The following is a 144,179-nucleotide window of genomic DNA, read 5'->3' as shown; positions in this document are numbered from 1 at the left end:
CTCCTGGCTAGTGCTTGGGGGAATGCATTATACACCATTTTAACCCTTGAAGAAGGCACAGCAAGCTGGCTAGATTTATTCATTCCTAACTGGAATGTGAACAATATATTTAGTTTTTTAAAAATATAACATTAATCTGAAGAATTTTTCAGTGGAGCAGCTAATAATCAAGGAGAAGTATAATTCCACAAAAGTTTACAAAGAAAATGATTGAAAATTCAATTAGCAAAATGTGCAAGGTGCTTTCTGAAACTAATTTAATGCCTAATGCTTATTTTAAGCATTTCATAATCATATCATTAAAGCCAGTTCTAAAAAGTAAATCCTAAAACAAAAATAAAAAGCCTGTCAGAGTAGTTGCATAAATTAGCCTGCACATATTTATGCTAATGACCAAATTCAAATATGAGTTTACACACACACACAGTTTGCATAGGGCAAAATGTTAAATAAGGAAATTGTTAGATGTTAATATTAGCTGTTCCAAATAAAAGTGGCTTTTGCAATTTACTGATGATGATTTTGTCAAAGCTAATGATGTTGTTTTGTGATTACATTCTTGAAAATATATAACTTTTAAATATGTCTTGTATAGGGGAAAAAAGAAAAGTAGTATATTTTTGAATATAAATTTGATAATAGAAGAAGCATGTAGAAAGGAAGTTCTAGGTGTTGGGATATAAGTGATAAAATTAGTGTTAATGTGTATGGGTAATTAATTTAATATTACATAAGTATGAAAAAAATGTTCATTGTATTAAGGATAAAATAGTATTTATGAATAGCATGTAGAAATGAAGTTATAAAATAATATAAGAAAATATGAAGATTGAACTGTACAATATATTTTTGAATAAGTGATAATAGAAAAGATGAAGATTGAAAATTTGCAACTTTTAAATATGTTTTATATGGGGAAAAACAGAAAAGTTTTTTTTCAATATAAGCTTGATGATAGTAGAAACATGTTGAAATGAATTTATATGTGTTGGGATATAAAAGGTAAAAATCAGTTTTAATTTGTATGTTTAATCAATTTACTAGTATTACATAAGTATGAATAAATTGTTCATTGTAATAAGTATAAAATATATGCATGAATAACACGTAGAAATGAAGTTATAAACTAACATAAGAAAAGATGTAGATTGAAAAATAGAAGAAAATATAAAGATTGAAATATGTAATATTGAAATATATTTTGTAAGGGAAAAATAATGATGTGGAAAAGAGGATAAAGAAATTATAAGTTGATTTTTGATTAATGTTTAGGAAACAAGTGAAATAAATATACTAATACAGTGGTACCTCTACTTAAGAACTTAATTCGTTCCGTGACCAGGTTCTTAAGTAGAAAATTTTGTAAGTAGAAGCAATTTTTCCCATAGGAATCAATGTAAAAGCAAATAATGTGTGCAACTCACTAGGAAAGAAATAAAAGCTTGGAATTTGGGTAGGAGGAGGAGGAGGAAGAAGAAGAGGAGGAGGACAGTTGCTGCAGAAAGAAGAAGGTGAGGTGAGGGGAATCAAAAAAATCCAAAACTTTAAGGCTTTTTTTTAAAAAGAGGGACTCTGAGGCAATGTTCCCTCTAATTTTTTTTCGGTGTGGGCGGAAAAGTATAATGTCTGAGTGGCACATTTTCATGCCTGGGCGTGGATCAGTTAGGGTTAGGGTTGGGGTTAGGGTTGGGGTTAGGGTTAGGGTGGATCGGTTAGAAACAAAAGGGGGTCACGTGACCTCAGGACACACAGCAATGGTCATAAATATGAAACGGCAGCAAAGTTTTGATCCTGAGATCATCAGGCTGCTGCGAAGGTCCTAAGTGTGAAAAAGGGGCATAAGTCACTTTTTTCAGGGCTGTTGAGACTTTGAACGGTCAGTAAGTGAACCATTGTAAGTTGAGGACAACCTGCCTTCCCCCCTAGATGTTTTCTGTGGAGCTTCAAAATGGAGTCCTGATCGGCTTCTAAAAGAGTGCACTGGTCAGACAAATAATCCTCGACTTCTGTTCTGACCCCAATAGAGGTCCACGTTTCTATCACCTGAGTAAGACAGTTAGTAAGTGAGTTCTGCCTCACTTTACCACCTTTCTTGCCACAGTCATTAAGTGAATCCCTGCAGCTGCTTGTCAGAAGATCCCAAAAGATGTTCACATAACCCTGGGACATTGCCACCATCATAACTATGTTGTCAAATGTCCAAAGTTTGATCCAATAACCCCTTTATTTTTCTAACAAAGTCCTTCCTAGAAGGAAGAATAGAAAGAATAAAATGGAAAAAGTGATTAAAAGGGGATACAAAATTAAAGAAATTAGAGTTTGAGAAGGGTTGATTAAGCTTGGAATATTGTTTTGTTTGTTCTTTTTTAAATTATTTTTTCTATTTAGATATATGAATTTAGGAATTGCTGATCTGTTTTAATAAATTTAGAAGTATTGATTATAATAAGATATGTAGTAGGTGATACTGATTTGGATTAATGCATAAATGGAATTGAATTTAGAATTGTTGGGGAGATTAATGATATTAATGATTTTTACTTGATTGAAATTCTTTTTTCAAATTGAATTTTAAGATTAATTAAGGAAGAAATGTAGATAAGTATTAATTGGCTAAATGTTAGATGGGCTGAAATAATTTTTAAATTTTGGATTAGGTAAATGTACTATTTAGAGGGGGGAGAAGTCTGAAATTTGTATATGTTTATGGGTTTTTTTTCATTTTCTTTTGTTAACATCTGATTGGCTATACAAGGTTTTATTGGTTTATAGAAAAATGTATAAAGAAATAAGGAAGCACTTTGGCATAATGTTTAATAAATTAGAAATATAATTGGTGGTGTACTTTTTGAAGAAACATTAAGGAGGGAATTTAATTAAAGGAAAAGTATGTACAAGTATGTACGTGGGTGACATCATTAGGAAAAAAAACTTTTGCAATTTTTTTGATGATTGATATTAGTTACTAACAAAATACCGCATTTTATTCATGGAAAATTAGATGGTGTACTGTATTATTTGAATGTATGTTGAGAGAATTTTTTTTAAAAAATTACCCCCTCCCAAAAAAGTCCTTCATTTTTCCTTCCTTTCTTGTTCCTTCCATTTCTTTTTCCTTCTTTCTTTCTTTCCTTCCTTCCTTCCTCCTCCATTTCTCCTTCCTTTCTTCCCTCCCTCCTTCATTCCTCTTTCTCTCTCTCTCTCTCTCTCTCTCTCCCCATCTCTTTCTCTCCCTCTATCTCTCCCTGTTTTTTTCTCTCTCTCTGTCTTTCTCCCCCTCTTTCTCTTTCTTTCTCTCTCCCTTTCTCTCTCCCCCTTTCTTTCTTTCTCTCTATCTCTCTTTCTCTCTTTCACCCCCCCCCCAATGGTCATCGGGCTGGCGCTGGCAGCACGGGGGTGGTGGATCCATGTCCCCCCCCCCCCAATGATCATTGTGCTGGCGCTGACAGCATGCGGGGCATGGATCCGCGCCTCCCCAGCGGGCTAGCAGGGGGATGGGGAGCGCGCGCGCACACACACACACACACAACATTCAAAACAGGAAAAACCTTCGCCGGCTTCCGCACTTTCATCGCTCCCCGCCCCCAACTCCAACACCGAGCTCCGTTGTGCTCAGCCTTGAAAAAAGCTGCACGGGGTGGGATTTGCTTTTTATTATGACAGTGGATTTACATCCCACCATGGACATAACAATGAGCGTCATATGTCCCCGTCTAGACTCATTACATCACTGACCAACTCAGGAAGGACATTTCCTTTTAAGCAGGACTATTTATAACAAAGAGATCTTTTGCACCATCATTGTCCTCCTTATTTATTTATCTATAGAAGTGAGGTTGCTTCCTAGCCGTGAGAGCAACACATGCATGTCCACTGCCATTTGAGCTGTGGTGGGGCATGTGCATCTCCCTGGTGAGTGGAAATGCACATGTGTGCATGCCAGCCCAATGCTTGTACAGCCTGGTTCTCCTCTCCTCCCCACCTAATAGCCAGGTGGCCAAATCACAATGGTTGGGAACTGTTTTTGTGTGTGTGTGTTTTAAATGTACTAGTAATGCTATTATTATAGTAAGCATTTTAGTTGTAGTAATCCAGCCTCTGAATAAGCATAAAAGATAGAGTTAGTGGCATACATAATATATTTGATACCTGGAGTGGAATCATTTTTAATTCCTATTATTAGATTCAGTAAAGTAAAAATCAATCTAATCAAGAAAATATATAAAACTGCAATGCAAAATGACACATAACTACATGTAAGTGTTGAAAGAAAGGGAACACCCAGCAGGTCACCCACTTTTACACTTAATACTTAGAAAAGAAACCCAGATCTTTAGAGGCAGGCAGACTAACTTAGTTCTGGGGTCAGTAAAATAAATAATCCTAACCGTCCAAAAGGCAGGAGCATTTGCTATACCATATTTTTTACTTTTAATTTATCCCTTTAATTAACTATACATACAGGCTAAACAGGGTTGACTGCTCAATGTTTAGGAAACAAAATTATATGAAACAAATAAGGAAAGAGAAAGCAATTACAGAAGCTAAATATATTCAGGGATAAAATAAAAAAAAAATAAAAATCTAAACTGTTAGTGAAGTTGAGCAGATCATTTTAACATCAATCTCATTCAAGCTCCAGACAATTGACCAGCATTGGATAGAAGCAACCTGATTCTACATTGGTCCACTGCAGGGGTTCCCAACCTTTTTTTGGCCATGCCCCAACTAAGCATCTGTAAAATCCTGATGCCCCTCCCCATGACATATAATTCTTACTATTCAAAAAATGAACTCCTACTCACTCAGAGGAAGCCTAAAAGGCCATTAACATGATTTAAATAAGTTTCCAATTGCCCCTATTAAAAATCAAATTGCCCTCCTGTGGGGCATGGGTGCCACTTTGGGAACCACTAGTCTAGTGGTTAAGGCAGTCTTGGACACCAGGAGACTGTGAGTTCTAGTCCTGCTTTAGGCATGAAAGCCAGCTGGTGATTTGGGGCAAGATATTCTCTCTCAGCCCAACTCACATAAGGAGAAAAATTGCCACCTTGAGTTATTTATAAAAATAAAAGCAGGATAAAAAAAATAATTAAAAATAAAATAAATTGCCATTAGCCTCCTCCCTTCTTTTGCTGCATCTTCTTTATTGCCTGCATCGAAACAGATTTCTCCTCTCTTTCCACCTTGGTCTGCCACCAGGTGAAGTAAATAGTTTGGTAATAAAAGAAATGATAGATTAATAGGGAGTAATTGCATATTTGGATAGAAGAATGTTGAAATGTTTACAGACATTTTCTTTGATGCCATTAGCCAGCAGGACCAAAGTATAAATTTACAAGACTGGTTTATTTCCATAACACTTGTCTGCTTCTGACCTGCAGAATGTCAGTGTCTTATTTTTCCTAAGGCAGAACAGCCACAATCATCAATTTTCCCCCATCCCAGTTATTTTTCTCCTCCTTATTTCAGTAAGATTTCTTTTTACCTAGAAAAGTAGAACATAACATAGCATGCAAGAATATATCTATATACCAATAATACATATCAAATGTATCTTCCTGCATTTGTTTTTTTAATGACATGTAATAATAATATGCTGCTAAAGCTTTTTTTTTTTTTTTACAATTATGTGGTTTTACTGAGTAATTAATAAATAAATCTGGAGAGGGTATGGGAGCATCTTTTCTAACATGTGTTGAAGTTTTATTTTAAGACATAAACTTTTGTTAGTTAGGTAAAGTGCTAGCAGGCTCCTCCTGATTTTTTTTCTACCGTAGCATAATACAGTTGATAAGTAGTGGTACACTTTTATAATAACAGTTATTTTATAATAACAGAGTTGGAAGGGACCTTGTGGATCTTCTAGTCCAATCCCTACTTAGGCAGGAAACCCTACACCAGTGTTTCCCAACCTTTTTTGAGCCGCGGCACATTACAGTGATCCCTCGAGTTTCGCGATCTTGATCTTCGCGAAACGCTATATCGCGATTTTTAAAAAAATATTAATTAAAAAAAAAAACACTTCCGGGTTTGGCTTCGGGAGTCAGCTGGGAAGCGGCGCGGCTGTTTTAAAAGGTCGCAGCTGGCCTGGGGGGCTTCCCAGCACCCCCCCGAACCCCCAACCCGGGTTCGGGGGGGTGCTGGGAAGCCCCCCAGGCCGGCTGCGACCTTTTAAAACAGCCGCGCCGCTTCCCAGCTGAGTCCTGAAGCCAAACGCCAAAGGCGAACTTCCGCGTTTGGCTTCAGGACTCAGCTGGGAAGCGGCGCGGCTGTTTTAAAAGGTCGCAGCCGGCCTGGGGGGCTTCCCAGCACCCCCCCCAACCCCCAACCTGGGTCTTCCCGGCCGCCCACGCAAAGGGGAAACCCCGGCTCCTCGCTGATGCCCGCCGCTCGCCCGCCCGCCAGCAAGAGGGGGAAGACCCAGGGAAGGTTCCTTCGGCTGCCCAGCAGCTGATCTGCTCGGTAGCGCAGCAGCAGCGAGGAGCCGAATCGGGGTTTCCCCTTTGCGTGGGCGGCGGGGAACGCAAACTCCACCATCTATGCATGCGCGGCCATAGAAAAAAGGGTGCGCATGCGCAGATGGTGTTTTTACTTCCGCAACCCTACATCGCGAAAAATCGATTATCGCGAGGGGTCTTGGAACGGAACCCTCGTGATAATAGAGGGATCACTGTATTCATATTTTCAAAATCCTGGGGAACACTGAATGGGGGGACGGGGGGGTGGCGGGGGGGCTAAAGAAAAGTTTGGACAAAAAAAATATCTCTTCCTCCATTTCACTCTATTTCTCCCTCTTTCTCTCTCTTCCTTCCTTCCCTTCTTTCTCTCCATCCCTCTTTCTTTCTTCCTCTCTTTTTTGCTCTCTTTCTCTCTCCCTCCTTCCCTCCCTCTATGTCTTTCTCTCTCCCTTGCTCTCTCTCTGCCTCTCTTGCTATCTCTCTTTCATTCTCTCTCTTTCTCTCTCCTTCTCTCTCTTTCTCTGTCTCTCTTGCTATGTCTCTTTCTCTCTCTCTCTCTCTCTTTCTATCTATTTCCGTCTCTCTCTCTCTCTCTTGCTATCTCTTTCTTTCTTTCTTTTTCTCTCTCTCTCTTGCTATGTCTCTCTTTCTCTCTCTCTCGGGTGGGGGGTGGGGGCTAAAGAAAAGTTTGGACAAAAAAATATCTCTTCCTCCATTTCACTCTATTTCTCCCTCCCTCTTTCCTCCCTCCCTCTTTCCATTGTATCTCTCCCTCCCTCTTTCCTTTCTATCTCTCCCTCCCTCTTTCCTCCCTCCCTCTTTCCTTTCTATCTCTTTTCTTTCTATCTCTCCCTCCCTCTTTCCTTTCTATCTCTCCCTCCCTCTTTCCATTGTATCTCTCCCTCCCTCTTTCCTCCTTCCCTCTTTCCTTTCTATCTCTCCCTCCCTCTTTCCTTTCTATCTCTCCCTCCCTCTTTCCTTTCTATCTCTCCCTCCCTCTTTCCTTTCTATCTATTTTCTTTCTATCTCTCCCTCCCTCTTTCCATTGTATCTCTCCCTCCCTCTTTCCTCCCTCCCTCTTTCCTTTCTATCTATTTTCTTTCTATCTCTCCCTCCCTCTTTCCATTGTATCTCTCCCTCCCTCTTTCCTCCCTCCCTCTTTCCTTTCTATCTCTCCCTCCCTCTTTCCTTTCTATCTCTCCCTCCCTCTTTCCTTTCTATCTATTTTCTTTCTATCTCTCCCTCCCTCTTTCCTCCCTCCCTCTTTCCTTTCTATCTCTCCCTCCCTCTTTCCTTTCTATCCTTCTCTCCGTCCCTCATTGGCAGCAAAGAAGAAGGAAGGCAGGCTGCAGAGGGCACCGAGGACAAGAGCGCTCGCTCGCTCCCTCGCCCTCTGACTTCCCTCCCTCGCTGCTGAAGGGACAAAGGACTTCCCTCCCTCGCTGCAGGATGCGGCAAAGGACTCCTTGCCAACCAAAAAGGGGGTGGGGGTGGTGAAGGCAAAGCCTGGGAGGCGGGGAAGGGAAGAGCGGGAGACCCCCAGACAGAACGGCTGAGGGGAAGGAAAGACTGAAGGAGGGAGGGATTGAGAAGCGAAGCCAGGGAGGGCTGAGAGAAAAGGGGAGCGGCGCGCACAAGAGAGGGGGGTGGGCATTCCCGAAACGGACGGAGAAAGCCCTCTCTCGCAGCGAAAGCGCTCCCAGCCAGGGGGCTGCGAGAGAGGGCATTCTCCGTCCGTTTCGGGAAAGCCCGCCCCGGCACCCGCAGCGCCCCGCCCAGCTGGAGCTTCCCTAGGAGCTCCGCGGCACACCTTGCTGTGTCTCGCGGCACACTAGTGTGCTGCGGCACACCGGTTGGGAAACGCTGCCCTACACCATTTCAGACAAATGGTTATCCAAAATCTTCTTAAATCTTCCAGCGTTGGAACATTCACAACTTCTGGAGGCAATGTGTTCCACTGATTAATTGTTCTAACTGTTAGAAAATTTATACTTATTTCTTAGTTGCGTCTCTCCTTGTTTAGTTTCCACCAATTGCTTTTTGTCCTACCCTCAGGCTCAGGTGATTTGGAGAATAGCTGGACTTCCTCTTCTTTGTGGCAGCCCCTGAGATATTGGAACACTGCTATCATGTCAGCCTGAGGTTTTTTTTAATTAAATCAAAACATATCCCGTTCCTGCAAGCGTTCTTCATATGTTTTAGCCTCCAGTCTCCTAATCATCTTTGTTGCCCTTCTCTGCACTCTTTCTAGAGTCTCCACATCATTTTTTACATCAGGGAAATAAAAAAAAATGGATGCAGTATTCCAAGTATGGCCGTACCAAAGTATTACAAAATGATATTATTAACATTTCATGTTATCTTGATTCTATCCTTCTGTTTATGCAGCCTAGAACTGTGTTGACTTTTTTGGCATCTGCTGGCTCATATTTAAATGGTTATCCACTAGGTCTCCAAGGTTCTTCTCACAGTTACTACTATTGAGCAAGGTACCTGTGCATTTTGTTTTTCTTGCCTTAATGAATTTCATTTTGTTAGATAGTGGCCAATGTTCAAATCTGTCAAGATCCTTCTGCATCTTAAGCCTATCTTCTGATTGTTGGCTATTCCTGACAGCTTGGTGTCATCTGCAAATTCCAAATCATTGAAGAAGATGTTGATGAGTACTGGGCCTATAATGATGGCTAAAGGCCCAGGGAGCTGCTGTCTTCCATTCAAAAGCAATAAAAAGGTTTGTTACACTTCTCTCTCTGGATCTTGGATTGTGTTCTTGATTAGCCTTCCATGACCTTGAAGAGAGATAATTCCCACTGGTTCCCTCCCACTCCCCCCAAGATGCTTATAATGACCCAGAAAATGACATGAAAAGGGTGTGCTCTGTAAGGTTCATGGGGTCTACCCAAATTTGTCAGTGTGAATTTATAGATTCTCTATCACTAATCAATTGGAAAAAAATTGTAGCACATAGTGACCGGTTCATATATCATGCCCATATAATTAGCTTTTATTATCAAGAAGAAAAACTGAAAGGAGCTGAGTTGGAGTCCCAAGTCCAATAATTCATCATAAGCTACACATCTTTTTTTCATTTTTGCTGTGGAAAATTAAGGTCCAGCTAGAAAAAGAAATGATTGTATCTAAAGCCTCTGAAATTGAAGGGGTACATATGATAGAAAGAACAGCAGTGTTCAGCTTTCATCTCTATTGGACAAAGAGCTTGGGCAATAACAAACCCTGGAAACTGTTGCCTAAACAATCTATGTATCTGTTTGGAAGTAACTTGTTAGTAGTGAGGACCAGTCACTCAGGAGAGAACAAATGTTTTGCTGGCAAAAAAATCCCTAGTGTCTTTCTGGAAAAAAAACCAAACTCAGGTTGTTGGCCTAGAATGCCTGAGTCTCAAATCTTGAATTACTGCTAGCAGAATTAACACTTCATAGCACTGGTCTCTTTAGACTACAGCTGAGAAATAGATGGGGAAGAATTTGTTTTGCAGTTAACAAGGAACATACTGTAGATCCTTAGTGTGTTTGAGTTGAAATGGAGACATATAGAGATTTCAGATTTAAGTCATTTATATTAACAACAATTAGAGGAAACTTTTTTAAAGCTTAGATTCATGAAAATAATGTATAATAGCAAACATTTACAGAAATGAGGATAAATAGACCAAAAGCATGTTCTTGGGGAAAGTGCACAAAAATAATTTGGATTTTTAAAAATTGCAGAGTATGTTGCACTGAGGATCCTTTTTTAAAAAGGAGAAATAGAAACAGATAATGGTAGTAGCCAATTGCACAACTATTTCTGAGGCAGTAACATCATTACCATTCGTAGCAAACATTCTAGTAACAAGAGCCCTTTCCTGTGACATCTTACCTGGAATGCCTGGCCAGAAAATTACCTCAGGCCCGGATTTGCTGCAGGGCCAGGGAGACGCGACCTCATGGCATGCCACCATTTTGTGGCCGGGATCTTGCGAGATTTCGTAAGATCCCGGCCATGCCTGGTCATCGGCCATTGCTGATGACGTTGCCAGGGGCAGAGCCTGCCAGCTCTATAAAAGGAGCTGCACAGGCTCGGGGCTTCCTTTTCGTCCCTGACAACGAGCAGGCGAACACCCGCCTGCCCACCCTATCTTTCAGTGTGCTACCAGGGTCGCCCTTAGGGGGCCGAATAGGAATTTTTGGCGGTTTCAGTATTTTCTGCAACCATTTTTTTGCCTATTCCACACTGCGGTGCGGGATGGATGGTTAGGGGGTGCTTCGCTTCCCGATTAGTGCTAATTGGCTTACCTTTGGTCATTGGGTTGGCAGGCTAGGGGCGGAAATTGGGAGGTGTTTAGCAACTGCATGTTCTCCATTGGGCATCTTGGGAATGATTGACAGATTCTCTCCAAGGGCTCATGGTGCCTTTAATTCGATCTGAGCAATTTGGGGAGAAACTGCCTTTCGGTCTCGCCCATTCCATTCACCTTTACGGGGTTGGACAGCGAGACCCCCAACATGCATGGCATGGCTGGGATCCAGGTGAGGGCGTCGCCCCTTCATCTGGATCAGCGTGGAGCTATGCCCATAGTTTCCCCGGAAGTTTTTCTGACATCATTTCCGCCCTGGAAGTAATTCAGTTGACCTCTGTGGGTCCATGTTAGGTTGAATTAAATTAATTAAATATTGATTAATTTTATTTAATAAAAATGACCCAGTTTTAAATCCAGCTCTGTGTCCGCATCGTTACTCCGCCTCTGCTGCAAAGGGATATCCCATGACGTACATTAGCAGAGCAGTCTGCCTTTAAACAGTCAGCAATTCTTTCCAATTGTAGTTAATGTTCATGAAGGCAAGTAAAAAATCAATAGATAGTTACTTAAGACTTTAACTATAATTTCACACTAGGATTTAGCTGAGCTTTCAAAGGCAACACTTCATTTCCCAATGAATAATGCCTGTGGCAAATTATGGGAATAGTTCCAAGTTAAATAAGCTCTTTTCATTTCCTATTTCTTATCTTGAGCAACTGTTTATTTTCCTCTCAGTCTTTCTTCAAAAGCTGAGAAAATGCACCAACATTGTGTTTATATGTGTGTTTAGTTTACAGGCAAAATAAACCTAAGGGTTTTCTAAATGTGGGTCTCTGAATATGCCCAAATGCTATACCATTCTTTCTCACTCAAGGGAAAGTTTCAAGTTGTTTATGTAGAACTGAATGTGTAGTTTATAACTGAAATCAAGGGTGGAATGCTGGGGGTTCACAGGGGTTTTGGAGAACCTCTAGATAAGATTCTGTGCAGTTTGGAGAACCTCCAAATCACATTCCTGGCTTGCCCTGCCCACTGTGTCCCCATGCAGCCCATTTTGGATGCAGGTAAGTGCAGGGTGTGCACAGAGGTGCAGGGCCTACCAGAAAAAGGACACCTACCAGCGGTGTTTCCCAAGGTAGCGTACTGGGACCTACATTCTTCATTCTCTACATCAACCACATTTGCGATCTCATCACAAGCAACTGTGTTCTTTTTGCAGATGATGTAAAACTCTTCAATACCACTGATAACACAACTACTCTACAAAAAGAACTAGACTCAGTTTCTGACTGGTCCAACACATGGCCACTCCAAATCTCAACCAGCAAATGCTCTGTCCTACACATCAGCAAAAAGAATCAGAACATCAAATACAAACTTAATGAACAAATTATCACAGATAATCCCCACTCGATCAAGGACCTCGGAATACTAATAACTAAAGATCTAAGTGCCAAAGGCCACTGCAACAATATCGCTAAGAAGACCTCAAGAGTTGTTAATCTAATCCTACGTAACTTCTGCTCTGGCAATCTCACACTATTTACCAGAGCTTACAAAACTTTTGCCAAACCCATCCTCGAATACAACTCATCTAGATAGATAGATAGATAGATAGATAGATAGATAGATAGATAGATAGATAGATAGATAGATAGACAGACAGACAGACAGACAAACAGACAAATAAATAAATAAATAAATAAAATGCTTCCAGCATGAACAGTTATAATGCATTCTCCTGTAATATTTTGATGAGGGGGAAAAAAGATGAGGGAGAACTTGAGAACATTACAAAAGGAACATGATATCTGGACACTCCCACATCCACATCCAGTAAAGGTATATGAATGAAGCAGTGCAGGAAGTAGGCTAACATGTTATTTGTTCGTACCAGGGACAGCTGGAGATTTGTTTTCATGCGCCTATCCATTGTTCACATTGAAACCAGGATTTGAGGAGGGGGGGGACAGATGCACAGGGGCACCCAATTTATTTTTGGACATTGTTTCCAGAAATTTAAAACTATTGCTGTAAATAATTAAACCCTTTAAAAATTTGGAAGATGCCACTTCATGTTTGCTTGAGACTTTTGACAAGGAGAGGAACATCATTTCCTTTTCAGAACTACATTACAAAATTATTCCCTTTCAGAAAAAGGCCAATTCTGATTTTACTTCTAGTAAAAAAATAACCGCAAGATATTAATTTTAGCATATATTAACAAGCCACAATTTGACTGTTTCATTAGCTGAAGAGAAATTATTGAAATTTCAACTATTCCAATGAAAATTATATGATTGGCATTACTCTGAATCCCCATGGTCAGATAATAACTCCAAAATTAAATAAAACAAAATAATAAAATATATAATTTGGCAGATAGGCTATTGGCAGTTACATTTAATAAAAACAGCAATGCACATTAGCCATCCACCATGCATTTTTAGGAAATATTTTCCCAATAGTGATAATCACTGAAGATAACAATACCTCTTTTCTTCCATTCATTGATGTCCAACTCTCAGAGACCGTTGGACGAGTCCTGCAATTTTCTGGACAAGGTTTTTCAGAAGTAGATTTCCATTGCCTTCTTCCTAGGGCTGGAAGTGACTAGCTCTTAGTCACGGAGTGGGCTTTGTACCGAAAATTCAGTGTCCCAGTTTCTAGCCTGATGCCTTAATCGCTATTCCAAATTGATTCTTATCAGTTATTAATTCTTAATGGTTGGATCCACAGTTTAGATCAACTGGAATAAATGGATCCTAAATCATCCATGGTCCTTTTAACTTTTATTGATTTATTGGGTCTATCCTTATTAAATTTTGATTCAGTATATTTTGTTTTTGTTTCCAGAAATGAAGAATATTTATTAGGTTTTCTATCATAATAGCTTGGTTGCTTTGTGAACTGTGCAATTGTTTCAAATGAGGACATTAGTTACTACACTTAAAAGAGAGATTGGTATAAAAGAGTTAAGGGCAGGGGTGAAATTCAGCATGTTTGGACAGGTTCTATAGAACCGGTGGCGGCGATTATGCACAGTTCAGAGAACCAGTAAATCACACCACTGACTTTCCCTGCCCCTTCCACCCACTCCTTCTCTCCTCCTTCTCAGGTTCATACACACAGAGCAAACCTGAAAAGGAGGCGAGAAGCAACTCGGTTGAACACTAGAAGACTTGGCCAAACTTTTCTGTCAGTTCTATAGGTGTCGCTTGGTAGACGTGGCTTAGCCACACACGCTTACCAAGCCACACCCACAGCACTGGTAGGGGAAAAAATTGACCGTCACTCCTGATTAGGGGATATATAATATTGCGTCACCTCAAGGCTTATAATTGTGAATGCTTGCTTTCTAAAGTGCTGTGAAATGTTCTTTAAATTCACAGCATTCTGAAGCCCTTGGAGTGTCTGCTTCCACTCTTGTCATAATTTCATCACATTGAAATTCCAAAATGAATGATCATATGTCTGTTATAATTAATGGCAATCTTCTTTCTCATCTAGTAACTCTGACCCATCTCTTTGCAATTAACCTGTGCAGTTGGTTAATTAGCACTCTGGACTCATCTACTTCCTCTATTTCAATCACTCTGATAAACATATATACATCCAAGGCTAGATTGCTTTAACTGTAGTATATGCTGAGGATAGCAGCAAAAGCAGATATAATCAAATGCTGACCTGCAGGTGAAAAAATATGGAACAAACTCTCCTCTACAAGCGTCTACATCAGACACTTCCAAGTGGAGTAAAGCATATGTGGTGATTTTATCTCCATTCCAGTTTTCTCATTAAACTCATTAGTGTTACCTTCATATACTTAGTACTCTAATAGCAGCATAAAATGAAGAATTACCATATTTTTGGAGCATAAGACACACCTTTTTCCTCCCTAAAAGAGACTAAAAATTTGGCTGTGTTTTACATCCCGAATGTAGCTTTTTCAAAGCTTCCCCCCCCCATCCCTAACTAGGTGTTAACAATCTTTCCAGCTTCCTACTCTCTCTGAAGAAGGTTTTCTCTAGCCCTAAGTCTTTGCAGGTTTGTTTTCATTCCCACTACCTCTGAAAAAGGCTTTTTCAGCCCTAATCAGGTGATAATATGCGGAAGCTGAACAGACTAATACAGTACTAGCCAAATAAATACCTAGTTGGGTAGATTTCCCCCCCTATTTTCCTCCCCTCAAAGTAAGGTGCATCTTATACTCCAGTGCATCTTATACTCTGAAAAATACAGTAGTATTTCAAGACTACTATTATCGGAGGAGAAAAACACATAAGGAATCTTGTATAAACTAACCATTTCACTGGGATTTTTATTGCTTAATATCTAAAGCTGCCTATCTGTTAACATCTCTAAGCAGCTTATAAAAGAATAAAATAGTAAAATAAATAAATAAATAAATAATAATAATAATAATAATAGAAACATAGAAACATAGAAGTCTGACGGCAGAAAAAGACCTCATGGTCCATCTAGTCTGCCCTTATACTATTTTCTGTATTTTATCTTAGGATGGATATATGTTTATCCCAGGCATGTTTAAATTCAGTTACTGTGGATTTATCTACCACATCTGCTGGAAGTTTGTTCCAAGGATCTACTACTCTTTCAGTAAAATAATATTTTCTCATGTTGCTTTTGATCTTTCCCCCAACTAACTTCAGATTGTGTCCCCTTGTTCTTGTGTTCACTTTCCTATTAAAAACACTTCCCTCCTGGACCTTATTTAACCCTTTAATATATTTAAATGTTTCGATCATGTCCCCCCTTTTCCTTCTGTCCTCCAGACTATACAGATTGAGTTCATTAAGTCTTTCCTGATACGTTTTATGCTTAAGACCTTCCACCATTCTTGTAGCCCGTCTTTGGACCCGTTCAATTTTGTCTATATCTTTTTGTAGGTGAGGTCTCCAGAACTGAACACAGTATTCCAAATGTGGTCTCACCATCATTCTATATAGTGGGATCATAATCTCCCTCTTCCTGCTTGTTATACCTCTAGCTATGCAGCCAAGCATCCTACTTGCTTTCCCTACCGCCTGACTGCACTGTTCACCCATTTTGAGACTGTCAGAAATCACTACCCCTAAATCCTTTTCTTTTGAAGTATTTGCCAACACTGAACTGCCAATACAATACTCAGGTTGAGGATTCCTTTTCCCCAAGTGCATTATTTTACATTTGGAAACTTTATTAGATTTGAGTGCCAAATATTAAACAGTAACCCTGCTGGAAAGAAATATATGAGACATATTTCAGCATCTTATTGTATCGCAAACAACCTAGCCTGTGAGACAGAAGATTTTAAGTGCTTTCTTGAACACCAGTAGAATTGGGGCCCTATAGTCTTTTAATGTTGGCAAGAAATTAACATAGCATTTTCTTTCAGGAATTCAGTGTTGATCTATATGTTCTCGGGCAGCAGTGTCAAACTTCATTTCATTGAGTGCTGCATCAGGGTTGTGTTTGACCTCAGGAGGAGGGGGATAGAGTGGGCGTGGCTAGGTTAGACATGGCCAGCTCGACATCACTTGTCCTGCAGCCGCCACTGCCGTGGCAGAAGTCATGCCCAAGGCAGGAGGCGGTGGAGGAGGAGAGGGGGCGGATCGGGCGGGCGGGGGGCAGGGCCGAGAAGCCAGTGGCGCATTTGGCCGGAGGCACTGTGGGATGGCAGGGGCGCCCGCGGCTCCCTTTCCTCCTACTGCCGGACCTCCCCGCCCATGCCCCCCGGCTGGCAGGGGGATGGGGAGCGCGCACCCATGGAAAAGGGCACGTGGGGGTTATTTTGGGGCGCGCAAACGCAGACGCGCGCAGCTTACAGGGAATGCTGGTATGCACTATTGCGCATGCATGAGTGCCCACACCCATAATCCAATGCTTGGGAAGGGCAAAAACAGCTTCCCCCACCTGCTGGAGGCCCTCTGGAAGCTGGAAATGGCCTGTTTCCCACTTCTGATGGGCCCAGTAGGCTCGTGTTTCACCCACCTCAGGCTCCAAAGGCTTCCTTAAAGCCAGGGGAGGGTAAAAATCCCCTCCTCCATCCCCCAGAGACTCTCTGGAAGCCAAAAACACCTTCCCAGAGCCTCTGTGCAAGCCAAAAATCAGCTGGCCAGCACATCCATGCATGTTGGATCTGAGCTAGGGCAACTGCTCGCATGCCAGCAGATATGGTTCTGCATGCCACCTGTGCCACCGTGCCATAGGTTCACCATCACTGTTCTAGGGGGTCTCTCCCTTTGCAAGTTGCACAGTTAAAGTGTTGAGTAAAGCTCAAACTATGTGGATACAAGTTTGATCAGGTTTATAAACTGCTGCAATCATCCTCTAAATTGCTCATGATCTTCTGCAATGTCACAATTCTGTTTAAGAGTCCTGTTGTACTGTTTTAAAGTCTAAAACTCTTAATACGATGTGCTTTTTCTGAACTCAAGTTCACTTCTGATTTATGAATCATGATCTAAGTATTGCCCACAAGATCATATGCTGCAACATCCTACCTGTCAAAGACTACTTCAGTTTCAACCACAACAAACACAAGAGCACACAACAGATTCAAGCTTAATATTAACCACTCCAAACTTGACTGTAAAAAATACGACTTTAGTAATCGGGTTGTTGAAGCGTGGAACTCACTACCGGACTCTGTAGTATCATACCCTAACCCCAAACACTTTACCCTTAGACTATCTATGGTTGACCTCACCAGGTTCCTAAGAGGTCAGTAAGGGGCATACATAAGTGCACCAGAGTGCCTACCATCCCCTGTCCTATAGTCTCTCCTATGTCTCCTATATCTTCTCTTCTATCCCTATATCTTTTCTGCTATTCTCTCATAGTTATATTTTTATTCCTATATTTTCTCTTCTCTTCTTTCTTTAATACATTTTACTAGCGTATATCCTCTATAACCTTCATTGTGTATTATTGTGTATTGGACAAAACAAACAAATAAATAAAATAAATAAATGATTAATCCAGGATATTTCAAGAGTTCTTTGTGCATTTGCATGTGTATGTATGCATGTAAAACAATTAACACATGTAGATTTCATTTATAAATAGTTTCCTAATGAGACCACAAACCAGCAATGCTGCTGATATTGAGCAATCATACCCAAATACTTCACTTTTACCCTAGTACAACCTTTGTTGTACTTAAATTATATTTTCCCATGCCGAGTGAAGCTTAATTTAATTCTTAGTTAAAAACGTTATTAATAGAAAACACAGTCATTCCTTCTTGAAGGGCATGGGAGAATAAGGATCATGGATCTGCTTGACAGCTTGCATGCTATAATGGGACTGGATAATAATTTGATATTTCCTTGCCAAAGTAATCAGCAGTCTGTAATCCTATACTTTGATGTTTCTATCTTGAAAATCTATTCTGGGTGACAAGCCTGGGCAAGTGTTTATAGCAGATGTAAGCACCCAGCATCCTCCAGATATTTGGGACCACAACCCTCATAACTCATGCTAGTTGACTATGGAGTTGGTACTTATTAAAACTAGTGCTTCCAAAATCTGGAAAGCCTCAGGTTTGCTTAACAAGAAGTTTGAGATTAATTGAACAGGAAATGAATTGTTTTGCGGCACAGGAAAAAAAACCCAGCAGGAGCTTGCTATTTTTATTTTGCTAAATAAATCTGATGCTGACTAGACTGCCCTAGGACTCCTTTCAATAGAAGCCCATAAATGAAAGTGGTGTCAGCTATATACAGCCCAGTGGATTCTCTTTTCTTTAAAGAATCAAACCTGGCATAGATTCAGATTTTAACATGAGCATGAGCTACAAGTTATTTTAGTGTGTGGGAATGGAAGTAAGAGATGAATTAGAACAATGCAGGACTTGCTTGCTTAAAATAACAAGGAAGATCATAGTCCACATGTCCTGCCTGTGTAATTCTCTGGTGGTGCAAGCAAGATTAAAGCTGATTTTTTTTCTTCAGTGCATACCACAGATGATTTTGCATCCAGTGGAAGACTTTTTCCCCCCCGATCTTTTTTCAACTGGATTTTTGGCTACATTTCACTAATGACCTATTTTTTTCTGCATTGAAATCAGCTGTGCATTGTAAGAAGTCAGCAATTGTCTCTCTCTCCCCCCTACTCCAGATTTTCTAACAGTTCAGATTATCCAAATAGCCCTCTTCTATATTCCCCTATATAGATTGGTATGAAATAACATTCTACTTTGGAGAAGACAGATAGGACCAATAATTTGTAGTCAGACCATAAGGTCAAAGAAAGTACTAGCAGCTCAGATGACCAAGCCTGAAAATCATGTCTTCTAATTTAATTAGACTAAATTTAGCAGAACCCTGCACTTTTCTATGTGAAGTAGTTGTTGCTGTGACTGATGACTGATGTTGGGGAACTACATTAAAGCGAGATGTCCAATTTCATGAAAGCACCAGACTATATCAGAACTGATCTTCAAAATGTGCTTTCAGTCTAAAATGACAACTTGAAAAAAGCAGGAATGGCTCCAGTTTCCACCTTTTTTGTCCCCCACTATCACAGGACAAAATATATACAAGACAAGTCTTATAGACAGAAAAGGTGATTTCTACAAGAAATCTTTCTTTGTAGAAATATATAAATTTACTACTGATCATAACAGCTAATTGCAGGGCAAGCTATTCACTTAAATTTATTAGGCAATGTTCCAAGAACAGAACTTCCTAACCTCAGCAACTTTAATATGTGTAAACTTCAATTGCTGGAGAGACGGAGTAACGACACGGACACAAGAGCTGGATTTAAACTGGATCATTTTATTAACATAATTTTGCATAATTTATTCATTAAATTTGCATAAATTAGCATAATCGACTATGACCCGGAAATGGACCTGCAGGGTCAAACAAATACTTCCGGGGCGGAAATGACGTTATGACAAAAAACTTCCTGGGCAACTCATGGGCGTATCTCGATGCAAGTCCAGGTGAGGGACCAGTCCATCACCTGCGACCCTGCCATGCTTTGCATGAGGGGGGTCCCACCGGGAATTCCCGAATCCGGGAATTAAAGGTGCAGGACCCAAAGACAGGTTCCCCCCAGCTGCTCAGGCAGGCACTCCCTCCATGAGCTTGCGGAGAACCTGTCAATCATCCCCAAAGATGCCCAAGGGAGAACGCGCGGTTGCTAAACCACCCCAGTTTTCCGCCCCTAACCTGCCTACCCAAATGACCAAAGGTAAGCCAATTAACCTAATAAATGCAAGCACCCCCTAACCGCACATCCATCTCCTCAGTGTGGAAAGGGCGAAAAAACAGCCCGGCTAAAAGGCAGAACTGCAAAAAATTCCCATTCGGCCCCCTAATGGCGACCCCTAAGCACACTGCAAAATAGGGAGGGCGGGCGGGTGTCTGCTCGTGGCTTGCTGTCCGGGCGAAAAGGAAGAGTCCCGGGCCTGCTCGCCCTTATATAGGGCAAGCAGGCCCCGCCCGGACCAATCAGCAGCCGGGCCAGACAGGCCCGAACTCCCGAGCGAAGTCTCATCTCACGAGACTTCGCTCGGGATTCAAGATGGCTGCTGCCATGAGGGTCCGGTGTCTCCCGGTCCCTCCAGCAAAGCCTGCTGCCGGGTAAGTCCGGTGCTGTAATTGCTGGAGAGACGGAGTAACGACACGGACACAAGAGCTGGATTTAAACTGGGTCATTTTTATTAACATAAATTTGCATAATTTATTCATTAAATTTGCATAAATTAGCATAATCAACTATGGACCTGCAGGGTCAAACAAATACTTCCGGGGCGGAAATGACGTTATGACAAAAAACTTCCTGGGCAACTCATGGGCGTATCTCGATGCAAGTCCAGGTGAGGGACCAGTCCATCACCTGCGACCCTGCCATGCTTTGCATGAGGGGGGTCCCACCGGCTACCCCGAATCCGGGAATTAAAGGTGCAGGACCCAAAGACAGGTTCCCCCCAGCTGCTCAGGCAGGCACTCCCTCCATGAGCTTGCGGAGAACCTGTCAATCATCCCCAAAGATGCCCAAGGGAGAACGTGTGGTTGCTAAACCACCCCAGTTTTCCGCCCCTAACCTGCCACGGAGCGGGGGTCAGATCTCTATCTTGGCCCCCCGACTCCCCCCTCTAGCTGCGCCAGCTCACGCAGAGACCGCTGCAGGTCCTGTAAGAAAATGGCGTTCCCCTGTTCTGACAGGTGAACGCCGTCGGCCCGGTAAAGCCATGGCCGGTCTATTGTGATAAGGGGATGGGCCACTACAACCCCACCTAGTTCCCTAACTGTTTTACCCAGAGCCCTATTCACCCTACGTCTCGCCCGGTGAATGGCCCTAAGGGAAGAGGCGTCCCTCCACACGATCCTAGGTAGGATCTCTGACCACACCACTTGCGTGGTGGGCCACACCTCACGAAGCCTTTGCAGGTCTTCGCGTGCCTGGATGATCAGCGCCAGGCCTCCCAGCATGCACAGGTCATTGCCTCCTAAGTGCAATACCAGCCACCTGGGTGCGGCCACAGGACGCTGCCCACCCAAACCCACCTGGGCACGACCCCGAGGAGCTGCCCCAGCCATACTGCCGGGCGCAGCCACAGAATGCTGACCGCCCAGCAACGCCGGTAGGAGACCCTCCCACCGCATACCTCTCCGGCCCATCCAGGCAACCTTGACCCACTGCCCCAGGGACAGCTGGGTCCCGATGGCGCTCCTGGCTGCTGAGCGGCCGGCCCAAAATATCATGCTGTGGCCACACAGCAGCGCCGTCGGTTTCATGTTAGCCTGGGGACCTGCAAGAGGACACACACAGAGAGGTTACCCAGCCTAAGCCCTGCCTAGGATCCTCAGTGGGCCTAACATAACCCTGACCGCGGCCGATCTCCCGAATCCGATGGGCCGGGAAACCAGAAAGTGCCGCGCTAGTGGCGGCGCCGATGCGGAATGAATGCGTTCCATAACCGGCGGGATCCATGCCTACCCGGGCCATTGCCCTGGACATTAGCACCCAAAATTGGGAACGGGTCAGAGGGGTACCGTCCCAATGCCTAAACAGGTACCCTTGCCCTGACCCCCGCAGACCACAATAAAGCTGTAGGGCGGCCACCGGACACACCGACTGGTCGGCGGCCGCACTAAGCTGGATAACCACTCTGTGTAGCTGATCCGTCTTAGACTGCCTTACTACAAGGGATACCCCCCCTTGTCTAAAGGCCAGATCAGCGTACTGGAAGGCCCGGAGCAGAATGTCAGCCTGAGACGACGCATGGCCTCGCTGACCCTGAGGGCCCCAAAAAACATGACACAAGTCGCTGCCCTAAAAAGACGGGCCTCGTACAATGAGGCACACAGACTGTCAAAAACCCCGTTAATTAAAGACAGCTGCTCCACCGTCAGAGCCCGACGAGTGTCACCAGGGGCCCCTGCTTGCTCCCTCAGCCAGCCTTCCAGCATCTTCCGGATGCAAAAGTCACCCGAAAAATCTGCAAACCCCCCCGCCTTGGACAGAAAGGCGAGGCCGGCTAACCCGGACCGGATCATCCTAACTGACAGGCCACGCTGCCTAAGCTGGACGCAAAACTCGGCCAGGTGCTCTACAGGGACAGGCCAACTAAGTTGGTAACCCCTGCCCTGCCTGAAATCCCCAAACTCCTACCTGCACGCTGGTATGCCCTGAGGGTGCCGGGCGCTACAGACAAGGAGATTGCCCTGGATGCCTCATCTCTCCACCACTCTGGATCCCCCCCAGACTCCAGAGGTGGCCGGGGAACGCTTCTGGCAACTCTCGGGCCCACGGGGCCAGGGTCCAAAACCTGGACAACTGACCACGGGACAAGGCATCAGCGACCCCGTTATCCAACCCAGGGACATGCCTAGCCAAAAACAATGCGTTTAGGGACAAGGACCTGTGCACAAAATGGCGGACAAGCCGCATGACCCTGTCGCTCTTAGAGGACAGGGCATTCACCACATGGACAACCGCTAGGTTGTCACACCAAAAGTGCACGGTCTTGTCCCTAAACTGCTCCCCCCAAAGCTCTAAGGCCACTATTAAGGGGAAGAGCTCCAAGAACGTCAGGTCCTTAACCAATGAAGAGGCACTCCATTCCGGAGGCCATGCCGACCAGCACTACTGGTCACCTAACACTACCCCGAAACCACAAGTCCCCGCGGCATCAGAGCAGAGCTGCAACTCAGCTTCCAAAAGAAGCCCGTGCCTCCAGAAAGACAAACCATTAAACCTGACCAAGAAATCCCGCCACACGCCGAGGTCAGCCCTGACTCCAGCGCAGAGGCGGGTACGATGATGGGGCAAACGGAGCCCCTTCATCGCGTCGTATAACCTCCTGGAAAAAGCCCTACCAGGAACAACTACCCGACAGGCAAATTAAGAATGCCCGGCAATTCCTGAAGCTGCCGTGGGGTAACCTTCCGGCAGTCCAGCACCTCATCAAGCTTCCTTCGGATTTTGAGCAACTTCTCCAGGGGCAATCTGGAAGATTGCTCCTCTGAGTCCAATTCAATACCCAGAAAAGTAATCCTGGTGGCGGGGCCTTCGGTCTTCTCAGAGGCTAAAGGCACCCCTAAGTGAGCACAAAGGGCTTCGAAGTCCCACATTAGAGCAAAGCATTGCTCTGAATGCGCAGGCCCCGCCAACAAGAAATCACCAAGGTAGTGAACGACAGTACCCAGACCACTTTGCCTCCTGAGCACCCATTCCAAAAAGGTGCTAAAACCCTCGAACAGAGAGCACGAGACAGAGCAACCCATAGGTAAAGCCCTGTCCACGTAATAACCACCCTCGAAATGGAAGCCCAACAGCTCAAAGTCGTCGGGGTGTATGGGGAGGAGCCGAAATGCCGACTTAATGTCGCATTTACCCATAAGGGCTCCTGTCCCACACTTCCTAACCATAGTCACGGCCGCATCAAAGGATGCATACCGGACCGAACAAAGCTCGTCAGGAATGAAGTCATTCACTGACTCCCCTTTTGGAAAAGACAAATGGTGAATCAACCTAAATTCACCACTTGCCTTTTTGGGGAAGAACACCTAAGGGAGACACACGAAGATTCGGGAAGGGCGGTTCCGGGAAGGGCCCGAGGACCCTGCCCTCGGCCACCTCCTTCCGAATCTTCTCCCTAACAATGCCTTCATGACCAACAACCGACCTAAGGTTGTCAGACATGAAGGCCCTCCTAACACCCATGTAAGGGATCCTAAATCCCTCCGAAAATCCTAGCAAGAGAGCGGCCGCTCTCGAGCGAGGGTGGTAGTCGCCCAACCAACCCTCAAGCACTTGCAAATTGATTGGACTGGGCCCCTTTACCCCCAACAGGTGGGGGAGGCTTTGGGGGACCCCCGCCCTTCCTTTCCGCCCCCTTCTTGGGGCGGGGACACACGGCTGCGGAATGGTTCCCCCCACAAGTCCCGCATGCGTGACGAAACCTGCAAAAGGGACGAAAACACGCCCCTTTTGCGGCGAACTCGTGGCACACCAGAGAGGCCCCTTTTCCCACTCCACCCGCCGCGGCCTTGGCCGGCGCGGGCGTCACGGGCTCCTCTTCCATAAAGTGACCGCTGTCGGTCCTATCACATCCTTCCTTCCCGGACATATGCGTGGCCTGGAACCAAAGGTCCGGGACCACCATATCCCAGGGCAAGTAGGGGTCATGGGCGATACGCATCCTAAACCCCTTATCGTAGTGCCTCCAGATCGTACCTGCGTCCTCAAAGAGGGCTCTCGCTATTAGGTCTATGTATTTCAGCAGTGCCGCGCCCCTACCCGGCTGCCTCTGAATTACTACCGAAGCGAAGGTCAAAAAAGCGTACAGCCAAGAGCTGAAACACTTTGTGACCTTCATTTTTTTAACCTTCTCCCCAGGCACCACCTCCTTGTCCTGCTTGGGGACCTCCCTATTTAAAAGGGAGAAAAGGTCGACATATTCCCCCCGCCAGATTGCTTCCTTCACAGACGGGTGGAGATGATAGCCCAATGGTGTCACGGGCAACCCACAAGGGATGGCCCCAGGCTTGATGCTGGCGAACGGGTCCCACACCATGGTGGCCCCCATCCCCAGAACACCAAGCCCCGGTGGATACACCAAAGGGGGCGGTGCCATAATGGCCGACGGAGGAGGGATCCAACCCCCCACCCCTGCCCCAGGTGGGAAAGATACCCCTGGCGCCCCTACCGGCGGAGCCGGCGGGGACCAAACCTGCCCACATGTGCCCGCAGTGGCCCCCAGGAAGCTATTGCCACTCCCCAATGCAGGCGGGATAAAACCGGGACCCTGCACGGGAAGGAGCGGTGTAGTGCCTGCGTGTGGTGCAACCTCACCTGCCCCGTAAGGGGTGGAAGCCATCCACGGGGGGGCCCATCCTCGCCGGGCCCTGGAACGATGACCACTGCCCCGACTGGGCCATCTGCCTGGTCTGGGCCGTCTGCCCGGTCTGGGCCGTCTGCCCGGTATGGGCCAGCTGCGCGGTGTGGGCCATCTGTCCCTCCTGGGCTGGTTCCTCTTCGGGGTCGTTACCCCATGCTGCGGAGGCAGTCATGGGAAGCCCCTCCGGGCCTGCCCCAGACCGCCACCGCTCCAGCTCATCGAGCCTCTCCAGGACCCTGGCCCAAGAGAGAGAAGGAGAAACCTCGGTTTGAGGGACCGTGGGCATGAATCCCACCCCCCCTGCCGCCGGGACCACCCCCGGGGGCCCTTCCACACTGGCCCGAGCCTGAGCAGGAGGCCTCGCCGCCCTCCTAGGCCGAACCACGGGTTGGGCCGGAAGGGCCTGGGCTTGCCTCTTTTTAGGGGCCATGGGCCTGCCTCAAACTATTTTTATGTTAAACAGAATAAAGAAGGGGGTGGGAGAGAACTACCCCCAAGGAGGCTGCACGCACGAGGCAAGGCCTGCTTATGCTGCAGGCCTCCCAATGCACCCCCTGGAGGGGAAAACCTCCACCCTCCCCAGCGGTTGCAGCAAGGCCTCGCTGCACCGCTTTATAGGGGCCTTTATTCCAAAGGCCTCACCCCCCCCCCAGGGACCCTGTACACCCCAGGAGGCCACCGGAGGAGAGCACCCCCACACCCCGAACCCAGGAAACTGGGGGGCAAACCAGGGCGGAGCACAGCTGCTGCTGGCTCCGCAATGAATCCTCTTCGCTTGAAGGCAAAAGGAGGCCTTCTCGCCCACCACAGGCTGCACAAAATGGTGGCTGCTGCATGAGGCTCCTCCAAAATGGCTGCTGCGAGCAGAACTGACAAGTGTCTGCTCGTGGCTTGCTGTCCGGGCGAAAAGGAAGAGCCCCGGGCCTGCTCACCCTTATATAGGGCAAGCAGGCCCCGCCCGGACCAATCAGCAGCCGGGCCAGACAGGCCCGAACTCCCGAGCGAAGTCTCATCTCACGAGACTTCGCTCGGGATTCAAGATGGCTGCTGCCATGAGGGTCCGGTGTCTCCCGGTCCCTCCAGCAAAGCCTGCTGCCGGGTAAGTCCGGTGCTGCAATTCCCAGGATTTCTCAGCCAGCATGTTGGGTTTCTGTTTTAATTTGCCAGTTCTGCAGAAACAGCTTAAAAGAATTAAAAACCCAGTTCTGGAAGAATATGAAAAATCAACATCCTGCTTCCTGAGCTGAATCAGCTCCTGAGGTACAATCCCTAAAGGAAAGACATTCAATTGCTAATGCCAACCCCCCCCCCCCCCAGTGAGTTATATTTGCCTGACAGTTTGCTCCTCCTCACCAAATGGAGTGATTGATCCAATGAGCAAGAGATTCATCCCCTCCCTTTTAATCAATACATTGCAAAATAAAAAAAAATACAAGTTTACAATTTTGTAATGAAAAAGATTTCACAAAAATTGTAATCAATTATTGCAACAATATTAGCAAATAATTGAACTGGAATATTTTGACTGCCTACATATCCTTTTTACACGTACTCTTTCTAGACAAATAAACTTGATGAAGCTGACTTCTCCTTTCCTTTTTCTCTTCTAGAGATCCAGAGCTGGCTGGAAAACACTAGGCAAATGTTTAGGTTTGTTTATTTCTTGTTGAGTGACTTGTTTTCTAGTGTCAATTAAAGTGTACTGGGAGGCAAGGGGGATACTACAGCTTCTATGGCAGTGTCTGTCAAATTTGGCAATTTTAAGATGTTCCAATTTCAGTGGAGAATTCTGGAACTTGAAGGCCATGCTTCTTGTTGTATAGGAACAGAAATTAATGACTGTCCTGAGTTTAAGAACCACAAGGTGAGATGATTCCTGCCAGTGAAAATCCAGACTGCTCAGAAGCACTGTTTTTTAAAAGTTTGCAAAAGGAAATACTAATTTCAGTGCAGTTAATTTGTGTGCCTATGTTTACTTCTCTTTGTCATGTTCTCATCATATGATAATTAAATACTAATAAATTTCAGTGCAGTTTCAAAGGCACTTATAAACTGAGCGAGAAATAGACTAGCTCAACTTTTAACCACTGTTGATGTTGTAGGACCGCAAAGATGAAAAGGTACTTTCCTGCATCTAATGGCTGTCTGAATGTTTGCAACCCAAATATGGTATGAAGGCCAGTTTGATGTAGTGATTAAAAACACTGGATCAGAAACCAGGAGAATGTGAGAGCTAGTCCTGCCTTAGGAGCAAAACTACTCTTGCTCAGTCCAAGGAAGAAAGCAAAGGCAAACCACTTCTGAAAAGTTGCCAAGAAAACATACAAAGTTCATGTAGTTGCCAGAAATCAAAACTGACTTGATGGCACGAAAGTAAATAATGTGCCAAGAAATGATACAAAATTTCTCAAATTAATTTCCTTGGGTTTGATCTATATTAAATTAACTAAATTTATATCTTGTTTTTTAAAATGGGTTAATCCTGTTGTAAATCCCTAGGCTCTCAATAAGAACTAGTTTGGCTCAGTTGCCTACAAGTTGTATTAATTGAATTCAATACATTCAATACATTCACTTTTCAATAAACATAAATAGGATTGTGTTGTAAAGCGTTTAATCTTGGTCCACTCAGTACAATTGAAATATTAATATTTTAGTTAAATTCTTTTCCAATGCTGTTACAATAGTACTGGAATGCATTCCAAATGCATTACAGGAAATAAACTACTGTACTGTATTACTGAATTTGGGGGATTGTTTTATTGTTTGCTGCCTCCAGCAGGATGATTCCAGAATTTTCTCATGCATATAATAAAAACATGTCAATTGAACATGCAATAGATGTTAGAAGCAATGTTCAGGAATTTTCACACAAATGAGCAAGAGCAACACATTCTGTATAAGTTGTTATTTATAATCCCTAAATAGACCAAAAAGATCATTAGATGAAATGGTTTGTTTCTGGGTACTGACTGGAGGCATATGAGTTTGCCACAAATTAATATAGGCCATTTCTATGATATAAGACAGTGCAGATGTCATTTATCTATCCTTGAAGATATTAGATACGATACCCATAGGAAAATCACATCAAGAAGAAGAAATTTTAAAAACCCAATTTCTATAAAACCAATCTGAATGGGTCAAAAACCAATCTTTTCTTTCTATAATCCTTTTGATAGTGAGTGTATGCAATTCTTATTCTATATAGTTCCCACTGAGCAAAATGAACTATGCCAGAAGGACTTCAGCAAGACAAAGAAGCAGAAATGTCCAGAGAAACGGTGTGAGTTCTGAAGTATTGTGTCCCGAGTTGTGAGGAATGGAAATATCTTCTGAATAGGTGCTACGGGAAAAGCGAGGTCCTTAGATCTGGGAGGGTTGTAGTATGGTGATCCTGCTGAATAAGCAAAGACCAAAATAAGTAGTTTCTTGTGCAACAAAGCAGAGAAATTGGTTTGTTGGGAATGTTCAGCAGGGGAATTAAGTATAAGTTCCTCATAGACATTAAGTGTAAATCCTTCACAGACCGGTAACTCACAAATTTCTGAAAAGTCATTTTATACTGTAGTAGATCCTTTGCAACTTGCATTTGTTTATTGATGCTGCAATACAGTACATCTATCTCACATTTGAATTTTCAAATGGCAAAGAAGTCTAGAAAGAGGGATTCTCAGCAGTTACTGAATATATGAGCCATTTATAGAGAAAAAGCAATGGTCTTTTCATGAGATATTTCCATATTCTAGAATGGGAAAGGAGTCGCTATTGATACTTTAAGCTAACTTGGACTATTTTCATCGCCAATTATGTTGAGGTAAACCTTTTGTACTGAATGATGCACAAGATCATCCTATCATCATCATCCTAAAAAAGAAGGGGAGATAGTTTACTTCATCTTAGCAATGTTTTATCTTCTTAATTGGTTTTTTAAATTGCAGAATGATGGTATCTTTATGGGAAGAGATATATAAATAAATGTCAATTGTAGAGTTAGATTTACATGAAATTCCAGAATCAGAAAGACCACATTTCTGAACATTTCAATAACAGGTATAGACTGGCTGGAACAGCATCTGTATGTGGTTTTTCTGCAGTGCAGAATTTCATTTGTGACAGAAAGGTGTTTTGTTTCTCTGTTGTAATAAAATAAAGCACTGTTAACTTAATGAAACTGCTCAGGCAGACACTAATTCCTTGTGTGGGATCCAGAAAATATTGTATATCCTAACTAGCATTTCATATGCAACTAACCCTGCATAACAAATATTATAAAATCTGAGTATGGAAGCAAAGGATTATTAAAATAATAAACAAATTTATGAAATGTTAAAAAAATCAGCCACAATTTGTCATGATCATTATTTGGATCTAAAAGAGCTCCATTCACGAGGGTATGCCTTTGTGTTGCCCTGCACTTACATCAACTTTTGCAGGGGGATAAAAGCATAAATCAGTATGTTCTGGGTTTTAATTTTAGAATGAGTGTGATACCGTGACCAATAATTGCTTAACAGATGCATTAGGCCTCACAGTGCATAAATGACTTAGGTGCACCATCTTCTGGTGGGGGAGATTAAACTGCTCTGAGAAAAGAGAATATAAATTTGATGCTAATTTTCATTTGACAGAAAGATGACAATTTTTTTCCTGTTTTATGAGAAACACTGGAAAATTAAATGCATAAATGGACTACAGCCTGAGCCTATCCTATACACAAAATGAATTCAAACACCAATAAAACTCAGGTTAACTTCAATTCCCTGCTATATAATCTTCCTTTGAGAGAAGATGTTTGTGCTCCATTTTGGTGAGATGACATCAGCGGCCATTTATGAGGCGGCAGCACTCTGGGAACAGGAGTCTGATCTCAGGTGGCCAATTTCTCTCCACAGTCTCCTCCAAACAGAATTTAACACTCATCATTGTATCCCGAAATTATAAGAAATAAACATCATATACTGTTTATTTCACATCTTCCAACTAGATAAAAGACATATGGACACTATGATTACATTTACTCTATTCAGACACTAAATTGATAAAAAAGAACATTCTTTTCCAAGATAGTTGTGAGCTGAGAGAAGAACCGTTGTACCTACCTGAACGGTCTTCTCAGTGCACTGGAAGGAGAGTCCAATATGGGTTATTCTCAATCCTATTGGTCGAGACTGAGTTTAAAATTAGCATAATATTAGGCACCGCCCCTTGCCTGCCCCCAGTGAGCTCAGTTTTAAAAACGACAGGTAATGTAATCCAACACTATTTTATTGAACTAATATATAAAACATTAACCAAACTCAAACGAACCCAGCTTCCCTGAAACAATCCAATGCTGGGTGGGTTTGGACTCTCCTTCCAGTGCACTGAGAAGACCGTTCAGGTAGGTACAACGGTTCTTCTCCATTGCATCTGGAAGGAGAGTCCAATATGGGATATACCCAAGTTCCAATTAAATGGGAGGGAGATTGTTAAGTCAGGGCAGCTGGAGAGGAACACACCCTCTGTAATACCCTCCTCCCAAAAGATGCCTCAGCTGAAGCATAGGCATCTAGTCTGTAATGTCTAGTGAAGGTAGAAGGAGTCTTCCACGTCGCAGCCCGACAGATGTCCTCGATCGAGGCCTGAGTCCTCCAAGCTGCTGACGTGGCTGCACTGCGAGTAGAGTGCGCCGTGACCCCTTGAGGTGGATTCTGAGCTCTAGCCTTATACGCCTCCCCTATGCAGTCCCGGATCCATCGGCTGATTGAACCGGGAGAGACGCCCAGACCCTTTTTTGGTTCTGCAAATGAAACAAACAATGACTCGGACCTTCTAAAGGCCTCGGTCCTTCTAATGTAGATCTTAACCGCTCGCCTAACATCTAGTTTGTGCCACCTAAGTTCTGTAGGGTGGCTCCCGTGCGAGCAAAAGTCCGGCAAAATTAGTTCTTGCTTCCTGTGGAAAAGCGAGTTGATCTTAGGAAGGAATGTCGGGTCTAAACGTAGAACTACCCTGTCCGGATAAAATATACAAAGGTCTGGTCTGATGGATAATGCAGACAAGTCCGATACACGTCTGGCTGAAGTGATCGCCACTAAAAAGGCCGTCTTGAAGGAAAGGAAGTTGAATTGAACGGATCTCAGAGGCTCAAAGGGAGGCCCAGTGAGGGCCTTCAACACCAGAGATAAGTCCCACGATGGAAACCTATGAAGAGGTGGGGGATGACTGTTAGAAGCTCCTTTAAGAAAATCCCGTATCCAAGGGTGAATTGCCAAGGAGCGGAATTTCGGTAGCCGAATAACGGTTGCCAATGCAGCCACCTGTCTCCTGAGGGTGTTTGGAGACAGTCCCTTTTCAAGGCCTGATTGCAAAAACTCTAGGACAGTTAGTATTTGGGCTTGTCCCGGTTGTACGTCTTTTCCGTCGCAGAACTTACAAAAGGCCGACCACGTGGCCTGGTAAATCCTGGACGTGGATGGCCGGCGGGCGGCCTGCATTGTGGCAATGATGCTGTCCGGTAAACAATGTTCCCTCAGTTTGTTCCTCTCAAATGCCAAACGGCTAATTGGAGCCATTGAGGGTCTGGGTGAAAGACTGACCCCTGACTGAGGGAGATTATTTTGTCCGGGATCCTCCAAGGTGGGGAGATTGACAGCGCTACTAAGTCCGAGAACCACGGGTGGCGTGGCCAATGTGGTGCGATTAGTAACACCTCCGCTTCCTCCAGTATGATCTTGTCCACCACTCGCTGGACCAAATTTGTCGGAGGGAAAGCGTACAACAGACCGCGCGGCCAGCTCGACCGTAGGGCGTCGACCTTCTCCGCCATGGGAGAGTGGAACCGAGAATAGAACCTGGGGAGCTGTGTATTGCTGTGAGTGGCGAACAAGTCCAACAGCGGTGTCCCGAATCGTCGTGTGATCTTGTTGAACAGCTGCGGGTCCAGCCTCCACTCTGTGGGGTCCAAGGTGGTTCGGCTGAGCCAATCGGCCTGGACGTTGTTGACGCCTGCTATGTGCTCCGCAGATAGGGAAGCCAGGTTGCACTCGGCCCAATCGAAGAGGGCCATGGTTTCCCTCATGAGGCGAGGTGACCTCGTGCCGCCTTGATGGTTGAGGTAAGCTTTTGTTGCCACATTGTCCATTAGGACTAAGACGTGTTGTCCCTGAACCAAGGTCACAAAATGTTGGAGCGCCAAAAACACAGCCCTGAGCTCTAGGAGGTTGATGTTCACAGGGTTGAGGTCCTCCTTGGTCCAGAGTCCCTGAGCCACCTGGGAACCGATATGTGCGCCCCAACCCGACAAACTTGCATCTGTAGTCATGACTAGTTGATCGGGAGCCTGGAAGGAACAGCCCTGGAACAGTGCTGTTGAAGTCCACCAGTCCAAGGAGGTCTTGACGTTCTGTGGTAGCCTGATCAGCCGGTTTGACTGGCTGAGTTTCGCCTTCTGGGCCGGCAGCAGAAATCCTTGTAATGGACGGATGTGGTGCCTGGCCCATGGCACAATCCCTATACAGGAGACCATGGTTCCCAGTACCCTGGACAAAAGGGCTAGGGATACCTTTGGTTGTCTCTGGATGGAAGCTATCAAGGCCAAGATATTGTCCAGTCTGTCTGGTGAAAGTGACACCATGCACGTAGTGGTGTCTATCACTGATCCCAGATGTAGGAGTCTTGTAGAAGGGATCAATTGGCTCTTGGGAACGTTGATGGTAAAGCCGTGTTCTTCCAAAAATGCCATTGTAAGGTGAAGGTCTTGGTGCGCCCCTGCCTGGGACTTGGACAACACGATGATGTCGTCCAAGTATGCCATCAGGCGGACGGACCGTGCACGTAGATGAGCTGTGAGCACATCGAGCAATTTTGTGAAGGTACGAGGGGCTGATGATAGGCCGAATGGCATGGCCCGGTATTGACAATGCGTCCCTTCCACACAAAATCTTAGATACTTGCGATGTGGTGGAAATATCGGCACGTGTAAATAAGCTTCCTTCAGGTCTAAGGAAGTGAGAAAGTCCTGAGGGCGTACTGCCGCTAGAATAGTATGCAAGGTGTGCATCCTGAATCTTCGGTAAAGAATGAATTGATTTAATTGTTTCAGATTCAGAATTAAGCGACAGCCCCCGGATGCCTTGGGGACTATGAACACCATAGAGTAAAATCCCATGCCCTCTGTGTGTTTTGGCACAGGCTCTATGGCTTGAATCTGAAGGAGATGACTTACTTCTTGAAGTAGTTCCTTCCGTTTGGTGGGATTCTTTGGTGTAGGACAGTGTAGGAATCGGTTGGGCGGGGGCTGAATGAATTCCAACCGCAGTCCTTGTGTCACTGTCGATAGAGCCCATTTGTCTGAGGAGGTGGCACGCCAGGAGGCGCTGAAAAGGTGTAATTTCCCTCCTACTGGCTGTATCAAAGCAAAGTCATTTGGGGCGTTTGAAACCCCGCTGGTTGGAACCCCGAAATGGGCGTCTAGATGGTTGATAGCCTCTGGTCCTGTCTTGAAAGGAGGTACGGTCATTCCTGTAGGCATTCTGGTTAAAATTGCCCTGAGAGAAGGACCTAAACGGTTGGTTTGCCCGCGAGTTGTCCCATCGAAAGGACTGGCGGCGGTTGTACGGAGTCTGGCGACGATCTTGTCCCCTCTTGGACCTTGGAAGTATCTTCCGTTTGTCCTTGTCCTCTATGAGGACTTTTTCTAAAATGTCTCCAAAAAGCTGAGACCCCTGAAAAGGCGATGATGCTAGGCGCCATTTTGATTTTGTGTCAGCTTGCCAGCTGCGCAGCCATAGGAGTCGGCGTGATGCGAGGGTGGCGGACATCCCTCTACCCGCGAACTTGGCAGCATGTAAGGTGGCATCAGCTGAAAATTCTGCCGCAGCCAACAACTTACTGAGATCTTGGCGCATCCGACCTTCCTCTGGCCCCAAGCGAGACATCATATCCTCGATCCAGACGATGGAGGCTCTATTAAAAAAGGAAGCAGCCGCTGCTGGGCGAAACCCCCATCCAGCCATCATATGCGTCTTTCTCAGAAGCACCTCAGCCTTCTTGTCCTCCGGCTTCAAGTTGTCTCCCATCTCAGCCGGAACCAGAGCATTGGAAACCAGTGTCACCACCGGTGAGTCTATTGGAGGGAACTGTAGGAGAGCCTCTACTTCGTCGTCAAACGTGTAGAACTTCCTCTCTATCACTGATGGTCCCTGGGCCGCCGCCGGGTACTGCCAGGGTCTCTTAATACTTTGGACAAATATTTCAGATGCCGGAACATGGTCTGTTTCAGGTTTGGGCTCCTTCAACAGAGTAGCGGATCTAGATGGTACGGCCTGTGATGGTTGAGCCGGATCCTTTAACTCCATTGTTTGTTTAGCTTTATATAAAAGAGTCCTGAACGAGGACTGCTTAAACAGTCCCGCTACCAGCGGTTGTTCTGGAGGTGTCTCATCCTCTGACATATCATAGTCTTTGTCGCTATCCTCCATTAATACAGGCTCTTCCATCACAGATCCCAAACCTGAAAGGGGCGGAGCAGACCAGAGATCCCGGGTTGTGGCTTGCCTTGTCTGTTGAGGCCCCTGCTGTGCGCCAACTGCTATGCCCTTTGTATAGGCATTAGTGAGTAACTCCTGAAAGGCCAGTGGCACATCTTGCCACATATCGGGGTGATCCCTGAGCCCCGCAGCTGTAGGTGTGAATGTAGCTGCTGGAACCACTTTGGCCTGAGGGGAGAAACCCCACACTGGTCTTTCTTGGCTCGCTGATCCCGGCCTACTTCTGTGAGGCAGAGCTGGGTGATCAGGGGACCAGTCTCTATCAACACGAGCCTCTCTTGGGGTTGGCATGCCAGTAACCGATTCAAAACCCAGTGGTGGTACAGGGTTGGCCAGTGGGGCACTATTGAGGGCTGCCTCCAACTTTTGCTCAAGTGCCTGAATTCGCCTCTCGGCCTCCTTGATGGCAGAGGAAGATGACTGAGATGATTTCCCTTTTATCCTCCCTTTATCTTTGGGTTTGGGCACTTGGGTGGGAACTACAGACCTCGAAGAAGGAGCTTGATCCCCATTACCGCCTGTCTCCATGGTACTCACGGTGAGGCAGAAAAAATGGTGGTAAAAGCAAGTAAAGGCACGGAGCACTTTGAATACTGCTGTTTTCTCACCGACTGTAAACTCTCTCAAAATGGCCCCCCGTGTTTGCCGTGCAACACGCATGCGCGTTCCAGCCCTATTAACCGCTCTTCGCGCCTAAATCAGGTCGCTGAGATCAAAAGGGCGGCGGGCGGAAAGGAGGGGGGGAGGAGGAGGAGTTTTCCCGCCTACCGCTTAAAAATGGCGGGCGCGGAGTGTAGCCTGAGGCAAAGGGGAAGCGAGAGGTCTACCTGTCCCACAGTCCCCACCGCCAGCCATATGGCCCCGGGTAATCATGCCTTCGCATTCCGGGCGGTTTGCATAGCCGTTCCTAGCGTCTTCCGTTGCCCGGCGACCGAATTGGCCGCCGAACATATGGGCGTCGGGAAGCGCCTTTGAAGTATGCCGCGTTGTCTCTCCAGCGTCGGCGGCGCTCTCAGCGCCTTAATTAGCCTCCGTATTGTTATTTCCCTCGTTGTTTCTCTCTGGGTAAGGGAAAATCAATTTTCTTCGGGGGACTTCGCGTCCCCGAGCCTCCCAGTGGGGGGGGGCGGACCCCCCCACCTTTGGCTCCCAGCCGAGTTTGGCCACGGAGGCCAGTGACACCAGGCTGCTCCCCTTGCGGGACGGTACCCTCCATGAGGGAAGAGGTCTCCTGGGGGAAACACGGTGGGGGAATTCACCCACAGAGGGCAAAAACCCCTTCCATCTTCTGCAGCATCTGAAGAAACAGAAAACAACAAGAAAACAGTTAAAACAAGTACATCATATAAAACAAGTCAAATAAAAAACATTTCCTTTATTACAATCAAACTCATATGTCTCGTTCCATTGACTGAGTTTTTAAAACTGAGCTCACTGGGGGCAGGCAAGGGGCGGTGCCTAATATTATGCTAATTTTAAACTCAGTCTCGACCAATAGGATTGAGAATAACCCATATTGGACTCTCCTTCCAGATGCAATGGAGAATTATCTTTCTGTTACAATAGGAGATAGACTAGAAAAAGTGGTTGAAAATGAAAGAAGGAGCAGAAGGTATTGCTTCAGAATATTAACCTTTTTTCTAAAAGAGCTTCTCTTTTTTATTTCTTCCTTTGTTTAGTAACCTCTTGTCTTTGTTTTTGCCTCTCACCCCTGCTTTCTTTCCCCTAACTATACTTCCATTTTATTATTTTATTTTTATTTTAAATTTTATGTTATTATTTATTTTATTATTTATTTTATTACTTTTCTTTACTGTTGGAAGTATGGAGGGGCATTTTGTATATATGTTTGCTGAATGATGCCCACAAGCACTCACTGTTTTCATCAGGTGGAATTTGCTTGAATCATGATGCTGCAATGTTACTGAAGTCAGACTGACTCCTCTTTATCCCCTGAAGATGCCACAGTATGTTTCTGGGAGAGATTACAATTTATGTGTTACAAGTATTTGATGAATGAAGATTGGGTATCTTAATTTAAGGGTATTTTTTAAAATTGCCAGAGTTTGTTTTGTTCTGACCGAGGCAGAGCCGTCACCCCAAGTCAGCTCAGCTCTGCCATTAATGCATATACACCTCCCACTAGCCAGCTAGTTTACATGCATGGGTGTGGGGCACACACAGGTGGTCATATGTACATTGCATCATGGGTTGCATGTGCATGGGTGTGGGGTCACACAGGAGGTCATATGTACATTGCATCATGAGTTGTGCATGCACACTTTTGGCATTCGGTGCCAACACTGAAAAAGTTACCCATCACTGGCATATACCATATATAACCACATACAAGTCCAGCTGGAGATAATCAACCCTTGAATTTTTAATGAAAATACTCTGGAAAATGTGCCATCCAGGGATAAAATATCCCTTGAAATTTTCATATATTTTAATTTTCACAATTGGCTTATCTGCAGCTAATCTACATGTTATCCATTTATTTATTTATTCAATTTTTTTATGCCGCCCTTCTCCTTAGACTCAGGGCGGCTTACAACATGTTAGCAATAGCACTTTTTAACAGAGCCAGCATATTGCCCCCACAATCTGGGTCCTCATTTTACCCACCTCGGAAGGACGGAAGGCTGAGTCAACCTTGAGTCGGTGATGAGATTTGAACCACTGACCTGCAGATCTAGCAGTCAGCTTTAGTGGCCTGCAGTACTGCACACTACCCACTCCGCCACTTTGGCTCATTTGTCAGGATATTTTGATTATAAATTTGAAGGTCAGTTTATCTGTGGATGGGATTATACACAAGAATATATGGGATATATAGGCATTTTTTAAAAGTATTAATGCATATGCTTGCAGATAAGTTGAATGAGGGGTGGGTTCTAACTTATCTCACTGCCGGTTTGCTTCCCCCTGCCATGTGGGCCCATATGCGCATGCACAGTGCAGATGCATGAATACATGTGCAGTGCTTAAAATTAGGTTTCTGTGCATTCGCAGAAGCAATAAACATGCCATGCACAGAAATGAAGAACAATATGGTGCCACCTATGGTGCTGCTGAGAGAGCCGGTGCGTGGGTATGGCCAGCCGGCCATCGCTCCCGGTTTGGTGAGCAGGGGAAATTCCCACTACCGGTTCTAAAGAACCAATCTGAACTAGGAGCAACCCACCTCTGAGCTGAAACCATTTTTGAGGGTATGTTTTACACCTTAATTTCAGTTTAATCAAGACTATACATTTAAATTTTCTGTTTATCACCTTGAGTCATTCCAATTAGGCAGCTTATAAATTTAAACAAACATTATGCATTATTCTACTGAAATAACATGCTTGGTAATTCATAAAATAACACCCCAAATGGCCTCAACTACAACAAAAAATAACAGAGTGGAATTGTCAGAGGAACTCTCCTCACTGTGCATCTCAGTATGTTGTTTTCCAATAGGATTGAAAGTGAAGTGCCTGTAAACTTCTGACACACTATTAAGGATAGGACTCCACTTTCCAATCTGACATTTAAATCCAAGATAATACATGAATAAAACTAAATACAGTTAATAATTCCCTCCTCCTGTAAATTGGGTATTGTGATTAGGTATCACTTTTACAAGACTTTAGATGTATACAAATTTTTAACATGCGTTATTGATTTCTAGTAGGGGGGGCTCAGGTAGTGCTATAAAGGCTAAAATATATTTATTTTTGGTTTTTCTTTTACTGGGAATTTGGGAGCAAAAATGAAGACTATGTGTCTTTCTAAATATAAACCTTCATTGTCCATCTAGGACAGAGTTTTTCAAACTGGGAAACTTTTAAGATGTGTGGACTTTTATTTCCCAGGATTAATAGAGTTGGAAGGGACCTTGGAGGTTTTCTGGTCCAACTCCCCATTCAAGCAAGAGCTAATGCCATTCTAGACAAATGGCTATCCAGTCTCTTCTTAAAAGACTCCAGTGATGGAGCACCTACAACTTCTGAAAGCAAGCCATCCACTGGTTGTTTTTTTCCCCTAATCAGCAATTAAATGTTTCCAACTCTTAAAATTGTCAAGTTTGAGAAACACTGATCTAGATTAAGATATGGCTTTTTGCCAGAGCAGTTGAAAAATTGGTATCAAGACCAGGTTGATGATATAATGTACATTTCCAGTTCAATGAACTTCCAGTATCTTTCTACTTTGGGATAAGCTTTCTTTTCTATGGCATCAATGTTCTGGAATGACCTCTCTTCTGTAGCACACCAAGTACCCTTTGGGAACTTTTTGAAACTTGTCTGTTTTTGTTGGCTTCCCTAGTAATATTACTGTTTTTATTTATTGTTTTCATTTTGTTTAATCTTGTATACTTTTGGAAGGTTTTTATTATTTACATTATTGTAAACCACTCCAGGATGTTCATAATAAAGAGCCATCTTATAAATGCTGTACATTAATTTGGCATATACGAATAATATTTATTAATTTTATATCTGAAAGTTTGTTCAATGGAGACACATCTTTATGTCTTGGATGATGATGTGACCCACACAATTCTAGTAATAGGAATTTCTAACTCTCCATTTCTAACTGTCCCAGTCTGAGTTCACTTCCTTTAATTTCTTTTTTTTTCAAGAAATATATTGGAACATGTGGGTGACTTTGGGGAATAAAAGGAAGAGATGGTACCTAGCAAACAATCAGCCAAGAGAGGCAGATAAAAGAGGTAGGAGCCCTTAGTGGCCAAAACAGTTAGAACTTAGGGAGGATCCACCTAAATAGATTAAGCAGTTAAAAGTAATCTTTGCTTGCAAGATTCTGTTAATATATTCTGTTACAACAATAAAATAGAATTAGTTCATTTAGTTGTGTTTTACCTGTAAGATCCGAGACAACTGTTTATATGGCAATCAGCAGTATGTATGTGTGTCTGTTTATATGTTAATCAACAGTGTGTCTATCATATGTTTGAGTTCCTTGCCATAATGTATGAAAACTAGAGTGGTAAAATAATACAAATGTGAACTGGAATGTCAATGAGAGGTCTGCCATACACCATTTCTCATCATTGAATTTCATTTTCTTAGATAGAGCCCAGTGTTTAAATCTGTCACGATCCTTCTGTACGTTGAGCTAATCTTCCAGAGTGTTGGCTATTCCTGCCAGCTTGGTGTCATCTACAAATTTAATTAGTTCTCCTTCTATCCTCTCATCTAAATTATAGATGTATGACATTGAAGAGTACTTGTCCTAAAACAGAACCTTGGGATATTTTCCTCCAGATAGGTGTATTTCCATTAAGGACTTTGACATTGAGCGTGGTTGGTCAGCCAGTTATGAATCCATCTGATGGTGATGCTGTCTAACCCATATTTTTCTAACTTATCAAATAGTAGGTTGTGGTCTACTATATCAAATTCTTTATTGAAGTCTAAGTAAATTATATCCACAGTATTCTTATTCATGATATCAAAGCTTCACATAAATGGCAGAAGATAGTTTCAATTGCTTTAGAGGAGAGGCAGGTCCTCATGACAGAACTGCTAACAGAACATCAGAAACAGTTTTAGCTAATGAAAGAGAAGGAAATACTGTATATATGGCCAAGATACAGTAGATGGAAATCTGATGCTGCCTTATGTAAGAAACTTAATGTTATACTGAACAACTTAATCTCTATTAAAAAAAACAAAGAGGGTGATTCATTTGTAAGACAGCTTGTTTGGGGACTTGACAAAGCCAAGTGACTGCAAACTGAATAATTTCTCCATGTAAATATGAGGGAAATTACTACAAAGCCCTGAGGCATCCTATAACTTTCTCCTTTAATTACCAATCCCACAACACCCACAAGAGAGATCAATGTAGTCTGGTACCATATTGTGTCAATTGAAGCCTCAGCAACTTCCCAACCACCTTTGCCATGAAGGCAAGTTTAGAAATGGTACAATAACTATTTTTCTGGTACAGTATGAAAATCCCAGACCTGGGCAGGGCATTGGACTAGAAAACATCTAAGATCCTTTTTTACTTTATGATTATACTCCAGATTGAACTGGATTGAGCAATTATTTCTTGAGGAACAAATTCCAAATACATATACAGTGATCCCTCGAGTATCGCGAGGGTTCCGTTCAAAGACCCCTCGTGATAATCGATTTTTCGCGATGTAGGGTTGCGGAAGTAAAAACACCATCTACGCATGCGCGCCCTTTTTTCATGGCCGCACATGCGCAGATGGTGGAGTTTGCGTGGGCGGCGGGCGGCACCCAGGGAAGGTTCCTTCGGCCGCCCAGCAGCTGATCTGCTCCGCAGCGCGGCAGCAGCGAGGAGCCGAAGATGGGGTTTCCCCGTTGCCCAGGCAAAGGGGAAACCCCATCTTCGGCTCCTCACTGCTACCGCGCTGCGGAGCAGATCAGCTGCTGGGCGGCTGAAGGAACCTTCCCTGGGTCTTCCCGCCGCCCAGGCAAAGGGGAAACCCCAAGATCGCTTGCCGCTTGCCCGTCACCCGCTCACCCAGCCGCTTGCTTGCCGCTTGCCCGTTCACCCGCCTACCCAGCCGCTCGCTTGCCGCTTGCCCGTTCACCCGCCCACCCAGCCGCTCGCTTGCCGCTTGCCCGTTCACCCGCCCACCCAGCCGCTCGCTTGCCGCTTGCCCGTTCACCCGCCCACCCAGCCGCTCGCTTGCCGCTTGCCCGTTCACCCGCCCGCCCGGCTGCTCGCTTGCCGCTTGCCCGTTCACCCGCCCGCCCGGCTGCTCGCTTGCCGCTCGAGAGCAAGAGGGGGAGAGATAGAGAAAGAGAGAGAAGGAAAGAAAGAGATGAGAGAGGGAGGAAGAGAGTGTGAGAGAGGAAGAAGCAAGATAGAGAAAGAGAGAGAGAAAGAAAGATGAGAAAGGAGTGATGTCATCGGGTGGAAAAATCGCGATATAGCGTTTCGCGAAGATTGAGATCGCGAAAATCGAGGGATCACTGTACTACTTTTCTAGTTTGGTTTATTCATCTCCCTAGAGGCTTTCAGCAACTAGGAAGAGTAGGGATCCAACCAACAGGTGGCAGAGATGATTATCCTTTTTTAGACAAGGAATCACACCAAAGCAAGTCACAATTGGTTTAATGATGAAAGTCTAATTCAAACAACTGTCAGATATAATTCTTGGCTGAGCAGCTGTACCAACAAAGATGATCTTGTCTGGTTATCAAGGACTACTCCTGTTGAAATCAGTGCAATTCCAAAGCTGAGAATTCAGAAATCAAGAGGTTCAGAGTTCTGCCTAGTCATAACCACGAGACAAAACAGACAGGATTAGAAAGCAGGCAGCTTACAGCATGCAAGATTGGGAAATTAGGCATGACAACCGCAGAAACAAAAATGGCTTGTTTCAGTCCAGAATTTAGTTCCACAAACTAGTCCAAAACATATAGCAGAGATTTCATGAGCAGAGTAAGGATACAGGAATGCAGGTTGTGTGAAGAAGAGTAGTTTCCAAAGGTGAGCAGAGTCGTGCTGGCTGCTCCTAAGTAGCACCAACTACAAACACAGCTCAGTTAAGGCAGGGGTGGGCAGCAGGCAGGACGGGGTGAAATGCAGTTCCACCTGCGGGAATGAAGATGCGTGCACAGCTCCAGCTGATCAGCGGCTGTCACTTCCTGGATTACTGGTCTCGGCTCGGCTCTCCTTTTTCCCCCTGCTGCTGCTGCTGCTGCTGTGTCTGCGCTCGTTTTTTTCCTCTTTTCTCCTTCCTGGCCTAGGACGAGCTCCCCTCCAGCCTCATGCGGCCACCTCCTGCCTGAGGTGCAAGCAGGTGTGGATGGAAGCAGCATTTATGCTTCTGGCAGCACCCGTTTGCCTAGCTACCCAGCCTGAGGCGGAGGGGGGGCAATCCAGGAAGGAGAGCGCGGGGAAACACGAAGCAAATTGTTATCCCAGCGAGCAACACTGGTAAGGTTGTAAGTCGAGGACTTAACTGTTCACTTTAAGGATGATAATTCAAGCCACTCCCACCTGGTCACATGGCCAGCAAACCACTCCTACCCAGTCACATGACCATTAAGCCACAAAATAACCCACACCCAGTATGGCAGTAAAAATTTTAGCGCCCACTTACTGAGTTAAGGGCCTTATAATTCTTGCTTCCCAAATTTGCTGGTTTTCTGATTTTGAAGGAAAAATACTGAAGGAACAGGAATGTTTTAATCACTATAAAATATAAAGATAACACAAGGCACTAATATCTTGTGTGATACATTATTGCTGAATATTTTAAAATGCTGCCGTTATTGCTGAAATTCAATGGTATGATTTCCTGGTATTTTGAGGCAGAGAACAAATAAAAGCTGTTAATGTAAGTACTAAACTAGAAATATTAAAAATTAAAAAATGCCTTTTAAGACTCAAGAATAGACTCTAGAATACTGCATGGGTATGGGTCATACTTATACCGTATGCATTTTTTTCAGCTGACAACAAGGATTGTTTTAGTCAGTTTGGGCATATTTAGGCCAAAATGCAAATGCAGTCAAAATCAAGTTTAGCTGTGCGCACAACTTTCTAATCAATTATCTCTAACCTGGAAATTATATTTGTAATACTGTTGCTTGCTTACCAAAGATATACATGCAGTACACCAACATGCTCAGGATGCAATGTACAAATGTGAGAAAGCAGGTTAATTAGACATTTGTTGATTTAGAATGTTATATGATAAAAGACTTAAATTCTGGAACATTTTGCTTAATGGCAGAGATTACAACTGATTTTGAATGCACGAAAAAGCAAAGCATGGAATGCCTAGCAAAAAGTTCATTTGCTTAGGAAATAAAGTAAGGACATATAATGTATTCTTCAATGTTGAATGTATTTATGGATAAATATGTAACAATGCATATGAAGTAAGACAGCCAGAGATTTGAACACCCATGCATCTTTCTATGCAGATTATGTTGTGCTGCAGAAAACACAAATGATATGCAATAAGACAGATGAAAGACTTAAGTACTATGAATATGAACATTAATATATTGAAAGATATAAGAAGTTCATTCTGAGACAATGAGCATATTATGTTGATAAAACATTTTAAGCTGGAATCTCTAGTTAGCAGCATGCTACTATATATTTTTATTCCAAACTATATAGCATTGAAGATTCAGAGCATGGGTGGGTTCTGGATTGTTTTTCTGCCAGTTCACTAAGGGCCGCGCACCTGAAGCAATAAAAAAAAAAAGTTCTGTGCATGCACAGAAGCAAAATCCAAGATGGCAGTGCCCATGGACCGGCAACCACAGAACCGGCTCCGTGATGTCATCACCAGTTTATTAATGGTTCCAAAAAACCGGTTACAACTGATAGGAATCCACCTCTGGTTCAGAGGGATCATTTTGCAAAACTGCAAAAGAACACAGCCCACCTATTTGTTCACACAATACAAATGTAGCCAATTTTAGCAAAAAGCTAAAAAAAAAAAAGCTCTTAAATATTTCTCAATAGTTAAAATGGCAAATTAAAACAAAGCTTTCCAATTAAAGTTAATAAAATTAAAGAAAATTTGATTCTAAAGCAACATTTCTAAAACAAACTATTATACACAGCATACTGAAATAGTTAAAATCTGTGTATGATTTTAGATCATCCTTTTTTTAATACAAAACAGATATACAGTAATTTTATAAGATATCCATAATTCTTTAAAGTCATGCTGGTGTACTGCATTTTCACCTAGGAAAATAGCAACATGGTTTGTCTGTATTCTACCACTGCAGTTTTGGGGGTTGGGTGGGTGGGAGAGTATCAGCATTCTTATTCTGTCAGTAGGATCTTCAAAAATTGAACAAGTTTAGTGTTGGAGAAAAATTAACAAAAATGAAAATTGAATTGAAAATGAGTAGGAACATTCCAGGGGATAGATACCTAATGGAGAAATAGCTTTTAATATTGGCTATTGTTCTATTCTCATTCACCCTTGTTCCTTCTACCTAATATGACCAGAATGGAAGTCTGCTTCCCATTGTATGCTTATACACAAATAAAGACCCAACAGAAGGGAAGATCAGAAATACCCAAATACAAATGCAACATGTTACTTCATTACACAGAAAAAGACATAGACCCTCCTTCAATCATTACTGGTAAAAAAAAGTTGGAGTGACATGCTCAGCAATCTTTCCTTGTTTAATTGTGGATGATTCATTCAGAGGAATGGTGAAAATGTTTGAGTTAAAATCTAGCATTGTCTGTTGTTTTAAGTGAAGATAAAAATAAGTGAAGATTTAAAAAAATCCAGTATATATGCATGTCATTAGAGCTGTTATTCTGCCTACTAATTAGTTCAGAAAACTTTTCCTAGCACTGGGAATATAGTTCTAGAAGGATGTCAGAATAGCTACAGAGCCGGAGGTGGGAGAGAGAAAAATATTTTTTCCCCCTCCCCTTCACATATTCTAAAACAGGTCTGTGTAATGTAAGATACAGGAAAATAAAGTAGAACCTTAGTTCTCATGCCTGAATCTTTTCCCTACTATTGTACTTACTATACAATCAGGTCACTTATCTTCTCTTGCCTTCTTTTTAACTGACATTCTATCTTTCCATTTTTAAGCTGCTTTCAGATATAAATGTAGATATAAATGAAAAACATGGCATCTTATTTGACAATTACTATATTTTGAAGACCTGTAAGTTACAGAAGAAATCTAACTTTGGCCCCAGGTAACAGTCCTTACTATTGCCAGAATATCACAAGATTTGCACAAAAATAAGGGGTAGGATGGGCACCAACTAATTTTTCATTCCACTGATGACTACCTCAATTGTTAAAAGCAGGCCATAATGATAAATTAAAAACCATCATCATCATAGGCTGTAAAAGAATATCTGGTACCCCAATCAGTAAGCTAATGGATCAGTGTGGGAGCTAATGGCAGCAATGGCAGTACATTTAACTTTTTAAAAATGCTGGCGGTTTATACAAGGAGACTTAGTGAACAACATACTGTGCAGGCCTAGTTAAGAATGATCAATATAGTTTTTTGAAAACCATTTTAAAATACCTTGCTTCAAATAAATATATAAAAGATCACTCAAATATATGAAAACTAATTACAAGTTTAGAATGGCCTTTCTTCAAGTCAGCAGTCTCTCATCCCATTTGTATAAGCTGTCCTGTGGAAACCACCCTATCTGCATCTTTCTTTGCTTAAAGTAATTTGTTATTAATTGTTTTGTATATATAGCTGCCTACTTATGATTTTTATTCTGATGAAAAATTGCCTTGGCAGGATATATATGTAATAAGTGCAACGAAATAAACTAACTGCATGAGCTATGAAGGAGAGCACTGCCTGCACCAATATATTGACTGAATTGAGTTATGAACAAATCACACATGCTGCTTTATGCACATTTGTAAATTTCCCCATACAAAATTAGTGTGAACAAAAATTGTTTATTCCCACATGTTTAAAAAGGACATATACTTGCGTTTCCATTTTAAAATTGTACCTAAGATGTATGATAGTAGTAACTCTTCACAGTTTTTAAGCCTATCTACCAGGCAAAGTTAGATAAAACACAAAAGTTATTTGGTTTGATTTCAAGAAAAAAACTGAAAAATCATGGCCACAAGTTTTTAAACTTTTAATCCTAAACGTTACAGGGCAAATGGATGTTGGAATTTATTTCCAGACATCATGCGTTTTAACTTTTATTTCTATTTAATGGGTATCCAAATCCACTAAAACATTTGTGGCGTACAACTTTGGAATTATGGAAATACATATTCTGGAATAAATGCTAAAAAAACAACAATGGAAAAAAGCCAAACTGTCTCCATAAAGGTAAAATGGAACATTGTGAAGATTCGATCTTTTCTGTTTTGTTTTGTTTTTAACTTGTAAATTCAGTGCATTTTATGGTTAAAATTAATGGTCCCTGTTTGAATATCTAACTAGTGTCCATTGATTCCAAATTAGTGGATGATGAATCTTTCTGGATGCTTTCGAAGATGGCTGCAAGCTCCGGATTAGAGCTTATCTGTGACTGAAATTCACTCATTAGTGGACTCTTTTCTGCTTCTGGAATAGTTAATAATGCTGCTACTGCCCTCATAGCCGATCGCTTCAGTTCATCTTGTTTTTCAAACTCTTGCTTCACAGAGTTTGCTTTTACCTGTTTTATTTAAACAAAATGATGTTTAGGAAATAATTCAACAACAAAATTAAATTAAAAAGACATGCAAACAATGCAAATGCACCATACTATAAGTAGTAAGCAGTACTATCAGAATAAAAGTTCCTCAGAATGTCTTGCAACTTTCATTATTATCTGAATAATTATTGTTTCTCTACCTTTTATTTACTACTAAAGCTGTTACAAAATGTTATCTTGCAATTAGAAAAAAGTCATGGTGGAAACAAAAAGCATTCTGATCCTATTAACTTTAATACAGATTAAAAACAATTTTCATAACAGAACACGTTGGAGGGGAACAATTTCTGGACAATGAACAGAAGCCAGCAATAAGACTATTTTATTATCATGCTCCGGGAGTTGAAACGCCAGAAGAGACGTCTAGAGAAGCGATGGAGGAAGAGTAAGTCTGAATCCGACCGAACACTTGTAAGAGCTTTTATTAAGACCTACAAAGTGGCGCTCAAGGCGTCAAGATGCGCGTACCAAGCCGCCTTGATTGCATCAGCGGAATCCCGCCCGGCCGCTGTTTAGGGTGACCCGCTCCCTTCTAAATCAGGGGGGAGTTGGGGAGCCCTTACCAGGTAGTGCCAAGGAATTTAACTCGTTTTTCGCTGATAAAGTCGCTCGGATCCGGGCTGATCTCGACTCCAATTGCATAGCAGTATTGGCTGACAATGAGTCAGTCAAGGTGACTGGGGCTAAACGTCTTTGTCCATCAGTCTGGGAGGAGTTTGACTTGGTGACACCTGATGAAGTGGACATAGCCATTGGAGCTGTGAGTTCCGCCACCTGTCTACTGGATCCGTGTCCCTCTTGGTTGGTTTCGGCCAGCCGAGGGGTGACATGGAGCTGGGCCCAGGAGATTATCAAAGCCTCCTTGGGGAGGGGGTCCTTTCCGGCCCTTTATAAGAAGGCACTTGTGCGCCCCCTCCTCAAGAAGCCTTCCCTGGACCCAGCCATATCTAATAACTACCGTCCAGTCTCAAACCTTCCCTTTATTGTTGAGAAGGTGGTGGCGCTCCAACTCCAGAGGTCCTTGGAAGAAGCCGATTATCTAGGTCCTCAACAGTCTGGATTCAGGCCCGGCTACAGCACGGAAACTGCTTTGGTCGTGTTGATGGATGATCTCTGGCGGGCCCGGGACAGGGGCTTGTCCTCTGTCCTGGTGCTTCTTGACCTCTCAGCGGCTTTCGATACCCTCGACCATGGTATCCTTCTGCGCCAGCTGGAGGGGTTGGGAGTGGGAGGCACTGTTCTTCAGTGGTTCTCCTCCTACCTCTCCAGTCGGTCGCAGTCGGTGTTAGTGGGGGGTCAGAGGTCGACCTCTAGGTCTCTCCCTTGTGGGGTGCCTCAGGGGTCAGTCCTCTCCCACCTGCTATTTAATATCTACATGAGACCGCTGGGTGAGATCATCGAAGGGCATGGGGTGAGGTATCATCAATACGCCAATGATACCCAGCTATACATCTCCACCCCTTGTCCAGTCAATGAAGCAGTGGAAGTGATGTGCCGGTGCCTGGAGGATGTTGGGGCCAGGATGGGTGTCAACAAACTCAAACTCAACCCAGACAAGACGGAGTGGCTGTGGGTCTTGCCTCCCAGGAAGGACAATTCCATCTGTCCGTCCATTACCCTGGGGGGAGAACTATTGACCCCCTCAGAGAGGGTCCGCAACTTGGGCGTCCTCCTCGATCCACAGCTGACATTGGAACATCATCTTTCGGGTGTGGCGAGGAGGTCATTTGCCCAGGTTCGCCTGGTGCACCAGTTGCAGCCCTATTTGTACAGGGAGTCATTGCTCACAGTCACTCATGCCCTCATCACCTCGAGGTTCGATTACTGCAACGCTCTCTACATGGGGCTACCTTTGAAAAGTGTTCGGAAATTTCAGATCGTGCAGAATGCGGCCGTGAGAGCCATCGTGGGGCTTCCTAGATTCGCCCACGTTTCTGCAACACTCCGCGGCCTGCACTGGTTGCCGATCGGCTTCCGGTCACAATTCAAAGTGTTGGTAATGACCTTTAAAGCCGTACATGGCATTGGGCCAGAATACATCCGGAACCGCCTTCTACCGCACGAATCCCAGTGGCCAATAAGGTCCCACAGAGTTGGCCTTCTCCGGGTCCTGTCGACCAAACAATGTTGTTTGGCGGGCCCCAGGGGAAGAGCCTTTTCTGTAGCGGCCCCGGCCCTCTGGAATCAACTCCCCCCAGAGATTAGAACAGCCCCCACCCTCCTTGTCTTTCGCAAATTACTCAAGACCCACCTTTGTCGCCAGGCATGGGGGAGTTAGGATATTCCTTCCCCTAGGCCATTACAAGTTATATATGGTATGTTTGTGTGTATGTTTGGTTTTTATAATAAGGGTTTTTAGTTGTTTTATTAAATTGGATTGTTACATGTTGTTTTTTATCATTGTTGTTAGCCGCCCCGAGTCTGCGGAGAGGAGCGGCATACAAATCCAATAAATAATAATAATAATAATAATAATAATAATAATAATAATAATAATAATAATAATAATACAGTAATGTAAAAACAGAAACTGGGGATGAGTGGGAAATAGCCTGATAGGAATGATGCTTTTTTCTCATTCTTCTTGGAAAAATCATATAAATTACTCTCATAAATCACTATTTTAGAAAAAGTGAAGTGTCTCAGGCTTAATACGAGAGGTTGGTGATTGCTTTGGAATTAATGCATTTTTCCCCCCAAATTGTATATTAAAGTAAATAAATTCATACAGTACCTTGGTTGTACATGTAGCACGCAAAGGTTCAACCAGTCTATCCAGCCTCTGCAGTACCGCACTTGGACACAAAGTAGATAGTCTCACCAGCATTAAAAATGTCAACATCTGTTTAGGAGAAGCATAACTTAAATAAATTGGACACTGGAAAGAAATGTTGCACTCTATGTACTAATCTTCAGAAGATCAACCATTCCTTTGTTTTTTGTCAACCCCTCCAAGTTAGTGTTTTGTGCCCATTGAGTATGCCGTTAACACATATGTTATATAATGTAATATAATATATAATGTAAGCAATGCATGGCATAATATATATAATGGAATATGTATCTATTATTGTGTATAGGCAATCCTCGATTTACGCCCACAATTGAGCCCAAAATGTATGTTGCTAACTGACAAATTGGTTATTTGAGTTTTCTCCCATTTTATGACTTTTCTTGCCATTTTTGTTAAGTGAATCAACGCACTTGTAAATTAGTAACATAGTTGTTAAGTTAATTTAACTTCCTCATTGACTTTGCTTGTCAGAAAGTTCCAGAAGGACCCGGAACACTATAACTATGATAAATGTGAATCAGTTGTCTAGCATCTGAATTTTGGTCACATGATCATGGGGATGCTACAATATTCATAAGTATGAAAAATGGTCATAAGTAATTTTTTTCAGTGCCTTTGCAACTTTCAACAGACACTAACTGAACTGTTGCTTAGTCAAGGACTACCAGTATTTAATTCCTGCTATAATTTTGATTTTTCTGTGGACATATATTTGTAGGTCTTGTTTCTATTTTAACACAATTTGAACTAAACAACTATCAAAAAATAAAATAATGAATTCTATACTTCATTGGCCATCCTATTTAGAAACTTAATCTAGATGTATTTTTTCTTCAAGTCAATTATGTATCACCAACTGCCACTTTTTGAGCAAGATCCATTGCCTTTGTGCCTCCATTACTAATTGGTATATGCTCTTGCTGATGGCATTTCTACACAAAGAAGTACCAGCAGGATTGGTACTGCTTTGCTTGCACTTTGTCCTATGTGATGGTGGAAAGACAGGTCTTTGTCAATTCTGAAAATAGCTCAAGCCATCTTCTATTAATATGGGTTTGTGCCTCTGCACATTTTTTCTAATTAAGGAAGATGTAGACTGAAGCAGTCTTGCTCAAGATGTGGCAGGTTTTTTAACCCATCTTCAACTGTTACTGGCACAGAACCAATAGGCCAGTAGCCCCGAGGCAATAACAAATAATAGAAACTGGCATTTGGTGTTAAAAATAGGTATTTAAATGCCCAATCTTTTTGTTTGAAATATTTTATTCCTAATATATATAGCATTTTCACCAAAAATTATGTTATTATATTACATAAATAGATAGATATAACTAGATATATAAATATATATAACAAACTAACCTTAATATCATAGTGATCTTTCAAACCATCCTCAACGTGGTTTAGGAATTCAAAGATGTCTAGTCTATCCAGACAACTATCTAGCAGAGTATACATACACTCAAAAGCTGCCTTTCTAATATCAAGACCATCATCAACTGTATGTTTAAATGGGCCCATTTCAACCTGCAAACCAAATCAGAAAACAAGAACATTTATTACATTTAATTATCAGATCTTAATAATGACAATATTGAAAAATGATGACCACAAAGAAAAGTTGTAAGGAAATCACAGAAACATCACTACAAATTCCAGCATGAATTCCATTTTCACAGCACTGTATTTCAGTTTCTAGTTTAAAACTAAATGAATGTTTACAATAGCCACTCATCAAGAATTAGATTAAGTTCTTACATGGCTCTCAAATTGTGCCAACGTGTTTTAAATGATTATGAACTATGAATTATCCAAGTAAAAAAGTAGACCAAATAATGGAAAATTATATTCATTATTGAACTTCTTTATAGCATTATTCCCATCCTATGGCAGAGTCCACTTAGTATTGAACTCAGTATTGAACTATTCAAATGAAATTTGCAAAAACCAAATGACACCACAATAAAATTCTCTGAATTTCACTAATTCCTAAAGTGGCATTACTATAATATTTAACAGGCGGTCTTAGTAAATAAAGAAAAAATAATTGAAACTTTGCAAGGTTTATTTAAATTACTTTGCCCTTCATATATGCCATTTAGTGTGGCACTACTGGATGACATGTCTGTAATTAACATTGTGAGGAAAACAGCTATCTTCAAATTAGAGGCCAAACTTAAATAAGGATCTGAAACTTTAAATGGAAAACATTTTTAAATTCTTTGGACACCACTACTTGCTTACTTGTCAGTCAGTAGAATTTACATACCTCTCTTATTAGTTCCTTTCTCACTTTTGTTTCATTATAAAGATGCGGAAGCACCGTGTCTAAAAGGTCTCTTATTAGTGATGGTTTATTGTGTGCTGCTGAATTAAATGTTACCAGAGCTACTCGTCTCACATTAAGATCTGGATCTTCCAATGTTTTTAGAAAATCACCTGTAATAATTAAAGATAACATTTTATTAAAAATACAAACACAAAATGTGTAATCTGCTAAACCAAATTTAAAGCAAAACTGCTGCAAGTCTTAGGCACATTTCTTTCCCCACTTATCCCCTTTATGGTCAAGGTGATTTGGATTGTTGTACCAAGGGATAAATAGTGAGCCTTGGCTCAGACAAGAAATACAGTGATAACCTAAATTAAATATCTTCATTCTCAATTATGTGTATAATTTATTTTCAAAATCTTATTTACAGTTGTGTACAATCCAGTCATAAACATATAAAGTGATTTCAAGCAAACCTATATACCGTATTTTTGGTGTATAAGACACACCGGCATATAAGGCACACTTAGATTTTAGAGGAGGAGAACAAAGAAAAAAGTATTCTGAACCAAACGGTATAGCATTATATTGTTTAATAAAATACCAGTGTAGCAGAATACTTTTTACAACCATGTATACTTTTTAAAACCATGTACACTTTTTACAAACTTCAAACTTGACAGCTTCAAGACTAGTGGACTTCAATTCCCAGAATTCCTCCACCAGTCATGCTAGCTCAGAAATGGGAGTTGAAGTCCACAAGCCTTAAACATTCCAGGTTTGAAGAGCCTTGCACTCCTAACCTCTAACTTAGGGGTCTTCAAACTTGACAGCTTTAAGACATGTGGACTTCAACTCCCCAAATTCCTCCACCAGTCATGCCAGACTCGGCTCTCCTCCTGGTTCTCTTCCCCCCATACCCACCCACCCCACAGTTCAGATTCACACCCCCTTCTGCTGTAGCTGGACTTAGAACAGGCATTGCTCTGCAACTGCATGACAGCTCCAGGGTGTCAAGACTTTACACTGCAAAGACTTTTTCTATAGAACCTGGTTATTTGCCTGCCCCCCCCCTTTTCTCTCTCTCTCTCTCCTTCAAAGAAAAGAGCCTGGTGGAAAGCTAGCCGCCCCTAGCCGAACGCACACCCCAGTCGATGCCAGGTGCGTAGCCTTCCTCAGATCTTCCTTACATTGCAAGTAGAGCAATAGAAAAAACCCTGCAAAGACTTAGGGCTTGGAAAACATTCTTCTTTGCAGAGAGTAACAGTGAAAGAGCTTGCAAGCCGTAAGAGCTTGGAACATTGTTAGCACCTGATTAGGATTGGAAAGAAACATTCGGAGCAAGTAAAACAATTAAAAAACCCTACAAAGACAGGGTTTGGAATACATTCTTCGCAGAGAGTAACAATGAAAGAGCTTCGGTACATTAATAGCACCTGGTTAGGGTTGGAAAGAAATATCTGGAACAAGTAAAGCAATGAAAAATTAAAATCTACAAAGACAGGGTTTGGAATACATTCTTGGCAGAGTGTAACAATGAAAGAGCTTGCAAGCCGGTAAAAGTTGGGAACATTGTTAGCACCTGGTTAGGGCTAGAAAGAAATATTTGGAGCAAATAGAGAATGAAAAAAAAATCAAAGACAGGGTTTGGAATACATTCTTGGCAGAGAGTAACAATGAAAGAGCTTGCAAGCCGGTAAGAACTGAGAACATTGTTAACACCTGGTTAGGGCTAGAAAGAAACTTACTCAGAGCAAGTTGGAGTAATTAAAAAAAACCCTGCAAAAACTTAGGGCTTGGAAAACATTCTTCACAGAGAGAAACAATAAAAGAGTGTGCAAGGTAAGAGCTGGGAAGATCGTTAGCAGCTAGTTAGGGCTGAAAAAAAAGCTACCTTCACTGTATAAGACGCACCTTAATTATCAGTCTATTTTAGGGAGGAAATGGGTGCGTCTTATACCCTGAAAAATATGGTATGTAGTTTTTGTTTGCTTGAAAGCAGTTTATATATCACAGCCTTAAAACTCTCTTATAAATAAATGCCACATTTATTCTTTTTAGATCACATTGTGCATGCTTGGCTTCATGACTTAAGAACTTAATCCTGTAAATAAACAGGATGAAAGTAGTTTTTTAAAAAATGAATGGGAAAATGACAGTAAGTACTTGTGTTTTGCCAATTCCTTTCGCAAGAATCTCTTTTCCTTAAAATTGAGATTTCCCCCAAAACTGTATTCAACAGTTCAGCAGAATTCATGAACGATGGTAGTTATATTTAGGAAACAAAAGTAAAAGTGGCTTCCTGTGACTGGCAGGAATTTTTCTTTTGGGATATTTTAATCTCTGGGGATTCACTCTGGTTTTCTACTACTATCTATATAGGAGTAACACATAGGGTCCACTGGACATTGATAGCTAATAAATTCAAGTAAACAAAACAAAACAATAATAAAATAAAATAGACTGATGTCATATTTTATTGTTCATAAGCTGCTCAGAATCACTGAGACTACTGAGTGGGCGGCCAAACAAACAAACAAACAAACAAAGAAACAGGCAGGCCGGCAGGCAGGCCGGCAGGCAGGCCGGCAGGCAGGCAAGCAAGCAAGCAAGCAAGCAAGCAAGCAAGCAAGCAAGCAAGCAAGCAAGCAAGCAAGCAAGCAAATAAGTAAATGTGCTTTGGAATGTAGTAACTTAGGAAACACTTGTTGGCAACTCTAAGTAACTGAAACCATATGCACTTGAAAGCCCTTTGTCCTTTGAATTTGAAGTATGGCACAGCTCTAGCAATTAGTGGAAACTATATAGAAAGTTAATTTTACTTCAAGAAATAACAGCTACTTCTGATGGAAGCATTTCTTGTTGCTTCAAGGCATGAAAACAGGCATCTTCATCACCTAGTATCTACCATTGTACTTAAAAGTTCAGTATTCCCAGAAGACAAATTAAGCAAAGCATACTTACTGATGTAATAGAGTTTTAATCAAAGTCTTCCCCATACCTAAAACTATTCTGGAAATTATGTTACTGTATACGTATATGTTAAATACTCCACTTAAAATTACTGTGATCTCACTCACCTATACAATTCTTTAAAAGTGGGTCTATGGGCTGTGGGTGATCAGAGATAGTGAACTTCACAGCAGTGACTACCGAACTCCGAGCATATGATGATCCTAATAGTAAATAATTGGCACAGATAATAGAACATTTTTATTTTCTGCGTACTGTGGAGTTATAGAAATTAGAAACATGTTAGTAATACTATTGGTGCTATATCTACAAAATTCTATAGCATTTCCATTATAAATAACAGAAATTACTTCATATATTTGGCATATGTATTATTATGTAACATTACAGTTTAAAACTTGGCTCATTTTCAAAAAATTATTCTTTATTTCACAGGGCTTGGTTTGATTTCTGACTTTTTCTGTTTTTAAAACTGGGGTGTTTTATCTTTGTTTTAATTTGATTTTTTTAACTTTAATTTTTAATAAGCATTCTGGGAATCTATTTAAAGAGCCCGGTATAAATTCAATAAACAAGACTTATTAGATTGGCAAAGCCAGACTCCAAATTTCTCCAAATCTTTAGTAGATAATGTTGCCAGCCACTATTATTTACCTGAAATTATCTCAATAAGGAGTAATTACATGTGATGATTTCAGCCATGAAGGAATAGTGAGAACAAACCAAAATGTACCAGTGCTTTTGAATAGAAACCAACTGTGTATTACCATTTATTGAAGCAGTTTTGTTGACAGAACAAGATAGGGGGGCAATTAGTTTTCCCCAGTTCAATGTATAAAATGAATCAATGCTCTGAAATGATTCTCCTGAGAAGGGGAAAGGGCAGAGAAGAAATCCCATTGTGCCAGCAGAACTGGTATTAGTACATTTGATTAGATCTCTTATATCCATCCACATAGGTATAGATTTTTCCTACACAGGTCTACCTACGGTAACTGTCCAGGAAGAAATAAAAATGATCAGGTGTTGTTGCTGTGAAATATTTTTTATTCTTTACAAATTTATCCAAGTACAGTGGTACCACTACCTAAGAACGCCTCTACTTAAGAACTTTTCTAGATAAGAATTGGGTATTCAAGATTTTTTTGCCTCTTCTTAAGAACCATTTTCTACTTAAGAACCCAAGTCCAGAAAAATTTCCCAGCAAATTTGAGAGCGGCATGAAGGCTAGTTTCCTGCCATTTCTCCTTTAATCTCACTCATCTTGTGCTTTTCTGGGTTGCCAGAGGAGCCTTTCGGTGGCATTTAAGGAGGCTTTGGCAGTCCAGATCTGGCAAATGGAGTGTTTCCCTTTCTCTGAGCGCTTGGAGAAGGAATAAACCACTTCACTGTGGTGACTCCCTCGCACTGCCTACCATACATCTTGCGCAAAGTTGCCTCCCAGAGCATCTGGCAGCAGAAAGGCAAAAGGGGGCGCTTCGCCCCCGGCTGCATCAACTTGGCTTCAGCCAAACCGATGAGTCACCATAGTGAAGGAAAGGTGCCGCTAAAGTGAGAGAGAGAGAGAAGGGGGGAGACCTTCAGCATGGGAAGGAAGAGGAAGCAGGTAGCAGCAGCCTCCTTTCGGTCAAAGCAGCAAGAGGTTTCTCCCTCTCGCCCGCCTGGGTTTCTTTCTCTGGCGCAGTGTATGGGAGGCAACCTCACACTGGGTGTATGGGAGATGTGTGCTCTTCCTTGCCGCTTCAGAGTCCCTCTTTTTTTTTTAAGCCTTAAAGTTTTGGATTTTTTTGATTCCTCTCACCTCACCTTCTTCCTTCAGCAGTGACTGTGCTCCTCCTCCTCCTCTTCTTCCTCTTTCTCCTCCCCCCCCCAAAATTCCAAGTTTTTATTTCTTTCCTAATGGGTTTACACGCATTATTTGCTTTTACATCGATTCCTATGGGAAAAATTGCTTCTACTTACAAACTTTTCTACTTAAGAACCTGGTCAAAGAACGAATAAGTTCTTAAGTAGAGGTACCATTGTATAGTTTTACTGATTACAGCAAAAATAAATTAAACCTATCATTTAATATTTTAAATAGTATTATTCCTAGATTATTCCTTAATTATTTTAGAGAAATAATTAAGCTTCAAAAAACAGAGAGGAAAACTAAGAGGATTTCTTGCTCTACTGGTCCTAACATGAATTGGACAATTTTAATTATTCTATAAGCTCTTGTATAGAATTTAACACCCATTTTTCTAGTGCTTATTTTCCAACAATATCATTGTAAATATTTCTTCCTCTTGCATATTTAATCTATCTCCCATAAATATTAGAAATTGGATCATCAATCTGTTCTCCAAATGATAACACTTTTTAAAAATAATATTCAATTTATCATATTTTTTCATTTTATCTGTACCAAACGTTACAAAATAAAACTGACATTTCAACAACCATAACAAAGTTTTTTATGTATTAATGAGATTTATTTAAAAACTGGACAGTTTTTCCTTCTATTCCTTTATGACTTCAACCAATCCTAAAATCCATTTATTCAAGACGGCATTAATTATTAGTACTGAATAATTCAATAATCTTCTGAATGTTATTTTCAAAAGACAATACATATATATTTGAATATCTACAAACCTGAAGCCAAGTATCCTTTGAGGCGTGGAAGCAGTGTTTCCGGATCTATTAAAGAAAGTTTCCCCAAGCATTCAGCAACAACATTTCTGGTACCCTCTTCTGCACACTCACAATGTTTTAATAGTAAAGACCAGATGCTCTCCACATATGGTTTAAGACCTTGCACTGTTGCAGAGCTAATAATTTCCTTTAAGGAATGAAGAAGAAGGTATTGTCTTTTAGGCTGACTAGTTATTTCTTGCAAGACAAATGGAAGATATTCTGGAAGATTGCCGACACTAATACTTCCCAATGCATATGAAGCTGCAGACTTCACTTCTTCACTTGGAGAGGAAAATGCTTCTAAAATTACAGATTTTAACTCTATTTGTCCACTTAAATCAATATGATGTCCAACTTCACCAAGAGAAAGCAAAGCTAAGAGACGAATGGAATCTGTAGATCTTGAGTTCTTGACATCCTGGATAAATTGACCTACAACTGCTGGTCCCTCTTTAGGACATGCTCGTGTAAGGGCAGCTACACATTTGGCAATTGAATAATAAGACTGCTTGTGAGTAAGTGCTGTACTTTGTGAGTATACTGGACCTGTTAACATGCGCAATAAATCCATATATCCTAAGTTGCTTGTTCCAGTCACAACCAGAGCTTGGAAAAATTCTAGCATGGCACTAAGTGCTCCACCCTGCAATAATGGTGACCGTACCAGCCCAATAAGTTCATTCAATATAGAACCACTGATTTTTGAGAGTGAGGAAGGATAAACTTTAGCCAGAGTAGTCAGAAAACTGATGGCCATTTGTGACACATGCATATCACTCTCACTAATAAGAGGTGGAAGTTCATCTAGGACAGCATCAATCATAGCAGCTGTCAAGCTATCACTGTAGTTTTTTATTAATATATCTAAAGCAGACAGAGTTCCAAGTTTCAAAGCACGTTGGTTCTTTCTAAGGAAAGAAGCAAGAATAGGAACACCTTCTCCTAAAATTGGCCTTAGATCAATCTTCAGAGGTGAACCAGCTATCAGAGTCAAAGCCTTCACAGTGGTTAGTCGAGTTATCTCATTTTTTAGTCTCTCTAGAAATATCTGAAGAGTATTAGGTAGATCAGAACCAAGATTGTCTCCAAGACTGCAAATGATTTGGCCCATACAAGAAATTGCTCTCTCTTTCACTTCTTGATCAATGTCAGCAGCTTTCAGTCTCTTGATTGTACAAGTAAACAGATCTTTGATATAAAGACTGGCATCAAAAGAAGAAGTCTGATCCAGAGGACGTATGACTTTAACCAGCTGTTGGGTAACTAGAAGTGCCTCAGATGTTATTTTATAAAATGGATCTCCAACACATGCCACAACAGGAGGCACCAATGCTTGGACATGAGGATGAAAAACGTGGGGAGCGTGATTACACAGGATCACATACAAACAGGATAAAGCATCTATCTTCAGATTAGAAGAACTTGATTTGTCATTCAGTGAAAAAATTATGCCTGCAAAAGAATGTATAATATATATAAGTATAATTTTATACTTCCAATATACTTTTTTTTATAATTCCAAACATCTGATTTAAACTAAACCTGTATAAATAATTCCATGAATTTATATTTAAATAACACAAAAATTAATAAGGGAAATTGATATCTCCATTTGTTCTCCGCATGTCAATAAATATTTTGTAACCTATATGTCAATATTTTTTTTTTTTACTTTTACATCACAAAGTCTCAAAAATGAGGAAATAGTAAATTCTTAGAGAACTCTTCCTGAAGAGGCTAGTGGCTATCTTAGTAGAACTCTTTGATGGAGGGGTTTTTTTTTCCCCACCAAAGACCCAGTGACTACAAAAGCAAAAAGTACTTACTGAAACTTAATTGTCTGTGGTCACTTCTTTCTCTTTAATACTATAGTAAACTTTTATTTTAGGGATAGTCAGTCACAGTGATATGTATTAGAAAAGCCTTATATCCAAATTACAGGAGGTGGACAAAAAAATGGAAACACTTGACTTTTTGGCATCATGTTTTTTTATTCTGTTATTTGATGTTTTTTTAACTACCTTTTTTTTTACAGAAATTTAAAGAAATTGGTTATAACCTTCTAGAAATGGCAGACCTCTCAGACTTTCAAAGAGGCCAAATTGTTGGTGCTCGAATGGCAGATGCTAGTGTAACAGAAAGTGCCCGAATGTTTGGCGTTTCAAGAGGTAATGTCTCAAAAGTAATGACTGCTTTTGAAAGAGAAGGGAAAACATCCTCAGCCAAGAACTGGTCAAAAGTCGAAGCTGTCTGAGAGAGACCATCAACAATGTTACCTCTAAGCTGTACAGGGGCGCTTCTGCGCAGTCATCAGGACCCCCCCGCGCACTAACTTGCTGACGGCGCACAAAGTAACGCCATCCCGAATCATGGGAAGGGGAAGGGAGCTCTTCCCCGGCCAGGCAATGGCGAGGCTCTCCCAATGCTGTGGGGCACCGACGGCGGCAGCTGGATGTGTTGCAGGACGCCGTACATGCTGGCGCTGCGCTGGGCATTGGGCTAGCACCTCCTTCCCGGCCGAGCCAGCAGGCCAGTGCCAGCTCTGTGCCCATGCCCAGCGCCACCAATGTACGGCACCCCCCCCCCCGCCGCCGTCGGTGCCTTCGTCTTGGAGCTCCTGCTTGCAGCACACAAAATGTATTTGTGCACGTGACTGGTGTTGCAGGGCAGGAAAAAAAATAAGAGAAAAAGAGAGAGAGAAAAGAGAGGAAGGAAGAGAGAAAGAAAGAAAGAAAGAAAGAAAGAAAGAAAGAAAGAAAGAAAGAGAGAAATAGAAAGGAAAGGAGGAAGAGAAAGAGAGGGAAAGAGTGAGGGAGAGAGAAAGAAGAGAGGGGGAAAGAGGGAGGGAGGAAGAGAGAGAAATAGAAAAAAAAGAGGAAGGAAAAGAGAGAAAGGAAAGAAAGAAAAAGAATGGGAGTAAAGAAGAGAGAAAGAAAATAAATTCATGAATTTAAAATATATGTATTTATTTATTTTATTTATTTATTGACTTCTATGCCGCCCAGTCTCGAAGGGACTGCCGCTCAGATACTATACTTTTCCGCCCACACCCAAAAAAAATTAGAGGGAACATTGGCCGTCAGACTTGTTAGATCGGATCGCAAGACCACAGCTCCTAAAATCACTGCAGAGCTCAATAGACAGGTACAGAACCCAGTTTCCACAAAAACTGTTCGAAGGGAGCTTCACAAATCTGGATTCAATGGAAGAGCTGCAATTAGAAAACCTCTGCTCTCAAAGACAAATGTTTCAAAGCGTTTAGAGTGGTATAGAAACCACCAGAAATGGTCCCTCGAGCAGTGATAAAATCTGATTTTCTCTGACGAATTACCCTTTACCCTTTCTCCGACCTGTGGCCATGTTTATGTTTGGAGACAGGCAAAAGAATCATTTCATCCTGACTGCCTTCTCCCAACCGTCAAACATGGTGGGGGTTCAGTGATGATCTGGGGTGCTATTTTTTTTAAATCCGTCGGGCCAAAGATTTCCCTTCATGGAAGAATTAACAGCCATCACTATTTAGGAATTTTGGCCAACCAAATTCATCCTATGGTTCAAGAACTGTTTCCAGAGGGGGATGCCATCTTTCAAGATGATAATGCACCAATCCATAGAGCAAGAATTGTTAAAGAATGGCACGAGGAACATTCTAATGAAGTTCAGCGTCTTATCTGGTCACCACAATCACCAGACCTCAACATTACTGAGCATTTATGATCGATTTTAGAGATTCAAGTAAGAAGTCAATTTCCACCACCATCGTCTCTAAAAGAACTGGAGGATGCTTTAACTGAAGAATGGGCTAAAATTCCTTTGGAAACAATTCACAATTTGTATGAATCAATACCTTGGAGAATTGAGGCTGTATTTGCTGCAAAAGGTGGACCAATACCATATTAAAAGATATTTTGATGGTTTTTCAAGGTGTTTCCATTTTTTGTCCACCCCCTATATATGGGCTTCAGCAGATACAACATCTTTTTGCTTTACTAAGTGTTATGGTTAGCTCTGGCCCAGCTCCTGCCCCAAGGACTGTGGATGTGGGGGGAGACATCCACATGCCGCAGGCCTGTTTTGCTCCCGGTGGAATCTGCTGATGAAGGCTCCTCTGACCAAGAAGACATGAGTGACAGGGAGGAGGAGAGTGTGGCAGACAGCTCAGAAGATCAATTATCTAGCTCCTCCTTGGATTCGAAACAAGAGTTAATGATACAGCCACGCATGCGGAGAGCGATGCATAGGCAGCAACAATTGAGAGATTATCAAAGAAAATGAGGCCACCTGTGGTTGGGTGGGGCTGTGGTAATTAGTGAGGCTGCTATAAATAGCAGCCTGTGGGTTTGGCCATTGTGGAGGATTATCTGATCATTGTGTTTCGTGCCTGCCTTGCTGACTTCGACCTTTGTGTGCTGATTTTCCCCCGCTTTGAAACTAAACCAGAGCAAAGTGTGTTTCACTTTGTGAAAGAAGGACTGTGAATTGCCTCACAGCTGCAAGCTAAGTATCTCAGAACTGATAAGGGACTTGTACAAATTACCAGTTTGTTTGGAGACTAGTGCTCTTTGCTATACAAAAAGAGTGCTTAGTTTATTTGAATTTTCGGTATAAAGAACATTATTTTACATTTTCAAATGTGTGTGTGTCTGAAATTTGTATCGGTGAATTTTCGGGAGGATGCTACCAGAGAGCTCGACAGAACAACTAAGTAACAAGTAAATTCAGAATTTTATTGCACCTAAAATTCACTATCTGCATGACTAGCCTTTTGAAGGTCAGTTCAGTGTTTTCTTCCCACTTTGTAAGGCCTTAAATGGCTTAACATTAGTTTACTTAAATATTTCTCTTATACATGCCAGCCCAATATTTATGACCTTTGAAATTGGCACAATGGTGGCATCAGTGGCAAGGTTCCATAGCAAACAATCCAAACTATAGCATTCTCAATTACATCATCCCCACCATGAAACTCCTACTCCTCAGAGATGCACTTCATCCACTTTAAAACCGCAATTTTATTAACCCATTATTTCACATTTCTCTACCAAGCTTTCAATTCTTTCATGATATTCTGCTAGTCATCTAAGTAATTTTAATTAAGACTTTTTAAAAAATCCAATCAATTTCAATGCTCTAGTAAGAATAATAGTACCATTACTTTGGTCTAATCGTCTACCAAGAAGTAATGGTACTATTATTCTTACTAGAGCAAAATGTTCTGTTCGCAGAATATACACTTGGACTCCTCCGGGTCATATGTGACCCGGAGTAAAAAAAAGGTTAGTTCTAGCTACTGGAATGTTTTTTTTAAATACTTTTTTCGCTAGTAAAGTAATTTGAACATTTCTGAACACAATGAAAAGAAAATTGAAATGAAAAAATTAATGCTTATTTGTTTATTTTGCTCATAAAAGCCCCCCCCGGCTGTATGCAATTATTTCAATTTATACAATCCATTTTTTTCATTTCATTTTTTATTTGTTTGTGATCAGGGATGTTCAAATTTGTTGTATTAAAAAAAAACATTCCAGTAGCTAAAACCAACCTTTTTATACTCCGGATCTAAAAGAACCTGGAGGAGCACAAGTGTATAATCTTTGCGAACATCATTTTTTCTCAATTCAATTTTCATTTCATTATGTTCATTATGTTCAAATTAGTATGCCAATGCCAAAGATGGTCAATAGGTTCTGATTTTGCAGGCTAATCAAGATAAAAATGAACAAAATTGCACAAAAATGGGGGAGGGGCTTTTATGAGCAAAATAAACACATAAGCATCATTTTTTAAACTTCAATTTTCATTTCATTGTGTTCAGAAATGTTTACATTAGTATACTAGTGAAAAAAAGTATTCAAGAAAACCATTCCAGTAGCTAGAACCAACCTTTTTTTTTTACTCCGGGTCACATATGACCCAGAGGAACCCAAGTGTACAATCTTTGTAAAAATCAATTATTTTCATTTCATTGTGTTCAGAAATGTTCAAATTATTATGCCAATGCCAAAGATAGTAAAAAAATTCTGATTTTGCAGGCTAATCTAGATAAAAATGAACAAAATTGCACAAAAATGGGGTGGAGGGCCTTTTCTGAGCAAAATAAACAAATAAGCATCAATTTTTTCATTTCAATTTTCATTTCATTATGTTCAGAAATGTTCAAATTAGTTCCCCAATGCCAAAAATGGTCAGAAAAGTCAGATTTTGCAGCCTAATCTAGATGAAAATGAACAAAATTTCACAAAAATGGGGGAGCAGAGTTTTATGAGCAAAATAAAATAAGCATTAAATTTTTCACTTCAATTTTAATTTCATTGTGTTCAGAAATGTTCAAATTAGTATACTAGTGAAAAAAGTATTCAAAAAGACCATTCCAGTAGCTAGAAGCAACCTTTTCATATCTGGAGGGTAACAAGTGTATGGTAAATGGGAGGGGAATAGCAGGGTTAAATAAGGAACAGAGCTTGAGAGACCATGGTCTTAGAATAATAGTTTGCAACAGAGTTCTATCTACTATTTAATTGTTGTCATGATTTTGATACAATTTTAACATAAAACCAAGAGCTGTTCCATGAAATTGGAAAGATTTATGGCAATTTTATTTAGAAACGCTTCTCTCAATTTTATCTTGTCCAGTCTTGTCTTTAGCTATTTACTTTCCATTACTTCTTTCCTGTTTCTCTATAGAACATTTCTTTAAATCTTATCCATGAATTTACTCTTTTCAAACTTTCAACACATGAGAATAATAGAAAAATATTTCAAATCTTTAGCATTAATATAAAATATTCTATTTGGAGAAAACATTATTTATTTATTTATTTATTTAATTTATTATTTGGATTTGTATGCTGCCCCTCTCCGAAGACTCGGGGCGGCTCACAGCAAGTGAAACAATCATAATAATACAATTAATTAAAATATTAAAAGATTTAAGAAAAACCCCATATACTAACAAACACACACATAAGCATACCATGTATAAATTAAACGTGCCCAGGGGAGATGTTTAATTTCCCCATGCCTGACGGCAAAGGTGGGTCTTAAGGAGTTTACGGAAGGCAGGAAGAGTAGGGGCAGTTCTAATCTCCGGGGGGAGTTGGTTCCAGAGAGCCGGTGCCGCCACAGAGAAGGCTCTTCCCCTGGAACCCGCCAACCGACATTGTTTAGTTGACGGGACCCGGAGAAGGCCCACTCTGTGGGACCTAATCGGTCGCTGGGATTCGTGCGGCAGGAGGCAGTCTCGGAGATATTCTGGTCCGATGCCATGAAGGGCTTTAAAGGTCATAACCAACACTTTGAATTGTGACCGGAAATTGATCGGCAGCCAATGCAGACTGCGGAGTGATGGTGAAACATGGGCATACCTAGGTAAGCCCATGACTGCTCTCGCAGCTGCATTCTGCACGGTCTGAAGTTTCTGAACACTTTTCAAAGGTAGCCCCATGTAGAGAGCATTACAGTAGTCGAACCTCGAGGTGATGAGGGCATGAGTGACTGTGAGCAATGAGTCCCGGTCCAGATAGGACCGCAACTGGTGCACCAGGCGAACCTAGGCAAACGCCCCCCTCGCCACAGCTGAGAGATGGTTTTCTAATGTGAGCTGTGGATCGAGGAGGACGCCCAAGTTGCGGACCCTCTCTGAGGGGGTCAATAATCCCCCCCCAGGGTTATGGACTGACAGATGGGATTGTCCTTGGGAGGCAGAACCCACAGCCACTCCGTCTTATCCGGGTTGAGTTTGAGTCTGTTGACACCCATCCAGGCCCCAACAGCCTCCAGGCACCGGCACATCACTTCCACTGCTTCGTTGACTGGGCATGGGGTGGAGATGTAAAGCTGGGTATCATCGGCATATTGATGATACCTCACCCCATGTCCTTGGATGATCTCACCCAGCGGTTTCATGTAGATGTTAAATAGCAAGGGGGAGAGGACCGACCCCTGAGGCACCCCACAAGGGAGAGACCTCGTAGCCGACCTCTGACCCCCCACTAACACTGACTGCGACCGGCCAGAGAGGTAGGAGGAGAACCACTGGAGAACAGCGCCTCCCAACCCCAACCCCTCCAACCGGTGCAGAAGGATACCATGGTCGATGGTATCGAAAGCCGCTGAGAGATCGAGGAGCACCAGGACAGAGGATAAACCCCTGTCCCGGGCCCGCCAGAGATCATCCATCAACGCGACCAAAGCGGTTTCCGTGCTGTAACCGGGCCTGAAACCCGACTGTCGGGGACCTAGATAATCGGCTTCTTCCAAGGACCGCTGGAGCTGGAGTGCCACCACCTTCTCGACAACCTTCCCCATAAAGGGAAGGTTGGAGACTGGACGATAGTTATTAAGTACGGCTGGGTCCAGGGAAGGCTTCTTGAGGAGGGGGCGCACGAGCGCTTCTTTATAGAGTGTTGGAAAGACTCCCCTCCCCAAGGAAGCGTTGGTAATCTCCTGGGCCCAGCTCCGTGTCACCTCCCTGCTGGCCGAGACCAACCAGGAGGGACACGGATCCAGTAGACAAGTGGCGGAACTCACAGCTCCAATGGCCTTGTCCACTTCATCAGGTGTCAGCAGATCAAACTCTTCCCAGACAGGTGGACAAGTACGTGCCCCAGTCACCTCGACTGACTCGTTGTCAGTCGACTCTGTTTTACAATTGGAGTCGAGGTCGGCCCGGATCTGAGCGACTTTATCAGCGAAAAACGTGTTAAACTCCTCGGCAGTACTCTACAAGGGCTCCCCAACTCCCCCCTGATTAAGAAGGGAGCGGGTCACCCTAAACAGAGCAGCCGGGCGGGATTCCGCTGATGCAATCAAGGCGGTATGGTACGCGCATCTTGCCACCTTGAGCGCCACTTTGTAAGTCTTAATAAAAGCTCTTACAAGTGTTCGATCAGATTCAGACCTACTCTTCCTCCATTGCTTCTCTAGACGTCTCTTTTGGCGTTTCAACTCCCGGAGCTCCTCGTTGAACCATGGGGCTCTACGGGGTCTAGCGCCACGGAGAGGTCGCAAAGGCGCAATCCGGTCAAGAGCCTCCGCAGCAGCCGTATTCCAGGCCTCCGCAAGAGACTCCGCCGAACTGTGGACCATTAGGCGTCTGGGGCGGAACATCTTCATTGGTTCCGCCTCCCTGCGGGGAAGAATTGGAGCCAGGAAATCAAGCCGTAGTAGAAAATGGTCTGACCATGACAAAGGCAATGCTTCTAAGCCCCTTAGTCTCAGACCATTTCTCAATTGCTCGGAAAGGAATACCATGTCAGGTGCGTGCCCTCCCTCGTGAGTCCGACCCTGTATTACTTGAGTCAGGTCCATGGCTGTCATGGTGGCCATGAACTCCTGTACCAGCCCAGATGTTTCGCCGAGTGACGGCAGATTGAAGTCCCCCAGGACAATGAGTCCGGGGAACTCCACCGCCAACCTGGCTACCTCCTCGAGTAGCACAGGCAGGGCTTTTGACACGCAGCTGGGAGGCAGGTACGTGAGAAATAAGCCCACTTGAACCCCTAAGTCCAACTTCAGCAAGAGAGACTCGCAACCCGCAATTTCCGGAGCAATGAGTCCACGCAGGCAAAGGCTGTCCCTGGCTATAATAGCCACTCCTCCCCCCCCTTCCCTGGGATCGAGGTTGGTGCCATATCTGAAACCCGGCTGGGCAAATTTCAGAGAGAGGAACACCTCCCTCCGGGCCCAGCCAGGTTTCAGTAATACAAGCCAGGTCGGCCTCCTCATCCAGGATCAGATCCCGGATGAGGAGAGCTTTATTTACCACCGACCTGGCATTAAGCAGCAGCAAACTGAGTCCAGGGCCAGAGTTACACTCATCACCAGTACCCAAGATTGGGCTCACAGAGCCGGAACAAGGGACTGTTAATAAGCAACGGTCCCTCGTTCCCCTGGAACAGCTAGCTCTGTGGCCCCCGCCATATCTGCCTCTCCCCAGCAACACAGGGATATTCCGACCCTCTGCCACCCCAGAGATCGGTGCCCCTTCCTCTCCTGTCTCCCGAGCGTCAGGTGGGCCAGATCTATCATTCACACCACTATCAGTCAACTCATCCATACCATAACACCCCCCCCAACCCAATTATACCCATCATTCCATTCATACCCACAGGCATATTTATCCCAGTCATCCATTACTTAGCCCCCCAATATATTAAAAAACAATTAAATCAGTAACAGTATAAAATAGCAATTAATAAAAAATTAAAACACTAAAACATTAAAATTATCCTTATAAATAAGTTAATAAGATAAAAAGTTAAAAAAGTTAATAAAATAGTATAAAAATATAAAATACGAAATCAGATCTTAATTAATATCAATCATCAGTCAATCAACCAATCCAGGTTATTCCTGTCTCCAATTCATAAATATTTGACAAATTCCTTGTGTGTCCAATCACAATTGGCCAATAAAGAATTCTATTCTATTCGCTTTGTATTCTAAAATGCAGGGGTCAAGTCAATCATCCCAAGAAAGTTCAAGTAAATGATTCAATTTGGATATTTGGGTGATACTATTTGGAGACTCAATTGCCAAATAGCATATCTGAAATGAATTCTTACATAATTCCACAGCATAGTTGTACAATGGCTGAAGATATAATATTGATTCAAAAGTAAGCAGTGGTTAAAATATGTTAAAAGTTCGTAATAGTTTTAAAACAAAATCCACAAAATCATACCTGGAACAAGTACAGGAATGTGTTGTGTGAGAGCACCAGGCAATACATTGACCAATTCAGTTAGCATATTAAAACAGCACTGACGAGTCTTCACACTTTTTTCCTTCAACTGTTTATGCAAAGCTTTAACAATATTGGGAACCTGTATATATGTGCATAAAATAATACAACCATTACTCTCCCTATACAAATATGCAAAGTATGAATGGCTTTTAATATAACAATAGAAATAAGGATAAAAGATGAGCCCTGCTGGATTAGGCCAAGTGCTCACCTAGACTAGTAGTCTATTCTCAGAATATTTCTACATTCAAGCACAAGATACCTTTGTACTTTGCTGTATTATGATGCAGTTGTTAATCTCCAAATCAAAAGTAGCTGTCTAAAAGCTGGACAGCATAATGATTCAAGCTTCTATATCACAAAATATTTGTATTTGATCTAGAAGTTCATTACAATTAAGAGCAATATAATTGTATAGTGTTTTAAACACACACACACATATACACACAGCACTTTGCATAATCAAATGTTGGTGCTATGGATACTTTTCTTTACTAACCTGACTCTGAAGCATTGTTAAAGGTGTTTCTCCTTGCTCCATTGCATCAGGGTCACAGAGCCAACTCTGTACAGGTCGAGTTTGTTTTAGAAGAGAGAGATATGCATGGAAAACATCTGCTTTTACATTCTCCTCACGCTCTTTGAATCTTGCAATTAAAGCAGGGGATACTGTCTTATAGAACTCTGGCAGCATTTCGTGCCTTGTACTGACTACAGCATCCAAGCATTTTGCAGCTGCGCGTCTAACCTTCCAGCTCATGTCATCATCATCGCTATATTCATCATCACTCCCTTGAAAAGAATAAAAAGATACCAGGTTATATGTAGTCATGATTAAAAATAAGAGATAACACTAAACTAAAATCTGCACGCACGCATACACACACACACACACACACACACACACACACACATACATAACATACATACTTTATACACACAGAGAGACAGACACACATTTAGCAATTGCTAATTCAGACTCTAATACTAGATTGCATTTTATACAATTTATATCTGTAAGAATTACGTGTGTGCGTGTGTGTGTGTGTTTTATTTCTAACACAAACTACCTTGGTCATCATCATCCCCACCATCAGCATCCATAGCATTTTCATCTTCATCTTCATCATCATAATTGTAATTGGGATCGTAGGTAAGGTACTTAAGACAAATGTTTATAATGGTGGTTACATGAGGATAAACTTCTTTAGGGCATCTGTATAATAAAAGTAACAATTATTAATAATTAAGCATTGTTATATTACTTAGTCATACAAGGATAATGTAAATGCTGTTATTATGCTTATGCCCTGAAGCATTTATATATGGCTTTCACATTTAACATTATCTGTACATCTGCTCCTTTTATTTTCCTTGAGAATCTGAAATTCTCAGGTCAAGCTGTTGGAATGGTACACGTCTTTCCTCTAAAAGTAAGTGCATAACATTTAAGATGAACTTAGAGGGCATAGATTTTTTAGAGAAGTATGTTTAACTTATTTGAACAGCTGACTATGTTTATAACATATTTCTGGCTAATCAACATCTCAAACAAAACTACTGGTTTGATATGGCAATGTGCCGAGATGATGCCAGCTCTCTTTATTAGTTAATTAGTAAACAAAACAAATCTCTTATCTGTCTCCATCCAAACAATTTGTAGAGTTTCTCATTTGATTTATTGTAAGTTGAAATGTATACTTATATAAGAAAGAAGAATCTCTCCCTCTTGTGAGGATTCAGTTTTTAGCTAAGTTTGGTATGGACCAAAAAGAAGGGGGAAGTCCTCTGTAACAGAAAGTGGAAAAGTATCAAACTAATCCACATGACATTTAACTCCCTTCAATGTTTAGTAGGTTATACAATGACAGAATTTATGTAAAAGAAAATCATAAGAGCTTTCTGGATTTGGATCAGAGACTCCAGTGCAAGAGAGTATTTGTAGCTCAGGATTAGATTGTGGGGGTCCTTGGTGCTCTTCTTGCAGATATTTCATTGCCAAACTAGGTAACATGATCAATGCTAAAAGGGAATGGATTTGCTTTTATTTTTATATACAAGTGGCTTGCTTTGTCAGTGTTGGTGGGGGTAATCTTGGCGATTTCCTTGATTGGCTATTGTTTACTGTTAGCTTGTTTATCTGCATTGGCAATTTCTTGATTGTATTGTTTACTTCTTGATTGTTGGTCTAACATTAATCTAGGTGTTAATCTCTGCTCACAGGGTGTTGATTGATGATGGGGAGGTGATGGTCTTTTTCCTTTTTGGCTTTTTGATTATCTCTTTTGAGCAGCATGTAGAAGTTATTTATTTCTATGTGCCTGCTGGTGGCTGATTTGTCTGAGTGCCAGGTTTCCAGTTCTCTAGTGGGTTTGGGGGGGTTTTTGGACTTGGCTTGATTTAGGATGGTCACTGTTCCCAATTGATACTATGGTTGAATCTATCCACATGTTGTGAAATTACAGATTTTTCATAATGTCTCCTGACTGCTACTTGGTATTGAGGGATATGCTCTGCTAGTCTTCTGCCTGTTTGTCCTACACAGTGACTCTTACAATCATTAGTGTGTATTGTAGATTATTACTAGGTTTCTTGGGGGAGGGGGGTCGCAGGTGAGTCTTTTTGTTTATTTGGGAAGTTTTGGAGGGCTTTAGTTGATTTGTGTGCTACAGTGATGCCATGTAGTTGTAATAGTCAGTTGTTGGTTTCTGAGATGTTTTTGATGTATCCTTTTTACAGTTTGTTGGATGTACTATAGTAGATTGAGTGGTCAGGCAGTTTTTTATAAAGTTGCCTAGGTATCTATTTTGTTGGAAGATGTTGTATAGATGATCTGTTTCTTTTTTCCAATGTTCAGATTTGCTCTAGTGTGTCTGATCATCTAAAAAGTGTTCTTCCACAGCTTCTCTTGTGGGAGGTTGGGTTTTTATTTTGGTAGTCGAGCACTTGGTTACTTTTAGTACTTTTATGGTAGACTTGTGTTTCTAATTTGCCATCACTGCCTTTACTGATGAGAGTATTCAAGAAAGGTAGTATAGTGGTACCTCTACTTAAGAACTTAATTCGCTCCATGACCAGGTTCTTAAGTAGAACCCATAGGAATCAATGTAAAAGCAAATAATGCGTGCAAACCCATTAGGAAAGAAATAAAAGTTCGGAATTTGGGTGAGAGGAGGAGGAGGAAGAAGAGGAGGAGGACAGTCACTGCCAAAGGAAGAAGGTGAGGTGAGGTGAATTTTAAAAATCCAAAACTTTAAGGCTTTTTTTGTAAAAAAGAGGGACTCTGAGGTGGCGAGGAGTATGCGCCTCCCATACACCCGGCGCAAGGCTGCCTTCCATACACTGCACTAGAGAGAGAAACCCAGGCGGGTGAGAGGGGGGATCCTCCCGCTCCTTTGACCAAAAGGCGGCTGCTGTTGCTACCTGCTTCCTCTTCCTTCCCATGCTGAAGGGCTCCCCTCTCCTCTCGTTCACTTTGTAGCCGGCGCCTTTCCTTCACTGTGGTGACTCCTTGGTTTGGCTGAAGCCGAGTTGATCTGGCTGGAGCGAAGCGCCCCCTTTTGCCTTTCCGTGCCCAGACGCTCCTGGAAGCAACCTTTCGCTGGGTGTATGGGAGGCAGCGCGAGGGAGTCACCACAGCAAAGTGGTTTATTCCCTCTCCAAGTGCCCAGAGAAAGGAAAACGCTCCATTTGTTCTGGGCTGCCAGAGGTTTATTCCTTCTCCAAGCATCCAGAGAAAGGAAAATGCTTCGTTCGCTCTGGACTTCCAAAGCCTGCTTAAGCGTCACTGAAAGACTCCTCTGGCAGCCCAGAAAAGCCCAAGATGGCCGGGATTAAAGAAGGAATGGCAGGAAACTGGGTGGGCCTTCGTGTCGCTCTCAAATTTCCTGGGAAATTTTTCCAGGCTTGGGTTCTTAAATAGAGGCAAAAAAAATCTTGAACACCCAGTTCTTATCTAGAAAAGTTCTTAAGTAGAGGCGTTCTTAGATAGAGGTACCACTGTATTGCTGTTTTCTTCTTCCCTTGTGAATTTTATTCTTTTGAAGATGTTGCTGATAGATTCATGTATTTTCTCTAGTTGGTCCTTTTTTATTAAAGGTGTCATCTATGTGCTAGAGCAATATTTTACATTATTGGTGTGGGAGTGCTGTTGCATTACAGTGTCTGTTAAGTTTAGTTTAGTTTAGTTTATTTAGATTTGTATGCCGCCCCTCTCCGAAGACTCGGGGCGGCTAACAACAATAAAAAACAATGTAACAAATCTAATATTAAAAAGTAATCTAAAAAACCCCAATTTAAGAGACCAATTATACCAACAAACATACCATGTATAAATTCTATAAGCCTAGGGGGAAGGGAGAAAAATTTTTCAATTCCCCCATGCCTGACAACAGAAGTGGGTTTTAAGGAGCTTGCGAAAGGCAAGGAGGGTGGGAGAAACTCTGATATCTGGGGGGAGCTGGTTCCAGAGGGTCGGGGCCACCACAGAAAAGGCTCTTCTCCTGGGTCCCACCAAATGACATTGTTTAGTCAACGGGACCCGGAGAAGGCCAACTCTGTGGGACCTAACCGGTCACTCGGATTCGTGCGGCAGGAGGCGGTCCCGGAGATATTCTGGTCCGGTGCCATGAAGGGCTTTATAGGTCATAACCAACACTTTGAATTGTGACTGGAAACTGATCGGCAACCAATGCAGACTGCGGAGTGTTGGAGTAACATGGGCATGCCTTGGGAAGCCCATGATTGCTCTCGCAGCTGCATTCTGCACGATCTGAAGTTTCCGAACACTTTTCAAAGGTAGCCCCATGTAGAGAGAATTACAGTAGTCGAGCCTCGAGGTGATGAGGGCATGAGTGACTGTGAGCAGTGAGTCCCGGTCCAGATAGGGCCGCAACTGGTGCACCAGGCGAACCTGGGCAAACGCCCCCCTCACCACAGCTGAAAGATGTTTCTCTAAGCTGTGGATCGAGGAGGACGCCCAGGTTGCAGACCCTCTCTGAGGGGGTCAGTAGTTCCCCCCCCAGGGTTATGGACGGACAGATGGGATTGTCCTTGGGAGGCAGAACCCACAGCCACTCCGTCTTATCCGGATTGAGCTTGAGTCTGTTGACACCCATCCAGACCCTAACAGCCTCCAGGCACCGGCACATCACTTCCACTGCTTCGTTGACTGGACATGGGGTGGAGATGTATAACTGGGTATCATCCGCATACTGATGATACCTCACCCCATGCCCCTGGATGATCTCACCCAGCGGTTTCATGTAGATATTAAATAGCAGGGGGGAGAGGACCGCCCCCTGAGTCACCCCACAAGGGAGTAACCTCGAGGTTGACCTCTGGCCCCTCACTAACACCGACTGCGACCAACCGGAGAGGTAGGAGGAGAACCACTGGAGAACAGTGCCTCCCACTCCCAACCCCTACAGTCGGCGCAGAAGGATACCATGGTCGATGATATTGAAAGCCGCTGAGAGGTCAAGAAGCACCAGGACAGAGGACAAGCCCCTGTCCCGGGCCCGCCAGAGATCATCCATCAACATGACCAAAGCAGTTTCCGTGCTCTAGCCGGGCCTGAATGCAGACTGCTGGGGACCTAGATAATCGGCTTCTTACAAGGACCGCTGGAGTTGGAGCGCCACCACCTTCTCGACAACCTTCCCCATAAAGGGAAGGTTGGAGACTGGACGGTACTTATTAAGCACGGCTGGGTCCAGGGAAGGCTTCTTGAGCAGGGGGTGCACAAGCGCCTCTTTATAGGGTGATGGAAAAGACCCCCTCCCCAAGGAAGTGTTGACAATCTCCTGGACCCAGCTCCGTGTCACCTCCCTGCTAGCCGAAACCAGCCAGGAGGGACACGGTTCCAGTAAACAGGTGGCGGAACTCACAGCTCCAATGGCCTTGTCCACTTCATCAGGTATCACCAGATCAAACTCTTCCCAGACAGGTGGACAAGTACATGCCCCAGTCACCTCGACTGACTCGTCAGTCGACTCTGTTTTCCAATTGGAGTCAAGGTCAGCCCAGATCCGAGCGATTTTATCAGCGAAAAACGTGTTAAACTCCTCGGCACTACTCTGCAAGGGCTCCCCAACTCCCCCCTGGCTAAGAAGGGAGCGGGTCACCCTAAATAGAGTGGGCGGGCGGGATTCCGCTGATGCAATCAAGGCGGCATGATACGCGCATCTTGCCGCCTTGAGCGCCACTTTGTAGGTCTTAATGTGAGCTCTTACAAGTGTTTGATCGGATTCGGACCTACTCTTCCTCCATTGCTTCTCCAGACGTCTCTTCTGGCGTTTCAACTCCCAGAGCTCCTCATTGAACCATGGAGCTCTACGGGGTCTAGCGCCACGGAGAGGTCGCAACGGCGCAATTCGGTCCAGAGCCTCTGCTGCAGCCTTGTTGCAGGCCTCAGCCAGAGACTCTGCCGAGCTGTGGACGAGTGTATCTGGAATAACCCCAAGCGCCGTCTGAAAACCTTCTGGATCCATCAGGCGCCTGGGGCGGAACAACCTAATCAGTTCCGCCTCCCTGCGGGGAAGGATTGGAGCCAGGAAGTCAAGCCGCAGTAGAAAATGGTCTGACCATGACAAAGGCAATGCTTCTAAGCCCCTTAGTCTCAGACCATTACTCAGTTGCTCAGAGAGGAATACCATGTCAGATGTGTGCCCTCCCTCGTGAGTCGGACCCTGTACTACTTGGGTCAGGCCCATGGCTGTCATGGTGGCCATGAACTCCTGTGCCAGTCCAGAGGTTTCGCCGAGTGACGGCAGATTGAAGTCCCCCAAGACAATAAGTCTGGGGAACTTCACCGCCAACCTGGCTACCTCCTCAAGTAGCACAGGCAGGGCCTGTGACACGCAGCTGGGAGGCAGGTACGTGAGAAACAGGCCCACCTGAACCCCTAAGTCGAACTTCACAAGGAGGGACTTGCAACCCGCAATCTCTGGAGCAATGAGTCTACGCAGGCCAAGGCTCTCCCTGGCTATAATAGCCACTCTTCCCCCCGTTCCCCGGAGTCGAGGCTGCTGCCATATCTGAAACCCGGCTGGGCAAATTTCAGAGAGAGGAACTCCTCCCTCCGGGCCCAGCCAGGTTTCAGTTACACAAGAATCCTTAAACCCATGCTCCTGAATGTTCCTTTGATTTGTTGATATATTTGTCTGTTAAACTGGAAGTATATAGTTATAGGTTAGTAAAGGTTGTAAGGTCCATAATTATCTGACTTTCAATCCAGGTATATTTGGTTAGGCCTGGTGTGTGTTGTGCAGTAGTGCTGTCACGGATTCCTTTTCCTATTTGAATCTATCGATACGTAGTGTGTGTGTGTGACATCAAATTAGACCATGATTTTATCTTCATACAACTGGATCAAACAGGCAACCAAATCAAATCAAAATTTCAATGACGTTACCAAAAAAGGTCAAATCACTAAATGGCAGATGAAATAGCAGGGGACCTGTCCTTCCATGCTCTATGGGCACCCCAAAACATACAAGCCAGACATACCTCTCCATTCAATTGTATCATTACTACTTACAACATTGTTAAAGAACTGACAAAAATCTTGGACAACTCACAAAGAGAAGTAAATATTCCATCAACTCCCCACTACAGTGCCTCCAAAGAATCAAAGACCTGACTGTAGATGAAGATGAATTTTTCAGCTGTTATTTACAAGACTTCTTCCCATCTCATAAGACCAAAACAACAAAAATTCTCACTTCTTTTATAGATGAGAGTATAAATAGTAGAAACATTTCTCAGGTTTGATTAATACTTCTCAAAAGAACCAATTGGAAAATCTAATATAAAAGAATTCAGTATACTGTATGATATTCTATTGTAGATATTCTATACAGGTAATCCTTGACTTGCAACAATTTATTTAGTGACCATTTGAAGTTACAATGGAACAGAAAAAAGTGACATGACTATTTTTCATACTTATGACTGTTGTAGCATCAGTCATGTTGCTTATGTGATCAAAATTTGGATACTTGGCAACCGGTTCATATTTATGACAATTGAGGTATCCTAGGGTCATGTAATCACTTTTTACAATCTTCTGACAAACAAAGTCATTGGGGAAGCCAAATTAACTTAACAACTTTTGTAATGAATTTAACAACTGTAATGATTCACTTAATAACCGTGGCAAGAAAAGTTGTAAAATGGGGCAAAGCTCACGTAACCAGTGTCTTAGCAACCTAAATTTTGGGCTCAATTGTGGTTTTAAGTTGAATACTTTTACAGAATTCTAAATATACAGTAATACCTCATGATACGAACTTAATTGGTGCAAGGAGGAGGTTCGTAAGACGAAAGGTTCGTAAGACGAAACATTGTTTCCCATAGGAAACAATGTAAAGTCAATTAATCCGTGCAACCAAACCCCCCCCGCAAAAAAACGGCTTTCGGCGGGCTGTTTTAAAAGGTGACAGCCGGCCTGGGGGGCTTCCCAGCACCCCCCCCGAACCTCTCCTCTTCCCAGTTTGCTCTCCATGTGTCCCAAACCTTTCACGGAGGGTTTTCCACCTCTCCTCTTCCCAGTTTGCTCTCCATGTGTCCCCAACCTTTAACGGAGGGTTTTCCACCTCTCCTCTTCCCAGTTTGCTCTCCATGTGTCCTCAACCTTTCACGGAGGGTTATCCACCTCTCCTCTTCCCAGTTTGCTCTCCATGTGTCCTCAACCTTTCACAGAGGGTTTTCCACCTCTCCTCTTGAGGACACATGGAGAGCAAACTGGGAAGAGGAGAGGTGGAAAACCGTCCGTGAAAGGTTGAGGACACATGGAGAGCAAACTGGGAAGAGGAGAGGTGGAAAACCGTCCGTGAAAGGTTGCGGACACATGGAGAGCAAACTGGGAAGAGGAGAGGTGGAAAACCCTCCTTGAAAGGTTGGGGACACATGGAGAGCAAACTGGGAAGAGGAGAGGTGGAAAACCCTCCGTTAAAGGTTGAGGACACATGGAGAGCAAACTGGGAAGAGGAGAGGTGGAAAACCCTCCGTGAAAGGTTGAGGACACATGGAGAGCAAACTGGGAAGAGGAGAGGTGGAAAACCCTCCGTGAAAGGTTGAGGAAACATGGAGAGCAAACTGGGAAGAGGAGAGGTGGAAACCCCTCCGTGAAAGGTTGAGGACACATGGAGAGCAAACTGGGAAGAGGAGAGGTGGAAAACCCTCCGTGAAAGGTTGGGGACACATGGAGAGCAAACTGGGAAGAGGAGAGGTGGAAAACCCTCCGTGAAAGGTTGGGGACACATGGAGAGCAAACTGGGAAGAGGAGAGGTGGAAAACCCTCCGTGAAAGGTTGAGGACACATGGAGAGCAAACTGGGAAGAGGAGAGGTGGAAAACCCTCCGTGAAAGGTTGGGGACACATGGAGAGCAAACTGGGAAGAGGAGAGGTGGAAAACCCTCCGTGAAAGGTTGGGGACACATGGAGAGCAAACTGGGAAGAGGAGAGGTGGAAAACCCTCCGTGAAAGGTTGGGGACACATGGAGAGCAAACTGGGAAGAGGAGAGGTGGAAAACCCTCCGTGAAAGGTTGGGGACACATGGAGAGCAAACTGGGAAGAGGAGAGGTGGAAAACCCTCCGTGAAAGGTTGGGGACACATGGAGAGCAAACTGGGAAGAGGAGAGGTGGAAAACCCTCCGTGAAAGGTTGAGGACACATGGAGAGCAAACTGGGAAGAGGAGAGGTGGAAAACCCTCCGTGAAAGGTTGGGGACACATGGAGAGCAAACTGGGAAGAGGAGAGGTGGAAAACCCTCCGTGAAAGGTTGGGGACACATGGAGAGCAAACTGGGAAGAGGAGAGGTGGAAAACCCTCCGTGAAAGGTTGGGGACACATGGAGAGCAAACTGGGAAGAGGAGAGGTGGAAAACCCTCCGTGAAAGGTTGGGGACACATGGAGAGCAAACTGGGAAGAGGAGAGGTGGAAAACCCTCCGTGAAAGGTTGAGGACACATGGAGAGCAAACCGCTTTCGGAGACTGCTGGGGAGCTGCTCGGCTGTTTTAACAGGTGACAGCCGGGCTGGGGAGCTTCCCAGCAACCTCCCGAAGCCAACCCGGAAGTTCGGGTTTGGCGTTCGTAACATGAAAAAAGTTCGTAAGAAGAGGCAAATTTTTTCTGAACCAAGGGTTCGTATCTCGAGTTGTTCGTAAGACGAGGGGTTCGTATCTTGAGGTACCACTGTATATCACATAACCTGCTTAATATATAATATAAGTATTTTATGTTAGATTTTTCCAATTGGTACTTTTGAGAAGTGCAAATTTTAAGTCACAGTACATCTCAAGCACCAGATAAGCAATACCCTATTAATTTGCATGGACATGTTAAGAAGACAGTATTTTGAAATAGTTATATTATTTATCTTACAAAAATAATTCAGAATTAGTAAAAGAACAAGGAATAAATTTTAGTTCAATGGCAAACACTGGAAAGACTTCATGATTTCACAAGAAAATAACTTTTTTCTGTGGCTCTACAATTTTTTTTCATAGCATATAAGTAGCGAAGAAAAATCAAATAAAGCACTGAATACCTTACCTCCTAACAAAAGATTCAAATGCTTGAATGCAATATTCTCGAAGTTCATCATCATCTATGTTACAAAACTTTACTACTAAAGGGATAATTTTCTCAAGATATTCACCTGATGTCAGAAAAAAAATTATATAATTATGAAATGTTTAACACTTTACATGAACATGAGAAAAACTGCAGTACTGTATAAATTCATTTACCTATTCTATGACCTGCTTGTCTACTGATGGCAGCAATACATTGTATATAAGTTCTTGTTGTTGACATGGAATCATTTTTTGATAGCTCGGTCAAGAGATGTTCAATGAGATCCACAAACACTATGTTACCACAGCTCATAACAAGATGACCAAGAGCAATGATTGTTCTTTTTCTCACAGCAAGCCTTGGACTAGTTAGCTGAGGAAGCAGACATGTCAAAATAGAAGGATGGAAGTTCACAAGCAGTCCTCCTTGCCTTAAAACATTAAAAAAACAGTATCAATACAACAAATTATATTGTCAAGGCATTTTTGAAATAGACAAACATGAATAGGGCAGTTTGCAGAAATACAGTGATCCCTCGATTAGCACGGTCTCGATTAGCGCGAAACGCTGCAACGCGGTTTTTCAAAAAATATTAATTAAAAAAATAAAATATTAAAAAATAAAAAATAAGTCCACGCTAGTTCTCTCTCTCTTTCTCTCCCTGTTGCCGGCGTGGTATATGAGAGAGAAAGAGAGAGGCAGAGGTCGGGCGCATTACCGGGAGGTGGAGGCGGCGTGGGGATGCTGGGTGCCGGGGACACCGAGGAGGGGTTCCCTGAATGGAGACCGCCGGCCGCTCAATCGGGCCGGCAGGGAACAGAATGGAGCCTTCCGCGGCGGGGCTGGTAAGGGGGGGAGCCGAGGGGGGAGCCGAGCCCAGCCCCGTGGCATTCGCTTTCCTCCCGCCCGCAGCCGACTGATCGTGGGCTCCTTCGCAACCTCGGAGAGCTTCCTGGTTTTCGTGAGCTTTCATGCCCTGGAAGCTCTCCGAGGTTGCGAAGGAGCCCACGATCAGTCTCGGCTGCGGGTGGGAGGAAGGCGAATCCCCCGTGGGCTCCGTTACATCTTCCGCTGCCAGCCAGGCCATGCTGGCGGCAGCGGAACAATCGCCTTCCTCCCGCCCGCAGCCGACTGACCGTGGGCTCCTTCCCGAGCTCCCTTCCTGAGCCTCCCGTTTTCTCTCCCCCCCCTCGCCCCTTCGCCTCCCTGTGTTCCTAGGAGAAGTGCTGGGGATTGAGGCAAGACAGACCTTCTGCTTCTCACCAGCACTTCTCCTAGGAACACAGGGGGGCGAAGGGGCGAGGGGGCGGAGAGAGAACGGGAAGCTCAGCATTCCGTCAGCCGCAGCGCTGGCTGTCAACTTTTCTTTTTAAAACTGGGCAGGAGCTGACTTGCCTCCCCAGTGCTAAAAAGAAAAGTTGACAGCCAGCGCTGCGACTGACGGAATGCTGAGTCTCCCGTTCTCCCCCCCCCCACCTCGCCCCTTCCGGTTTCGGCGTTCGGCAACGGAGTCCGGCGCTGGGGCCATGCGGGGCCGCTCATCCAGGGGGGCGTGGACTGGCAAGTCGCCCTCCTTTCTCTTTCTTTCTCTCTCTTATACCACACCGGTAACAGGGAGAGAAAGAGAGAGAGCGGAGGGCACCTTGCCGGTCCACGCCCCCCTAGATGAGCGGCTCCGCATGGCCCCAGCGCCGCCCAGGCAAAGGGGAAACCCCAAGATCGCTTGCCGCTTGCCGTATTGCAGCAAAGGAGGCGAAGCAAGGCTCCAAGCTGCAATACGGCAAGCGGCAAGCGATCTTGGGGTTTCCCCTTTGCCTGGGCGGCGGGAAGACCAAGGGAAGGTTCCTTCAGCCGCCCAACACCTGATCCGCTCCGCGGCAACGGGGAAACCCCATCTTCGGCTCCTCGCTGCTTCCGCGCTGCGGAGCAGATCAGCTGTTGAGCGGCTGAAGGAACCTTCCCTTGGTCTTCCCCGCCGCCCACACGCAAACTCCACCATCTGCGCATGTGCGGCCATGAAAAAAATGGCGCACATGTGCAGATGGTGTTTTTACTTCCGCATCCAGTATAACGCGGAAATCGGTTAGCGCGGGAGGTCTTGGAACGTAACCCCCGCGCTAACCGAGGGATCACTGTACTGCCTAAGAGTGTCTTTAATGCATATGCTTACCTATTCAACATGTCAGCCATGATGTCCAAAGCCTCTAACTGAACAGACACATCTTCTTGTTTTGCAATAGCACTAGTAAGTCGCCCAGTAATTTTTTTACAAACATTAGCTGCTAATGCAGAGCCTGAAAATCAATGTAATATCAGGAAAATTAAACTAGTAATTATTGGTAAATATTTGTACTATTTCCAAAATGAAAAGCTACTCATTTTGTAATACATGTAATTGGTTAAATTATACAACAAATCTAGAAAGTTATAATCAGAAGTGCACAGCACGCAAAGCAACAAACCACAAGCAAAAGTGACTGGAATTTATACACAACTTCTTACTTAAACTTCCAGTTATAATTCAGATCTTTTTGAGAATGATCTAGGAAAAGAATATTAGAATACCATGCTGGTAAAACTAAGTTCCACCATGTACAAATTATTTTACAAACTAGACCAGATAAAAAACTATTAGATATTTCTTCCCTCCTGTTCCCCATTCCTAGATTATTTGTTCTTTTGAATACATTAAAAATAACACTATACTTAATGTCAAAAGCAAGAGAATTACGGTATCATACAAATTAAATTTACAAATGAGTTATAAATTGTAAATATATGGAACTACATAAGTGAGCCATTTACAGGAGTGGACAAAAAAATGGAAACAGCTTGAAAAATCATCAAAATATCTTTTAATATGGTGTTGATCCACCTTTTCTGGCAAATACAGCCTCAATTCTCCGAGGTATTGATTCATACAAATTGTGAATTGTTTCCAAAGAAATTTAGCCCATTCTTCAGTTAAAGCACCCTCCAGTTCTTTTAGAGACAGTGGTGGTAGAAATCGACTTCCTATTTGAATCTCTAAAATCGACCATAAATGTCCAATAATGTTGAGGTCTGGTGATTGTGGTGGCCAGATGAGATGCTGACCTTCATTAGAATGTTCCTCGTGCCATTCTTTAACAATTCTTGCTCTATGGATTGGTGCATTATCATCTTGAAAGATGGCATCCCCCTCTGGAAACAGTTCTTGAACCATAGGATGAATTTGTTTGGCCAAAATTTCTAAATAGTGATGGCTGTTAATTCTTCCATGAAGGGGAAATACTAATAACTAAAGATATAAGTGCCAAAGGCCACTGCAACAACATCGCTAAGAAGGCCTCAAGAGTTGTTAATCTAATCCTACGTAGCTTCTGCTCTGGCAATCTCACACTACTTACCAGAGCTTACAAAACTTTTGCCAGACCCATCCTTGAATACAGCTCATCTGTTTGGAACCCATATCACATCTCAGACATTAACACCCTTGAAAATGTCCAAAGATACTTCACCAGAAGAGCCCTTCACTCCTCCACTCGAAATAGAATACCCTACGAGACTAGACTTTCAATCCTGGGCCTAGAAAGTTTAGAACTAAGATGCCTTAAACAAGATCTAAGTATTGCCCACAAGATCATATGCTGCAACGTCCTGCCTGTCGGCGACTACTTTAGCTTCAACCACAACAACACACGAGCACACAACAGATTTAAACTTAATATTAACCGCTCCAAACTTGACTGTAAGAAATGTGACTTTAGTAACCGAGTTGTCGAAGCGTGGAACTCATTACCAGACTCCATAGTGTCATCCCCAAACCCCCAACACTTTACCCTTAGATTGACCTATCCAGATTCCTAAGAGGTCAGTAAGGGGCGAGTACAAGTGCACTAGAGTGCCTTCTGTCCCCTGTCCTATTGCTCTCCTATATCTCCTATACCTTTCTTCTATTCCTATATCTCTTCTTCTATTCTTTCATTGATATGTTCTGTTACTATATCTTCTTTTCTATTATTTCTTAGATATAATTTACTATGAGTATCTCCTCTATAACTTTCATCATGTATTTTACTATGTGTATACAGTGGTCCCTCGATTTTCGCGGGTTCAAACTTTGCGAAACGGCTATACTACGGTTTTTCAAAAATATTAATTAAAAAATACTTTGCGGGTTTTTTCCCTATACCACGGTTTTTCCCGCCCGATGATGTCATACGTCATCGCCAAACTTTTGTCCACCTTTAATAAATATTTTTTTTAATAAACTTTAATAAATAAACATGGTAATAATCTAAATGGTTGCTAAGGGAATGAGAAATTGCAGTTTAGGGGTTTAAAGTGTTAAGGGAAGGCTTGTGATACTGTTCATAGCCAAAAATAATGCATTTACTTCCGCATCTCTACTTCGCGGAAATTTGACTTTCGCGGGCGGTCTCAGAACGCATCCACCGCGAAAATCGAGGGAACACTGAATAGATATATACCCACTAAACCCCCATTGTGTATTGGACAAAATAAATAAATAAATAAATTTCTAGAAGGTTATAACTAATTTCCTTAAATTTCTGTAAAAAAAGAGGTAGTTTTAAAAAACATATCAAATAAAAGAATTTTAAAAAACATTAAAATATGTCACGTTTTTGATTGTTTTGAACATGTTCAAACATTATGATGCCAAATAGTCAAGTGTTTCCATTTTTTTGTCCACGCCCTGTATTCTCAGAAGCAGTGATACTTTTGCAATATTAATATTCACTATTAATTGTCATAATGGCTCATATTGGGATACTGAGATAAATAAAAAGTTGCTGGTAAAGACAATTTAGATGCACTATTATAGACTGCTCTGTGTGAAATTCAATGTCACATTGTACCACTCACAAATATGTCACACAGTTCAGGCAGAGTTTGTTATTAAAAATGAGTTGCGTTATAATAAAGTTTGCATCATAAATCCTAGGCCATGCTGCACAATACAGCTGTGTCACATAATACCATACAGATAATATTAATCAAGGACCAAAATATCTATCAGCTTTATTTTTTGAAGTCTTCCTGTTTCCTTTCTTGAAACACATAAAATCCAAGCTGGAAATTAAAACAGCAGAATAAAGATACAGTGTTCCCTCGATTTTCGCGGGTTCGAACTTCGCGAATAGCCTATACCACGGTTTTTCAAAAAATATTAATTAAAAAATACTTCACGGTTTTTTCCCCTATACCACGGTTTTTCCCACACAATGATGTCATACGTCATTGCCAAACTAATAATTTTTGCAAATAAATAACAAAAAAAAATTATTGTTAATAAATAATTATGTTTATAAATATCAGGATCACTAAGCGTCTTATTCAATGGTGAGTACCAGTAATAATGGTGAGTAAATGGTTGTTAAGGGAATGGGAAATCGCAATTTAGGGGTTTAAAGTGTTAAGGGATGGCTTGTGATACTGTCCATAGCCAAAAATGGTGTATTTACTTCCGCATCTCTACTTCGCGGAAATTCGACTTTCGCGGGTGGTCTCGGAACGCATCCCCCGCGGAAATCGAGGGAACACTGTACTTAAACAACAAAGAGAACCAGTTGCAAATGAAATATTTAAAAAATAATTATTATTTGTTGACCTTCAGTTGTATTGAGATTGACCAACTAAAATCAAACCAGATAATAATAAATAATCAAGGGAAGGAAATAAGAAAGATTTACCGCTAGATGCAGGAGGAAGTTCTCCAATAACTGTTTTTAGACCAATGCTTGAAATATCACGTAGCTGCTCTTTGTCAGAAAGCATGTTAGTACAGAGTGTATCAACAATTGTCTCTACTTGGTATTCTTTCACTTTACTCACCAGAGGTCCAAGACTGCAATGAAATGAAAACAATTTAAATTGTAATTAAAAATGTTGAACTATTTATTCATTGATATTTATAAATAAAACGTGAGCTACATATCAACACAAAGGTTTGTGTTTCCATTCATTTAAATCAACCAGTTTCAAATCAAAGATCATATTGGATTTGCTTCTACAGTGATAACCCGTCTTATGAACGCCCCTTCATACGAACTATTCGTGATATGAACCCGGGGTTTACGATTTATTTGCCTTGTCTTAAGAACCATTTTTGTTTTACGAACCTGAGCCCGGGTGCGTGGGCTGTCTTACTGTGCGGGCGCTCTCCTATTGCGTGTGTGCTCTCGTACTGCACGTGCGCTCTATGACTGCTGCCGGGATTTCCCTATCTTTGACTCTCACTGCCGCAATTTCCCATTTGATTACAGCCCCCCGCCAGGATTCCATGGTCTGAGAAAGTGCTCCCAACGAAGCCGCTTTACTGGAAGCGCTTTCGCCGAGTGCTTCCAGAACCCTCGCCCCGCCTCTCCTGCAGCCCCTTCGCTGACAGCCCTGGACGAAAGCGCTCCCAGTGAAAGGGCTGCAGGAGAGGCGTGGCAGGCGTTCCCACAGTGCTCTGAGAAAGCGCTCTCACAGCCGCTTCGCTGGGAACACTTTCGCCGAGCGCTTCCGGAATGCCCGCCCTGCCCCTCTGACAGCTCCTTCGCTGGGAGCGCTTTTGTCCAGGGCTGTCAGAGAAGGGACTGCAGGAGAGGCAGGGCGGGCGTTCCGGAAGCGCTCAGTGAAAGCGTTCCCAGCAAAGCAGCTGCGAGAGCGCTTTCTCTGAACGATTTAGGAATGCCTGCCCCGCCTCTCCCGCAGTCCCTTCACTGACAGCCCTGGATGAAAGCGCTCCCAGCGAAGGGGCTGCGAGAGGGGCAGGACAGGAGTCCCTGAAGCGATCGGAGAAAAACCCCTCATAGCCCCTTCGCTAGGAGTGCTTTTGCCGAACCAGGCCCTTTGTAGCCATCCCTCTGCTCCAGCCCCACCCTCCTAAAGGGTGGGGCTGCCACATCCTGGCGGATTCCATCCCTCTTGCTAGGACAAGAGGATAGTGGTGGCGGCGGTGGTGGTTTCTCTTTGAGAAGCAGCAGTAGCGCCGGGAATGTCACATCCACCACATCCCGTCATCACCCACCCCCGAACAAGGATCCAAATACCGGCAGTAATGGGCAAAAGGGATGAAGTTTTGGGCTTGCACGTGTTATTCGCTTTTCCATTGATTCCTATGGGAAACATTGTTTCATCTTAGGAACTTTTCACCTTAGGAACCTCGTTCCAGAACCAATTAAGTTCATAAGATGAGGTATTACTGTATTTGCATACTTCTATTTGCTTCTATTGTACATAGATATTAAAGTTATTATTTAGTTATTGATTGGTCAACGATAATCATTTCAATATAAAGGGAGCATTGCCAAAAATATATTTGTTAAATTTCTTTAATGAATACCAAAATCATTTAATTTTTGTGGGTTTCACAAAATAAAGTTTATTTTATTAGATTTGACAGATCAGCAAGGAACAATCTTATTTTTGTTTTCCCAGCTGAAGCAGGGAGTTTCTTCTTTCTAACTCACAAACATAACTCTAAATATCTCAGGAACGATCTCCTGAACATCCTAGAACTCTGACTGAATTGAAGAACTGAGGACCATTGACAGGAATTCCACTCAGTCATAGAGCTATAGGTCTAGAGCTACCCATCCTGGACTTTCCTGAGGATGCCATGGAGAATTACAATCTACTGGCAACTTATATATCAAAATATTGGGAAGCTGTAGACTGTATCTGAGACAGATAAATGAATCAAGTAACTATATGCAATCACTCAAATCTAAAGTACAAAAGTGCTTTGGCAGGTACACAGGCATGAACTTTGTACCTGCTGCCATTTTTTAAGGATTCATGGATGTCTGGTCTTAAGACACTTGTTTGAGTTAAAAAGGCACATCCTTCAGTCATTGCCTGAATGCAATTGTCAATCTCCATCATATAAAAAGGAACCATAGTATCTTGTCCATTTCCTGATAGTTTGTCTGAAAGCCAATTGGTTGTTAATAAGCCAATGGGAATTTTACTATAAAAATCATTGTAGTTGATCTTATAGAATCACTACTTCTGGATTCAAATAATAAAATATTTAAAATTATTTTTCTTTTATGCAATAGTCAATTACTGTGCACTCTATTAGCTAATTTCAAAATGACTGCATCTTCTCATGACAACAAATAGAATTTTATGTCTTTTTGTAGACCATAGACAAGTATTATTTGGTTCTATATAAGTATATTAAAATGAATTACATTTAATTCTCCATTAGCAATGGGTCACTGTTGGCCTTCAAAGAGATGAGAAGGAATGAAACAAACACTTTTGTTTCCCTTTGTAATCTGTAAGATTTAACTGATGTTTATAAAACTATCAATGACATTATGTGGACATAATTATATACATACATTTTCTCTAAGGATCATCCAGTAAAATTGGATTCAAAAGACAGGTCAAAATAATCAACATAGATTCATACTTATTATATCAAAACTGATTCAGAGAAAAACAAGAATATCTTGTTATCTCTTAACATATAATGTTGGAGATCGTAAGGTACTGGGCTTGACTTGCTTATAGAATGAGGACAAAACAAATACACCAACTCATATTTTCTCAGTATAAATCAAGACAATTGCTATTGGTAAAATGCCTGATCAGAAAATACATACCATTTGACTGCTAAATTTTGCACCTCACCGTTTTTATCTTCCAGCAACTTCAAAATCATTTTCACAACCTTCCTTTCACTATCATCATCTAACTTGATAGAATCTTTTTGTAGTTCAGTCATCAAGTCATTTGTTGCCATAAACCTTTTTTTAAAAAAAAAGTCATTTCAGTTAGTCATCCGTTTTACATCAATCTAATAATTAATAATTTCAACTTCTAATATGTTATACGTTGTATGAAATAAAGTAATATACTTTAATTCTGAAGAAAATACTTCAAAATAGAATGAAAGAAATGGGCAAAAACGTGTTAGATTAAACTAGCTTCTCTCATCTGCACAAGACCACCAATTGAAGAGAAAGGGAAGGCAAATATAATATCACATATTCTTGTTCAAGTTTTCAACCAGCTTTCAGCCTAAGTCCATTAAGTAAATATTATAGTAAGTATCAACAAAGACATTTGGCTATCAAAGTAAATAGTAAGCTCTAAGACTAATTATGTCTGAAAAATTTATTAGTTCATCTTGTTACCAGACAAAAAAATCACTGAACCAAAGAATTGGAATACTTTGTGTGAAGTCCATGTCTTTGATTTGAGGTATCAGTTTAAATCAGTGCTTTTCAAACTAGGCAATTTTAAGATGCTGGCTAGGGAATTTTGGGAGTTGAAGTCCAAATATCTTAAAGTTGTCAAGTTTGAAAAACACTAGTCTAAATTAAAGCACTAAGTCACCTATGGATCTGACATCTATTTTAACATATTTAGCTATTTTAAAGGAAGTCTACCACCTCCTTCATTAAGCTGTTTCATTCTTACATTCCTATACATATTTTCTATTTATTTCACCGTCCTTATATATTTTAGATAATTTTAGATAATTCATAGAAATAACCAATGCATTAAATCATTTAAGATAGAGCCAAAGTGGCGCAGTGGGTAGAGTGCAGTACTGCAGGCCACTAAAGCTGACTGCTAGATCTGCAGGTCAGTGGTTCAAATCTCATCACCGACTCAAGGTTGACTCAGCCTTCCATCCTTCCGAGGTGGGTAAAATGAGAACCCGGATTGTGGGGGCAATAAGCTGGCTCTGTTAAAAAGTGCTATTGCTAACATGTTGTAAGCCACTGAGTCTAAGGAGAAGGGTGGCATAAAAACTGAAAAAAATAAATAAAAAAATAAATATAAAACCAGTCACTAATTTAAGCAATATTTCATGTCGTGTATAATGACATGACAGAATTAATTTTGATAGAAAACAATAATCCTTTTCTATATGGCATTTCCCTAGATACTTGAAGCCTGATATATTCTCAGTCTGTTTTTGTTTAAAGCTAAACATATCTATCTTCTCAACCTGTTTTCATTGGACTTAGCCAAATGAAGATCTCTAAATAATTCCAACCAAAAAATTAATTTCGTCTAGAAAGAACCACATTTTAAAACCTAAAGTAGATTAAATAAACTTGAGAACATAAACAATGCAGATATACACATCCATACCATATAAAATAACATGCAATTTGTAAATTAAATATTAAATTTAATGTTCCAGCTATAATTAGCTAGAAATATGGGAATTGTATATACAATGGGAATTGTATAAAATTAATATTAAACAAGATGACTAGAAAAAAAGAACAGATTATGTGAGATACCAAGAACCTAAGGAAAGCTAAATTGATAAAGTATCTTCCAAAAAATAACAATTTAATAGTTGACATTTCTTTCTTCTCTCTGCATGACTCTTATAAAAGTGTAAGTGGAAACTAGTTGATTCAATCTTTTTGTCTAAATGAAAGTTGATCTATCCACATAACAAACTCTGGATTCTATGTGAACTTAAATTTTAGAAAACATTAATGAAATCTATCCGTCTACAAGGGTTTTGTGTGTGTATTTATTCATTTCATATTTAATCCTTACACATTCTTAAATTTATTTATTTTTTTGATTTTATGCTGGGCAATTATTGGTAAGGTATTAAATACTACCTCTAATATTACCATTAAAATAATTTTTGCTGTTACATGCAACCTAAATGCAACTAAAAGCTATTAAATGTTTTTTTTCCCTGTAATGTAACTTGCAACTACAGTATTTTTTAGAGTATAAGATACACCTTTTTTATCCCCCAAAAGAGGGTGAAAACTTGCTGCATCTTATACACTGAATGCAGCCCCACCCAGCCATCCCCACCCTTTGGTCTCTGCCTCCCAGCAATTTACCTCCTTGCAGCAAGCAGCCCGTAGCCTGATTAGCACAAGCAATTAATTATTGACCTCCCGACCAGCAGTTGATGGAGACTGCAGGCAGCCCCACTGCTAAAAATTTCAGTGCACTTTTAGATCACAGAGAAGGAGAGAGAAAGGTAGTGCTTTTTTACATTTTGTATTTTTTGAATTCAAGGAGGTGGGGCAGATACTACTGTCTATAAGGGACAATTTTATTGGCAGTTTGAGTTCAAGCTGTAGGGGACAATTTTATTGGCAGTTTGTGTTCAAGCACAGACCACTCACAGATTAGGCCGGGGTAGGACTAGACTGGGAAGGATAAAAAGGAGTGGAAAGCCATTTTAAATTGCACTTTCAGATCACAGAGAAGGAGAGAGAAAGGTAATGGCCCTCATATAACTATAAACCAAAATCAGCAAAGTTTGGTAGCAATAGGGGTTGTTGATTTTCTTGCTAAGTACTTGTATTTAAATACATTGTTAAGATGACTGGCTTGGCGCAGTGTAACACTTGTTTGGCTGTTGTGTTCGTAGTACCTTGTGGAACTTGGGGTGCTGCCCTCTAGTTTATATGGCGAGATCCCTAGATTGCAATCCTTAGTTTGTAGCTTGCAGTCATAAGTGGAAATATTGTCCCAGCCACATGCTGTAATGCAGCCATGGTGTGCAACCTCCACTTCCACAGCACCCCCCAAGGAGGAGGGCTGTGTGGACAACTGTCGGTTCAGGAAGATTACGTGCAGTTGAGCAAAAACATAGCAATTTTGGTCTCTCTGTATCGAATTCCTATAAAGTTCTTGCGGATTTAAATAATAAGGATGTTGTAGATATTAGCAAGGCCCCTCAGGCGGAGAATATGGGATGTTCAAAGGGGAATTTGTTGTAAGTGAGGTGCATAGTGTCACAAACCATCAAGTGCAGTTAGTAGAAATAAAAAGAGGACACATATTCTTGTGGGTGACTCGACTGTTAGAGGTGTTGATTTGGGACAGAGTAAGGATGTGGAGAAGGTGATGAGGTGTCTCCCAGGGGCCACTGCCAGCAGCGACAGGAAGTGGATTACAAACATTGTCAAGGCTGTGAGTAAAGCTAACAACATTGATGTGGTGGTGCATCTTGGCACAAATGATTTGTCCCAGAGAAATGTTAATGTAGTAAAAAGAGATTTTCAATGTCTAAGTGTGGAGCTGGGTAAAATAACTGATTCAATGACTTTCTCAGAGGTGTTACCGGTTTGTGGCCAGGAGGATAAAACAACTTGTATCAGAGAGTTTAATGTGTGGTTAAGGCAGTGGTGTAAAGCTAAAGGTTTTGGCTATGTAAGTCATGATGTCAGTAGGTTGTCTAATAGGGAGTTGTTTAAGAGGGATGGTTTGATTCCATCATACAGAGGTAGCCAGGTGCTCAATGAGGAATTCAGAACTTTTTTGGACAGGCATTTAAACTAAGGTAAAGGGGACAGAGATGTAACTGATGTGGATGATTTCTGTCCCCGACCAATGAGGATAAATCAGTTTCTGGAAGCTTATGAAAAGGGAGCTGCAAATAAAATAGATGTAGTTGTTGATGATAAGGGGCAAACTAATAATGAAAATAATGTTCTTCGGGTAATGTGCACCCAGTGGACTGTATTAAAAAAGGCCATCTTAAAAGCCACTGGACTGTATGTAAGACAAATAACTAAAGGTAAAAGGAAGAAGAAACCGCTATGGTTTAGCAAATGATGTAAGGGCTACAGTCAATGAAAAAAAGGCTGCCTATAGGAGGTATAAAGAGTCTAGATTCTGAAGTATAGCTGATAGAGAGGTGTATAAAATGAGACAGAAGGAGGCGAAACAGATAATATATGCTGCTAAAGCCTCAAAAGAGGAAGAAATTGCCAAATCTGTAAAGAAGGGGGATAAAACCTTCTTCAGATATATTAGTGATAGGAAGAAGAAAAACTGCGGCATCATGAAGCTTAGTACCGGGAATAATACATGCATTCATGGGAATAAGGAGATCGCTGACCATTTCAATAGCTACTTCTGTTCAGTTTTCTCAAAAGACACCTTACAAAATAATACTATAGAGCAGGTATCGACAAACCCAGGCGCCTGGTCGCCAGTGGCGCCTAGAAAATGTTGTCTGGCGCCTAGAAAATGTTGCCTGCTGTACTGTATGTATACAGCAGAGGTCCCCAACCGCCGGTCCGCGGACCGGGACCGGGCCGTTGGGGCTTTTCAGCCGGTCCGCGGCGCCAGGGCCCCCTCGGCCTTTCCGCACCACCAGCGGCGCTCCCCCCGCCAGCCAGCCAAGCCCCGCGCCCGCCGGAACCGGCTCCTCGCTCTCCCCCCGCCGCCCGCCGCATTTGCAGGAGGTGGGGAGGGTTGGGCGGCCCGCCAAGGCCAGGAGGGACGCCGCTGCCCCCCCCTTCCCTCTCTGCGCCTCCTTGACGGCGAGAGGAAATGCCGGCAAAGGCTTTCCTCAGCGGAGGCCGGCGAAGGTGATATTGAATGTCGGGGGAGAACGGGCGGTTGCACGCGCTTCCTATCTCCCTGCTAGCCCACTCGGAATATTCAAAATAAGAAAAACCTTTGCCGGCGAAGGCTTTTCTTATTTTGAATATTCCGAGTGGGCTAGCAGGGAGATAGGGAGCGCGTGCAACTGCCCGTTCTCCCCGACATTCAATATCACCTTCGCCGGCCCCGCCTCTCCTGCAAACCCCCTTGCTGAGAGCCCGGGGCGAAAGTGCTCTCGCAAAGGTGAGGCGGGCAGGGCGTGCGCGCGTCATCGCTGAGAAGAACGGAGAGAGAACGAGAGTGAGTGAGAGCAACAGACAGCAAGATAGAGAGAAAGTGAGAAAGAGAGAGTGAGAAGGGGGGGAGAGAAAGAGATAGCAAGAGAGAGAACAAGAGAGAGAAAGAGCGTGAGAAAGAAAACAAGAAAGAGTGAGAGAAAGCAAAAGAGACAGAAAGAAAACAAGAGAGAGAAAGTGAGAAGAAGAGAGAGAAAGAGGGGGAGAGAGAGAGAAAGAGGGGGAGAGAGAGAGAGGGGGGGGAGAGAGAGAAAGAGAGGGAGAGGGAGAAAGAGAGAGGGAGAGGGGGGAGAGATAGCAAGAGAGGGAGAGAGGGAAAGGGGGAGAGAGGGGGGAGAGAAAGAGAGAGGGAGAGAGAGAGGAGATAAAGGAAGAGGAGAGAGAGAAAGGAAGAGAAAGAAAGAAAGAGGGATAGAAAGAGAGAGAGAGTGAGAGATGCTCAGTGAGCCTTTCTTTGAAGTTGCCTCTTTCTTTCTCTTTCTTGGTTTCTTTCTTGCTCTTTTTCTTTCTCTCTTTTACCTTCCCTTCCTCTATTTCTTCTTTTCTTTCTCCTTTCTACCTTCTTCCCTTACTCTCCCCTTTCATAAGTTTCCTTGCTTCCTTCCTCTGTTCCTGTCCCTTCCCCCTTTCTTTCTTTCTTTCCTTCCTTTCCTCCCTCCATTTCTTGCTTTCCTTTTCCTTCCTCCCTTCTTTCCTCCGTCATTCCCTTCTTTCACTCCTTCCTCTATTACTCTCCCCTTTCACACCTTTCCTTGCTTCCTTTGCACCCTTCTTTTGTTCCTGTCCCTTCCCTCTTTCCTTCCTTCCTTCCCACCCTCCGTCCATTCATTCACCCATTCCTCTCTTGATCGCCCCTTTTACGGCGCCGCTGACAGCTAGCTCCCCCCCCCCACCGGGCCATGGAAAACTGGTCTAGCTTAAAGCCGGTCCCTGGTGCAAAAAAGGTTGGGGACCTCTGGTATACAGTATATTTTTCCCGCCTTGTGTTTACGCCCAGAAATGGTACATCTTGGCTTCCGTAGCTCCGCCCATCAACCTCGGAGCGAGCTGCTTTCCCAGCGTCCCCTGCGCTTGCGTGCGTCTCTCCCTCCCCCCCTTGCCTCCATTCCGCCTCCTACTCGAACCCCTTCACTCCCCCCCACCGCACACAGACGCTCCGATCTTGGCCGCTCACCCGCCTTCGGAGAGAAGCGGAAGCCCCTCCCCTCCCGGCGTGAGGTTTTGTTCATTCCTCCTCCGGCCGCGTGCGCGGTGACTTCCGACCAGTAACCCCTCCTCCCCCCTCCCCCCCTCCCCCGCGTCCCCGGCCCGGTCTCCCTTTCCTTCTTCTCTGTTTCGGTTTCTGACTAACGGTCTCCCCTCGGATCCCGACGGGAGTACAGCAGAGCCGGCTCGGCGGAGCCAGGCCTGCGCCGGGGGGGAGGGGGTGAAAGCGATGTCAGGTGGAGACTCGGCAGCTGCCGCGGCCTCCCCTCAGCCGTTGCCCTTCTCGCTGCCCAAGCCTCCCCCCCTGATGCAACTGAACCCCGGCGAAGGCGTGCGTCCTGTGGGACCTCCCGGGCCGGAACAGTCGCCGAAAAGCGCTCGCATGGGTGGCCGGCCGGACTGGCCTGCCGGGAAACCCGTCAGTCTTCTGGCGCCTCTCCTTCCGCCGCGCGGGGAACCCGAACCGCTCCTTCCCTTCGGGCCAGTAATCTCAACCACACCGGACTACGGTGTGGTTGAGATTACTGCATTGGCTCATCATTTTCGTAAACAGCTATCTCCACCTGAAAGTGATGACCAATGCATTCACTCACTCCTCAATGAGTGGTATGAGTTTAAGGTCCTTGGAAAAGGAAAGAAACTGTGTGAGCTTCTGGATTTGGCACTCTCCAACACCGAGAGATTTCCAGTTCTGGGAAACCTGTTGTCGATTGTAGCGGTGCTCCCTGTCTCAACCTCATGTTGTGAAAGAGGATTTAGTTTGATGAACATGGTCAAAAATAAATTCAGATCAAGGATGCAAGAAGAAAGTTTAAGTGACTTGTTTATGATCACCATGAATGGGCCATCTGTGAAGGCGTTTGATCCTGCCAAGGCTGTGGACCACTGGTACTTCAGGTCTAAAATCACAAGGCATGTTCATGGCCACAAAACGCAAAGTGAAAAACACTAGAATGTTGCCTAAAATCTAAAATATCAAAATATAATATTTATTATCTTTAAAAGTAAAATGTTGTTTATAACGTTTGTAATGTTTTTTTTGTTAAATTAAAAACCAAGTTTGCTTAAAAAAAATTCTGGCTCCTAAATTTTTTGGCTGGCTCCTAGATTCTGAACAACTTTGTCGACCCCTGCTATAGAGGGATACAGCATTGCTTCCAGCTGTACGGAAACAGCTCCAGTGATCTTAGAAGCCGATGTCTTAGAAGAACTTGAACAATTACAGATAAATAAGGCAATGGGTCCAGATGGCATCCACCCCAGAGTTCTTAAAGATCTCAGATCTGTCATTGCTACCCCCCGACTGATTTGTTTAACCAATCCCTGTTAACAGGAGATGTTCCTGAGGATTGGAGAATGGCCAGTGTTGTGCCTATCCACAAGAAGGGCAGTAGAAAAGAAGCTGGTAACTACAGGCCAATTAGCTTGACATCAGTTGTAGTTAAAATGATGGAGACTCTACTCAAAAAGAGGATAAATCAGCACCTAAAAAACAATAACTTATTGGACCCAAATCAGCATGGCTTTACTGAAGGCAAATCATGTCAGATTATTCTGAGCAGAGACAGGTTACAAGCGGTATGCCACAAGGGTCTGTTCTGGGTCCTATTTTTTTTAATATGTTTGTGAGTGACATAGGGGAAGATTTGGTAGGGAAGGTTTGCTTTTTTGCCCATGACTCTAAAGTGTGCAATAGGGTTGATATTCCTGGAGGCGTCTGTAATATGGTAAATGATTTAGCTTTACTAGATAAATGGTCAAAGCAATGGAAACTGCAGTTTAATGTTTCCAAATGTAATATAATGCACTTGGAGAAAAGGAATCCTCAATCTGAGTATTGTATTGGCAGTTCTGTGTTAGCAAAAACTTCAGAAGAAAAGGATTTAGGGGTAGTGATTGCCCCCGAGCCCCCCAGGCCGGCTGCGACGTTTTAAAACACCCGCGCCGCTTCGCAGCTGTCTCCTGAAGCCGAACGCGGAAGTTCGGCTTCAGGAGACAGCCGCGAAGCGGCGCGCATGTTTTAAAACGTCGCAGCTGGCCTGTGGGGCTTGCCAGCACCCCCCCGAGCCCCCCAGGCCGGCTGCAACCTTTTAAAACACGCGGGATACGAGCGCCAAGGAGCTGTCTCCTGAAGCCGAACGCGGAAGTTAGCGTTCGGCTTCAGGAGACAGCTCCTTGGCGCTCGTATCCCGAATGTGAGCTCGGGAGGCGAACAAAAATGTCGCTCCCCTCCCAGCTCTTATCTCGAGTAGCTCGTAAGTAGAGCTGCTCGTATGTCGAGGTTCCACTGTATACTCGAGTATAAGCCGACCCGAGTATAAGCCGAGGCACCAATTTTTGGCACAAAAACTGGGAAAACTTATTGACCCGAGTATAAGCCGAGGTTAGAAAATGCAGTGGTTACTGGTAACTTATAAAAATGGAAACCAATAAAATTACATTAAATGAGACATCAGTAGATTAAATGTTTTAGAATATTTATTTTAAAGAGGGTAAACAATATTTATTTCAAAGTGGGTAAATAAAAGCAATCTGATATTTACAATAAATTAAATAAAATTAAATAAATTAAAAAGTAATAAAAGTAGTTCAATCAGCAACCAAGCTAAAACCTATGAGTCAAAATCCCTCAAAACAGGATTTTAGAGACTTAATTTTTCTCTCTATAATCCAATGATAAAGTAGAGAGAAGAACAAAACAATATTTTTTCAAATTCAAATTGCACAATAATTTCACAAAATTCTTTTTCCCATCTAAGAATAAAAGATTTTCAGAGACATAAAAATTGCATAACATTCTACCAAACTACCCCAAGCCATGCAGCCAAGTTAATTACTGAGTAAATTTATGTACAGGATTGCATATTAAATCAACTCTTTATTCTGAGATAAGCCTTACAGATTTCAATAGGACTTACTTACAGGCAACTGCACAGATGGACTGCAGTTTTAAGCATATCTATCAGCAAGTTCCCAAAAAATTGAGACTTATTCTGAGGTAAATCCACACAGAAATAACAATAGATTTAAATCCAAGAGGTAAATATTAATATTATTTTAACACTAAAACTTAATGCTAAGTGAGTACAGAAATGCTAAACATCTTAAGTACAGTGATCCCCCGCTCGTTGCGAGGGTTCCGTTCCAGGACCCCCCGCAACGAGCGGGTTTTCGCGAAGTAGCGCTGCAGAAGTAAAAACACCATCTGCGCATGTGCAGATGGTGTTTTAAACTTCCGCAGCGCTAGCGAGGAGCCGAAGATTGGGGGGCGGCGCAGCTATTTTAAAACATCGCCGCCGACATGGGGGGCTCGCTAGCACCCCCCCGAACCCCCAACCCGGGTTTGGGGGGGTGCTAGCAAGCCCCCTATGTCGGCGGCGATGTTTTAAAAGAGCCGCGCCGCCCCCCAATCTTCGGCTCCTCAGCGGCGAGCGAGCGAAGCCAAGCCGGCAGCAATGTCGCCACCGCTGCAGCCAACGCGCGCTACGATCTTCCGGGCCAGCCAGGCTCAGCGGATCAAGCCCGGCTCCTCTCGGCCCAGCATCCCGGGCCAAGCGACTGCCTTCCGTGACTGAGCCTGGCTGGCCCGGAAGATCGTAGCGCGCGTTGGCTGCAGCGGTGGCGACATTGCTGCCGGCTTGGCTTCGCTCGCCGCGCCGCCCCCCAATCTTCGGCTCCTCAGCGGCGAGCGAGCGAAGCCAAGCCGGCAGCAATGTCGCCACCGCTGCAGCCAACGCGCGCTACGATCTTCCGGGCCAGCCAGGCTCAGCGGATCAAGCCCGGCTCCTCTCGGCCCAGCATCCCGGGCCAAGCGACTGCCTTCCGTGACTGAGCCTGGCTGGCCCGGAAGATCGTAGCGCACGTTGGCTGCAGCGGCGGCGACATTGCTGCCGGCTTGGCTTCGCTCGCTGCTGCAGCCAACGCGCGCTACGATCTTCCGGGCCAGCCAGGCTCAGTCACGGAAGGCAGCTGCTTGGCCCGGGATGCTGGGCCGAAAGGAGCCGGGCTTGAAGATCGCAGCGCGCGTTGGCTGCGGTGGTGAGGGCTTGCGATGGAGGGTGGAGGAAGCGGCCATGGGAGGGCGAGCTGCCTCAGGGAGGAGGATCGGGCGGGACCAGGTGGGAGCTGGAATTTCTCCGCCAGGGCGAAGGGCGGGCGAGCGGGTGCTGGGGAGGGCTTCTCGCCCTCCCGCCAGCAAGAGGGGGAGCGAATGGCGTGGGTAGGCGAAGGGCGGGCGAGCGGCAGCGAGGAGTTTGCGTGGGCGGTGGGGAAACTCCTCGCTGATGCCAGCAAGAGGGGAAGACACAGGGAAGCCGCCCAGCAGCTGATCTCCCGGTTGCCATCTACGCATGCGTGCCCATAGAAAAAAAAAAGGGCACGCATGCGTAGATGGTATTTTGACTTCCGGGTTGAAAAATCGCGAAGTACCCTGTTCGCAATGGTCGGGGACGCAATAAACGGGGGATCACTGTACAGTGATCCCCCGTTTATTGCGTCCCCAACCATTGCGAACAGGGTACTTCGCTATTTTTCAACCCGGAAGTCAAAAATACCATCTACGCATGCGTGCCCTGCACGCATGCGTAGATGGCAGCGGCTTCCCTGGGTCTTCCCCCTCTTGCTGGCGTCAGCGAGGAGTTTCCCCACCGCCCACGCAAACTCCTCGCTGCCGCTCGCCCGCCCTTCGCCTGCCCACGCCGTTCGCTCCCCCCTCTTGCTGTCGGGAGGGCGAGAAGCCCTCCCCAGCACCCGCTCGCCCGCCCTTCGCCCTGGCGGAGAAATTCCAGCCCCCACCTGGTCCCGCCCGATCCTCCTCCCTGAGGCAGCTCGCCCTCCCATGGCCGCTTCCTCCACCCTCTATTGCAAGCCCTCGCCACCGCAGCCAACGCGCGCTGCGATCTTCAAGCCCGGCTCCTTTCGGCCCAGCATCCCGGGCCAAGCAGCTGCCTTCCGTGACTGAGCCTGGCTGGCCCGGAAGATCGTAGCGCGCGTTGGCTGCACCGGCGGCGACATTGCTGCCGGCTTGGCTTCGCTCGCCGCTGCAGCCAACGCGCGCTACGATCTTCCGGGCCAGCCAGGCTCAGTCACGGAAGGCAGCTTGAAGATCGCAGCGCGCGTTGGCTGCGGTGGCGAGGACTTGCAATAGAGGGTGGAGGAAGCGGCCATGGGAGGGCGAGCTGCCTCAGGGAGGAGGATCGGGCGGGACCAGATCGTAGCGCGCCGGACGGGGGTCTCCCGGGCTGCCCGATGCGACGGCCGCCCAGAGCGCTTGGCCAAGGGGGCTCCACTTCAGGTGCCGGCGGAAAAGCCCGGCAGCCAAGCCGGCGTCTTGCGATCGCCGCCTGCCCGCTTCGCCCGGCTCCTGCGGGTCACTTCGGGGGCTCTTCCTCCCTCGGGGCGCAAATAAAAAACCCCCAGCCCTGGAAGTTCGCCGCGTCTGTCAACGCTTCTCTTCCCCTTCCAAGCGCCCGATCGCAGCCTGGCAAAGCCGGTGCAGACGGGGATAAAAAACACCCCCCCCCTAAAAAAGCCCGGGGCGCCACGCGCAACCACCTGCCTGCGTTCGCGGGGGGAAGATCCCCGCTCGCCGCCAAGGATGCCGAGGCCGCCCGGGAGAGGTCAAAGCAAGCCGGGCCCGGCGGGCGCCCTGGAGCCGCCGGCAAACAAAGGAATAAAAAAGGAGGAAGCCGAGCGCGGGGAAGAAGCGAAAGCGCCAATTTGCACAACTCGCAAAAGCGCGTGGAAAGATCACAAACACACACACACAAAAGCCGCGCGGGATCTGCACGCGGGGCTGGGAGGGAAAAAAGCGCCTCTTTGCAAAGCAGCAGCCGCCCGATCCGGGGCGCGGGACCCCAGGCTCAGTGACGGAAGGCAGCCGCTTGGGCCGAGAGGAGCCGGCCTTGATCCGCCAACGCGCACTACGATCTTCCGGGCCAGCCAGGCTCAGCGGATCAAGGCCGGCTCCTCTCGGCCCAAGCGGCTGCCTTGATCCGCTGAGCCTGGCTCGCCCGGAAAATCGTAGCGCGCGTTGGAGACAGGCTTTGAGTTTTGGCTGCGGGGCGAGGGAGTTAGGAAAGTCCTACTTCTCCCCCCGCAGCCAAAACTCAAAGCCTGTCTCCTGCTGCCCGGTTTAGCCAGGACACGAGCGGCGAAATGACTTGGAGGAATGTGAAGCTGAAACCGGCCGGTTTCATCTTCACATTCCTCCAAGTCATTTCGCCGCTCGTGTCCTGGCTAAACCGGGCAGCAGGAGACAGGCGGTGGGCTGGGAGCCGCAGGCGAAAGGAGCTCGGGCATTGTTCTCCGGACCCCGCCCGCAGCCTGGAGAGGGAAAGGGCCGCCGCGGGGCTGAGCGGGCGGGGTCCGGAGAACAATGCCTGGCGCCGCGCTCCGATGCCCGAGCTCCTTTCGCCTGCGGCTCCCAGCAGCACTTTGAATCCAGCAGCTTCTGCTGGATACGGGCGGTGGGTGGGACGAGCAACGCGGAAGCCAGGGGCTGTGGCAGCTCGCCCCCCCATCGCCCGTATCCAGCAGAAGCGGCGGGATTCAAAGGGATTCAAGGCTAACTTCTGCGCTTGGCTTGAGGACTCAGCTCGGAAGCTGCACGGGTGTTTTAAAAGGTCTCCGCCGGCATGGGGGGCTTCCTACCACCTCCCGAACCCCCAACTTGGGTTTGGGGGGGTGCTAAGAAGCCCCCCATGCCGGCGGAGACCTTTTAAAACACCCGTGCAGCTTCCGAGCTGAGTCCTCAATCTTCGGCTCCTCGCTAGCGCTGTGGGAGTAAAAACACCGTCTGCACATGCGCAGACGGTGTTTTTACTTCCGCATCGCTACTTCGCGAAAACCCGCTCGTTGCGGGGGCTCCTGGAACGGAACCCTCGCAACGAGCGGGGGATCACTGTATTCATGAATCTCTATGGGGTAGAAGAAAGCAGCATAATGTATCTTATTTTTACAATCTACTGGCAGGCTAAAATTAGTACGATTGTATATTGCTTGTACCATAACAAATCTACAGAATGAATCCAACAAAGCCCTTAAAAAAGTACTCAATTCCTTTTTCTTTTTCTTCTACCCTTCTTCCTTCTCTCTCTCTCTCTCTCTGTCTCGCTCTCTGTGTCTCTTGAGAGAGAGGGGGGAGGGAGGGGGGAACTTTATCAAAGTTCTATAGAAAGGAGACTTTGAAAAAAAGCAGAGAGAACTTACCTCAAAATCTAATCAGGGAATTAGTGCAGTAATTGTACAAGCTGGCAACTTTGCTGGACCCGGGGAAGGGAAGGCAGCTGCAAGATGCCGACAGGAGCTCCAAGAGGGAAGTAAAAGGGGGCTCCGAGTGACGCGGCTGTGGGAAGGGTAGGGCAAAGTTGCCAGCCAACTGCTCCGACGGCGTGCGAGAGAGGAACAGACGATGCGAAGCTGGTGAGGTCAGGGGGAGGGGACTCATGAAGCAGGAATCCCCTCCCCCGACTTCCCATTGTCTTTTCCCCTCTCGCACGCCGTCGGAGCAGTTGGCTGGCAACTTTGCTGGGCCCGGGGAAGGCAGCTGCCCTACCCTTCCCACAGCCGCGTCACTCGGAGCCCCCTTTTACTTCCCTCTTGGAGCTCCTGTCGGCATCTTGCAGCTGCCTTCCCTTCCCCGGGTCCAGCAAAGTTGCCAGCCAACTGCTCCGACGGCGTGCGAGAGGGGAAAAGACGATGGGAAGTCGGGGGGGGGATTCCTGCTTCATGAGTCCCCCCCCTGACCTCACCAGCTTCGCATCGTCTGTTCCTCTCTCGACGCCGTCGGAGCAGTTGGCTGGCAACTTTGCTGGACCCGGGGAAGGGAAGGCAGCTGCAAGATGCCGATAGGAGCTCCAAGAGGGAAGTAAAAGGGGGCTCCGAGTGACGCGGCTGTGGGAAGGGTAGGGCAGCTGCCTTCCCCGGGTCCAGCAAAGTTGCCAGCCGACAGCTCCGACGGCGTGCGAGAGGGGAAAAGACGATGGGAAGTCGGGGGGGGGATTCCTGCTTCATGAGTCCCCCCCCCCCTGACCTCACCAGCTTCGCATCATCTGTTCCTCTCTCGCACGCCGTCGGAGCAGTTGGCTGGCAACTTTGCTAGAGCCGGGGAGAGAAGGCAACTGCCCCACTCTTGCCACAGCCACTTCGGTTGGAGCGCCCTTTGCCCTTTCCCACACTCGCCCAAGCCAGCAATGTCTGCCGGGCTCCCGCGGTGCGCCCTCTTGTGGTGACCCGGCGCCCTCTTGTGGTGACCCGGCGCCCTCTTGTGGTGACCCGAGTATAAGCTGAGGTCGGGTTTTTCAGCCCATTTTTGGGGCTGAAAAACTCGGCTTATACTCCAGTATATACGGTAAATAAGGTCCAGGAGGGAAGTGTTTTTAATAGGAAAGTGAACAGAAGAACAAGGGGACACAATCTGAAGTTAGTTGGGGGAAAGATCAAAAGCAACGTGAGAAAATATTATTTTACTGAAAGAGTAGTACAGTGATCTCTCGGTTAGCGCGGGGGTTACGTTCCAAGACCTCCCGCGCTAACCGATTTCCGCGTTATACTGGATGCGGAAGTAAAAACCACCATCTGCGCATGTGCGCCATTTTTTTCATGGCCGCACATGCGCAGATGGTGGAGTTTGCGTGTGGGCGGCGGGGAAGACCAAGGGAAGATTCCTTCAGCCGCCCAACAGCTGATCTGCTCCGCAGCGCGGAAGCAGCGAGGAGCCGAAGATGGGGTAAAGGCAAAGGGGAAACCCCATCTTCGGCTCCTCGCTGCTGCCGTGCTGCGGAGCGGATCAGGTGTTGGGCGGCTGAAGGAACCTTCCCTTGGTCTTCCCGCCAGATCACTTGCCGCTTGCCGCTTGCCAGTCCACGCCCCCCTGGATGAGCGGCCCCGCATGGCCCCAGCGCCGGACTCCGAACGCCGAAACCGGAAGGGGCGAGGTGGGGGAGAACGGGAGGCTCAGCATTCCGTCAGTCGCAGCGCTGGCTGTCAACTTTTCTTTTTAGCACTGGGGAGGCAAGTCAGCTCCTGCCCAGTTTTAAAAAGAAAAGTTGACAGCCAGCAATTGTTCCGCTGCCGCCAGCATGGCCTGGCTGGCAGCGGAAGATGTAACGGAGCCCACGGGGGATTCGCCTTCCTCCCACCCGCAGCCGAGACTGATCGTGGGCTCCTTCGCAACCTCGGAGAGCTTCCAGGGCATGAAAGCTCACGAAAACCAGGAAGCTCTCCGAGGTTGCGAAGGAGCCCACGATCAGTCGGCTGCGGGCGGGAGGAAAGCGAATGCCACGGGGCTGGGCTCGGCTCCCCCCTCGGCTCCCCCCTTACCAGCCCCGCCGCGGAAGGCTCCATTCTGTTCCCTGCCGGCCCGATTGAGCGGCCGGCGGTCTCCATTCAGGGAACAGACGTCCACCCCCTCCTCGGAGTCCCCGGCACCCAGCGTCCCCACGGCGCCTCCACCTCCCGGTAATGCGCCCGACCTCTGCCTCTCTCTTTCTCTCTCATATACCACGCCGGCAACAGGGAGAGAAAGAGAGAGAGAACTAGCGTGGACTTATTTTTTATTTTTTAATATTTTATTTTTTTAATTAATATTTTTTGAAAAACCGCGTTGCAGCGTTTCGCGCTAATCGAGAACGCGCAAATCGAGGGATCACTGTAGATCCTTGGAACAAACTTCCAGCAGATGTGGTAGATAAATCCACAGTAACTGAATTTAAACATGCCTGGGATAAACATACAGTGTTCCCTCGATTTCCGCGCGGGATGCGTTCCGAGACCACCCACAAAAGTTGAATTTCCGCGAAGTAGAGGTGCGGAAGTAAATACACCATTTTTGGCTATGAACAGTATCACAAGCCTTCTTCCCTTAACACTTTAAACCCCTAAATTACCCTTTCCCATTCCCTTAACAACCATTTACTCACCATTAATACTGGTACTCACCTTTGAATAAGACACCTAGTGATTCTGATATTTATAAACATAATTATTTATTAACAATTAAACATTTTTTTGTTATTTATTTGCAAAAATTATTAGTTTGGCAATGACGTATGACGTCATCGGGCAGGAAAAACCATGGTATAGAAAAAAACTTGTGAATATTTTTTAATTAATATTTTTTGAAAAACCGTAGTATAGGCTATTCGCGAAGTTCGAACCAGCGAAAATCGAGGGAACACTGTATATCCATCCTAAGATAAAATACAGAAAATAGTATAAGGGCAGACTAGGTGGACCATGAGGTCTTTTTCTGCCGTCAGACTTCTATGTTTCTAAAATGAAACTAAAGCTGCAAGGGAGATGCAGAGGCAAAATTTTATTTTCTTGTGCTAATCAATTGCTGAAACTGGATGCAAGTTGATAACTATAAATGTCTATAGAATGTTCAAATTAGATATATTTTTAAAAGACTGCTTTATTATTGTTCTAGACACTTAACAAAATGAAGAAGCTTTTTAAAATAAATGCTTGATCTGAAGAGGCCCAGTGCTTTTGTATCTTCTTTTAAATACCAGAAAATAATGTATACTTCCATAAAACCACATCAATTTTAACAGCATCTGTACAAGTCTGAAATGTGACTACATTTAAGAAATCTTTCTGGCATTAATATACTGCCATAATGTACATTTCTCCAATTCTTTGCTATTTCTATGGTCAGGCACACATGTCCAGAAATACACAGCAAACAGTGTATATCACCTGTGCTATCTATACCTGTGGGAGGCGGAGGCCTTTTTTCCTTGTTTTCCTCCCCCAAAACTAAGGTGCCGTCTTATACTCCGAAAAATATGCTATAATCACACTGCAGTTATCCAATGTTCTATTAAAAAATGAAACTGGCATGTCTTTGAAGTGTTTTTTAAGACAAACATCTTCTCCACTATTAGAAAGAAGCCAGACTGAAAAAAACTGTGACAATATCATATAGGAAAGCCAAAGGTTTAAAGAATCCATGGCATCTGACCACCTACATGGCTCAGGGCCAGGCTATTTACGGGACCGTCAGCTAACGCATATCTCCCAGAGACCAATAAAAGCTCATTGAGTTGGCCTCCTCCAGGTCCCGTCAACTAAGCAATACAGGTTGGCAGGACCATGGGGGAGGGCCTTCTCTGTGGCTGCCCTGGCTCTATGGAACCAGCTTCCCCCGATATCCGTACTGCTCCCACCCTGCTGGCCTTTCACAAGGCCACAAAGACCTGGCGTTGCCATAAATTTACATCTTCGATGGCCAATTGTATGAATGGTGCATAGGTGTATGAGTATGACCACCATTTCTTATAATAACTTTTTAAGGGGTTTTAATTTGTTAATGTTTTAGCCTTAGATAATGTTCAACTTCTTTTACTGTTTTGTATCTATTTATTGTATTCATACTGTTGTTGTAAGCCGCCCTGAGTCCTTCGGGATTGGGTGGCATAGAAGTCAAATAAATAAATGAATAAATGAATGAATGAATAAATAAATAAATAAAATTTGAAAACGATGCCAGTCGTTACTTTAGATGCTTGCCTCATTCAACAATGAAAATGATACACAGGTTTTAATAACCTTATATGCACAATATACAGAAGCATAGTGTATTTGAAGAGAAAGAAAAATGGCCTGGAAAAGTCTGCTGCATATGTGATAAGCATGCCACATTTATGCATTATTTAATTTTGTATTTATTGTTTCATTGTGTTATATTTTGTATATTAATATTGTTATTACCTTTCTTGAGCACTGTAGGAGGGGAAAGGACTTGTAAATATTAGATGAGTACTTCCATGCTTCTTTTACAAATATCTAACTTACTTTTAATTACTTACAAAGTGGCATCAATTTGTTCAATTGGGCTTTAAACTTACTATTAGGACCTAAAGTGGACTGTTTAATTACAAATTATAAATCTGACTCTAGTTTGACTATTGTATTGACATTAGTGAAAACAGAACCACTTCATGATTAGTACTGAAGCTGATGCAGTAGCGCTACATCATAGTTATGCCTGATAAGGAAGTATGAATTTCATTCCATACTGAACTTCGGGAAACATGAAGTACTTTACATGATGTGTGTGTGTGTGTGTGTATGGGTGTGTAAGATGTATATAACAAGTGAAAACATAAAACATTAGCGGGAAATATAGGTAGTCCTTGACTTACCACAGTTTGTTTAGTGACTGTTCAGTTTTAATACTAAAAAAAATGACTTATGACCATTTTTCACACTTATTATCATTGTAGCAACCCATGGACAAGTGATTAGGATTGACACACTTGACAACTGACTCATATTTATGACAGTTGCAGTGTCTCAGGGTCATGTGATCGCCTTTTGAAATCTTCTAACAAGGAAAGTCAATGGGGAAGCCAGATCCACCTAAAACTCTGTCTCCCTTAACATCTGCAGTGATTAAATGTGGCAAAATTCATTCATTCATTTATTTATTAGATTTGTATGCCGCCCCTCTCCGACGATTTACCAATTGTCTCCCTTAACAACAGAATATTGGTGCTCAGTTGTGGTTATAAATCAAGGACTATATGTATAATTTAATGTAATCAATCTGCCAACAGCAAACTTAAGAAAATACCAATACTTAAGAAGCCTTTTCTATATTTAACAGATTAACAAATGATCAATCACTGTCTGTCTATGCTGCTATATTGCGACACATTATTGAATTTAATGTCCTTTACTGATAGTTATAATTTTCTATGTCCTTATGTAACTATGTCCTTATGTAAATGTTGATGCAAAAGAACATTCATTCATTCATTTATTGGATTTGTATGCTGCCCCTCTCCATGGACTCAAGGCGGCTAACAACAGTGATAAAAACAGCATGTGACAATCCAATACTAAAACAGCTAAAAACCCTTGTTATAAAACCAATCATACATACAAACATACCATGCATAAATTGTAGAAGCCTAGGGGGAAAGAATATCTCAGTTCCTCCATGCCTGATGGCAGAGATGGGTTTTAAGGAGCTTACGAAAGGCAAGTAGGGTGGGGGCTATTCTAATCTCTGGGGGGAGTTGGTTCCAGAGGGCCGGGGCCGCCAACAAGAAGGCCCTTCCCCTGGGTCCCGCCAAACGACATTGTTTAGTTGACTGGACCCGGAGAATGCCCACTCTGTGGGACCTAACTGGTCGCTGGGATTAGTGCGGCAGAAGGCGGTCCCAGAGATAATCTGGTCTGGTGCCATGAAGGCTTTATAGGTCATAACCAACACTTTGAATTGTGACTGGAAACTGATTGGCAACCAATGCAGACTGCGGAGTGTTGGTGTGACATGGGCATATTTAGGGAAGCCCATGATTGCTCTCGCAGCTGCATTCTGCACGATCTGAAGTTTCCGAACACTTTTCAAAGGTAGAGAGCATTACAGTAGTCGAGCCTCAAGGTGATGAGGGCGTGAGTGACTGTGAGCAGTGACTCCCGATCCAGATAGGGCCGCAACTGGTGCACCAGGCGAATCTGGGCAAACACCCCCACTCGCCACAGCTGAAAGATGTTTCCCTAATGTGAGCTGTGGATCAAGGAGGACGCCCAAGTTGCAGACCCTCTCTGAAGGGGTTAGTAATTTCCCCCCCCCCAGGGTAATGGATGGACAGATGGAATTGTCCTTGGGAGGCAAAACCCACAGCCACTACGTCTTATCAGGGTTGAGTTTGAGTCTGTTGACACCCATCCAGACCCCAACAGCCTCCAGGCACAGGCACATCACTTCCACTGCTTCACTGACTGGACAAGGGGTGGAGATGTAAAGCTGGGTATCATCTGCATATTGATGATACCTCACCCCATGCCCTTGGATGATCTCACCCAGCGGTTTCATGTAGATATTAAATAATCATTTATTTCATTCAGCAAACATGCAAAAGAGAATTTACAGGTACATCAGTCTTCTATAATAAATATTTGGAATATATTCCGAAGAATAATATCAAAATGTATGAGAACAGGAAAAACAAGCCTGCTTTAAATTATGAATCAGATACACCAATCCAACCTCATACCTTTATTCTGAGAAAATGCTTCAATTAATTTAATCTCTTAACAGCAAAATTTTCAGCAGTTTGCCAAACTTTTCTTATTTTACTACAGTATTAGAAATATTAATGTACAATCTGTTATTGTAGCAGGCATGGACAAAATATACAGTTAAAATCATTTTGCCTTTTATATCAAAAGGAGTGAGATACTCAAATATTCAACAACAGTAACATCTGTGGCTAAGCCAGTACTGTATTTTAATTTTTCTAAATTAAAAAGTGTTAATTATAATATCTTTAGATACGTGCTTCTATTGTGAATTCAAGTTACATTTATCCCTTAGAAACAAATTTCAAAGAGAATAAAATTTCAGAAAGATGCGACATTAATCTCCAGGGCTTCTCCATTCCATGTACAACATATAAAAACAGTTGGTTTAAAAAGGGTGTTTTTAACCGAAAAAGACTAAGAACCGAAACGGTTACAATTTGAACCCAAGTAAACGTCCTACTGGCCTCTAAGGACAAATCACGGAGTACAAGAGTAATAACGAGCGTAGCAAAAAGATGGTTAACAAACTTCCAGACAACTTCTAGGGGAAAAGGGCCGCCTCAATGCCGGTCTCCAAATCGCAGCCATGCGGACTCCGAGCGAGACACAAGGCCAGGATCAGGGACTCAAGTTCTCCTGCTTGACTGGCCTCAAATCAGGAGAAAGGCAGGCAGGCAGGCTGGGTGCGGCACCACCTCCCAAGAAGCAGCTCGGGCCTGCCCGCTCTAAAGCATCCCAGCGCGGACAAGGGGAGGGAGCGTCGCCTTCAGTCTAAGGAGGCGGAAAGCCACCTACTCAGGACTAGGTAGGCCAGTCTCGGCCGCTTACCTGAAGTCCTTGTCACTCGATGTCATTTTCTCCAGCAGGTTGGAGATGTGGTATGAGGCGCTCGCCATGATGATGGTCCCGGTGAGGGAAGCGTTTGGCCGGCTCCACGTCGCCTAGTGCTGTGTGCGGGAGAAAGAAGGTGAAACCCGGGGGGAGGGGAGAACGAGGGCTCTGCCTGGCAAGAGACTGGCGGCGCCTGCTTGGCGGCGGCGGCGAGCCGTGCTTTCCCCGAGGCTTTCCCCGAGGTGGGGGAGGAGAACGTGATGACCGGAGGATTAGCGCGCGCGCTGTGAAGGGATCAGTATCATCGCCAGCGACTGCTACTCGCGCGGGAAAAGGCGAAGGACAATCGCGAACGGTCTCGCTTAGGCGAATGGAGGCGGACGTAAAGCCTCACCGTCTGTTTGCCTCGCGCGAGGACCTAAGTTCAGGGTTCAAAGAGGGCCTCGCTAACGTCGCTTCTTCCGAGCCCCCCGATTGGCTCGCCGTGATCGCGTAGGCGGCCCGTTTAAGCCGGACGCTAGCGACGCACATGACGCAGATCCGCGCGAGCGGGTTGGTTAGAAAACAAGAGAGGGGGGAAACTTATTCTGCGTCCGGGTTTTGATGTCTTCGGGTAGAGGAGAGTTTAGGTCAGTGATGGGCAACCTTTTGAGCTTGGTGTGTCAAAATTCGTCAAAAAACCAAGCATAACTCGGGTGGTGTGTCACCTTGAGAAAAAAAGTTTGGACAAACCCCCCCTCTTTTCCTCCCTTTCACCCTATTTCTCTCTCTCTCCCTCTTTCTTTCTTCCTTCCTCTCTTTTTTGCTCTTTCTCCCTCCTTTCCTCTTTCTCTCTTTCTTGCTTTCTCTCTCTCTCTCTCTTTCTCTGTCTCTTGCTATCTCTCTTTTATTCTCTCTTTCTCACTCTCTCTCTCTCTCTTGCTTTCCTTCTCTTTCTCTTTTGCTTTCTCTCTCTTGCTTTCTTTCTCTCTTTCTTTCTCTCTTCCTTGCTTTCTTTCTCTTTCTCTCTCTTGCTTTCCTTCTCTCTTTTTCTCTCTCTTTCTTGCTTTCTTTCTTTCTCTCTCTGTTCCTCTCTTTCTTTCTCTCTTGCTTTCTCTCTCTTTTTCTCTCTTACTTTCCTTCTCTCTCTTTTTCTCTCTCTCTTGCTTTCTTTCTCTTTCTCTCTCTTCCTCTCACACACACACTCTTTCTCTCTCTCTCTCCCTTGCTTTCTCTCTCTCTCTCTCTTGCCTTCTCTCTTATTCTCTCTCCTCCTTTTTCTCTCTCTCTTTCTCGTGCACCACAGAAGCAACAGAGAGAGAAAGAGAGAGGGAGAGTGGAGAGAGAGTGGAGGGCGGCTTGCCGGTCCGTGGCCCCCTGGATCAGCGTCCCTGCATGGCCCCAGCGCAGACTCCGCCATCGCCTTCACCTCCGCCTAAGAGGCAGCAGCCACATTCACCCCTTTGCCCTCCCAGGTGTCCATGGAGCTCAGCGCCTGGCCACGCGCCGCCTCCGCCTCCCGGTAGCGCGCCAGACATCTACCTGAGGAACGGGTGGTTGGGCGCCACGAAGGCCGACGCTTGAAGGCCACCATGGCGCCGTTGTTGTCATCACGGCGCAAATCCAGGCAGTCCCGGATCGCTCGCTTCTCCGGCCAGCAAGCCGGCTGCCAGGGAAAGTGGCGCGATTTTTAAACACGCGCTTTTCAAATGCGGCGCTTTCCTGGGCAGCCGACTTTGCTGGCCGGAGAAGGGAGCGATTCAGGACTGCGTGGCTTTGCGCCACTTCAAAAATTTCTGCCGGGGGAGGGGGTTCCTAATGGCTGTGCGGGCACACAATGGCCGGCGCCCTCCCACCGGGCCCCAAAAGCTCACGTGCCATCACTGCCAGGGAAGCTCCAGCCGGGCCGGGCTCCTATTCTCACTCTTCGCATGTCCTTTTTTTTTTTTTGCTGCTCGGAAATCAACGCGGATCCTTTAAGAACCTGCGCTTGCGCTCTGCCAGCTTTTTCCTTCCCAGGCTGGGTGGGGGGGAGGCGAAGGAGGCGCGGGCTTCTCCAAGCAGCAATGAAGGTGAAACAGGAGGGAGGGGTGAGAGTGAGGAGGCTTTTTTTTTTTTTGGCTCGCGTCGCGTGCGTTTGGCGCATTCTCTCCGAAAGTTTCTCTGGTGGCCGCGTGTCACTAAAAATGGCTACGCGTGTCAGTGCTGACACGCGTGTCATAGGTTTGCCATCACTGGTTTAGGTGATGGAAACTTGGGAGGGAGGGAGCATTTTTTGTGTGTCATGATTAATATAAGGCAACATGATTTAAATTATAAACTATCATTTTACATACGGGTGCAGTGCATAGTACTTTTATAATTGTATTTAAACTGAGGCTCTTTATTATATTATTTTCTTTATTTTTATCTCTCCTTTATTATTACAAATAACTGCCCCCACCCTCTTCGCCTTCCGTAAAAGTTTAAAAACCCATTTATGCCTCTGTGAATAATTTGGACCTGGTTGCCATAACTGAGACATGGTTTAAGGATTCTAATGAATGGGAAATATCCATACCAGGATATACACTGTATAGGAAGGATAGAATAGAGAGAAGGGGAGGTGGAGTAGCCATTTATGTTAAAGAAACTCTAAAAACAACACTAATTCAAAATACATGTCAAGATCTAGATTTGCATGCAAAATAAAGACGGTTCTGTCATTAGAATTGGGGTGATCTATAGGCCTCCAGGGCAATCTGAGGAATATGACAACAAGATGGTGGATGAAATTACCCAAATGGCAGTAAAGGGAGATATTGTCGTTATGGGTGATTTCAACATGCCTGATGTTGACTGGAATATCCCCAGTGCCCTTACATGCAAAAGTAAGAATATAGTAGAGGCCTTTACAGGAGCAGCTCTGGCACAGCTGGTTAAGACACCAACTAGAGGGGAGAATATTCTAGATTTAGTTTTTACGAATGGGAATTGGGTTTCAGATGTCAAGGTGGGAGAAAATTTAGGTTGCAGTGACCATCTATGTTTGTGGTTTGATGTAAAAACTCATTGTGAGCAATCCTATAATGCAACCAAAGTATTGGATTTCAGAAAAACAAATTTTAATGCAATGGGGGAATATTTAGATAATGAATTAAAGGGGAGGGATAAAATGGCAGGAGCGAGCACCCAGTGGACTGTATTTAAAAAGGCCATCTTAAAAGCCACTGGACTGTATGTAAGACAAATAACTAAAGGTAAAAGGAAGAAGAAACCGCTATGGTTTAGCAATGATGTAAGGACTATAGTCAATGAAAAAAAGGCTGCCTATAGGAGGTATAAAGAGTCTGGAAGTATAGCTGATAGGTTGGTGTATAAAATGAGACAGAAGGAGGCGAAACAGATAATATGCTGCTAAAGCCTCAAAAGAGGAAGAAATTGCCAAATCTCTAAAGAAGGGGGATAAAACCTTCTTCAGATATATTAGTGATAAGAAGAAGAAAAACTGCGGCATCATGAAGCTTAGTACCGGGAAAAATACATGCATTAATGGGAATAAGGAGATCGCTGACCATTTCAATAGCTACTTCTGTTCAGTTTTCTCAAAAGACACCTTACAAAATAATACTATAGAGGGATATAGCATTGCCTCCAACTGTACGGATTCAGCTCCAGTGATCTTAGAAGCCGATGTCTTAGAAGAACTTGAACGATTAAAGATAAATAAGGCAATGGGTCCAGATGGCATCCACCCCAGAGTTCTTAAAGAACTCAGATCTGTCATTGCTACCCCCCTGACTGATTTGTTTAACCAATCCTTGTTAACAGGAGATGTTCCTGAGGATTGGAGAATGGCAAGTGTTGTGCCTATCCACAAGAAGGGCAGTAGATAAGAAGCTGGTAACTACAGGCCAGTTAGCTTGACATCAGTTGTCGTTAAAATGATGGAGACTCTACTGAAAAAGAGGATAAATCAGCACCTAAAAAACAATAACTTATTGGACCCAAATCAGCATGGCTTTACTGAAGGCAAATCATGTCAGACTAATCTCATTGATTTCTTTGACTATGTCACAAAGGTGTTGGATGAAGGTGGTGCCGTGGATATTGCCTACCTGGACTTCAGCAAAGCCTTTGATACGGTTCCACATAAAGAGCTGATAGATAAATTAGTGAAGATTGGACTTAATCCCTGGATAGTTCAATGGATTTGCAGCTGGCTGAAGCATAGACACCAGAGGGTTGTTGTGAATGGCGAGTATTCTGAGCAGAGTCAGGTTACAAGCGGTGTGCCACAAGGGTCTGTTCTGGGTCCTATTCTTTTTAATATGTTTGTGAGTGACATAGGGGAAGGTCTGGTAGGGAAGGTTTGCCTATTTGCCGATGACTCTAAAGTGTGCAATAGGGTTGATATTACTGGAGGCGTCGGCAATATGGTAAATGATTTAGCTTTACTAGATAAATGGTCAAAGCAATGGAAACTGCAGTTTAATGTTTCCAAAGGTAAAATAATGCACTTGGGGAAAAGGAATCCTCAATCTGACTATTGTATTGGCAGTTCTGTGTTAGCAAATACTTCAAAAGAAAAGGATTTAGGCGTAGTGATTTCTGACAGTCTCAAAATGGGTGAACAGTGCAGTCAGGCAGTAGGAAAAGCAAGTAGGATAGCTGCATAGCTAGAGGTATAACAAGCAGGAAGAGGGAGATTATGATCCCGCTATATAGAATGCTGGTGAGACCACATTTGGAATACTGTGTTCAGTTCTGGAGACCTCACCTACAAAAAGATATTGACAAAATTGAACGGGTCCAAAAACGGGCTACAAGAATGGTGGAAGGTCTTAAGTATAAAACGTATCAGGAAAGACTTAATGAACTCAATCTGTATAGTCTGGAGGACAGAAGGAAAAGGGGGGACATGATCGAAACATTTAAATATATTAAAGGGTTAAATAAGGTCCAGGAGGGAAGTGTTTTTAATAGGAAAGTGAACACAAGAACAAGGGGACACAATCTGAGGTTAGTTGGGGGAAAGATCAAAAGCAACATGAGAAAATATTATTTTACTGAAAGAGTAGTAGATCCTTGGAACAAACTTCCAGCAGATGTGGTAGATAAATCCACAGTAACTGAATTTAAACATGCCTGGGATAAACATATATCCATCCTAAGATAAAATACAGAAAATAGTATAAGGGCAGACTAGATGGACCATGGGGTCTTTTTCTGCCGTCAGACTTCTATGTTTCTATGTTTCTATGTTTCTATGCCGCCAGGCTTGGGGCCACTAGATCTTAGCCCCATGATTAATGAATGTTTAGTATGTTTGCTTGAGTGAATGGTGATGAGTGTTTTTTAAAATTATATTAGAGTTTTTAAGTCTTATTAGTTATATTAATTGGATTTTTAGATGTATTATTCTGTTCTAATATGTTATGAGCCATCCCGAGTCCTCAGAGTGGGGCGGCATAAAAATCCAATTAATAATAATAATATTTATTTATTTATTTTTTATTTTTTATTTGGATTTGTATGCCGCCCCTCTCCGAAAACTCTAAAAATTATTAATAATAATAATAATAATAATATCCAGCGCACCTTCCTCTTCCTATTTTCCTCACAACAACCCTGTGAGGTGAGCTGGGCTGAGAGAGCGCCTGGCCCAAGGCAATGTTCCCTCTAATTTTTTTTCGATGTGGGCGGAAAAGTATAGTGTCTGAGCGGCAGTCCCTTTGGACTGGGCGGCAAAGAAGAATGAATGAATGAAGAAAGAAAGAAAGAAAGAAAGAAAGAAAGAAAGAAAGAAAGAAATCCCTTCTTTTTTATTAAAAGAAAACTAAACCAAAATCTATTACTATTAAAACTAAAACAACCAGCAAAACCAAAAACACATCTATTAATAAATCTAGATTTTCTCATTTCTCTTTTTTTCTTCCTTTTTCTATCATTTCTCTCTCTCTCTTCCTTCCTCTCTTCTCTCTCTCTCTCTTGCTTTCTTCCTCTCTCTCTCCCTTCCTCTTTTCTCTCTCTCTTTCTCCCCCTCTTGCTCTCTCTCCCTTTTTCTCACTTTCTCCCTCTATCTATCTCGCTGTCTGTTGCTTTCTCTCTTTCTCTCTCTCTTGTTCTCTCGTTTTCTTTCTCTCTCACTCTTTCTCTTTCTTGCTTTCTTTCTCTTTCTCTTTTTCTTTCTCTCTCTTGCTTTCTTTCTCTTGTTCTCTCTCTTGCTTTCTCTCTTTCTCTTCCCCCTCTCTCTTTTTCTCACTTTCTCTCTCCCTCTCTCTTTCTATCTCGCTCTGTCTTTTGCTCTCTCTCTGTCAGCGAAGCGGCTGCGAGAGCGCTTTCTCGGAGTGCTTCAGGAATGCCTGCCCCGCCTCTCCTGCAGCCCCTTCACTGACAGGCTGGGACGAAAACACTCCCAGCAAAGGGGCTGCGGGGGGGGGGGGTGTTCCCGAAGCCGTCAGAGAAAACCGTCTCGCAGCCCCCTGGCTGGGAGCGTGGATGAGGAGGAGGAGAAGCCGCAGCTGCCACCGCCGCTGCAGCCACCACTGCGGGAGGAGCTGTGCCCCAAGGCGGGAGGCGGAGGAGAAGAAAGCCGGAGAGAGGGGCGGATCAGGCGGGTGGTAGATATAGGCGGTGGGAGAAGGAAAGGGAGCCGCCCCGCCCGCCTCAGATGGGCTGGTGCCAAGCCTCCCAGTTTTTATTTACTGTATTTTTATTTATTATTACAGTTGAAAGGGACCTTACAGGTTATCAAGTTCAACCCCCTGCCTGAGCAGGAAATCCTACATCACCCCAGCAAAATGGCAGTCCAATCTCCTCTTGAAAGTGTCCAAAGATGGGGAGTCCACAACCTCCGCTGGCAGACCGTTCCACTGGTTGATCGCTCTCACTGTCAGGAAATTCTTTCTTATCTCTAGGTTGAATCTTTCCTTGGTCAGTTTCCAACCGTTGTTCCTCGTCCGGCCCTCTGGTGCCCTGGAAAACAGTGTGTCCCCTTCCTCTCTGTGGCAACCACTTAAGAACCTGTATACAGCTATCATGTCCCCCCTAGCCCTTCTTTTTACTAGACTATCCATGCCCAGTTCCAGCAACCTTTCCTTGTATGACTTGGTCTCTAGTCCCTTTATCATTTCTGCACCCTCTCTAGAGTCTCTATATCTTTTTTGAAGTGTGGTGACCAGAACTGGATGCAATACTCCAGGTGTGGTCTGACCAGGGCCTTATAGAGTGGTATTATTACCTCTCTGGTCTTGGGGTGTACCCCCTGTTCATGCAGCTTAGGATTGTGTTGGCTTTTTTAGCCGCTGCTGCACATTGCTGGCCCATGTTTAGCTGGTTATCCACTAAGACTCCAAGATCCCTTTCACAGTCACTCATGGTGAGTGTGGTTTCGCCTAATTTGTATGCATGTTTTTGCCTAGGTGCAGGATTTTACTCTTCTCTACATTGAACTTCATTTTGTTCATTTCAGCCCACTGTACAAGTCTGTCTAGATCTTTCTGAATTCTGTTTCTATCCACTGGGGTGTTTGCCACTCCTGCCAGCTTGGTGTCATCTGCGAATTTAATTAATTCCCCCTCTATTCCCTCATCTAGGTCATTGATAAATATGTTGAAGAGTACTGGGCCGAGGACTGATCCCTGTATTACGTTATGTTTTATTTAACCTTGGTTTGCCTGGGTTCACAAAGTACACTAAGTGCCTGGGTTTATCTAATATGAAAATAAGGAGACCTTAGCCAATACTTTCTACCTGAAACTGGTGTTCTAGCCAAATCACACAATTGGTCTCTTGCTCAAAAACAAATTTGAATTTGAATTGTTTCCCTTCAGATTTGTTATAATCTTGGAGAATGCTTAATTAATTTATATGGCTGAGGACCTCACTGAAACAGAAAAAAAATCAGCATACTGAATAAACCCTGTTATAATAGCTTGGTTCTAAATCATCTGATTTATTAATGATCTAAACCTTTTCTCTATCTCTGCTAAAAACATAATCCAAAAAGGATAAGTCTTTGTAAACTGCACTTCCTACACTTCCTATATAGATTGCTTTGCCCCCTACAACAACCCTAGGATGTGGGCAGACTGAGAGTGAGCAACTGGCCCAAGATCATCAGTTGGCTTTTGCTGGTGGTGTGGGAGTGTATACAGGGCCACCGATAGACCGGTACTACTGGGAGTCCCGTCACGGGCCCGGCGAAATCGAACAATTAGGGGGGCCCGCAGTCAGCAGCTCCTTGCACATGCGCAGACTGTCACCTCAGCAAAGTAAAAGGCCGGGCCTTTTACTTTGCTGAGGTGAGGCAGGCCCATGGCTCCTCCCCGCTCCACCCCTGCTGAGCGCGGCACTTTCAAAGTGCATGGCAGTTATGCCTCTGCGCCTGTCTGAATTGGCTCCTCCTCCGCATGAAGACCGGGCTGGACTGGGGCCCGGGGCCGGGGGAAAGCACCGCGCCGTCCCCTGAGCCGCCTAGCCCGGGCGCCGGAGAGAGAACAGTCGGCATCAGAAGAGGCCAAGTACGGCCAGGAACCAGCAGGCGGTGAGCGGGAGGTGATAAGCTGGCAGTTGGAACGGGCCTGTCGTTTCCCCCGGATTCGCTGGCGGTGAGTCGAGGCTGCCCAGCCAGTTGGACGGGTTGGGCCTAGCCTGGGAAGCCTGAGCTTGTCAGGGCCAGTAAAATCGGCAGTCGCCACCCTTTTTTCCCCTCGCTCTCTCTCTCCCCCCCTTCCCTCCTTCCTCCCACCCTCTTCCCCGAGCTTCAGTTCCTGAAGGGGGGGAGGAAAAGGCTCCTCTGGGCTCCAACGGGAGGCGGAGAGGCGCTTCGGAGCCCCTATTTCCCTGGAGGGGAAATCACTGAGCGCCTTGGGGAGACGGGATCTCCCGCACCCAGGAGGGAGGGAACAGCCCTTACTCCGAGGATCCGGCCTCCTCTGGGCCGGGCCCTGGAGTCATGGACCTGATGCAGCAGGACGCAGAACTGCCCGACCCTCCTGAACCCTCCAGTAGGCAGCTGAAAGCTGGGGACCCCAAACCGGAGCCCGAGAGCGGCGGCTCTGGGGCCAAGAGGGGGTCCGGAGCCCGGCAGTTGCTAGCCCTGGCTTTTGAGGCGCCCGACTTTGCCCAGATGCCGCCGACGCCGCAGCCCGAGGTGCGCCGCCTCTCCCTCCCCTTGAGCAGGGTTCCCAGCGCCGCTTCTCCCAACTGCTGCGCTTCCCCTTTTGTTGGGAAACCCCTGCTCGCTCTCTCACTCCCCCCATTCGCCCTTCTCTGCTTCTGCAAGTTTCTCAGCACGCCTGCCCTCTTTTCCAGGCTCCTTCTCCCCCTTCTTCCTTCGTCCCTTCCCCCTCCCTCTTCCTTCCCTCCTTACTTCTCTCTCCCTCCCTCCTTTCCTCCTTCCTTTTTTCCCTCTCCCTCCCTCCTTCCTTCTTTCCCTCCCTTCCTTCTTTCTCCCTCCTTCCCTTCTTTCCTTCTTTCCCTCCCTCCTTCCCTCCCTCCCTTCCCTCCTTCCTTCCTTCTTTCTTTTCCTCTCCCTCTCTCCCTCCCTCCCTCCTTCCCTTCTTTCCCTCTCTCCTTCCCTCCCTCCTTCCCTTCTTTCCCTCTCTCCTTCCCTCCCTCCCTCCTTCCCTTCCTTCTTTCCCTCCTTCCCTCCTTACTTCTCTCTCCCTCCCTCCTTCCCTCCTTCCTTTTTTCCCTCTCCCTCCCTCCTTCCTTTTTTCCCTCTCCCTCCCTCCTTCCTTTTTTCCCTCTCCCTCCCTCCTTCCTTCTTTTCCTCCCTCCCTTCTTCCTTCCCTCCCTCCTTCCTTCTTTCCCTCCCTCCCTTCTTCCTTCCTTCCTTCTCTCTCCCTCCTTCCCTTCCTTCCTTCTTTCCCTCTCTCCCTCCCTCCCTCCTTCCCTCTCCCCCTCCCTCCCTTCTTCCTTCCCTCCCTCCTTCCCTCTCTCCCTCCCTCCTTCCCTCCCTCCCTCCCTTCCTTCGTTCCTTCCTTGAGCTCCTTAAAAGTTGGGGCGGGCGCCCTTTGCAATGCCATACTATAGGGGGAGAGCATCAACTAGCGGGTGTCAAAAGGCTGCTCCATGATGCCTGCCCGGTTGTAGCTTTCACGAGTACTTCTTGAGTACATGCAGATAAATAGCTTCAAGAGCCTTACTCAGTGTCACTGCTGTGCCGCTTTAGACCGGGAGCACCAGTGTTTCAGGCTTTCAAGTCTTACCTAGACATGGGTGATTAAAGTTGAGGGGTTTTCTCTCCTCTTTTTTTGCATGCCAATGTTCTCTTGGTCTGTAATTACAATGAATTTGGTCAGGTAGCTGAGTCATCAACATAGGCTTTATGCTGTTATTTAATAGTACTGAAAGTGGTATAAATAATCAATGTAAAATACTAGACATAGTTGGTTCTGGTGCGTAGTGCATTATGTCATGTAATATGGCAACGTAAAGTATTGCTAGTAAATTATGATGCTAGACTGTTCATTGCTGAAATATTGTAGCAAGGTGTAACTGATGAAAGGAACAAGCTATTTAAAGGAAATTTATTTATTTATTAGATTTGTATGCCGCCCCTCTCCGTAGATTCCATACCCTCTGGCTGGCAACTCTGATAGTGTGGTTGCAGTATTTATAAAAGGATTTTTAAAAAATGTATAATATATACCGTGTTTCCCCGATAGTAAGACAGCGTCTTACTTTCTTTTTACCCCCAAAAGCCCCCCTACGTTTTACTTTCGGGGTATGTCTTATATTGGGAAAAAATTGTCGATTTTTTTGTTTTAACCATAAAATTAACATTTATTAACAACCTGAACAGTATTGTATTCACCACTGTCTCTTTCCTTTCTCTCATTCCCTCTTTCTCTCTATCCTTTCTATCTCTCACTCTTTCCTTCTCTCCCTCCCTTTCTCTCTCTTTACTTTCTCTCATTCCCTCTTTCTCTCTATCCTTTCTATCTCTCACTCTTTCCTTCTCCCTCCCTTTCTCTCTCTTTCCTTTCTCTCATTCCCTCTTTCTATCCTTTCTATCTCTCACTCTTTCCTTCTCTCCCTCCCTTTCTCTCTCTTTCCTTTCTCTCATTCCCTCTTTCTATCCTTTCTATCTCTCACTCTTTCTTTCTCTCCCTCCCTTTCTGTCTCTTTCCTTTCTCTCATTCTCTCTTTGTCTCCTGGGGCTGACTGTGCCTGCCCTGCACCCCCCACCGCGGAGGGAAAGCATTTGGCATCGGCACCACCCCCCCTCCACGAGCAGCAAAAGCCTAAGCATCGGAGCCGAAAGGCAAACAGCGCACCCCGCCGCTTAGGCTTTTGCTGCTCCTGGAGCGGGAGGGAGGATTTTCTCCTCCCCGCCCCCCCCGGCAGCCAAACGGCGCTGAGGCTTTCGGCATCGGCGCCCACCCCTCCAGAAGCAGCAAAAGCCTAAGCGACTGGGCATGCTGTTTGCCTTTCGGCTCCGTCGTTGAGGCTTTTGCTGCTCATGGAGGGGAAGGCACCGATGCCGAAAGGCAAACGGCGCGCCCCGCCACTTAGGCTTTTGCTGCTCCTGGAGGGGGGGGATCGGCACCCACCCCTCCAGAAGCAGCAAAAGCCTAAGCGGCGGGGCGCACCGTTTGCCTTTCGGCGGAAGAGGAGAGGGAGCGGAGCGGGCGGGCGGGGGCAGCGCCTTCTACTGCCGGCGCCTCCCCGCCCCCCCCCCCACGGGCTGGCAGGGGGATGGGGACTGCGCGCCCATGGAAAAGGGCGCGCGGGGGGGTACTTTGGGGTCCGAAGGCAAACAACACAGGAGTTGCCATGGAGAGGACTTTGGAAGTGACGCCGGCTGCTTTAAAATAATAAATTTACTCAGCGGTAAGTTCCGCGGTGTCTTTCAGCGCTTCCTTACAAAAATGAGGGTGGGGGAGAAGGAAAGAAACTGGTACAGCAGCCGGCGTCACTTCCAAAGTCCTCTCCAAGCAGAGGATGCTACCTCTCCAAGCAGAGGATGAAACCACAGCCGGCTCCAGCGGAGGCAGAAAGTGACTGCAGCAGCGGCCAGCGGACACTCGTAGACTGCCGGCGGCGGCAAAAGCAAGCATAACGTAGAGAGGATCCGGCGGCAATACCCCCCGTGTTTCCCCAAAAGTAAGACATATGTCTTACTTTCGGGGTATGGCTTATATTAGCCGACCCCCCTGAAACCCCCGATATGTCTTACAATCGGGGGTGTCTTACTATCAGGGAAACACGGTAGCTGGAATATATGACCCAGTTTTAAATACTTCCAAGAATGTTTCTCTTACTGATTGGGTGTTTTGTTGCCTTGTTACTGTTTTTTTGCAATTTGCTTGTGGAAATCTTTGTGTAAAATAGAAGACAGAGGCATATTGATTTTAATTAAAAGCTGATGACTTTATTTGTTCAACCAAAATGATCTAATTGGGAAGTAGTCAAGTTTTGCATTTGCATTCATGTGATAAATGTGTATACATATACCTGCCTAACAAAGTAGCTCAGTCAGTGGATAATCACACCATCCCCAAAGCTATTGCTATATGCTAAATAATAATTAATAAATGAATTAAAATACAGTGGGTTATCCCTAAACTCTCATGAAGTTGCTGGCATCATGCTTAAATATGTATGGAGAACAAAATGCACCTGCCATTACTACCTTTTACTTTGCAAGAGTATCATTTTTTATATGTTGTGTTGTCTAGTGAATATTTGTATATGTTTACAGTTCACTGTGCTTTCCTTTATGATGTCATATTTGCACTATAGTAATAAACATACTTGACCAAAAGATTTAACAAAATGACTCATATTATTAACCTGTCAATCAAGTGTACCTTTTTGTAGTGGCAGGGTTTAATTTTTTTTTTGTGAAAGGTAAATTTAATACATAATTGGTATGTCGCAAAATAAAGTAGTTTTAAAATGGCAGGGAGACACTTAGGCTGTATGGGGCCCCAAAATTCCTGATGGCGGCCCTGAGTGTATACACAACACACACATAATATAAATTAGTCAAAAGATTTGGCATTTGTTTCTAATTCCAGCTAAATATTATGGCTGCATATGCTTTGAACGTGTGATTGAATAATGAAACATCTTTTTGAAGTTGTTTTAAGAAGCCCTCATTGACTTAAAAGTGAAAGTGCTTCTATGACTTCAATATTCAAGTGGTAACAACTTCAAGCAAGTAAAGGTTTAAACACTCATTTAATATGCAGCAGAAAAGGAAGAGAAACAGCTTTAAAAATGCCTCAAATTCTATGTAAACTGTCTGTGCTATGTTATTAAACAAAAAATTAATTACAATCAACTAGTCTTTTAGAGCAGTGTTTCCCAACCTTGGCAATGTGGAGATATCTGGACTTCAACTCCCAGAATTCCCCAGCCAGCAAATGCTGGCTGGGGAATTCTGGGAGTTGAAGTCCAGAAACCTTCAAGTTGCAAAGGTTGGGAAACACTGTTTTAGAGTATATGAAAGAGTATACTGTAACCCGCTGTAGAGAAAGAAATTCTGCAATACTGTAGTAACAGGAAATGAAGTGATAAGAGCAAAGATATATAAGGGGATATTGTGATCCCCTTACATAGAGCACTGGTGAGACCACATTTGGAATACTGTGTTCAGTTCTGGAGACCTCACCTACAAAAAGATATTGACAAAATTGAACGTGTCCAAAGACAGGCTACAAGAATGGTGGAAGGTCTTAAGCATAAAACGTATCAGGAAAGACTTAATGAACTCAATCTGTATAGTCTGGAGGACAGAAGGAAAAGGGGGGACATGATCGAAACATTTAAATATGTTAAAGGGTTAAATAAGGTTCAGGAGGGAAGTGCTTTTAATAGGAAAGTGAACACAAGAACAAGGGGACACAATCTGAAGTTAGTTGGGGGAAAGATCAAAAGCAACGTGAGAAAATATTATTTTACTGAAAGAGTAGTAGATCCTTGGAACAAACTTCCAGCAGACATGGTTGGTAAATCCACAGTAACTGAATTTAAACATGCCTGGGATAAACATATATCCATTGTAAGATAAAATACAGGAAATAGTATAAGGGCAGACTAGATGGACCATGAGGTTTCTAAGATAACATCATTAAAAGAACTCAGTTTATTATTTTGAGATAGAAACAAAAAAAACTATCACCAAAATAAAAATATACAGTATTGAATATATATACAGTGATCCCTCGAGTATCGCGAGGGTTCCATTCCAAGACCCCTCGCGATAATCGATTTTTCGCGATGTAGGGTTGCGGAAGTAAAAACACCATCTGTGCATGCGCGCCCTTTTTTTCATGGCCGCACATGCGCAGATGGTGGAGTTTGCGTGGGCGGCGGGCGGCACCCAGGGAAGGTTCCTTCGGCCGCCCAGCAGCTGATCTGCTCCGCAGCGCGGCAGCAGCGAGGAGCCGAAGATGGGGTTTCCCCGTTGCCCAGGCAAAGGGGAAACCCCATCTTCGGCTCCTCGCTGCTGCCGCGCTGCGGAGCAGATCAGCTGCTGGGCGGCCGAAGCAACCTTCCCTGGGTCTTCCCGCCGCCCAGGCAAAGGGGAAACCCCAAGATCGCTTGCCGCTTGCCCGTCACCCGCCCACCCAGCCGCTCGCTTTCCGCTTGCTCGTTCACCTGCCCACCCAGCCGCTCGCTTGCCGCTTGCCCGTTCACCCGCCCACCCAGCCGCTCGCTTGCCGCTTGCCCGTTCACCCGCCCACCCAGCCGCTCGCTTGCCGCTTGCCCGTTCACCCGCCCACCCAGCCACTCGCTTGCCGCTTGCCGCTTGCCCGTTCACCCGCCCGCCCGGCTGCTCGCTTGCCGCTTGCCCGTCACCCGCCCACCCAGCCGCTCGCTTGCCGCTTGCCCGTTCACCCGCCCGCCCGGCTGCTCGCTTGCCGCTCGAGAGCAAGAGGGGGAGAGATAGAGAAAGAGAGAGAAGGAAAGAAAGAGATGAGAGAGGGAGGAAGAGTGTGAGAGAGGAAGAAGCAAGATAGAGAGAGAGAAAGAAAGATGAGAAAGGAAAGGAGTGATGTCATCGGGTGGAAAAATCGCGATATAGCGTTTCGCGAAGATTGAGATCGCGAAAATCGTGGGATCACTGTATATGACAAAATGCAATCACTTTTACAACAACTTGCCCATATAAATTGAATAAACAAACAAAAAAACTTCCTTCAGCTCATTCAGTAGCCAGAAAAAGCTTCAGCCCTGGGTTGTATTTTATTTGGCAGAGAGTGTTTAGTACCTCTCTGCCAAATAAAATATAACCCAGGGCTGAAGCTTTTTCTTTTTGGACATGTTATATTATTGATGACATCTAACATCTCCATACTGCAAAGGACATCTCACAGGCAAATTTGGCTATCTTGTATAGGCCTATTGAAAATGATGGTGTACTTAAATGAGGTTAACTAATGCTAACATAGTGTATTATGTATAAACACTAGGATCCCGCCTCAGTATTTTTTATCAAAAATGTAGACAAGAAGCAAACCAAAATGTAAACAAATGGCAGTTTTATCTTGAGTTTATTTCTCACTCCCTTTTCTTTCTTGGACCAAGATGACATTTACATAAAGTTCTTTCATTCCTTCTTCAAGGTTATCTTTGCTACATATGTATATCTTTGTTTATAACTTTTGGGTATCTAAAAAGATTCTATCTCATCTTTAATTATAAAGTTTATTAAATTAAATATATTATCACTTTATTCATATTTATTCTGAACATTTTTCTACATAGTTCTGTTAGTGATAGCTATCCAGTCTTTTGCTGGCAGAAAACTACTGTTTTCATTACCCATCTCTATTCATACCATATTAGAAGCATTTGATGGAATTTCCTGAGCCATAAAGCAACAAACCATACTGAGCAGGGGTAAAATGCTCCCGGTTTGCTCATGCTTATGAGTTGTCGGAGTGCCGGTCACGAAGGGAGTGCTAGGCTCCTCACCGCCACCATTTGGGTTCTTTTACCTTCTGCGCATGCACAGAACCCTTTGTGTATGTTTGTGTGACATAGCACATAACCAAAGTGAACTGGACTGCAAATGATTAAAGAAACTAAAAGCTGCTCTATATCGATGTAGTATAGCTATTTTTGTAGCTATTGCATCTAAAATGTTTTTTTGGGAAATCTCAAGTGACTTAGTTGGATTTTTCTTTATCTCTTTTTGACATACTTTCACCCATATATATTCCATTAGACCTATAGAGAGATCCCATTTTTACAGATATTTTTGGTTATTGTTTCTTTCCCCAGAAAGAAACTTGTGCCATTGTGACATAAATTCTTCCCTTTCTTTATGTGTTTCAGCATCACATACACATATGATACAACAGCTGCATGGGACACAATGAAAACATGATGCTGCTTCCATCATTTTGATGAAACCATTGGATCCTATGGATATTTCTGCACTCAAGTCTTTGAATATTAATTTACTTCTCTGTGCAACTGTCTAAGGGATAAAATTAAGGGGAAGTACTGTAGAAAGATTCCATGTGGAAGAGGCTGATCGAAAAGGAATCTCCCCTGATAGATACTTTTTTTCGTCTTTCTCATTTCAGGAAACATTTGTTAAAATATTCCGATTTTAATTTTTTAAATTATTATTTATTTGATTTGATTTATTTGATTCAATTTCTATGCCGCCCAATCCCATGGGACTCAGGTATATCATTGTGGGCTGGGGCTGGCAAGAAGCCCACTCAGGCGAGGAGGGAGGGAAGCCCCGGCCAGCTGGTCCTGGCTGAGAGCTCTGCTCTTTTAGGAAGAGACAGCTGGGATCCTGTCTCCGGGTCTTTGGGCACGTGAGCTGTTCTTCATGCACATGTGCTCCAGATACCAGCCAAATGCCCAGTGTGCATGTGCAAACCAAAAACAGGAAGATCATCTTCCCGTTACTGACTGCTCTTTCGGTTTCTGGTGCTCCTGTGTGTGAAAACCAGCTGGCTGGTGTTCTGGAATCCGGAAGACAACAGGCGATGGCCCCACATGCCCGGAGAGATGGCTCTCTGTACTAATCATCAGAGAAGGCAAGACAAGAAACAGTGGATGGAATCTAATCAAGGAGAGAAGCAACCTAGAATTCAGCAGAAGCTACAACAGTGAGGACAATTAATAATAGTAGTAGTAGTAGTAGCAGTAGTAGTAGTAGTAGTAATAATAATAATAATAATTTATTAGATTTGTATGCCGCCCCTCTCCGTAGACTCCGTTAACGTCCATTAACCAATGGAATAGTTTGCATTCAGAAGCTGTAGGTGCTTCATCACTTTTGGGGGTGGGGTGTTGTTTAGAAAAAACTGGACAGCCTTGTCTGAAATGGTATAGAGTCGTGATGGCGAACCTATGGCATGCGTGCCACAGGTGGCACGCAAAGCCATATCAGAGGGCATACAAGACTTTGCCCTATGTCAGCTCCAGAGCGTAGTTTTGGCCTTGGGAAAGGCCGAAGTGTGGGCACATGCACACATGCTAGCACACCCACACACCTCCTTTTGGCACGTGAACCAAAAAAGGTTCACCATCAGAAGCATAGAGTCTCCTGCTTGAGCAAGGATTGGACTAGTCTCTAGAGAACCTCCAACGTCCCCTCCAGCTCCATTCTGATTGAATGGAATAATTTTGTAATTGTATCTATATTTGCTGCAAAAGAAATTGGAAACTTCTGTCCATTTCATTTTCTTCTTTCTCTCTGCACTTTTATCTTTACCTTTTCCCACTTTTCTGCTTTTTCTTTTTATCAGATTGTGCTAATTTGTATATTCTTTAAACTGAAAAAAATGTTGCAGGACTGTACTTAAGCTGAAACTTTTTAGCTTTAGTAGATTGAGATGTGTCAGCATTCTGCCTTATTTGCATGGAATGGAATCGCTTTATTTTATCCTTCTGAAGGAAGAATCCATTGTGTATAAAATAATTTAAGTTTTATTTTAAGAATATCAGTATTTGCTGTCTGTCTGTAGTTAACAAGATTAGGATTTCCTGTTTTTCCTTATCTTGTGACTGTCACTTTGGGATCTGTTTTTAACAAGATAAATGTTTGCTGTTTAACAAGATAAATGTTTGCTGTTTACCCAATAAACTATTCATCTCCGGGAGAGGGAGGCAGGATGTGGACCATATTTGGGCAAGGAATTCTGTGTACCCGTATGATAAGTTGAGGAATTCTATGTACCTTTGTGATTTGTAAAAACCTATATAACCTGCTCTTTAGTTTCTGTACAAGTGTCTCTTCCCTTGGGAAGAGTACCCGCTTTGCAAACCGTTTTTGGTATACCCAGAGAGAATAAACATTTCTGTTCTCTTTGTCCAAACGTCTCGTGTGAACTTTTTCATAAAATTTCAGCGCACAACTTGGAGGCTCTCCCGGGATTCCATCCTGTTGACTGTCCAGGGAGGAACGTCTTTAGGTGCACCCTGTCCCATTTGGACAGAAGACGAACCTCCATGGATAGGCAATTGGCTCTGGTAGACCCGTAAAATTGGCTAAACGAGATCACTAGGACAAGGAGACAGAAAGAGGAAGAGACAAAGAGACAAAGAGAAATAATAGAAGGCCCCTCGAGGACCGGGCAACCCTGTGCACAGGTCTGGTAAGTACCTGTAATTTGCTATGGCATTTTACAACTAAGGGACTACTTACTCAGACGGTTATTGGGTGGGTAGGCTAGGTTGTTTGGAGACTATTGATTGTGTGTGGTGAGATGTCCTTTTGAGGGGTCCTATTAGAGGACCCGCAGGACGATGTGAGAGTTGACTCCTGATTTGCGGTTCCATCCTCCCGCGAGGGAATTGGCCAGAAAAGGAGGCACGAAAGTTGGTGAAGTGTGAATTGAAAGTCTCAATAGTGGGAAACTTCAACAGGGAAATCCTAGTGGGAAAACTACCATTAACGTCCAAGGGCAAGATAATTCTTGGAAAGGTGGGCTAGGTAGCTTGGAGACTAAAAGAGACTCCAATCGCCTAGTGGGTAAACTGCCTCGGGTGGGCTAGGTAGCTTGGAGACTAAAAGAGACTTCAATCGCCTAGTGGGAAAACTGCCTTAAAATTCCAAGATCAAGAAGTAAAGAAAATAATGGGAAATAAAGAGTCTGCAGACATAAAGAGAAAAAGAGAGAGAGAGAGAAAAAAGAGCCTGGTTCAGACTCTGAACCTGAAGAGAAAGAGTTGCTAAAACTTTTATTTAAGGAAGTAAAAGAGTTAAAGGGGCAGATAGCCCAGAGTTAAAGAGTTAAAGAGCTGTGCAGTAACAAAAGGAGGAAAGTTAGATTTTGAAAATGCCTGGAAATTGATATTGATTTAGACCCTCCAACTACTATGCAGATTTCAGGAGAATGGAAATTCCCCAAAACATGAAGTTTACTCCAAGTAAGAAAAGAGGCTGAGTGATTAATAGGGGATTTAACATAATAAGGATGTGTAGAATTGGATTGATTGTGATATGTTTTGGCTGGCCGGCAAATGAATGATGTGTGTGTTTGTGTGTAGAATGGAACTCATTAGCTTATGAAAAAGCTCCCTGGAATAATTGTAGATTTATTTGTATGAAATGGAATTTTGATATGAAAATGATGTATACAAGCAGTAAGAAAAAGTTGGTGTGAATGCATTTTTGATTCTTTAAAACAGTAAGCTGTAACGAAATGTACCGGTATGTTATTTTCTAAAGCTAGAAGGAGGGGGAAAAATTGTTGAGAGAATGATGAGTGGAGAAAAGCATTACATTTCTGTGTAAATATATATATATGTAACATTTTCCTTGTCAAGGATTCTTTTGCCTTGAAGGAGTAAGAGAGAGAAAGGATAGCCCCCCCCCCTTTCAGTGTAGCTGCTCGCTTTTAACAGTTTCCCCCCCTCACTCCCCCTTCTCCTTGCTTGAGAAAGGAGGGGTCAATGGGCAGCTTATTCATAAAGCCTTTCACTGTTTGGATTTGATTCTTTTTTTAAAGATAATTTGAGGTTTTTAAAATAATTTTAATTAAACAAACACACACACATATATATGGAAACGATTTTGAAAAGATTTTGATGAGAATTTGCTTCCATTTGAATGGAAGTTGAATTTGATTCATTTTACTAAAAGCAAAGCATTGATTCTAAAGTTTGCCCCAAATATATTTCAGAGCATTAACTTAGAATACCTATTAAGATTGTTTTCTGAAAAGAAAAGAAAAGCAAGGGCTGTTCATTTCCCCCCCTTTTTATGTCTCTGTGTGGGACACATTGATTAAATAAATAAATAAATAAATTAGAAGATGGGTGCTCCACTTTAGGGCTTATTTGTTAACAACACAAGTTGTTGCCCTTCAGAAATTGTTACAGAACTGGTTTAAATATTTTCAGTGTTAGTGAAAGAAAGCATAAAATTAATTGTTGGAGGAGCTGTGGTAGTTAGAACCTCTCTTTTTGGTCTTGATGGATTGAAAGAGTTTCAAATATGAGAGAATACTTATGGAGCAAATGATTAGTTTTAACTACTGATGTTAACTTGAATCCAGCTTAGTTTTTAAGAGGAGATTTAGAAGAAGAATCAAATAAAATTAATGAGATGAAGTAATTAAATTACAGACCAGAGTTGGATCTGACTTGATGGATGTGTCCTTGAGAAAAGGAAGAGAAGGAGTTTGGTTTAAGCCAATTAGAAAGATGTTGGAATGTAAGAGACTGGGCAGAGGATGATTGAGACAGTAAAGAAGGATTCTGAAGTTTAGTGGAAGAGAAAGGAGAGGTTTTGTTTCCCGAGGCAGAGGCAAAGGCAGAGGCCAAGATAGAAGATGGGGATTTGGAAGTGGACAAGGAGAAAGGATGCCAGGAATGTGATAGATGGATCTTCAAGATTAGTGGAAGGACATTGTTCCAATGGATATGCCATTATTAGGATAATAGGATAATATGAGAGAAGAACAGGGATGGTGTTGCAGTATATCAAACTATGTTAGGATAGGATTTTTATTAATCTGGAATTCTAGCATAGAAATATATATATACTCTGTGTGACCCTGATTCATAAACCCAGGACAAGGAGAGGCCGTAAACCTAATCTGCATCCCTGGGAAAAGGGGCTCAGAATAAACATCTCAAAAGTTTAACAACTCAGGACAGGACATTATAGGATCAAAGGGGGGAAGTTTCATTGCCTGGAGCACACAAACTATCAAAGGGCAATTAAGAGGGATTAGCCAGAAGAAACCTTCAAAAGAAACTAGGTGCGAATAAACATCTGTTTTTTAGGAAGTTCCTAGAAGATCCTTCCTTGATATGAAGATCGTTCCTTGATATGTGTGGGAAAAGAAGAAACTCAAAGATACCTTTGAAGCTGTATGGTTGATGTATCATTTTGACATGTATATGTAATTATACCCCATTTCCTTATGTTCCTAAATAAATAGAAGCGCATGGCTCTACACCATGTCACTTCACCCAGAGAGAGAATGTGTCCAGTTTCTACTTTCTAGGATTCGCGTTCGTGAGTGACCCCACTGGCTTGCCTTGCTCTCTGTCACTTTTGAAGGCATTGCTTTCATTAGGACTCAGCGGTATCACAAGTGGTGGAGAATGCGGGCAGGTTTATCCTGTTACCTCGGCGTGCCGATGCGATCGTCACGTGCCTGAGACTCTCATTGCTTATCTGCGCATTTCGTTGTTCGTCAGGAAAGGAACGGACGATTCTCCGTAAGTATGGGAGTAGTTTTGTCCAGGAAAAGGGACCTTCATGTAAAGGAACTTGGGCAAATTCTCAGAGCTTTTGAATCTAAATTAAGAAAAAACTTTCTTTTTTTTACTAAACGTGACTTACGCCAACTCTTAACTTATATCTGGAAACATTGTCCCTCTTATCCTCCTCACGGCTCATTAAAGCCTGCCGTTTGGATTAAGATAGGTACGTATCTTTACCAGGGACCTTGTGCTCCTGCAAAAATTCTTTTAACTTGGAAGGCTGTCCTTGCTGCCCTCCGCTTTCACAACTTTGATCCCCCCCCTCCTTCCAACCTCTCTATTGCTCATCCCATCGAGCCTTCGGCACCCCCCCCCCATCTTATTCCCCCTCCCTCATCGACCCCTGCCTTCCTCAACCCATGCCCCCCCCAGATCCCGTGCCTATGCCTTCTCAGGATTTTTCTGCTCCTGTACTTACACCTTCCCAGGAAAATCCTGCTTCTGCTTACTTCACCTCCCCTCTTTGCTCGGATCCTTCTTCTGGCAGTGCGGTTGCACAAGGGCTTGCTTCCGCCCTGACTGACCCATCTCTTTCTCCAGAAGATCTTGAAACTATTTCCCAATTCCCTGTTGATTTTGGGGGTAATGCCCCGCATTATAGGGCCATTCCCTATAAGGTCTTGAAGAACTTGAAAGAAGGGGACACAATCTGAGGTTAGTTGGGGGAAAGATCAAAAGCAACATGAGAAAATATTATTTTACTGAAAGAGTAGTAGATCCTTGGAACAAACTTCCAGCAGACGTGGTAGATAAATCCACAGTAACTGAATTTAAACATGCCTGGGATAAACATATATCCATCCTAAGATAAAATACAGAAAATAGTATAAGGGCAGACTAGATGGACCATGAGGTCTTTTTCTGCCGTCAGACTTCTATGTTTCTATGTTTCTAAGCTATCAATGATTATGGTCTTACCTCTGCCTATTGTCAGGCTGTTTTAAAAAATCTTACTGCAATTTATCACCTTCTTCCTATGGATTGGAAGACACTTGCAGAGGCATGTCTAACATCCACTCAATTTGTAATTTGGAAGTCTCTCTTCTACCAAAAATGTGAGGAAAAACATGCCCAAACTGGGCAATTCCCACTGGACCAGTTTAAAGGGGAAGGTGCGTTCCTGACTCAACAACAACAGCTAACTACTAACTTGGCTTGTATTCTTCTTATTAATGAGTGTGCCCTTCATGCCTTTTCTAAGATAGATGATCCTGCTTCTAAATCTGCTTCTTCCTTCACTACTATTCGTCAGGGCCCCTCTGAAGCCTATGACACTTTCATTGAACGATTGCAAAAGGCTTTGAAGCGGGCTATTAACAATTCTGACGCACGGAAAGAAGTGTTGTTACGTTTAGCCTATGACAGTGATGGCGAACCTATGACACGCGTGTCAGCACTGACACGCGTAGCCATTTTTAGTGACACGCGGCCGCCTGAGAAACTTTCGGAGAGAATGCGCCAAACGCACGCGACGCGAGCCAAAAAAAAAAAGCCTCCTCACTCTCACCCCTCCCTCCTGTTTCACCTTCATTGCTGCTTGGAGAAGCCCGCGCCTCCTTCGCCTCCCCCCCACCCAGCCCGGGAAGGAAAAAGCCGGCAGAGCGCAAGCGCAGGTTCGTAAAGGATCAGCGTTGTTGATTTCCGAGCACCAAAAAAAAAAAGGACGTGTGAAGAGCGAGAATAGGAGCCCGGCCCGGCTGGAGTTTCCCTGGCGGTGATGGCACGTGAGCTTTTGGGGCCCGGTGGGAGGGCGCCGGCCATTGTGTGCCCGCACAGCCATTAGGAACCCCCTCCCCCGGCAGAAATTTTTGAAGTGGCGTAAAGCCACGCAGTCCTGAATCGCTCCCTTCTCCGGCCAGCAAAGTCGGCTGCCCAGGAAAGCGCCGCATTTGAAAAGCGCGCGTTTAAAAATCGCACCACTTTCCCTGGCAGCCGGCTTGCTGGCCGGAGAAGCGAGCGATCCGGGACTGCCTGGCTTTGCGCCGTGATGACAACAATGGTGCCATGGTGGCCTTCAAGCGTCACCCTTCGTGGCGCCCAACCACCCGTTCCTCAGGTAGATGTCTGGCGCGCTACCGGGAGGCGGAGGCGGCACGTGGCCAGGCGCTGAGCTCCATGGACACCTGGGAGGGCAAAGGGGTGAATGTGGCTGCTGCCTCTTAGGCGGAGGCGAAGGCGATGGCGGAGTCTGCGCTGGGGCCATGCAGGGACGCTGATCCAGGGGGCCACAGACCGGCAAGCCGCCCTCCACTCTCTCTCCACTCTCCCTCTCTCTTTCTCTCTCTGTTGCTGCCGTGGTGCATGAGAGAGAAAGAGAGAGAGAAAAAGGAGGAGAGAGAATAAGAGAGAAAGAGAGAAGGCAAGAGAGAGAGAGAGAGAAAGCAAGGGAGAGAGAGAGAAAGAGTGTGTGTGTGAGAGAGGAAGAGAGAGAAAGAGAAAGAAAGCAAGAGAGAGAAAGAGAGAAAGAGAGAAGGAAAGTAAGAGAGAAAAAGAGAGAGAAAGCAAGAGAGAGAGAGAAAGCAAGAAAGAGAGGAACAGAGAGAGAAAGAAAGTGAAAGAAAGAAAGAAAGAAAGAGAAAAAGAGAGAAGGAAAGTAAGAGAGAGAAAGCAAGAAAGAGAGAAAGCAAGGGAGAGAAAGAAAGCAAGAAATAGAGAAAGGGAGGAAGGAGAGAGAGAAAGAGAAAGAAAGCAAGAGAGAAAGAGAGAAGGAAAGCAAGAGAGGGAGAAAGAGAGAGAAAGCAAGAGAGAGAAAGAAAGCAAGGAAGAGAGAAAGAAAGAGAAAGAAAGCGAGAGAGAGAGAGATAGAAAGCAAAAGAGAAAGAGAAGGAAAGCAAGAGAGAGAGAGAGAGTGAGAAAGAGAGAATAAAAGAGAGATAGCAAGAGAGACAGAGAAAGAGAGAGAGAAAGCAAGAAAGAGAGAAAGAGGAAAGGAGGGAGAAAGAGCAAAAAAGAGAGGAAGGAAGAAAGAAAGAGGGATGGAGAGAGAAGGAGAAAGAAAGAGGGAGAGAGAGAGAAATAGGGCGAAAGGGAGGAAAAGAGGGGGGTTTTGTCCAAACTTTTTTTCTCAAGGTGACACACCACCCAAGTTATGCTTGGTTTTTTGGCGAATTTTGACACACCAAGCTCAAAAGGTTGCCCATCACTGGCCTATGAGAATGCCAATGTAGATTGTCAGCGAGTTCTTGAACCGCTTCGTGGAGATACCACAAAAAACCTGGCTGATTATTTGCAAAAAGCAGCTCGAGTAGGCTCTCTTACCTATCAGGCTGAACTCATGGCCTCTGCCATTTCTGCCTTGCAGGTCTCTTCTTCCCACCCCAGGGCAGGTGCCTGCTTCAATTGCAAGCGCTATGGGCATTATCGAAGCCAGTGCCGCGCCCCGGGCGGTGGTGCTGCCCTTCAAACCACAGGTGCGCGACCACAAACCCCGTGCCCTAAATGCGGCCGCCGTGGTCACTGGGCCCGTGAATGCCGTGCCAGCCACAACTATATTCCTAATCTTTCTCCTAGCAATGTCCAACCGATTTCGGGAAACTAGGTTCGGGGCATGTGGCTAGCCCCACTCTCAAGGCCACTTCTCATTTTGCCTTATCCCTACCCCCTGAACGGGACTCCATTCATTTGGGTGAGGAACGCCCAGAGGAGCCCCAGCCCATTGCCATCCTCACATCACCGGTTGGGGTGATAGAACCTGGTAAATCCACCACCTTTTTCCAATCCGCAATTGTTCAAGCTGCAGAAACTGTGTCTATGCAGACCCCTGGTCTTGTCTACTTTCTTCCCTTAAATGTTCAGTCTCTCTCTTTTCCCCCTTCCTTGCCACTTATGCTATATCCTCATCGTGACCTTATTTCCAAAGGGGTTCTTGCTTCCCCCTTTTTACTTTCCGCCCATGACCTAACCTCCTTGGCTCTTGTCTGTATCCCAGATTCTCCCATTGTGGTGCAGCAAGACTCTGATGTTGCTGTCGTTGTGCCTGTACCCCTAGAAATTGATCCTTATAAATATAATGATCTTTCCATTCATGAGGAGCACCCATGGAATACACTTCTTCTCACTTGTTCTGTCTCTTCATCTAAACCTATGCTGACCCTTTTTCTAAATGGCATTCCCTTTTCTGGTATTTTAGATACCGGAGCTGATGTCACCGTCATCCAGTCCTCTCTTTGGCCCACTGACTGGCCTTTGCAATCTTCACCGGCCGTGAGGGGCGTTGGCGGCATTCAGAGTGCACAGATTAGTACTACTTGGATAGAAGCTACAATCCCCTCTTCTAAGACCAAGACACGTATCCGTCCTGTTGTTTTGCCTCTTCACGTCAACCTCTGGGGACATGATCTTCTTTCTCAGTTTAACGCTTCCCTTGTCCTTGACTAACTATGTCTGACCCCTTGCTTTCTCTTCAACTGCTCAATTCTTCTCCTGTCTGGATTGATCAATGGCCACTCTCATTGGAAAAATTAACAGCTCTTAAAGCGCTAGTGGAGGAGCAAAAAAGTCTTGGTCATTTGGAGCCCTCCAACAGCCCTTACAATACTCCGGTATTCGTAATTAAAAAGAAAAGTGGGCGTTGGCATTTCTTGCAGGATCTTAGGGCTGTCAACAAAGTAATTCGCCCCATGGGTCCCTTACAATGTGGATTGCCTAACCCCAATATCATTCCACGAAACTTCAAACTGGCTGTAATAGATTTAAAGGATGCTTTCTTTTCTATCCCGCTGCAACCTCAAGATCGCTTGCTGTTTGCTTTCACTCTCCCTGTCTTTAACAATAGTTATCCTACTTCTCGCTTTCAGTGAAAAGTTCTACCTCAAGGCATGTTAAACAGCCCTACCATGTGTCAGTACGTAGTACATTCACTATTAGAGCCCTTTCGCCTCGCCCATGAAAACGTTCTTCTTTACCACTTTATGGATGACATCATGGTTTGCGCCGATATGCCTCACCCATCTTTTCAACAAATTCTGCTCCTTCTCATTGAACATTTAACTGCTAATGGCATGACTATAGCTCCTGAAAAGGTTCAGCAAACAGAACCCTTTCTGTATCTGGGTCACAAACTTTCCCAGTCCCGTTCCTCCCCTGTTCTTCCCTCCTTGTCTTTACCCTCCCCTGCCACCCTGGTTCAGCTCCAGCAGTATTTGGGATCGCTGAATTGGGCTCGCTCTTACTTGGGGTTCACAACTTCTCAGTTGACCCCCCTCTTTTCTGCCCTGGCGGGAGCCTCCTCCCCCTCAGATCTTATCCACCTCACCTCTGAGCAGCTGGATACATTGGCTGAAATCAGTAATGCGCTGCGTGTTAAATGGGTGGATAGATGCCAGGAAAATACCCCTCTGTCTCTTCTTTTGCTTAACACTCCTTCTATTCCTACTGCTTGTATTATACAAGTGTTGCCCTCATCAATCTTAATCATTGAATGGATTCATCTTCCACACACACACCGAAAAACTATTTCTTCTCGCTTTTCATTATATTCTCTTCTAATTGTTCGCGGCCGCCGCCGCCGTCTAACGCTCATAGGTTTTGAGCCAGTCTCACTTTATGTCCCCCTTCCTCTCCCCATGTGAGAATCTTTATTTTCTCAAAGTGAAGACCTCCAGATGGCCCTTGTGAACTGGCCTGGTCAGGTCTTATACCATCTACCTGCGGACACTCGCATTCAATTAATTCAGTTGGTCCCTGTCCGCTTTAACACCTGTATGCAAGACCAACCTATCCCGCAGGCATTAACTGTTTTTGCTGACGGGACAAAAACCAGGGGAGCCTGTGTTTTTCAAAGAAATGGCCAAGGGGTTATACACCACACCCCAGCCCAAACCTCTGCTCAACGTGCAGAATTGGCTGCTTCCATTTTGGCCTTTCAGAAACTGTCTGATACACCCTTTAATCTTATTGTAGACTCCTTGTATGTTTCCCAGATTATTCTTAATATTTTTGATGCTTATCTGTCCCCAGCAGTTGACAGCTCCTTATTGGCTCTGTTTTTGACTCTCCAGCAGCTAGTTATGGCTAGGACTGCCCCCTTTTTTGTTGCTCACGTACGCAGTCATCAGCCTTTCCCAGGAATGCTAACTGAGGGAAATGACACTGCCGATAAGGCGGCACGGTCACCTGCTGTTTTTTCTCTGTCCTCCCCTACCCCTTGGGAGAGCCACTCCTATTTTCACCAAAATGCCAAAGCTCTCGCCAAACAATTTAGTATCTCAAAATCTGAAGCCTCGGCCATTGTTCAGCAGTGCCCCACATGCAGTCAGCATGCTAACTCCATTCCCATGGGGGTCAACCCGCGTGGTCTTGAGGCTTCACAAATTTGGCAAATGGATGTTACGCAATTCCAACCTTTTGCGCCCTGGAAATATTTACATGTTTCCGTTGATACTTATTCTGGCTTTATTATGGCCTCCCCACAGAGAGGCGAGACCACGAAACATGTTATCAACCATTGTATTCGCACCTTTGCAACGATGGGACGCCCTAAAGAACTCAAAACGGATAATGGACCCGCCTATAAAAGCTCAGCTTTTGCGCAATTTTGTAATACTTGGGGCATCAAGCATAAGTTTGGCACAGCCTTTAACTGTAGGGGGCAGGCTTTGGTGGAAAGGGGAAATTTAACCGTTAAACGGGCGCTAGAAAAATTAAAAATGGAGAAAATCCCTCCGGGCCTCCCGTCCTTGCAAAACCAATTAAACAGAGTACTTTTTACTCTTAATTTTCTAAACTTAACTGGGCCCTCCGCTCTCTCTACTGCTGCACAGCGACATTTTGCCACGCATGAATCCTTGCCCCCCCGGCCCCCCGTTTATTACAGGTTACTTCCAGATCTGACCTGGAGAGGCCCCGCAGATCTCATCACCTGGGGCCAAGGATACGCTGCTGTGCAATTGCAAGATCGTGTTCTGTGGGTCCCTGGCTGGCACGTGCGTCCCTTTTTGCCAAAAACTAAGGAAAAGAAGCAATCCCTCCCTGACCTCTCTGAGTGCTGTATCCTTGATCAATGATGTCCACCTCACCTACAGAGGCTGTTCCCACGCCCATCCAGGAATCCGGACTGCACCAGCCTCCACCTTATGATGAAGTTTTTCCTGACCCTCCAGGACACTTTCCTCCACGAGGATGCCCTGTTTTGCGCATTCACAAACGCGCCTCCCATTTCACTCTATGGGATAAATTAAATGGACCAATGTCATGTACGCCATTTTTTCTACACATTTTTATTTTTCTATTGTGTTTTTGTGCATATTTTTTATTATTGCTTTTCCTACCTGTTCCCGTGCTCCCACTTACACCCGCCCCAGACGTTCTATGGACCTGCAACAACGGATGGAGTATAATATTTGGCTACGTCTGGCAAATATTTCCAACTTGTCTACATTTTGTTTGTCGCAAACTGTTGATATGCATATGGTTCTTGGGCATTGTCTGATTCCTGTATGCACCCCCCTTCCTGTGTTCCTTAATGATTCCTCTTTGTCAATGTTTTTAACTGCCCAGGAACTACATTATGCCCGGTATTATGAATGGGGTCCCAAGTCATATCGTCTCCCTTCTGGAGCAATGTCATTATATACCCCTCACGTTGCCATAGGAGCAGATGTGGCGTGTGCCCGTATTGTTAACTGTTCCACCCATCAATCCCACCCACGCTGTTTGAAATTGTCACCTGCTATGTGGAAGCGCAATTGCTCCACCATTCAAAATGTATCATTTGCCTATGGTCATGTTCTGCTTCCCCCAGGATGGTTTTTTACATGTGGTGACAGGACCTTCAACTATATTCCAGCAAACCTATCTGAAACCGTTTGTAGCCTGACCCGCCTAGTTCCTGTTCTCCCCTCCAAGCAAGATGTACTTTTGTCTCACCATTATCGGCAACGCAGAACTGTTATTCCCTTGGATAACACCTGTGATGATAGCATTGCCTTATTGAACAAAGCTGAATATATTTCTTTAACTGCCTCACTTGTAGGTGTGCCCGCTTTGGCAGCGTACAATCAGCGTTTGATAGGAAAGCTTGCTTGTACCTTGGCAAAAGATATTAACAGAACCTCCATCGCCTTGACTGGTTTAAATGAAGAGCAATCTGACCTGAGACATGCGATATTAGATAACAGGGCTGCCATTGACTTTTTATTGTTACTGCACCATCGAGGCTGTCAGGCAGTTAAGAACATGTGTTGTTTCAATCTCACCGATAACTCTGCCACCATTGAAGAACAGATTAAAGGGATGAAACAATTGTTGGACAACATGGGCACAGACATATTACCCAATTGGTGGAATGCTCTATGGTCATGGCTTCCTGATGGCTCTTGGTTAAGGGTAATTTTTATGTATGTGATAGGTATCATTTCAGCTGCTATATTGTTATGTTGTTTTATCCAATGTATTCCTTCCTTGTTTTCTATGTGTCGTTCTGCCCTTGTTCACGATGTATTGTATGAATCTACTCAGCCTCTTAAACCCCCCCTAGGACTGTTTTGTGAAGATCCGATGGATATAATAAGAACAGAGCACCGACATAAGGTGCTTGCATTCAAATAAAAAAGTAGGAGATGTTGCAGTATATCAAACTATGTTAGGATAGGATTTTTATTAATCTGGAATTCTAGCATAGAAATATATATATACTCTGTGTGACCCTGATTCATAAACCCAGGACAAGGAGAGGCCGTAAACATAATCTGCATCCCTGGGAAAAGGGGCTCAGAATAAACATCTCAAAAGCTTTACAACTCAGGACAGGACATTATAGGATCAAAGGGGGGAAGTTTCATTGCCTGGAGCGCACAAACTATCAAAGGGCAATTAAGAGGGATTAGCCAGAAGAAACCTTCAAAAGAAACTAGGTGCGAATAAACATCTGCTTTTTAGGAAGTTCCTAGAAGATCCTTCCTTGATATGAAGATCGTTCCTTGATATGTGTGGGAAAAGAAGAAACTCAAAGATACCTTTGAAGCTGTATGGTTGATGTATCATTTTGACATGTACAGTATATGTAATTATACCCCATTTCCTTATGTTCCTAAATAAATAGAAGCGCATGGCTCTACACCATGTCACTTCACCCAGAGAGAGAATGTGTCCAGTTTCTACTTTCTAGGATTCGCGTTCGTGAGTGACCCCACTGGCTTGCCTTGCTCTCTGTCCCTTTTGAAGGCATTGCTTTCATTAGGACTCAGCAGTATCACAGGATGGTAGGCACAATAATGTGCTTTTGCATGACCCTTACAGACCTCTTAGAAAAGGGGAGATGTCAACAGTAGATAATTTAAGGTTGAAGATTTTTGGGTTAGGGGAAGAAACAACAGAGTCAGGTAGTGAGCTCCAGGCATTGATCACTCTGTTGCTGAAGTCATACTTTCTGCAATCAAGTTTGGAGCGACTTACATTTTGTTTGTATCTATTATTGTATTGTTGTTGTTGTTGGAGGTGAAGTAGTCACTAATAGGAAGGACATTATGGTGTATGATCTTATGAACAACAGTTAAATCAGTTGTTTGGAGGAGACGTAGTTGTAGATTGTCTAAGCATAGTATTTGAAGTTTGGAGGAGTAAGGTAGTTTGTTTCGAGAGGAGGAGTGAAGGACTCTTCTTGTGAAGTACTGTATTTCTGTACTGTCTCCATTGTGTCAATATCAGTTAAGCAATGTGGATTCCATACAGGTGAGCTATATTCGTGTATTGGTCTACTGAATGTTTTGTAAGCTCTGGTTAATAGTTCAGTGTTTCTGGAGAAGAAGCTATGTAAAGTTAGGTTTGTAACTCTTAATGCCTTTTTTTTAAGCAATGTTGTTACAGTGAGCTCTGGCAGATAGGTCATTGGATATGAGTACTCCAAGGTCTTTGACAGGGTGAGGGTTAGCTATGAGTTCATTATTTCCAAGTATGTATTTAGTATTTTGATTCTGTAAGACAGAGCATTTGTTGGTTGAGATTTGAAGTTGCCAGTTGTTACACCATTCAGCTAAATGATCAAAGTCATTTATTAGAGGAAAACTTGGTCAGTGATTAAAAGAAGAAGAAAAAGAAGAAGAAGAAGTTACCCAATCACTGATCTGCACAAGTGACCGAATTATATGCTTTATTGAGAGCTCTAGAATTAAGTAGAGAAAGGATAGTAAATATATATATACATTGATTCAAAATATGTTTTTGGAGTTGTACTCACCTTTGGAAAAATTTAGAAGGAAAGGGGATATGTGACAAGTCAAGAAAAAAAAATTAATACATTTTGAGTTAATACATCAGGTTTTAGAAGCCTTAAAAGGGCCACAAGAAATTGCTGTGATTCATATTCAAGCACAACAAAAGGGGGAAGAAGAAGATAAGAAAGGAAACAGATTAGCGAATAGAGAAGCTCAAGCAGTGGGCCAGAAGGAGATAGGAGGACAGGAGGGGAAGGATGAGAAATGATTCCTCCCAGATGGAAGACAAGTATTAAACCAACCTTATTTTAGGAGAATAATGGAAAGATTACATGAAGAGAGTCATTGGGGAACTCAAGGATTGATAGACACAGTATTGAAAACATTTACTGGGATAAAAATATATACTACAGCACAATAGGGGTGAATAAATGTGTAAGCCAAAAGGTAAACAAGAACTATGTAAGACAATGACAATGAGAAGGAAGATCACTTGTATTATATCCCTTTCAGAATGTACAAATAGATTTTATAGAAATGTCACAAGTGGGAAGATTTAAATGTTTACTGGTAATAGTGGATCATTTGATAGGATGGGTGGAGGCTTTTCCGTGTGTAGATGAAACAGAACAAGATTACTGCTAGAACAAGTTATACCTAGGTACGGGTCAGCACAACAAATTGTTTCAGATTAAGGTAGACACTTTATTGGGAGAATTGTGCAGGGAATTATGAAACTGTTTGGGAATTTATTGGGACTTACACAGCCCTTGCAACTTTCTGGGAAGGCTGAAAATATGAATGGTAAAATAAAGCATTGTTTAACTAAGTTATACATGGAGACTGGGCTAATTTGGATCAAAGGATTATCTATAGCTCTGTTGAGAATTAGAATTCAGCCTCAAAGAGACACTGGGTTAACGTTTTATGAAATGTTGTTTGGAATGTCTTTAAGGGGGGAGTGGATTAAAAACAGGAGATTTCCGTATAAAGATCTGATACAATATTTGCAATCATTGTCCTAGTCTTTTGAATATTCCAGATTAAGTAGCCTGTTGTTGCAAACATCTGTCCTGAGTTTTAAAGTAAAGAAATTGGTGATTGGATTCTGATAAAACGGTGGAAGCTCAAGAAACTCCAACCTATGTGGGAAGGCCCGTTCCATGTGCTGCTGACTACAGATACCGCTGTTAGAACTGCAGAACGAGGCTGGACTCATTATACTCATGTGAAGAAAAGCAGTGCTCCCAATACATGGACAAGTCAACCTGTCGGACCCTTGAAGCTGCGGATAACCAGAAAATAAAATGCTTATTTTTCCCTTTCAGCCTGGATGCCTGTACACCCACAAGAAGAGAAATGAAGGATGGGTAATGCTATTATGGCTAGGGTTGATAATGAGAAAAGCAGAGGGTTATCGGATTTGTATAAGTGCAAAAGGTGGACAGGGGAGAGAAATGGGATGGGAGCCCTGAGAGAAATGTACTTATGTGTTTAAAGAAATGGTAACTGAATGGCCCAAAGATGAGACACATCCTTGCCATTGGGGTGGTCTCTGGGAGGAATTTCAGGAATTTCAGTGTTATGTTATAATTGGAGCTGAGGATCCATTATGTAAGGTGAATGCAGAATTACAAAAATGGGCAATGTGTGGATGGTGGAATAAGACTATCCCATCCACCTTTATTCACAAGATTCCAGTCAATATAAAATGTGGAAATCAGTTGTACTCAGATTTACCTATGGGATGGACAGGCCGGTGTGCCTTGGACACTAAAATAACAAAATCAACCAGAATATTAAAAACGGAGTTTTTGGATGACTGATGAAAAGAAGGTGCAAATGATTCACCCACTCATTAAAATAATAATAATAATAATAATAATAATAATAATAATAATAATAGGGAAAATAGACATAAGAGAGAAGGGAAATGATTGCTAGAAGTGCATAAAACAGTACAAGCAGGGAACAAGATAGGGCAAACTTTGGTTTACCAAAGCAAATATGAGTGTACAGGAAAAGCTTTGCAGTGTCAATTTAGAGTTATAGCATATCATGTATGCAAGCAACAAGGCAAAATGACATGTTATGATCCAAAGGAAAACCCAGTTCAATATTGGTTAGAAGTAAAGGAGGGAAATGATCAGGGAAAGCTTCATTCTAAAGTGTGAATAAGAAATCCTACTAATAAAACTTTTAGAAGCTTGCCAGTTGGCCAAGGTACCCACTGGATATGGGAATATGGATTGGCAAAGAACATATATATATAATGACAAATATATCTGTCCTCAAAAATGGGAGGAGACTAAAGAACAGTGTTTTAATACTGATGAAAAATACTGTCCTTATTGGAATTGTATAGGTTGGGCCACATGGAATACTAACCATGGAGCCAGTGGATACCTTACCAAAGTAAATGTGCAAAGTAATTGTGACAACAATAAGTATAATTTTGTTAATTTTACCATAAATAATCCACAAGAGTTTATAAGTAAATGGGGAAGCCAACATGGAATAAGAATATATGGATCTGGGATTGACACTGGAGATTTATTTTATTTAAAAATTAGTAAGTTAGTAGAAGAAGGAAACCCATTAAGTAAGACCTTCTTCTCAGACTTTTGGGAAGAGATTGAGAAACCTTTTGAAGTACCAGAGGTAGCCAGAAATTTGTTCTTAACATTTGCCAAAACTATTGCTCAGACATTAAATGTGTCCAATTGTTATGTGTGTGGGGGAACAAATGTAGGGGACCAATGGCCCTTAGAAGCAGTAGAATGGAATATAAGCATAGCATATGAGCAGAAAGTTAATGGATGCTACAAAATCCGATTGTGATTAGATGGTGTGTAAATAGAATAAATCTCCATGCCCCTAATATTGGATATGTCTCTTGTGAAACAATGTTAGTTTTAAATATTACTGCTGGAACCAATAAGACTGTGCCTGAGAATATTACCATGCCTGAGAATAATCTATGGACTAATGATGTTACCCTGTCTTATTTCCTTAATTAGAAGTTTTGTCCAGAGTCCCATTGAAAGTATTGTATCCGGTCAATAATCAATTAAAACTATAATGGTAATGAAAAAGATTGGGGACGAGTTGAAATTACTGGAGAATGAACAGCAAACTATTCAGGAAGAGAAAATGAATAATGAAGAAAAAAGCAAGTTGTTAGAAATAAAACAAAATCTTAAACAGCTTTGTATTAAAACAAAGAAGAGAAATGAAGGAATTGAAGGAAGAATCCATTGTGTATAAAATAATTTAAGTTTTATTTTAAGAATATCAGTATTTGCTGTCTGTCTGTAGTTAACAAGATTAGGATTTCCTGTTTTTCCTTATCTTGTGACTGTCACTTTGGGATCTGTTTTTAACAAGATAAATGTTTGCTGTTTAACAAGATAAATGTTTGCTGTTTACCCAATAAACTATTCATCTCCGGGAGAGGGAGGCAGGATGTGGACCATATTTGGGCAAGGAATTCTGTGTACCCGTATGATAAGTTGAGGAATTCTATGTACCTTTGTGATTTGTAAAAACCTATATAACCTGCTCTTTAGTTTCTGTACAAGTGTCTCTTCCCTTGGGAAGAGTACCCGCTTTGCAAACCGTTTTTGGTATACCCAGAGAGAATAAACATTTCTGTTCTCTTTGTCCAAACGTCTCGTGTGAACTTTTTCATAAAATTTCAGCGCACACTTCTGCTTTGCTATTTGATAATAGAATAGCAGTAAGAA

General features: G+C 43.9%; 1 protein-coding gene across 2 annotated transcripts; it reads right to left on the bottom strand.

The window, feature by feature from the left end:
* Positions 1-46,073: 46,073 nt before the first annotated feature.
* On the bottom strand, positions 46,074-109,094 carry CAND1 (cullin associated and neddylation dissociated 1). 2 transcript variants are annotated; one of them, XM_070755510.1, is made up of 15 exons: positions 108,611-109,094; positions 87,506-87,649; positions 84,599-84,753; positions 81,073-81,196; positions 79,076-79,332; positions 78,879-78,984; positions 69,390-69,535; positions 68,819-69,111; positions 68,257-68,398; positions 57,531-59,024; positions 55,001-55,096; positions 51,918-52,087; positions 51,011-51,175; positions 49,589-49,696; positions 46,074-46,815 (listed from the first exon to the last, which is right to left on the bottom strand). In XM_070755510.1, exons 1-15 carry the CDS (start codon positions 108,676-108,678, stop codon positions 46,591-46,593), a joined length of 3,693 nt encoding a protein of 1,230 aa, XP_070611611.1. In that variant the 5' UTR covers positions 108,679-109,094; the 3' UTR covers positions 46,074-46,590. The 2 variants fall into 2 exon arrangements, with proteins under 2 accessions (XP_070611611.1, XP_070611612.1); XM_070755511.1 differs by lacking the exons at positions 87,506-87,649; positions 108,611-109,094 and adding an exon at positions 87,089-87,176.
* Between the last annotated feature and the right edge of the window lie 35,085 nt (positions 109,095-144,179).

Source organism: Erythrolamprus reginae, chromosome 6 (assembly GCF_031021105.1).
Source record: "Erythrolamprus reginae isolate rEryReg1 chromosome 6, rEryReg1.hap1, whole genome shotgun sequence".
Taxonomy (NCBI): domain Eukaryota; kingdom Metazoa; phylum Chordata; class Lepidosauria; order Squamata; family Dipsadidae; genus Erythrolamprus; species Erythrolamprus reginae.
Note: the sequence above shows the minus strand (reverse complement) of the source record. Positions and strands in the feature narration are given on the sequence as shown.

What these genes read in the sequence shown, in the direction of transcription:
- CAND1 (XM_070755510.1), bottom strand. Translation starts at nt 108,678, where the DNA reads ATGGCGAGCGCCTCATACCACATCTCCAACCTGCTGGAGAAAATGACA. An exon ending in CAAAATTTAGCAGTCAAATG is followed by an intron (nt 84,754 to 87,505) that starts GTATGTATTTTC and finishes ATTTCATTGCAG; the next exon opens with TCTTGGACCTCTGGTGAGTA. An exon ending in ACTTCCTCCTGCATCTAGCG is followed by an intron (nt 81,197 to 84,598) that starts GTAAATCTTTCT and finishes ATTGATTTTCAG; the next exon opens with GCTCTGCATTAGCAGCTAAT.